This window comes from Oncorhynchus masou, chromosome 3 (genome assembly GCF_036934945.1).
Source record: "Oncorhynchus masou masou isolate Uvic2021 chromosome 3, UVic_Omas_1.1, whole genome shotgun sequence".
Lineage (NCBI taxonomy): Eukaryota > Metazoa > Chordata > Actinopteri > Salmoniformes > Salmonidae > Oncorhynchus > Oncorhynchus masou.
The window spans coordinates 9,956,073-10,100,251 of NC_088214.1; the positions used below are offsets into that span (position 1 = coordinate 9,956,073).

At 45.0% G+C, this 144,179-nt stretch overlaps 2 protein-coding genes across 2 annotated transcripts; one reads left to right on the plus strand and one right to left on the minus strand.

The window, feature by feature from the left end:
* The first annotated feature begins 2,012 nt into the window (after positions 1 to 2,012).
* Positions 2,013 to 76,471, plus strand: LOC135518927 (supervillin-like). Its single transcript, XM_064943892.1, is given in 40 exon segments — positions 2,013 to 2,020; positions 2,984 to 3,129; positions 3,517 to 3,650; positions 3,652 to 3,775; positions 3,778 to 4,339; positions 11,808 to 12,881; positions 13,373 to 13,571; positions 14,745 to 14,760; positions 15,646 to 15,710; positions 15,950 to 16,071; positions 16,293 to 16,386; positions 22,155 to 22,297; positions 22,508 to 22,661; positions 29,262 to 29,461; positions 29,588 to 29,907; positions 33,719 to 34,057; positions 34,153 to 34,840; positions 35,385 to 35,523; positions 37,945 to 38,001; positions 45,352 to 45,502; positions 46,555 to 46,647; positions 46,893 to 46,979; positions 47,127 to 47,304; positions 50,250 to 50,422; positions 50,647 to 50,805; positions 53,999 to 54,135; positions 56,608 to 56,755; positions 62,079 to 62,224; positions 62,478 to 62,653; positions 62,915 to 63,062; positions 63,219 to 63,415; positions 63,622 to 63,856; positions 64,051 to 64,156; positions 64,700 to 64,907; positions 65,206 to 65,339; positions 65,444 to 65,599; positions 66,392 to 66,535; positions 66,696 to 66,811; positions 72,313 to 72,468; positions 74,229 to 76,471. Coding segments are annotated over 40 exon segments (7,719 nt in total). The 3' UTR covers positions 74,316 to 76,471.
* Positions 76,472 to 78,039: 1,568 nt separating this feature from the next.
* On the minus strand, positions 78,040 to 116,556 carry LOC135518934 (uncharacterized). Its single transcript, XM_064943905.1, has 29 exons — positions 115,679 to 116,556; positions 115,283 to 115,409; positions 114,567 to 114,756; positions 114,066 to 114,142; positions 111,179 to 111,427; positions 110,949 to 110,978; positions 109,098 to 110,817; positions 108,048 to 108,128; positions 107,517 to 107,684; positions 106,282 to 106,338; positions 105,937 to 106,029; positions 105,526 to 105,591; positions 105,165 to 105,311; positions 104,535 to 104,690; positions 104,285 to 104,374; positions 101,390 to 101,671; positions 100,630 to 100,706; positions 85,589 to 85,837; positions 85,358 to 85,387; positions 83,503 to 85,225; positions 83,104 to 83,184; positions 82,566 to 82,733; positions 81,711 to 81,767; positions 81,308 to 81,400; positions 80,721 to 80,804; positions 80,337 to 80,486; positions 80,025 to 80,180; positions 79,844 to 79,933; positions 78,040 to 79,725 (listed from the first exon to the last, which is right to left on the minus strand). The coding sequence occupies exons 4-29, from the start codon at positions 114,079 to 114,081 to the stop codon at positions 79,581 to 79,583; spliced, it is 6,258 nt and encodes a 2,085-aa protein (XP_064799977.1). The 5' UTR covers positions 114,082 to 114,142; positions 114,567 to 114,756; positions 115,283 to 115,409; positions 115,679 to 116,556; the 3' UTR covers positions 78,040 to 79,580.
* Positions 116,557 to 144,179: the final 27,623 nt, after the last annotated feature.

The following is a 144,179-nucleotide window of genomic DNA, read 5'->3' on the forward strand; positions in this document are numbered from 1 at the left end:
TTGTATATCAAGCTGCCTCACACGACAGAAACCGGAGAAAGGCTCCTGCCCCTATAGGTTGTTCTGTCTGAAACAATGACATGTATGACTTCAGAGTAATTTGATATCCATTATGTGAGATGTATCCTGTATGAATTTGTGTTGGTACCTTACTGAACACTGGAATACAGCATACATGTGTATATACAGGGCCTTCAGAATGTATTCAGACCAGTTGACTTTTTCCACATTGTTACTTTCATTTTATTTTATTCTAAAATGGATTCAATAAAAATAATTCCTCAATCTACACACACACTACCCCATAATGCCAAAGAGAACATAAACAAACAAAAAATAAATACCTTATTTACATTAGTATTCAGACCCTTTGCTATGAGACTCAAAATTGAGCTCAGGTGCATCCTGTTTCCACTGATCATCCTTGATGTTTCTACACCTTGATTGGCGTTCACCTGATTAGACATGATTTGGAAAGGCACAAATCTGTCTACATAAGGTCCAACAGTTGATCAGAGCATGTCAGAGTGAAAACCAAGCCATGAGGTTGAAAGAACTGTCCGTAGAGCTCCGAGAAAGGATTGTGTCGAGGCACAGATCTGGGGAAGGGTACCAAAACATTTCTGCAGCATGGTCGCTAAGAACACAGTGGCTTCAATTCTTAAATGGAAGAAGTTTGGAACCACCAAGACTCTTCCTAGAGCTGGCCACTCTGTCAAACTGAGCAATCGGGGGAGAAGGGCTTTGATCAGGGAGGTGACCAAGAACCTTATGGTCACTCTGACAGAGCTCTAGAGTTCTGTGGAGATGGTTGTCCTTCTGAAACGTTCTCCCATCCCTGCAGCACTCCACCAATCAGGCCTTTATGGTAGATTGGCGAGACGGAAGCCACTCCTCAGTAAAAGAAAGGCACATGACATCCCTCTTGGAGTTTGCACCTAAAGGACTCACAGACCATGAGAAACAAGATTCTTGGCCTGAAAGCCAAGCGTCATGTCTGGAGGAAGCCTGGCACCATCCCTACGGTGAAGCATGGTGGTGGCAGCATCATGCTGTGGGGATGTTTTTCAGTGGCAGGGACTGGGAGACTAGTCAGAATCGATGTAAAGATGAACGGAGCAAAGTACAGAGGGATCATTGATGAAAACCTGCTCCAGGGCCTCAGAATGGGGCAAAGGTTCGCCAATAGGACAATGATCCTAAGCAAACAGCCAAGAAAATGTGTGGCTTCAGACAAGTCTCTGAATGTCCTTTAGAAACGCTCCCCATCCAACCTGACAGAGCTTGAAGCTCTGCAGAGAAGAAAGGGAGAAACTCTCCAAATACAGGTGTGCCAAGCTTATAGCATCATACCCAAGAAGACTCAATGCTGTAATCGCTGCCAAAGGTGCTTCAACAAAGTACTGAGTAAAGGGTCTGAATACTTGTGATATTTCAGTTATTTTTAATAAAATTGCAAACATTTCTAAAAACCTGTTTTTGCTTTGTCATTATGGGGTATTATGTGTAGATTGAGGGGGGGAAAAAACAATTTAATCAATTTTAGAATAAGGCTATAACGTAACAAAATGTAGAAAAATCCAAGGGGTCTGAATACTTTCTGAAGGCACTGTACATCTTGAATAGCAAGTCTCATAATGATGCTAGATTCATCTGAACTTTCAGCTTTCAGAAGGACTATTCATTCCGGGACAAGACTGCGCTGGTAAGGAGTGCTACTGATCTCGACGCAAATCTTCTGGCAGTCCTTCCCAAAGGTGAGTTGCATCTCGAACACCGACTGCATCCGAATGGCACCTTATTCCCTTGGCACTACTTCTGAACAGGACCCATAGGGCTCTTGTCCAAAGTGGTGCACTAGATAGGGAATAGGGTGCTATTTGGGATTCATCCTTTAAAATAGGAATAATAGACTAATGTTACTGTCATCATGTTTTGTAATTTTGTCTTCTTCTTTCCCAGTTTCAGAATTAAAGAAACATTTTGAAAGTGTTGTCTCTATTGATTTGGACATGAACAGGTATGTTTCCATTTGTGGATTCAGAACCCTTGACAATGACAACCCTCCCTCTGTCCCTCTGTTTCCATACATCCTTTCAGTCCTCATCCACTGTCATAGTTACCTCAGACCGTTTCCATACATCCTTTCAGTCCTCATCCACTGTCATAGTTACTCACACTGTTTCCATGCATCCTTTCAGTCCTCATCCACTGTCATAGTTACCTCACTGTTTCCATGCATCCTTTCAGTCCTCATCCACTGTCATAGTTACCTCACACTGTTTCCATACATCCTTTCAGTCCTCATCCACTGTCATAGTTACCTCACACTGTTTCCATGCATCCTTTCAGTCCTCATCCACTGTCATAGTTACCTCACACTGTTTCCATGCATCCTTTCAGTCCTCATCCACTGTCATAGTTACCTCAGACCGTTTCCATGCACCCTTTCAGTCCTCATCCACTGTCATAGTTACCTCAGACCGTTTCCATACATCCTTTCAGTCCTCATCCACTGTCATAGTTACCTCAGACCGTTTCCATACATCCTTTCAGTCCTCATCCACTGTCATAGTTACCTCAGACCGTTTCCATGCATCCTTTCAGTCCTCATCCACTGTCATAGTTACCTCACACTGTTTCATGTTGAGACTACAGTAGGGTGACAAAATTTTGGTAACTTTCCCAAAATTCCCAGGTTTTCCAGAAATTCTGATTTGAAGATTTCTGGATGTCCTGTTTATTCCTTTCTTCCTTTTGAAGAATGTGATTGTTTTTCATGATTTGTATTTATTTGTTTGTTAGTTAGTGTATTTCCTATGCTACCTTCATTGTGCAATTGTTGAGATGCAGGGCTCCCTTGCAAAATAGACCTTGGTCTCAATGGGACACCCTGCTAAAATAAAGGTTAAATAAATAAGCAAACTGTTTCAGTATGTGATAACACCGTAATCTCTGTATCCACCTGTCTGGTATGAAGCAGGAAGGAGAGGATAGCCAGGCGTCTGGAGGGTATAGAGAGTGACGTTCCTCCTGCCCTGACGCCCAGCTGTACCGGCCTGGTGGTCAACCTGGAGGAGGACCTGCCACGATACACCCGGGCCTCAGACCCCTGTGAGCCAATCATGGGTATGTATGCTGACCACGTTTGGGTGACAACCTGTTTCTGCTCCCTTGCCAACTCATCGTGTCATGTCATGTTTGAGACATTGTTGTGTTTGTATGATTTTAGGGTGTGTTCCAAATGCCACCCTATTCCCTATATCACGGGTATCCAACTCTTACCCGGAGCCTGGTCGGGAGCCTGTTGCTTTTCTATTCTACCTGATAATTAATTGCACCCACCTGGTGTCCCTGATTTAGAGGGGAACAATGAAAAGAAAACGCAGTGGAACTGGCTTCGAGGTCCAGATTTCGAATTTGATACGGCTCTGGTCATAACGTGGGCACTATATAGGCAGTAGTGACATTTGGGACACATCATTACTGTGTGTTTGTCTCCCTCTGGTTCCACAGTGAAACGTTACAGCAGAGAAGACATGGAGATCCCACAGATGCAGGTGTCCTCCCCAGACAGACGGTCCAGGGCCAGACCGGAGGACCAGCCTGGACCAGCCGCCCAGCCCCACACGGAGCCTGTCCTATCCCTTCTCTGGTGGCCCAGTGGACCCAGTCAGCTCCAAGGCTGAACGGATCGCCCGCTACAAAGCCGAGCGCCGTCGCCAACTCTCTGAGCGTTACGGCGGCGTCCTGGATAAGGAGATCAACATGGACTACTCCCCCGTTACTCACGCTCACGTAGAGAGTCTGACGTCTCCGACAGAGGGGCCCCAGCAGTCACCGAGCGGAGGAGAGATAGAGAGGAGGAGGGAAGAGAAGGCGGGAGGGAGAGTTCTCGCAGGGCTCCCTACAGCTCCAGACTGGGCCGGGTCTTCATGCAGGCTCACCCTGCTGAGGCTGACCAAGCTCCTTCCCCAGGCCACGTTTCTGCCCCTACCCAGGCCCCTCCGCCCACCAGGGCCACCACCTTCTCAGAGCGGGAGAGGATGATGAATCTGGAGAACTATCGGCTGGCCCAGGAGAGGACAATGGCAGGAGGAGCCAGCAGTAGGCCACAGGATACCCTCCATACCCAACCCCAGCAGACCCTTCCCCAGGCCAGCCCTCTGGACCAGCATCTCAGTCCCCCTTCATCCAGGGCCTCATCCAGGGGGTCTTACAGAGTGGATGCCGTCTCCAGCTCCCCCCTGACAGCCCGCCGAGCCTCCCTGCCCTACGGCATCTCCCCCGGGGATCCGTTCATCGAACAGCAGGCTCAGGCCGTCCTCAGCAGACATGGGTGAGTTCAAATCAGCTTTGCTATTATGATGCACTCTGTCTCCATTGAGTTTGATCAATGGATCAAGTTTCAAATGTACTGTATGCACATCCAATAAGTTGCTGGTAGAAAGAACAAACTCCTAAAATACAGACAGTCCCCAAATCCAGAACAAAATCAAGAAAGCATTCAGTATTATAAAGAGACATTATTGCATGGAACTCATATTGCTGAGATGAAAAGCAAACCTGGTTTAAACAAACAGATGAAGAAACAACTCACGGCACAACGCCTCTCCCCTATTTCACCTAGATAGTTTATGTATGTAGCAATGTGTGCCTTTTTTGATTTTATTTTTTTAGTTCTGTCCTTGAGCTGTTCTTGTCTATTAATGTTCTGTATTATGTTGTGTTTTGTGTGGACACCAGGAAGAGTAGCTGCTGTTTTTGCAACAGTGAATGGAGATCCTAATAAGATGCCAAAAAATAGACACCCTCACACTAATGAATGCTGCTGCTGTTTTGTCAGGCTTGAACCTTCAGGTCATCAGTAATGTTTTCTATGAGTTCAGATTAGGCCATGGCTATTATAATAACACCCTCTCAGATAAGTTTGATCTCTGTATCAACTCGGGTTGCTTTCAGCATTGACTGACCACTTTAAGGATTAGTTGCTGTGTGTTGTTGCCCTTGGTAACAGTGTGTTAATTGTGCCATTTAGGGGCTGTATCCAGACTGTGGTCACAGTGTTCTATCACGCTAAGCACTGCTCTGGTTTCATAGAGGAGGTGCTCTGCCTGCCAGGGCATCTCATCAGGGTCCTTAGATGGGGTACTGGGTGCGTGGGAGGGGGTAGATGGAACGATCTATCACGGGGGGGTTGTTCAGTGAGTTGGGTTTCACAGCTTGCCCTGTGAGGCAGACCTGAGGCCAGACCAGAGAAAGAGGGAGAGGGCACACGTTTCAGATACTATAGCCTGTTACGGAACAGCCTACTACTATCGCTACACTTCCTAAGTCTAGTGTTTCTAGGCCTGGCTAAATGATCTTTAACCTGTCTGAAACACTATGCAGGCCCATGATGTCCTGCTCTGTTATTGTATCGGTCTAATGGCACAGTTCAAAACACGATGTATTGTCCTGTAGCCTGGCAACCTTGTCTCAGAGCCACTGGTCTCTCCAGACAGACTCAGGATGTGATACTGTTGCTGACGCCCAGTATATCGATGTAGCTAGGCCTACTATGTACTTATTATAGCTAGATGGGTTTAAAAGGGCTTTTTCAGCTGAATTTAAGAGAAGAGCAGTCACAGATTAGTCAATCTAGTTTAACACAAGTTGCAACAGGGAGACTCCTTCCAGCACAGAAGCAGAGAACATGTCTCATGTGCCTTTTGGAGATAAGCCCTTTAAATTCTAATCCGACAGTATCAAATGTTCTGTAAACACCGGCCCGAAAGGCTGCGAGGAGGACACAACACCAGCTGCTACAGAATCGCAGAGATACATTATCAGTGTGTCCCTGGCCCAGTGTTGCGTCAGACTTTAACCATAACATTGATACGGGCAGTTTAACAGGTCAACGGTAGGAACCCCAGTACTTAGTTAGTTAAACAGGTCAACGGTAGGAACCTCAGTACTTAGTTACAGTTAGACAGGTCAACGGTAGGAACCTCAGTACTTAGTTATAGTTAGACAGGTCAACGGTAGGAACCTCAGTACTTAGTTAGTTAAACAGGTCAACGGTAGGAACCCCAGTACTTAGTTAGTTAAACAGGTCAACGGTAGGAACCTCAGTACTTAGTTAGTTAAACAGGTCAACGGTAGGAACCCCAGTACTTAGTTACAGTTAGACAGGTCAACGGTAGGAACCCCAGTACTTAGTTAGTTAAACAGGTCAACGGTAGGAACCCCAGTACTTAGTTACAGTTAGACAGGTCAACGGTAGGAACCCCAGTACTTAGTTAGTTAAACAGGTCAACGGTAGGAACCTCAGTACTTAGTTAGTTAAACAGGTCAACGGTAGGAACCTCAGTACGTAGTTAGTTAAACAGGTCAACGGTAGGAACCCCAGTACTTAGTTAGTTAGACAGGTCAACGGTAGGAACCCCAGTACTTAGTTACAGTTAGACAGGTCAACGGTAGGAACCCCAGTACTTAGTTACAGTTAGACAGGTCAACGGTAGGAACCCCAGTACTTAGTTACAGTTAGACAGGTCAACGGTAGGAACCCCAGTACTTAGTTACAGTTAGACAGGTCAACGGTAGGAACCTCAGTACTTAGTTAGCCGACAGAAAATCAGTTGAAGGAATTAAATTATTCATCATTAGTTAGTGACAAAACACAGGAAACACCAATAAAGTGTCTTAATAGGCCATTGGGTCACCACGTGACGCCAAAATAGATTCTACAAGTGTGTGGATCTCTTCCAAGAGAAATCCCATCATTTGGTGTTTTGTTGACGGTGATGTAAAGCGCTGTCTCAGGAGCCGCTCTGGTATCTTCCATTAGTGTTCCATTGAGATCTGGTGACTGAGACACTTTAAACCCCCTTTGAAACCCCTCTTTCAAAGCCACTTTGATCTCTTCTTGGTAGCTAATATAATGGGCAACTTGGCATTTTTTACGTGACCCTAAGCATGATGGGATGTTAATTGCTTAATTAACTTTGGAACACCGTGTGCGTGTGGAAACACCTGCTGTCCAGTTTGCTTTGTATTCCTCATTTACTCAAGTGCTTCCTTTATTTTGGAAGGTACCTGTAGTTGTTCTAATGGCCCAGTCTGTCTTTTCCTGTAGCCTGGCAGCCTTGTCTCAGAGCGACTGGTCTCTCCAGACAGACTCCGAAGGTGATGCTGCCTCTCAGTCTCTTATCAGCTGGCCATCCAGGTACTGTAGTAGGAACATATTGTATGGGCAGACCTGGGTTCAAATACTATTTGAAACCTTTCAGATACTTTCACTGTTTGCTTTAGCCTGCCTGGAGTGCCAGGTAGGCGGGGTTTGCGCTTTCAAGAACTTTCTATTGGTTTTATTGTATCAGGCAAGTTCAATCAAGCACAGATACAGTATTTGAAACGATTTCAAATAGTATTTGAGCCCAGGTCTGTGTACGGTATGGGTGTGTGTGACCTGTAGACCCCAAAACACTTCCCTAACCCATCCTCCCGAAGGATACCCTAATAGTGTGTGTGGATATTATATAATCATAGTTAGCATTCCCCTAATAATTTTGTAATCTCCAAGTTAACAGGTGCTTAACTTGTAATCAACATTTTGCATGCTTCATCCACTTAGTGTCTTACGATGTTAAGAAAAATCTATCTTTCAAATGTCATCAAACATGCTTATCAGGGAATCGTAAACCTGTTGCACACAACTGCCACAAGTGAATGCTTTGGTCACACTTGAGTAATTGTCCCCCACAATGAAATCAGGGAGGAGACTGTTAATCTTTCTCTGTCAGTACGTCACAGGTAATATCTCAGACAGCACCGATTTTGACGAAACTTGGGTGAATGACGTCTCTTGCCATAGAGATGCGGCATTTACGAAAAAATACACTGATTGGCCAGATGGTGGCGCTATAACGATTGAAAAAGCTAACTTTGAAAGGTCACACCCCTCACACAGTTTGACCTAAATTCATGACATTTGGTACATACGTCCTTCTCTTGCCTCGGGGACCCATAAGGTCCAACGTGAGGGATTTTCCGTAATTTTTTATTTTGTGAAAAACACAACACTAATCCTCTGGATGATAATACTAGGAGAGAGAATGATTTATTTCAGCTTTTATTTCTTCATCACATTCCCAGTGGGTCAGAAGTTTACACACACTCTATTCGTATTTGGTAGCATTGCCTTTCAATTGTTTAACTTGCGTCAAATATTTCAGGTAGCCCTCCTCAAGCTTCCCACAATAAGTTGGGTGAATTTTGACCCATTCCTCCTGACTCGGCTGGTGTAACTGAGTCAGGTTTGTAAGGCCTACTTGCTCGCACACGCTTTTTCAGTTCTGCCCACACATTTTCTATGGGATTGAGGTCAGGGCTTTGTGATAGCCACTCCAATACCTTGACTTTGTTGTCCTTAGGACATTTTGCCACAACTTTGGAAGTATGCTTGGGGTCATTGTCCATTTGGAAGACCCATTTGCGACCAAGGTTAAACTTCCTGACTGATGTCTTGAGATGTTGCTTCAATATATCCACATAAGTTTCCTTCCTTATGCCATCTATTTTGTGAAGGGCACCAGTCCCTCCTGCAGCAAGGCACCCCCACAACATGATGCTGCCACCTGTGTTTCATGGTTGGGATGGTGTTCTTCGGCTTGCACGCCTCCCCTTTTTCCTCCAAACATAACGATGGTCATTATGGCCAAACAGTTCTATTTTTGTTTCATCAGACCAGAGGACATTTCTCCACAAAAGTATGATCTTTGTCCCCATGTGCAGTTTCAAACCATAGTCTGGCTTTTTTATGGCGGTTTTAGAGCAGTGGCTTCTTCCTTGCTGAGCGGCCTTTCAGGTCGATATAGGACTCGTTTTACTGTGGATATAGATACTTTTGTACTGGTTTCCTCCAGCATCTTCACAAGGTCCTTTGCTGTTGTTCTGGGATTGATTTGCACTTTTCGCACCAAAGAATGTTCATCTCTTGGAGACAGAACGCATCACCTTCCTGAGCGGTATGACGGCTGTGTGGTCCCATGGTGTTTATACTTGCGTACTATTGTTTGAACAGATGAACGTGGTACCTTCAGGTGTTTGGAAATTGCTCCCAAGGATGAACCAGGCTTGTGGAGGTCTACACTTTTTTTCCCCAGAGGTCTTGCAGCACGATCTGCGTCAGAAATAGAACTGACTTCTATTTTAGCCCTTGGCAACGCAGATGATCGTTGGCGCGCGAGAAGTGTGGGTGCAATAATTGGATAATATAGATTTCTAAATGTGTTTTTCAGCGAATGGGACGCGAGTGGTGTAGTCAGCCTGTTAGTGTATGTAAAATTCTGACCCACTGGAATTGTGATACAGTGAAATAATCTGTCTGTAAACGACTGTTGGAAAAATTACTTGTGTCATGCACAAAGTAGATGTCCTAACTGACTTGCCAAAACTATAGTTTGCTAACAAGAAATTTGTGGAGTGGTTGAAAAACGAGTTTTAATGACTCCAACCTAAGTTTATGTAAACGTCCGCCTTCAACTGTATGTAAGAATGCTGTAGATTGACAGATCGGCATTCAACCACCATCGTCCCCTCCAAGCTCAGGACCCTGCGATTAAACATCTCCCTCTGCAAAGGAATCCTGGACTTCCTGACGGGCTAGGCAGCAACACATCCGCCACGCTGACCACCAACATGGGGGGGCCCCTCACTCTGGTGTGTGTTTAGTCCACTCCTGTATTCCCTGTTCACACACGACAGCCAGGCCGCGCACGATTCCAACACCACTATCAAGTTCGCTACCGACAACAGTAGGACTGATCACCGACGATGATGAGGAAGCCTATAGGGAGGAGGTCAAAGACCTGTCAGTGTGGTGCCACATCTCCCCCAATATCAGCAAGACAAAGGAGCTGTTTGTGGACTATAGGATACGGAGGGGCTATAGTGGAGTGGGTCAAGAGCTTCAAGTTAATCGGCATCCACATCACTAAGGAATGAACATGGTCCACACACATGGTCCACACACATGGTCCAACATGGTCTACACCTCTTCCCCCCTCAGGAGGCTGAAAATAATTGTCATGGGCTCTGTATAGTACGACAACTGCAAGGCACCCGACCGCAATACAGCCCAGTACCTCACTGGGGCCGAGCTCCCTGCCATCCAGGACCTCTATACCAGGCAGGGTCAGAGGAAGGCCCAAAAAATGGTCAGACTCCAGCCACCCCAGTCATAGACTGTTCTCTCTACTACCACACGGCAAGCGGTATCGGAGTGCCACGTCTAGTACAAAAAGGCTTCTCAACAGTTTTTTCCCCCCAAGCCATAAGACTCCTGAACAGGTAATCAAATGCCTACCTGGACTGTGTGTGTGCCCAAACCCCTCTTTTACGCTGCTGCTACTCTGTTTATCATATATGCATAGTCACTTTAACCATATCTACATGTACATACTACCTCAATCAGCCCGACTAACCGCTGCCTGTATATAGCCTCGCTACTGTTATTATTTTATTTATTTACTTATTGTTCACCTAATACCTTTTTTGCACTGTTAGTAAGTAAGCATTTCATTATAAGGTGTGTGTGTGTGTGTGTGTGTGTGTGTGTGTGTGTATACCTGTTGTATTCGGCGCACGTGAGAAATAGACTTTAATTTGTGAGATGAGGACATGTTGGACGGGTAAGGAGGCATGGCTGCGTCAAATAGGAATCCTGACTTAATGAAGTGGAGATTAAGGAGCTCAGCCATGTGCTTCTCGTCAGTAACAGCCACATCATCAACTTTAAGGGACATGGGCAGCTTTGAGGAGGAGGGTTTTTGTTCTCCAGATCTTTAACCATTTTCCAGAATTTCTTGGAGTTAGACCCAAAGACAACTGCTCCTTAAGTAACTAACTTTGGCCTTCCCGGGTGTATAAGTGGCCATCACTTCAAACCAACACAGGATTTGTGCAACATATGTAGCATAGCCTGATCCTACATCTGTTTGTGCTCTTGCCAACTCCATCGCTGTTAGTGTTTTGTCAAGCCAAACATGACAGTGAGGGACTAGGATGGTTGGCATAGTAGAACTGTCAGACCGGCATTCAGGCTACTGTATGTGTGGACTGATCTTCCCAGTAACGCTAGGTTAAGTGTTAGGTCTAAATGGAGATGTGCTGTCTCTGTGTAGCGTGTATACTGTTTAAACTCCTTCCATGTCAAATGAAGCAGCAGCCCATCAATTAGGGTTGGCTTAGTGGTGTACGAGGAGATTAAGGATAAATCCCAAATGGCATTCTATTCCCCATTTGGTCCGACCAGCGCCCTGGTCAAATGTATTGCACTATATAGGGTGCCATTTGGGACACAGCTTAACATGACCTGAACATGAAAATAGTTTAGGCTTGCTCACACTTTGGCACACTTTGGAAATTAGAGTGAGCTAGAGATGACTCAGCAAGGATTAGTATTGAACTAAAACATGGAGCCTGATGTCACTACATGAACTTGTGACACTGTTCTGTCAGTCAGATGAATGTTGTTTGTCTACTGTTGTCTTTTTATATCCTTGTTTGTTGACCGTAGATTAATGTCATTCTTAAATTAATAATCACTTGATTTGATCACTTTTATAGTTGACTTGGTGTGCATCCCAAATGGAACCCTATTCTCAATATAATGCACTACTTTTGACCAGGGCCCATAGGGCACTATGAAGTGAATAAGGTGACATTTGGAACAACAAGGGCACTGACTATAGTTTATTTGGGTGTCTGTTTTTATAGCCTTTGATATCTGAAGTTAGTTCATCCATCCTTCCCCCTTTTTTAAGAACCAGAGTAAGAGAGAGAATGTCAGAAGATGACAGTGGAGTCCAAGTGGTCCCAGCAGAGCGGGTTCTGGCTCCAGAGCCCAGAGTGAACAGACAGCGTGATCGGGCTCACACCACCACAGCTCACCACCTGTCCCAGCGCGGTCACAACTCTGACCCTGTCACCTATCAAAAGACTGCCCCCTCTCAGCTCTCCCAGCCTGCCTACGTCCACATCCCAGACCACCACGCCTCAGTACCACACACCCACACATCAGGCCCTGCCTTGGGCCACCAGCGAACCCCCGTGGGCCCCCTGGTGGTGGAGGTGGTGCCCCGAGGAGGAAGATCAGTGCCGACCACATCTACACGACCCAGGGAGGGCAGGCAGGTGCTGAGAGAAGAGGTCCTCACTGAGGGTCTGCTAAAGAGCAGGAAGGCCGTGCTGCCCTCGGACATCCGCAGCAGGGAGAAGAGCGTGGATGACCCCCAGAAAGGGGAGCCCCAGCTGGTCCCAGGCAGCAGCCGGGACGACTCTGCCACCTCAACCGGCATGGAGTGGGAGAGCTACGGCACCAGGGAGGGGAGAACCAGTCGGGAGGACTCAAAAGAGTGGGAGACTAGGCCTCAGGACAGGGTCCAGCAGCAACCACAGCACTGGTCTAGCCACATCCAGGACACAGAGGAGACAGGTCCAGCCAGGCCCATGGAGATCTCTTCCCACGCCCAGCCCAGACAGCAGCCCCTTCGCCAGCAGAGCCAGTGTCAGCCTGGGCAACATAGAGGCAGTGACTCGGCCGTCTACCTCCAGAGTGGAGCCTCCCTCCTCCAGGCCAAACCTAGTAGCATGGAGCCAGCAGGGACACGCAGGCCCCCCAAGCCCAAGGTCCGCACATGCTCCATGTCCGACATCGGCGTGAGCCAGCGCCCGGCTGCCGACAGGAGCATGGAGAGGACAGCAGCCCAGCTGACCAGGGAGGGAGGGGTGGCGATGGGGGTGCTACCCAACGGGGAGGTGGGAGCCCTGGACACCAGGGTCTATGTGGCCCAGCTCCGACACTCGTACCTGGAGAACGCCAACAGGAAGCCAGAGCTGTAGGTGGAACAGCATGGATACCACTGGCTAGCTACTGACTCTTTAACCCGTTTGATGTGGTTAATTACATAACACTAATGTAGACCATCATCCTATCATGAGGCTTAAGGTGTTGGAGCTTGTGTGCATTTTAGGGCAGTGTATTGCATAGTTAAACGTGATATCGAGATCTAGGCCTGTTTGAGGTGTAACTTACTATTTGTTAAGCCACCTGCTTGGACATTGTGTCAGCCTGTTTGGGCAAACATGAGTGGTTTGTTGCTGCATGTTGTGCTGTGTGAGGGTTCATACACAATTGGGCTGCTGACAAATGTTCAAATTTTGGGGACAGATTTAATTTTTTGGGGTGTGATCGTGCTCTAACCTGGATTGCAGTGGAAGACGTACTAAACTCATCATCAGTATTGAACTGCCCATTTGATTGCTCAACATTATTCTCATTTTATGTTGCCGTCGTCGTTATATCCATCCCTAATCACGACCCTAAAAGGGAGCTGACTAAAGTAGAGCTAACTGCTATGGAAGTAGATCCGGCTGCTGGGAGCGCTGATCGGGAGCGTGGCGTGTCAAGGAGGCCGCGGCGCTACATCAACCCAGGAGACAACCGCAAGTCCTCTGAGAGGTTTAGGACCCAACCCATCACCTCTGCGCTACATCAACCCAGGAGACAACCGCAAGTCCTCTGAGAGGTTTAGGACTGATAGGTGAGAGTATTAGGACGTAACCCAGAGTGGATGAAGTCTGATAGGTGAGAGTATTAGGACGTAACCCATAGGTGAGAGTATTAGGACTGAGTGGCTGAAGTCTGATAGGTGAGAGTATTAGGACGTAACCCAGAGTGGATGAAGTCACCTCTGCAGAGTGTCTATAGGTGAGAGTATTAGGACGTAACCCAGAGTGGATGAAGTCTGATAGGTGAGAGAGTATGGATGAAGTCTGATAGGTGAGAGTATTAGGACGTAGCCCAGAGTGGATGAAGTCTGATAGGTGAGAGTATTGAAGTCTGATAGGTGAGAGTATTAGGACGAGTGGAAAGTCTGATAGGTGAGAGTATTAGGACCAGAGTGGATGAAGTCTGATAGGTGAGAGTATTAGGACGTAACCCAGAGTGGATGAAGTCTGATAGGTGAGAGTATTAGGACGTAGCCCAGAGTGGATGAAGTCTGATAGGTGAGAGTATTAGGACGTAACCCAGAGTGGATGAAGTCTGATAGGTGAGAGTATTAGGACGTAACGTGGAACTGATAGGTGAGAGTATTAGGACGTAGCACTGAGTGGATGAAGTCTGATAGGTGAGAGTATTAGGACGTAGCCCAGAGTGGATGAAGTCTGATAGGTGAGAGTATTAGGACGTAACCCAGAGTGGATGAAGTCTGATAGGTGAGAGTATTAGGACGTAACCCAGAGTGGATGAAGTCTGATAGGTGAGAGTATTAGGACGTAACCCAGAGTGGATGAAGTCTGATAGGTGAGAGTATTAGGACGTAACCCAGAGTGGATGAAGTCTGAAAGGTGAGAGTGGATGAAGTCTGATAGGTCAGAGTATTAGGACGTAACCCAGAGTGGATGAAGTCTGAAAGGTCAGAGTATTAGGACGTAGCCATCACCTCAACAGAAGGGCTGGATGGCTGGAGTCTGATGGGTATTGAAGAACCTGAGTGACTGGATAATACACGTAAGGTTACCACATATGGTAAGATCACCAGTGGGTGTGATACATGCTGGAGGCTAGATGCATTTTTAAGCTCCCAATACTTGGATTGTTTGTTCTCTCAGGGGTCATTTGTACTGTGTCTTATAGAAAAAACCACTATTGAATTGTCTTTGTTTTGTCCCTCAGGCCTCATCTGACTCCAATGGAGCTACAAAACCCAGAAGGCAAGTATCCATGGAGATTTGCTTCATTTAGTTACCAATAACACTCTTAATTGAAAAAAAAAATTGTAGTTGCCTCCCCATCTAACAGCACAATGGTTGAGGTGAACGATAGCTAAACTTGCCTAGATGAATTGACTTTGTCAGTCAGGGAAATACACACACAAACACTTCTGAAAGTTATGAATTTAACCACTGTTCCCTGAAGGAGGGAAATGAGGTACACAGCTATGGGGGTTCGAAATCGTGAGAGTGTTGGCATCCAAAACATTATACTCTTCAACTAATTTGTGACAGATTTTCATGCAAATGTTCTAAAATCTGCACAAAAAAAATATGCGCATTTTCCCACCAGAGATGTTTCCATCAAACTGCTCTAACCAACAGCTGGCAAGTACAGTGTGGGTAGGTTTCTACACTATGAGATTATTCTAGATAAGAGCGATTTTTTTTATTATTTGTCAAACAGCAGTCAAGCATCCATCATCATGTCACCAGAATAAGACCCTTGATTTATATTGGAAAGGAGCAACCTGTGAAGTTAATTGAATCTGTAGCCTAATAAACTGCAGGCTTCCCGAGTCCTAGTGGAAGGACCGCACAACATGTCGCGCGACTCAGAATTCCCTTTGATATGATGGTTTTTATATCAATATTTGCCCATGAAGATTTTTCTCCACCTCCATTTCTCACATAATTATTTTTACCGACAAATTGTCTGACAGCTTTTTTTCTGAAATTGTACCGGCATTTCGTGTTTCCATCTGCCCGGCCGGGATTTTGTATTTTTTTTCATGCGTCAAGTAATTTAATTAATGGTTGGATGGAAACGTGGTTTATGTGGTGATCTGACATTGACATCAGTTTTCTGCCCTTCCCTTTTCACAGCTGACGAAGACAAGCTTGACGAGAGAGCTAAGATGAGTGTGGCTGCTAAGAGGTCCCTTTTTAGGGTACAGTATCTGCCTTGTGTGAAGTTGTCTACATTTAGGGACAATTTCCCGGTCACAGATTAAGCCCCGAACTAAAAATATATTTCAATGGACTTTTTGGGCCTGCTTTTCAGTCCAGGACTTGGCTTAATCCGTGTCCAGGAAACCAGTCCATACATTATATTCCCATTGTTTTATGTATGTCGTTGATGAGCAGAGATTTACTCCTTAGGACTGTTCCTCTTCGATTCACTTCACAGGAGCTAGAGAGGATCACAGGTAGCGTTCCCAGACCACGGTCCCGTGAGAGGCGCCTGTTACGAGTCCAAGACCGCTCGCGCACACAGCCTATCCCCAACAAGGAAGTGGACATCGCTCACACGTACGTCACCCTCTGATCATTACGGAGCGCCACTAAGGTCATTTTGTTAACAAGGCAAAGGGTTAAAACATTTGGCTTGAGGACAGTTGGTGAATAGAAAGTGACACTCTCTTAACTCGCCGTTTCTTAACGCTCTCTCTCCCTCAACTCTCTCCCTCAACTCTCTCTCTTAACTCTCTGTCTGTGTCCTTGTCTGTCCCCTCTTTCCTGGACATATAAAGTGGCCCTGCTATGTCCTCACAAACAGTGATGGTCCACTCCACAGTAGCACCTATCCCCAGCCCCACTGTAGTCAGCACCATCACAACTGTGTGTGTGTGCGTGTGCGTGTGTGTGTGTGTGTGAGCACTGGACATGGGTTTACCTAACTGATATCCAATTACATTCCATTCAGTATTCATTTGGCTTGTGACATTGCATGGAATGTACCGTTCATCTGTGATTTAATATGAAGATATTCAAAGGGTTGCAAAATTCAGGTAACCTTCTCAAAATATGCTGTTTTTTCTCCAGAAATCCAGGATGTTCTGGTTATTTCCTCTGACTCCAGGAATCTTCCAACAGGGATTTCTGGAAAACATAGGAATTTTAGGAAAGTTACCAGAATTTTGAAACCCTATTCATTTGTAGTTTTATCTAGAGCAGGGATGGGCAACTGGCTGTATGCCCCCGATCACCCCAAAACATTTTATTTTGGATTTATTTTTTAGGAACTCAGTCGCGGTCTCAACTTACTATTGAGAGTTTGAATAGTAGAATACACAAGGTGCAATTTTCTAAATTTGTGTATCAACAGTTCTCTCTTATGTCAGCAAAAATGTTTTAGATTGGTAAATTAGTCTAGTGGGCAGCTATTTAAACCTGTAGTAATCATGGTCAAATTACTGGGGGGGGGCTACCATTTGATATCGTTAGCCACTCTCACTCAGATATCATATTAAAAACTGCAAACCTTTTCTCCGGCCAATGGAAAAATGAGTAGAATTGCATGAAATTAGTTTTAAAGTGGCTAACTCTTCTCTCCCCCACAATGTGTAGAATTGCAGCAAACTTGCTTTAAAACTGCTTTTAAAAAAATATGTATCTGTCCACTGTCAAGAGGGGGGCCGCTAAAACATTTAGCTCAGGGCCGACTAAAGGCTAGTGGGCCCTCTGACTGTGTGAAGGCTAGTGGGCCCTCTGACTGTGTGAAGGCTAGTGGGCCCTCTGACTGTGTGAAGGCTAGTGGGCCCTCTGACTGTGTGAAGGCTAGTGGGCCCTCTGACTGTGTGAAGGCTAGTGGGCCCTCTGACTGTGTGAAGGCTAGTGGGCCCTCTGACTGTGTGAAGGCTAGTGGGCCCTCTGACTGTGTGAAGGCTAGTGGGCCCTCTGACTGTGTGAAGCCTAGTGGGCCCTCTGACTGTGTGAAGGCTAGTGGGCCCTCTGACACTGGGTTGGTACGCATGTCATGAGGAGTTCTGATTTATTTATTCTTGCCCCCACCTCCATCAAACATGCCGATCCCTTCTCTCTAAGGATACAGGTTGAATGGATTGGGCAAGTAGACTGAGGATACAGGTTGAATGGATTGGGCAGGTAGACTGATGATACAGGTTGAATGGATTGGGCAGGTAGACTGAGGATACAGGTTGAATGGATTGGGCAGGTAGACTGAGGATACAGGTTGAATGGATTGAATGGATTGAATGGATTGGGCAGGTAGACTGAGGATACAGGTTGAATGGACTGGGCAGGTAGACTGAGGATGTAGGTTGAATGGATTGGGCAGGTAGACTGAGGATACAGGTTGAATGGATTGGGCAGGTTGAATGGATTGGGCAGGTAGACTGAGGATACAGGTTGAATGGATTGGGCAGGTAGACTGAGGATACAGGTTGAATGGATTGGGCAGGTAGACTGAGGATGTAGGTTGAATGGATTGGGCAGGTAGACTGAGGATACAGGTTGAATGGATTGGGCAGGTAGACTGAGGATGTAGGTTGAATGGATTGGGCAGGTAGACTGAGGATACAGGTTGAATGGATTGGGCAGGTAGACTGAGGATACAGGTTGAATGGATTGGGCAGGTAGACAGGATGTAGGTTGAATGGATTGGGCAGGTAGACTGAGGATACAGGTTGAATGGATTGGGCAGGTAGACAGGATGTAGGTTGAATGGATTGGGCAGGTAGACTGAGGATACAGGTTGAATGGATTGGGCAGGTAGACTGAGGATACAGGTTGAATGGATTGGGCAGGTAGACTGAGGATACAGGTTGAATGGATTGGGCAGGTAGACTGAGGATACAGGTTGAATGGATTGGGCAGGTAGACTGAGGATACAGGTTGAATGGATTGGGCAGGTAGACTGAGGATACAGGTTGAATGGATTGGGCAGGTAGACTGAGGATGTAGGTTGAATGGATTGGGCAGGTAGACTGAGGATACAGGTTGAATGGATTGGGCAGGTAGACTGAGGATACAGGTTGAATGGATTGGGCAGGTAGACAGGATACAGGTTGAATGGATTGGGCAGGTAGACTGAGGATGTAGGTTGAATGGACTGGGCAGGCAGCTGCCTGCTCTACAGTGCCTTTCTGCTGTTGGTCGTGTTAAGGTGTCTCGCATTACCTCGCTACTTTTGCCAACTCACTCACATGCTGCTTGTTTGTTTCCCTGGAATAGCTGTGTGAACCAATGACATGTGTAAACCCTGGATTGCTGATGCTAAATATTGGCCATTCATAGGCTGAAGCCACCGGTCGGCCATATTGGCACCCCCTCAGTTGGAACAGTCTTCCCATAGGAATGAATGGAATTCTACAGTATTTCAATTAAAATACGAAATGACATGTATTGAAGTATTTGTTTTTGTAGTGGGGACAGTAACATTAGTACTCTAATAAAATACTTTAAGGAAAATGTATTTTATTTGTATGTTTATCTCACGTAATCTAATTTAAAAGTCTGCATTAAGGTGTCTGTATTTTAACAAATACATTTCTAATGCTTCCAAAATCAATTGAAGAGGAGTACCAAGATGGCTGCACCTTGTGGCTTCAATACAGCGAGGCGACCCACCTCTAACCACTAGGCGACCCGCCTTTAACCACTAGGCGACCTGCCGACCCCAATGTACTAGAACATATGGGTTGAATTTTTTTCTTTTTTTTTCTCTCAAACCTTAATAAACAATTCCAGGTAAAAGCCAAATGCCATAGCATTCTGTGGTGAGGAAACATACATGATTCAAAATATGCTAGTTTGATGAATACAGCCATAACTAAACAGTGCAAAACAGCTGTCAGCTCAAGAGATTCTAATACCGATATAGAGAGGTCTGCAGAACTATGGGGCAAAACTGGCAGGGTTGGATTAGATTGTTGACAACATGTCAACAAATTAGTCTCAATGTTTGTTGAAAACATAAATACAGTTGCACAATGAGCACTTGTTGTCTCTCAAAATGATTGTTACAGTTTTTGGTTAGCTAACTGGTGAATTTTTGCCACATTTAGCATAGACATGGCATCAGTCAAAATACTCAAAATAAGTCATGGTATCAATAACAAGATACAACGAGTTGAAACAAAACACCTACAATTCTCCACAAGGCAGCTTCCTGTCATTGTTACTAGCTACCTGACCGTTCAGAATCATAACACATTTTCGTGACGGTGTCAGCCAACCAGTCTATAAATCAAGTTATGTCACATGCGCAGACTACAAGAGTGAAATGCTTACTCACAAGCCCTTAACCAACAATGCAGTTTTAAGAAAATATCTACAAAAAAAGTAACAGAAAATAATATTATTATTATTAACAACAAATAATTCAAGAGCAGCTGTAAATAACAATAGCGGGGCTATATACAGGGGTACCGGTACAGAGTCAATGTGAGGGGGCACCGGTGTCGAGGTAAGTGAGGTAATATGTACATGTAGGTAGTGTTATTAAAGTGACTATGCATAGATAATAACAGAGTAGCAGCAAGATAGAAGAGGAAGGGAAATGCAAGTAGTCTAGGTAGCCATTTGATTAGCTGTTCAGGAGCCTTGTGGGTAGAAGCTGTTAAGAAGCCTCTTGCCTCTTGGACCTAGACTTGGCGCTCTGGTACCCTCCTGGTACCGCTCCTGTACCGCTCCTGGTAACCGCTCCTGGTACCGCTCCTGTAACCACTCCTGGTACCGCTCCTGGTACCGCTCCGGGTACCACTCCTGGTACCGCTCCTGGTACCGCTCCGGGTACCGCTCCTGGTACCACTCCGGGTACCACTCATGTAACCACTCCGGGTACCGCTCCTGTAACCACTCCTGGTACCGCTCCTGTAACCACTCCTGGTACCGCTCCTGTAACCACTCCTGGTACCGCTCCTGTAACCACTCCGGGTACCGCTCCTGTAACCACTCCGGGTACCGCTCCTGTAACCACTCCTGTAACCGCTCCTGTAACCGCTCCTGTCACCGCTCCTGTCACCGCTCCTGTCACCGCTCCTGTCACCTCTCCTGTAACCGCTCCTGTAACCACTCCGGGTACCACTCTGGGTACCACTCTGGGTACCACTCCTGTACCACTCCTGTAACCGCTCCTGTCACCGCTCCTGTCACCACTCCTGTCACCGCTCCTGTCACCACTCCTGTTACCACTCCTGTTACCACTCCTGGTACCACTCCTGTACCACTCCTGTCACCGCTCCTGTCACCGCTCCTGTAACCGCTCCTGTAACCGCTCCTGTCACCACTCCTGTCACCGCTCCTGTCACCGCTCCTGTCACCGCTCCTGTCACCACTCCTGTCACCACTCCTGTCACCACTCCTGTCACCGCTCCTGTCACCGCTCCTGTAACCGCTCCTGTAACCACTCCTGTAACCACTCCGGGTACCGCTCCGGTACCGCTTGCGGTAGCAGAGAGAACAGTCTATGACTAGGGTGGCTGGAGTCTTTGACTATTTTTAGGGCCTTCCTCTGACACCGCCTGGTGTAGAGGTCCTGGATGGCAGGAAGCTTGGCCCCAGTGATGTACTGGGCCGTATGCACTAACCTCTGCTTTGCGGTCGGAGGCCAAGCCTTTGCCATACCAGGCAGTGATACAACCCATCAGGATGCTCTCGATGGTGCAGCTGCAAAACCTTTTGAGGATCTGAGGACCCATGCTAAGTCTTTTCAGTCTCCTGAGGGGAAATAGGTTTTGTCGTGCCCTCTTCACGACTGTCTTGGTGTCCTTGGACCATGTTAGTTTGTTGATGTTGACGCCAAGAAACTATAGGGGGAAGAAGCTTGTTCTAACACAATATATTCTTCACTTAAGTATCTTTCAACTTTTTTCTCAGCATCATTGCCTTCACAATTGTTTATACTCTTAAAGGGATAGTTCACCCAAATTACAAAATTACATATTGTGTTTCCTTACCCTGTAAGTAGTCTATGTTCAAGGTTATGCAGGAATCAATGCTTTGGTTTTGTTTACCTGACCACTGTCTCCAGATGTAATTTTGTAATGTGGGTAAACTGTCTCTTCAAGTTCATATGTTGAAATGTGTCACACGTCTTGTGATGCTGGCTGAGGCTCATTCGTCAGGTTCCCATAAACTTAAGATGTTGACAGAACCAAACGTCCAATATTCTCTGCTACAGATGGCCAACAGCATCGGCAGTTTGAGTAACTACTTCAGTGTCGTCGAAACGCATCTACTTATAACTGCTGTTGCCATGGCTGCTACCTGAGTCTCCACCCTTCTCCTAAAGTATGCACTTGCCAATGCTTACATCATCCTGACCGCTGTGCTCTCGACCAATCCTGTGCTTTTAAATCCATGACAGGATGTGTGCAATTGCAAGTGGGTGGAGAATCGGGATGCAGACCATGCTTTGATCAGGAATTGGTTATTTACCTTGGTGCTATTCATAGAATACGTTTATCTGACTATTAACAATGTTGTTTTGGCAGAATGTTTGATTAGTTACTCACCCAGAATGTCAACATTGTCTAGAGATTGTCCTTCAATTTTACAGTACATGCATTACATATGGCCCTGCAGCTGTTACCCAAAGCAGCACAACATGCACTCATTGTGTGTGTGTGGTTCCTCCTCCCAGCTTGCAGGAGGCATCGCAGCACGGCTCCAGGGTGCGGAGCATGGGGGAGCAGGAGAGGGAGGCCCAGTCAAGGCAGGCAGGAGAAGGACCAGGGACTGAGAGGATGATGGAGGACCTGGGTCCGGATGAGCCTGACCTCTCCACTCTCAGGTACAGGCAGACTAGGAGTTGAGCACATTGTCTCAATCCCAAATGGCACCCTAAGCTCTATACTGTATAGTGCAGTACTTTTGACCAGGCCAAAAGACCGATTAGTGGCAAAATATCAGAATTGGGCCGCCTGAGTCAAAGCAGCCTATTTAGCGAATAAGGTGCTATTTGGGTCACACCCACTGATTACCATCTCCTCTCCTGTCCCAGCCTGGTGGAGAAGATGGCCCTGTTCAACCAGCTGTCCACGCAGCCCTCCAAGCCTGCCGCTAAGGGGGCTGGGGCCTCCAGGGTGGACACCCGCCAGCGTAGGGCAAACTCCCGCTTCCAGACCCAGCCCATCACCCAGGGAGAGGTGGCTCAGGTAGGGCAAACTCCCACTTCCAGACCCAGCCCATCACCCAGGGAGAGGTGGCTCAGGTAGGGCAAACTCCCACTTCCAGACCCAGCCCATCACCCAGGGAGAGGTGGCTCAGGTAGGGCAAACTCCCACTGCCAGACCCAGCCCATCACCCAGGGAGAGGTGGCTCAGGTAGGGCAAACTCCCACTTCCAGACCCAGCCCATCACCCAGGGAGAGGTGGCTCAGGTAGGGCAAACTCCCACTTCCAGACCCAGCCCATCACCCACGGAGAGGTGGCTCAGGTAGGGCAAACTCCCACTGCCAGACCCAGCCCATCACCCAGGGAGAGGTGGCTCAGGTAGGGCAAACTCCCACTTCCAGACCCAGCCCATCACCCAGGGAGAGGTGGCTCAGGTAGGGTAAACTCCCACTTCCAGACCCAGCCCATCACCCAGGGAGAGGTGGCTCAGGTAGGGCAAACTCCCACTTCCAGACCCAGCCCATCACCCAGGGAGAGGTGGCTCTGGTAGGGCAAACTCCCACTGCCAGACCCAGCCCATCACCCAGGGAGAGGTGGCTCAGGTAGGGTAAACTCCCACTTCCAGACCCAGCCCATCACCCAGGGAGAGGTGGCTCAGGTAGGGCAAACTCCCACTTCCAGACCCAGCCCATCACCCAGGGAGAGGTGGCTCAGGTAGGGCAAACTCCCACTTCCAGACCCAGCCCATCACCCAGGGAGAGGTGGCTCAGGTAGGGCAAACTCCCACTTCCAGACCCAGCCCATCACCCAGGGAGAGGTGGCTCAGGTAGGGTAAACTCCCACTTCCAGACCCAGCCCATCACCCAGGGAGAGGTGGCTCAGGTAGGGTAAACTCCCACTGCCAGACCCAGCCCATCACCCAGGGAGAGGTGGCTCAGGTAGGGTAAACTCCCACTTCCAGACCCAGCCCATCTCCCAGGGAGAGGTGGCTCAGGTAGGGCAAACTCCCGCTGCCAGACCCAGCCCATCACCCAGGGAGAGGTGGCTCAGGTAGGGTAAACTCCCACTGCCAGACCCAGCCCATCACCCAGGGAGAGGTGGCTCAGGTAGGGCAAACTCCCACTGCCAGACCCAGCCCATCACCCAGGGAGAGGTGGCTCAGGTAGGGCAAACTCCCACTTCCAGACCCAGCCCATCACCCAGGGAGAGGTGGCTCAGGTAGGGTAAACTCCCACTTCCAGACCCAGCCCATCACCCAGGGAGAGGTGGCTCAGGTAGGGTAAACTCCCACTGCCAGACCCAGCCCATCACCCAGGGAGAGGTGGCTCAGGTAGGGTAAACTCCCACTTCCAGACCCAGCCCATCACCCAGGGAGAGGTGGCTCAGGTAGGGCAAACTCCCACTGCCAGACCCAGCCCATCACCCAGGGAGAGGTGGCTCAGGTAGGGTAAACTCCCACTGCCAGACCCAGCCCATCACCCAGGGAGAGGTGGCTCAGGTAGGGCAAACTCCCACTGCCAGACCCAGCCCATCACCCAGGGAGAGGTGGCTCAGGTAGGGCAAACTCCCACTTCCAGACCCAGCCCATCACCCAGGGAGAGGTGGCTCAGGTAGGGCAAACTCCCACTTCCAGACCCAGCCCATCACCCAGGGAGAGGTGGCTCAGGTAGGGCAAACTCCCACTTCCAGACCCAGCCCATCACCCAGGGAGAGGTGGCTCAGGTAGGGCAAACTCCCGCTTCCAGACCCAGCCCATCACCCAGGGAGAGGTGGCTCAGGTAGGGCAAACTGTCAAAGCCCATTCACGGAAGGCTGAGTGTCTGGGTTTTTTGCTTTTTCCTTTCAATTTATTTAGACCAAGACAACCAGGTGAGGGGAGTTAGGTACTAATTGGTGACCTTAATTAATCAATACAAGGGTGGAGAGAACCTGTAGATAATTGCCCCTCTGTGGGACCCAGCCCATCACCCAGGGAGTGTGGTAGGGAGTCAATCACTACTGTTGACCCATCCATTACCCAGGTAGAGGTGGATCAGGTAGGGAGTCAATCACTACTGTTGTTATCCATTACCCAGGTAGAGGTGGATCAGGTAGGGAGTCAATCACTACTGTTGTTATCCATTACCCAGGTAGAGGTGGATCAGGTAGGGAGTCAATCACTACTGTTGTTATCCATTACCCAGGTAGAGGTGGATCAGGTAGGGAGTCAATCACTACTGTTGTTATCCATTACCCAGGTAGAGGTGGATCAGGTAGGGAGTCAATCACTACTGTTGTTATCATTACCCAGGTAGAGGTGAATCAGGTAGGGAGTCGATCACTACTGTTGTTATCCATTACCCAGGTAGAGGTGGATCAGGTAGGGAGTCAATCACTACTGTTGTTATCCATTACCCAGGTAGAGGTGGATCAGGTAGGGAGTCAATCACTACTGTTGTTATCCATTACCCAGGTAGAGGTGGATCAGGTAGGGAGTCAATCACTACTGTTGTTATCCATTACCCAGGTAGAGGTGGATCAGGTAGGGAGTCAATCACTACTGTTGTTATCCATTACCCAGGTAGAGGTGGATCAGGTAGGGAGTCAATCACTACTGTTGTTATCCATTACCCAGGTAGAGGTGAATCAGGTAGGGAGTCGATCACTACTGTTGTTATCCATTACCCAGGTAGAGGTGAATCAGGTAGGGAGTCGATCACTACTGTTGTTATCCATTACCCAGGTAGAGGTGAATCAGGTAGGGAGTCGATCACTACTGTTGTTATCCATTACCCAGGTAGAGGTGGATCAGGTAGGGAGTCGATCACTACTGTTGTTATCCATTACCCAGGTAGAGGTGGATCAGGTAGGGAGTCGATCACTACTGTTGTTATCCATTACCCAGGTAGAGGTGGATCAGGTAGGGAGTCGATCACTACTGTTGTTATCCATTACCCAGGTAGAGGTGGATCAGGTAGGGAGTCGATCACTACTGTTATCCATTACCCAGGTAGAGGTGGATCAGGTAGGGAGTCGATCACTACTGTTATCCATTACCCAGGTAGAGGTGGATCAGGTAGGGAGTCGATCACTACTGTTGTTATCCATTACCCAGGTAGGGGTGGATCAGGTCGGGAGTCGATCACTAATGTTGTTATCCTTTACCCAGGTAGAGGTGGAATCGGTTAGGGAGTCAATCACTACTGTTGTTATCTATTACCCAGGTAGAGGTGGATCAGGTAGGGAGTCAATCACTACTGTTGTTATCTATTACCCAGGTAGAGGTGGATCAGGTAGGGAGTCAATCACTACTGTTGTTATCCATTACCCAGGTAGAGGTGAATCAGGTAGGGAGTCAATCACTACTGTTGTTATCCATTACCCAGGTAGAGGTGGATCAGGTAGGGAGTCAATCACTACTGTTATCCATTACCCAGGTAGAGGTGAATCAGGTAGGGAGTCGATCACTACTGTTGTTATCTATTACCCAGGTAGAGGTGGATCAGGTAGGGAGTCAATCACTACTGTTGTTATCCATTACCCAGGTAGAGGTGGATCAGGTAGGGAGTCAATCACTACTGTTATCCATTACCCAGGTAGAGGGGGATCAGGTAGGGAGTCAATCACTACTGTTATCCATTACCCAGGTAGAGGTGGATCAGGTAGGGAGTCAATCACTACTGTTATCCATTACCCAGGTAGAGGGGGATCAGGTAGGGAGTCAATCACTACTGTTATCCATTACCCAGGTAGAGGTGGATCAGGTAGGGAGTCGATCACTACTGTTGTCCATTACCCAGGTAGAGGTGGATCAGGTAGGGAGTCGATCACTACTGTTGTTATCCATTACCCAGGTAGAGGTGGATCAGGTAGGGAGTCCTGCCCCTCTTTCAGCCCAGATAGAGGCTCTTTTCACCAGGGACTTTATGGTCTTCTTCCCTCGTGCACTTCAACACTGCAGCCTCTAGGTGTCACGCATGTCAAGCAGACATGGCTGTTGTCCAAAACAATATTTAATTTCTGAATTGGTTCAAATGACATTTAGGGTTAAGGGTTTGGTTAAGGCAAGGGTCAGTTTTTGGGTTAGTCGGGCTGTCAGTGGGATGGTGGCCAGGAAAAGGCCCCTCAGTCTCTACACTGAGAGTATCTTGTTATACATGAATGTCTTTGTCTTTGCCCTGATACAACTACATTTGGATCATACTTTGTAAACACTGAAGAACTCACACAATCACACAACTATTCAGTGATTCAAGATGAGCAGCATGTATTGAGCTAATATAAAACAACACGAAGTCATGATGTGTCTATACAAGAGATAGATCCTATGGGTACCTCTCCTCCTCCTCCGTTGACTAATGAAGAACAAGTAAGACACAAGCAACCTGCCTAAACACTGCTGCTGATTGGTAGTGTTCTACTCATAGCGTTCCCAAGGCACGCGGGCGGGCGGCCAATGATGTCCATAAATGGCTTGGTTTTACTGCTATGTTCATTTTGTAGATTCTGAAATGCTCAGGACCTCATAGAAGGACATGATTTTCAAAATGTTCTTTGACAACGTGACGTAGCTCCACAGTGCCTCGTTCATATAGGAATGAAGGACTACAGTGCATCATGACATTATGCTGGGCTGTGCTTGCTGACAGAAAACATTGGTATGAAAGCGACCATAGTGTTTAGTGAATACGATGATATTCTGCCTCCAAGATGTTTTCTTTATAATATTAGGAAGAGATCTGCTCTTCTAAAATGCTTGTCCAATGACTGAATAAGAAGGCATGTAGACTTTAGTAATTAATTATATTTATGAATGTATTATACTTTTATATTTGCAAAAGCTGTCTTGTCATGCACATAGAGTAAACTGTAAGTTTAAACTGTAAGTTTAAGGTAATTAAATAAAAACTGGCTGGAATATTTTAGGTTTAATTATAAATGTCGATTTAGAGAACATCAAATTTCGACCCATCATCAAAGATTGCAAGGAAGTTGTGTTGTACTACAGGTGAATGCAGCCTGCTAGTTCTAAGGTTGTACTACAGGTGAATTAGATCTGAACAAAGGGGTGACTATTCACAGAAAAGAACCACTCCTAAAAAGCTGGGTGAATTCATTGTAATGCTATGATAATGCCCTACTAAAGCGTGGCCACTTACTGTGTACAACACATTCAGAACAGCCTCATTTGTCTGGGCATGGACTCTACAAGGTGTCAAGCGTTCCACAGGGATGCTGGCCATGTAGCCTCCAATGCTTCCCACAGTTGTCAAGTTGGCTGGATGTCCTTTGGGTGGTCCATTGGGGGTCCATTCTTGATACACATGGTAAACTGTTGAGTGTGAAAAACCCAGCAGCGTTGCAGTTCTTGACACAAACTGGTGCTCCTGGCACCTACTGCCAGACCCCAATCAAAGGCACTTACATGTCTTATCTTACCCCGTCACCCTCTCAATTCCACACAGACACCATCCATGTCTCAAGGCTTAAGAATCCTTCTTTAACCCGTCTCCTCCCCTTCATCTACACTATTTGAAGTGGATTTAACAAGTTACATCAATAAAGGATCATATCTTTCACCTGATCAGTCTATGTCATGGATGTTTGGTATACTCAGTGTACATGCTTTCCATTGAGAAAAACAAATGCTTCATTGATAATTTATTATGAACGGCTATGATTTTTGAACGATGGTATTATTTATATGACCGGTTTATGTTGTTTTCTAAATTACCTCAAGGCCTGCCTTGTCTGAAGCAATATTTTGTTTAGAGTTGGAGATGGTCCATGTTTGTTTTTGGACAGCTGTCCTCCTTGCTCTGATATCTTACTGCATCTGTTCTGACTGCATGCTGTCCTTTCCCCCCTGTCCCTCTATCCCTCCCCCTGTCCCTCTATCACTCCCCCCTTAAGTCCCTCTATCCCTCCCCCCCCTGTCCCTCTATCCCTCCCCCCTGTCCCTCTATCCCTCCCCCCAATGTCCCTCTATCCCTCCCACCCTGTCCCTCTATCCCTCCCCCTGTCCCTCTATCCCTCCCCCAAATGTCCCTCTGATCCCTCCCCCCTGTCCCTCTATCCCTCCCACCCTGTCCCTCTATCCCTCCCACCCTGTCCCTCTATCCCTCCCACCCTGTCCCTCTATCCCTCCCACCCTGTCCCTCTATCCCTCCCACCCTGTCCCTCTATCCCTCCCACCCTGTCCCTCTATCCCTCCCACCCTGTCCCTCTATCCCTCCCCCTGTCCCTCTATCCCTCCCACCCTGTCCCTCTATCCCTCCCACCCTGTCCCTCTATCCCTCCCACCCTGTCCCTCTATCCCTCCCACCCTATACCTCCCTCCCCCCTGTCCCTCTATCACTCCCCCTGTCCCTCTATCCCTCCCCCCTGTCCCTCTATCCCTCCCACCCTGTCCCTCTATCCCTCCCACCCTGTCCCTCTATCCCTCCCACCCTGTCCCTCTATCCCTCCCACCCTGTCCCTCTCCCCCCCTGTCCCTCTATCCCTCCCCCCTGTCCCTCTATCCCTCCCCCCCCGTCCCTCTATCCCTCCCACCCTGTCCCTCTATCCCTCCCTCCCCCGTCCCTCTATACCTCCCTCCCCCGTCCCTCTATACCTCCCTCCCCTGTCCCTCTATACCCCCCTCCCTCCTCTCTCTTCCTGCAGCTGCAGAATGGAGACAGGGTCAAGCTAGAGCCGCTATCCGTTTCCTTGGTCCGCTCCGTGGCATCCATCAGCTCACAGCTGTCGGTTGCCACAGTAACCACGGTGAACTCCGGCATGGGTGACCACTTGGGGAAATCTACGGCCGTCCCCTACAACCCCCCTGCCCCCACCACTACCACCCTGGACAGAGGAGGGGTGAGGTGTGTGTCTTTATATAACCGCTCTAAACTGTTTCAAATAATTCAGCCTTCACTACTATTGATAGTGTATTGTTGCAAAATTGAATAAACCTCTGTCGCATGCTCTCTCTCTCTCTCTTTTCTCAGGTACTTCAGCCTGACCCAAGGTGGAGACTCCTCCAGTGTCCCTGAACCAGATGTGTACTCCCCTGGCCTTTCCCTGTCAGAGCAGCAGCAGGCTCACAGCAGAGCAGACAGAGGAAGGACTCCCGGAGCCGGTCGCTCGTTCACTGGCTACAGAGAGGAAGAGGAGGAGGATGTATCGGGAGGAGGGACCAGAGAGGAGAGGAAGAGCCGTAGTGGTCCTGGAGGCAGGGAGAGCAGAGAGAGCAGGCAGCAGCGGTATCAGCCCACAGCCCCAGAGCACCAGCCCCAGAGCACCACAGCCCCAGAGCACCAGCCCCAGAGCACCACAGCCCCAGAGCACCAGCTACCTCAGGCTCAGCAGCGGCACGCCAGCGGTAGCCACGAAAGGGGTGAGTTACAGGTGGAGCCGAGACGGTGAGAGACAGACGGTGAGAGACAGAGACGGTGAGAGACAGAGACGGTGAGAGACAGAGACGGTGAGAGACAGAGACGGTGAGAGACAGAGACGGTGAGAGACAGAGACGGCAGCAGCAGAAGCACCTCCCTGCAAAATGAGGTAGCACAGGAACTACCTGAGAAAGACACAGAGCTCGGAGACGCACGGATGCTGCGGTGTCCATCACATCACAGAAGACATGGCTGAAGACAAGGCTTCAATACTGATTCTAATGAGCATTTTATCTTGTTTTTTTTTTTTTTTTACATACGTTTGCCCTATGCGGCTTCCTACGTTTCCTACGCGGCTTCCTACGTTTCCTACGCGGCTTCCTACGTTTCCTACGCGGCTTCCTACGTTTCCTACGCGGCTTCCTACGTTTCCTACGCGGCTTCCTACGTTTCCTACGCGGCTTCCTACGTTTCCTACGCGGCTTCCTACGTTTCCTACGCGGCTTCCTACGTTTCCTACGCGGCTTCCTACGTTTCCTACGCGGCTTCCTACGTTTCCTACGCGGCTTCCTACTGCCGCTGTTACTGACGGGCTGTTTGTGATTGGGATTCCAAATGAAAATCAAATAAATGATTGTCGGCTGTGGCCATGCTGGTAGATCAATGCAGACACTGTAGTAGGGTTGACCCGTCTCTGTCTGCAGACACTGTAGTAGGGTTGACCCGTCTGTCTGCAGACACTGTAGTAGGGTTGACCCGTCTCTGTCTGCAGACACTGTAGTAGGGTTGACCCGTCTCTGTCTGCAGACGCTGTAGTAGGGTTGACCCGTCTCTGTCTGCAGACACTGTAGTAGGGTTGACCCGTCTCTGTCTGCAGACGCTGTAGTAGGGTTGACCCGTCTCTGTCTGCAGACACTGTAGTAGGGTTGACCCGTCTCTGTCTGCAGACACCTTAATAGGGTTGACCCGTCTCTGTCTGCAGACACTGTAGTAGGGTTGACCCGTCTCTGTCTGCAGACACTGTAGTAGGGTTGACCCGTCTCTGCCTGCAGACACTGTAGTAGGGTTGACCCGTCTTTGTCTGCAGACACTGTAGTAGGGTTGACCCGTCTCTGTCTGCAGACACTGTAGTAGGGTTGACCCGTCTCTGTCTGCAGACACTGTAGTAGGGTTGACCCGTCTCTGCCTGCAGACACTGTAGTAGGGTTGACCCGTCTTTGTCTGCAGACACTGTAGTAGGGTTGACCCGTCTCTGTCTGCAGACACTGTAGTAGGGTTGACCCGTCTCTGTCTGCAGACACTGTAGTAGGGTTGACCCGTCTCTGTCTGCAGACACTGTAATAGGGTTGACCCGTCTCTGTCTGCAGACACTGTAGTAGGGTTGACCCGTCTCTGCCTGCAGACACTGTAGTAGGGTTGACCCGTCTCTGCCTGCAGACACTGTAGTAGGGTTGACCCGTCTCTGTCTGCAGACACCTTAATAGGGTTGACCCGTCTCTGTCTGCAGACACTGTAGTAGGGTTGACCCGTCTCTGTCTGCAGACACTGTAGTAGGGTTGACCCGTCTCTGCCTGCAGACACTGTAGTAGGGTTGACCCGTCTTTGTCTGCAGACACTGTAGTAGGGTTGACCCGTCTCTGTCTGCAGACACTGTAGTAGGGTTGACCCGTCTCTGTCTGCAGACACTGTAGTAGGGTTGACCCGTCTCTGCCTGCAGACACTGTAGTAGGGTTGACCCGTCTTTGTCTGCAGACACTGTAGTAGGGTTGACCCGTCTCTGTCTGCAGACACTGTAGTAGGGTTGACCCGTCTCTGTCTGCAGACACTGTAGTAGGGTTGACCCGTCTCTGTCTGCAGACACTGTAATAGGGTTGACCCGTCTCTGTCTGCAGACACTGTAGTAGGGTTGACCCGTCTCTGCCTGCAGACACTGTAGTAGGGTTGACCCGTCTCTGCCTGCAGACACTGTAGTAGGGTTGACCCGTCTCTGCCTGCAGACACTGTAGTAGGGTTGACCCGTCTCTGCCTGCAGACACTGTAGTAGGGTTGACTCGTCTCTGCCTGCAGACACTGTAGTAGGGTTGACCCGTCTCTGCCTGCAGACACTGTAGTAGGGTTGACCCGTCTCTGCCTGCAGACACTGTAGTAGGGTTGACCCGTCTCTGCCTGCAGACACTGTAGTAGGGTTGACCCGTCTCTGCCTGCAGACACTGTAGTAGGGTTGACCCGTCTGTCTGCAGACACTGTAGTAGGGTTGACCCGTGTCTGTCTGCAGACACTGTAGTAGGGTTGACCCGTCTCTGTCTGCAGACACTGTAGTAGGGTTGACCCGTCTCTGTCTGCAGACACTGTAGTAGGGTTGACCCGTCTCTGTCTGCAGACACTGTAGTAGGGTTGACCCGTCTGTCTGCAGACACTGTAGTAGGGTTGACCCGTCTGTCTGCAGACACTGTAGTAGGGTTGACCCGTCTCTGTCTGCAGACACTGTAGTAGGGTTGACCCGTCTCTGTCTGCAGACACTGTAGTAGGGTTGACCCGTCTCTGTCTGCAGACACTGTAGTAGGGTTGACCCGTCTCTGTCTGCAGACGCTGTAGTAGGGTTGACCCGTCTCTGTCTGCAGACACCTTAATAGGGTTGACCCGTCTCTGTCTGCAGACACCTTAATAGGGTTGACCCGTCTCTGTCTGCAGACTCTGTAGTAGGGTTGACCCGTCTCTGCCTGCAGACACTGTAGTAGGGTTGACCCGTCTCTGCCTGCAGACACTGTAGTAGGGTTGACCCGTTTCTGCCTGCAGACACTGTAGTAGGGTTGACCCGTCTCTGCCTGCAGACACTGTAGTAGGGTTGACCCGTCTCTGCCTGCAGACACTGTAGTAGGGTTGACCCGTCTCTGCCTGCAGACTCTGTAGTAGGGTTGACCCGTCTCTGCCTGCAGACACTGTAGTAGGGTTGACCCGTCTCTGCCTGCAGACACTGTAGTAGGGTTGACCCGTCTCTGTCTGCAGACTCTGTAGTAGGGTTGACCCGTCTCTCTCTGCAGACACTGTAGCAGGGTTGACCCGTCTCTGCCTGCAGACACTGTAGTAGGGTTGACCCGTCTCTGCCTGCATACATTGTTTTAAAGAGGTCCAGGATCGTCTTTATTTACACTCCTTTCTGGAGAGAAGGGGGGCTGGAGAGACGGGGGAGCTGGAGAGACGGGGGGAGCTGGAGAGACGTAGGGGGGAGCTGGAGAGACGAGGGGGGGGAGCTGGAGAGACTGAGAGGGGGGAGCTGGAGAGACGCAGGCACTGGGGGGAGCTGGAGAGACGAGGGGGGGTTGAGCTGGAGAGACGAGGGGGGAGCTGGAGAGACGAGGGGGAGGAGCTGGAGAGAGGGGGGGAGCTGGAGAGACGAGGGGGAGGATCTGGAGAGACGGGGGGGGGGGGGGGGAGGAGCTGGAGAGACGGGGGAGCTGGAGAGACGGGGGAGCTGGAGAGACGGGGGAGCTGGAGAGAGGGGGAGCTGGAGAGACCCTCCATGCAGACAAACCACTGTACATAATTGACAGTAGCTGAGGTGTGAATTTGAACGTGTGTGTGCTTCTCTCTCTCTGTATGAGATGAGTATTGATTTCACTATGGATTTATTATAATGCATTGTGTGTGTTGCTTTTTTCATGTCTACACAGACGCGGATCACACCAGTGTGTCATTGAGTACTGCCACAACAGTGGTGTCGTCGTCCAGGAGTGTCTCTCACAGGGCCAGTGTCCAGCAGATTCAGTCTTTCACCCAGCTTCCCCAGACTCTGCCCAAACCTTACACCCAACAACCCCCACAAACTCAACCCCAGCCCCAGACTTACGCTCATCCACCTCAGCCCCACGCTCATCCACCTCAGCCCCAGCCTTACGCTCATCCACCTCAGCCCCACGCTCATCCACCTCAGCCCCCGCCCCACGCTCATCCACCTCAGCCCCACGCTCATCCACCTCAGCCCCACGCTCATCCACCTCAGCCCCACGCTCATCCACCTCAGCCCCACGCTCATCCACCTCAGCCCCACGCTCATCCACCTCAGCCCCACGCTCATCCACCTCAGCCCCATCCCTTCACCCAGGCACTTTCAGCCCAGCCCCATCCCTTCACCCAGGCACTTTCAGCCCAGCCCCATCCCTTCACCCAGGCACTTTCAGCCCAGCCCCATCCCTTCACCCAGGCACTTTCAGCCCAGCCCCATCCCTTCTCCCAGGCACTTTCAGCCCAGCCCCATCCCTTCTCCCAGGCACTTTCAGCCCAGCCCCATCCCTTCTCCCAGGCACTTTCAGCCCAGCCCCATCCCTTCACCCAGGTACTTTCACCTCAGCCCCATCCCTTCACCCAGGCACTTTCAGCCCAGCCCCATCCCTTCACCCAGGCACTTTCAGCCCAGCCCCATCCCTTCACCCAGGTACTTTCACCTCAGCCCCATCCCTTCACCCAGGCACTTTCAGCCCAGCCCCATCCCTTCACCCAGGTACTTTCACCTCAGCCCCATCCCTTCACCCAGGCACTTTCAGCCCAGCCCCATCCCTTCACCCAGGCACTTTCAGCCCAGCCCAAGCCCCAGGAAAGGGAGAGACGATTCACCCAGCCATTACCCAAGCCCTACTCTCAGATAACCCCTCATACTCAACCCAACGCCCAGTCCTTCTCCCAGCCTCCTCTGCCCCCTCCCCAGACCCTACCCGAGCCCACGTCCTTCCCCCAGTCCCTGGTCAAGTCCAAGTCCCTGCCTCTGGACAGCAGTGAAGTCTTGGCAGGACACAGTGTGTCCGACCTCCTCTCCCCTGCCGAGACAGAGCTCTCAGAGATGTCCGCCAAGCAGATGTCCATCAAGGAAAGGTGAGTATGTGGGGGTAACTGGTTATATAAGGGCTACATAGTACCACAGTAATACACTTTAGCACCTTTATTTTCTATTTAGAACCTAATAGGGTTCTTCAGCTGTCCCTATAGGAGAACCCTTTGAAAACCCTTTTGGGATCCTTTTAGAACCCTTTCCACAGAGGGTTCTACCTGGAACCAAAAAGGGTTCTCCTATGGGGACAGCCGAAGATCCCTTTTGCAACAGTTTTGTAAGAGTTTATAGTACCACAGTCTGAGTCATAATACCGGTGACTGGTTATACAACGGCTATATAAGCTGGGGATTTACAGGCTTCTGTTAGCTAATGTTTGCAAACTTTTTGGTTCACCCTGCTGTCTTTGTGAAAAGCTTGATGATCTAAAGATTATGTGACAGTGAGGCAGTGTTGAATGAGTTTCTGTGTCCTTGTGAAATATGTTTCTGCCTCTTGTAGCTTTTGAGGTGAAGTGGATGTATTTCTGGCCACTGCTTTTTCCTGAACTGAGACTAGCCTCTCTTGTTCTCTCCAAACGTCTCCCAGGCTGGCCCTGTTGAAGAAGAGTGGTGACGAGGCCTGGAGGATCAGGATGAATAAGGAAAAGGACGTGGCGAAGGTGTCTGTGACTGAGAGACACTCCACAGTACAGGGATGGGAGGCAGCACAGACCTACGAGAAGAAGGTGAGACTTCACATTATCTAACGGTGGCCTGGGGCCACTGGGGCGGGGCGGGGCCACTGGGGCGGCGCGGGGCCACTGGGGCGGGGCCACTGGGGCGGCGCGGGGCCACTGGGGCGGGGCCACTGGGGCCACTGGCGCGGGGCCACTGGGGCGGGGCCACTGGCGCGGGGCGGGGCCACTGGGGCGGGGCCACTGGGGCGGGGCCACTGGGGCGGGGCGGGGCCACTGGGGCGGGGCGGGGCCACTGGGGCGGGGCCACTGGGGCGGCGCGGGGCCACTGGCGCTGGGCCACTGGGGCGGCGCTGGGCCACTGGGGCGGCGCGGGGCCACTGGGGCGGGCGGGGCCACTGGGGCGGCGCGGGGCCACTGGGGCGGCGGGGGCCACTGGGGCGGGGCGGGGCGACTGGGGCGGCGCGGGGCCACTGGGGCGGGGCCACTGGGCCCCTGGGGCGACGCGGGGCCACTGGGGCGGCGCGGGGCCACTGGGGCGGCGCTAGGCTATTCCCTATATAGTGCACTACTTTTGACCAGAGTTTGACCACAACTCTATGGACCCAGGTCAAAAGGATTGCACTATATTGGGAATAGGGTGCCATTTGATGCCAGTGCCTGGGTCAGAACAGCCCTGCATGGAGCATATGGTGCCAGTCTCCCTGGGGAGAGGGGGGGGGGATATGGTGCCAGTCTCCCTGGGGAGGGGAGATATGGTGCCAGTCTCCCTGGGGAGGGGAGGCAGGGGTATATGGTGCCAGTCTCCCTGGGGAGGCAGGGGTATATGGTGCCAGTCTCCCTGGGGAGGGGAGGCAGGGGTATATGGTGCCAGTCTCCCTGGGGAGGGGAGGCAGGGGTATATGGTGCCAGTCTCCCTGGGGAGGGGAGGCAGGGGTATATGGTGCCAGTCTCCCTGGGGAGGCAGGGGTATATGGTGCCAGTCTCCCTGGGGAGGGGAGGCAGGGGTATATGGAGCCAGTCTCCCTGGGGAGGGGAGGCAGGGGTATATGGAGCCAGTCTCCCTGGGGACGGGAGGCAGGGCTATATGGTGCCAGTCTCCCTGGGGACGGGAGGCAGGGCTATATGGTGCCAGTCTCCCTGGGGAGGGGAGGCAGGGGTATATGGTGCCAGTCTCCCTGGGGAGGGGAGGCAGGGGTATATGGTGCCAGTCTCCCTGGGGAGGGGAGGCAGGGGTATATGGAGCCAGTCTCCCTGGGGACGGGAGGCAGGGCTATATGGTGCCAGTCTCCCTGGGGACGGGAGGCAGGGCTATATGGTGCCAGTCTCCCTGGGGAGGGGGGCAGGGCTATATGGTGCCAGTCTCCCTGGGGAGGGGAGGCAGGGGTATATGGTGCCAGTCTCCCTGGGGAGGGGAGGCAGGGGTATATGGTGCCAGTCTCCCTGGGGAGGGGAGGCAGGGGTATATGGTGCCAGTCTACCTGGGGAGGGGAGGCAGGGGTATATGGTGCCAGTCTCCCTGGGGAGGGGAGGCAGGGGTATATGGTGCCAGTCTCCCTGGGGAGGGGAGGCAGGGGTATATGGAGCCAGTCTCCCTGGGGAGGGGAGGCAGGGGTATATGGAGCCAGTCTCCCTGGGGACGGGAGGCAGGGCTATATGGTGCCAGTCTCCCTGGGGACGGGAGGCAGGGCTATATGGTGCCAGTCTCCCTGGGGAGGGGAGGCAGGGCTATATGGTGCCAGTCTCCCTGGGGACGGGAGGCAGGGCTATATGGTGCCAGTCTCCCTGGGGACGGGAGGCAGGGCTATATGGTGCCAGTCTCCCTGGGGAGGGGAGGCAGGGGTATATGGTGCCAGTCTCCCTGGGGAGGGGAGGCAGGGGTATATGGTGCCAGTCTCCCTGGGGAGGGGAGGCAGGGGTATATGGTGCCAGTCTCCCTGGGGAGGGGAGGCAGGGCTATATGGTGCCAGTCTCCCTGGGGAGGGGAGGCAGGGGTATATGGTGCCAGTCTCCCTGGGGAGGGGAGGCAGGGCTATATGGTGCCAGTCTCCCTGGGGAGGGGAGGCAGGGCTATATGGTGCCAGTCTCCCTGGGGAATTATCAGTCTGGGGTCTTTGGAGAAATCCCTTGTCTATTTCAGACCATGATGAGATCCAGTCTAAATGTCACACTGCTGGAAGATTGAGTTTCACTTGAACTAGCACTAGTGCTTCACCAAGAGCTTGTTTTACAATATGTGTTGCTACAGAATCGCATGTGATTATATCTATTTAATGTACAGTATTATATTGAATAACGCAAAGGTCTGGTTTAACTGACTATGAATCCTTTGATTTAAAGGGCAATCCTCAGTTGAAACAACAACGCGTTACCCCCTCACTGTTTCGGTAAAAAAGGGATGGGGCTGGAGAGAAGTGACCACTCAAATTCATATATGGACTTTTCCCCCTGTGTTGTTTCCCATGTCTTCAGGAGGAAAGGATGGTTATTGATGGTTTTGCTGCTGTCACTGTGTCTGAACAGCTGTGGGTAAGACCTGACGAAGGTGCTGTGCCAAGGCCCATGTGCCAATGGTGGTCCACTGAGCTCTGTGTGAAACCTGCTGCTTCTTTCATTCCACTGAGCTCTGTGTGAAACCTGCTGCTTCTTTCATTCCACTGAGCTCTGTGTGAAACCTGCTGCTTCTTTCATTCCACTGAGCTCTGTGTGAAACCTGCTGCTTCTTTCATTCCACTGAGCTCTGTGTGAAACCTGCTGCTTCTTTCATTCCACTGAGCTTTGTGTGAAACCTGCTGCTTCTTTCATTCCACTGAGCTTTGTGTGAAACCTGCTGCTTCTTTCATTCTCATGTGTTCTGTTGTTCACTGCCGTTCACTGTTGCTGTGGTCGAGGGTTGCAACGTTTCGATAATTTCCCCAAATTTTTCAGGTTTTCCAGAAATCCCGGTTGGAGGATTCCCGGATGTAATGCTTATTTCCTCTTGATTCTGGGAATATTCCAACCGCGATTTCTAGGAAACATTTGGTGGGAAATGAAAGGAAATGTCCAACCCTAGTTCTGTTTACTGCTGTTCAGTGTTTTGGTCTGACGCTAACCTATTGAACCTCTGGTGGTTTGGAGTGCTGCTGACCAACACATTGACTTGCACTGTTTGATTTGAAGTCTGTATAGCAACGCTATTGTGTTTGGAGAGAAGATGTGTTTGTTGCTGTGATGCTGCCAGTCACCGGCTTTTTACTCTGCTCAAAACGGTTGCATTTTGTACCGCACAATGGTGACGGAGAGAGACGTGATTCATCAAAAGCAAAGAATATTACTGTAAGCCAGTAGTGACTGAACAAAATGGCAACCACCGACTTGTCTAGGGACCTGTTTTATGTGCTGAATTGAATGGCGTTGGATACAGCAGCGTTAACGATTGTCCAGTTAACTACTTCGCATTCAAGCACCTCTGGAAATGCTCATGATTAAACATTTAACACTTCCATGCTAGTGGTGGCTGGTGCCAGGAGGACGGGCACATGATAATGGCAGAAACCGAATGACTGGAATGGTGTCAAACGCATGGTTCCCATGAGTTTTATACCTCTCCATTCCAGACATTACAATAAACTGTCCTCCCCTCACCAGCCTCCATTGTTGCATGCCGTTGCATTTCATGTGAGGGGCTCAGGTGATGCTGTAGATGTTGTCTCCCTCTCTTTAAAGGGGAAAAGACATTGTGATCCAGCTAAAGATTTGACTGGGGAACCGTCCCGCAGTCTGCTTCAGCCCTGGACCCCCCATCATGACTTCAGACTTGATTCATCCAAAATAATCTCTGAGTTGTCTTCCATCAGTGTGTTCTCTCTGCTCCTGGTCTCAGTCACAACTTGTGAATGATAATTTCTGGTTGTGAATGTTATGGTAACTCTCCTCTAGCCTGGCTACCTAAACTCCTTGCTCTGGCCAGACGCTACGCCACGGATGTTAGTTTCTTCTCCGTAACGGGTTTGGATCTGAGTACCTCCCCGACGATTTCTAGAATGGAAATCCATTCTAGACCATCTGATTGATGCCAGAAACTGATGGGTTGGGCCAGAGCCAGAACACACGTGGGTAAAGTGGCGTTTTAAAAATTTGTCATTCTCTTTGATACTCTGATTGATTGGAGATGATCCAATCACTGATTACTTTGTTTTGTACAACACTCGTCATTTGACATCACCACAAACTACTACATTGATGGCAGTTTCAGACTGAAGCATGTAGCGAACGATAGAGCAACGGAGGAATTCTGCTTGAGTCATCATCTCCTTGGCAACCTTTCACTATCATTCCTCTGTATCTCTGCCTGACTGCCATTTTCTTCCTTATTTTCCCCGTCAGTGGTGGCTGGAGGACGAGCTCATAGTAATGGTTGGAATGGAATGAAAACCATGTGTTTGATACATTCCATTCCAGCCATTACTATTGGTATGAGCCTGTCCTCTGATTTAAAGTGACAACAGACACCATTGATCCACATCTCTTCTCTTATGCACTTATCCAATCACCTATGTCCTTGGGAACCTGTCTTATCCAATCGCCTCCGTCCTTGGGAACCTGTCTTATCCAATCGCCTCCATCCTTGGGAACCTGTCTTATCCAATCGCCTCCGTCCTTGGGAACCTGTCTTATCCAATCGCCTCTGTCCTTGGGAACCTGTCTTATCCAATCGCCTCCGTCCTTGGGAACCTGTCTTATCCAATCGCCTCCGTCCTTGGGAACCTGTCTTATCCAATCGCCTCTGTCCTTAGGAACCTGTCTTTTCCTCCACATATTCTCCTCCCATCTCCCTTGGCCATAAGTGCCAAGTTATTGACCCTCGCAGTCAGGTAAGAACATGCACCTGACCTGCCATGCATGTTTCACTGTTCTGCCTGGTACTTGGGCCGTGTCTTAAATGGCACCCTATTCCCTATGTAGTGCACTACCTTTGTCAAGGGTCCCGGTCTAAAGTAGTGCACTATAAAGTGAATAGGGTGCCATTTAGAAAGCAAAATTGGTCTTTCATTATCCCGTCATGCATGTCACTGATAAGGACTGGTTATATGTGTGTCTTGTGTACACATGAACACCTCCCCCTATTCCTACTCATCCTATTCCTCGATCACCTCTTTCTGCCCTACCCCTTGGTTTTAGTGTGAATGAGAAGTATTGGTCAGAATGAATACTTATTCTACAAGAATTAGGCTACTCTACTGTGTTGCTTTCATTTCCAAGGGTTTTTTGTGGTTTTGATCAAGTGGAACAGGCCATTTGGGAGACGACAACAGTAGCCTGTTACAGATAGTCCTTGCTGTACAGCATCTGAACCTAATGTGTGTCGGGGTGTGTTCAGAGGATGGGACGTGAAATAATGTGTGTACTGTAATAGTATCTCACAGTAAGAGACTGTTATAACAGTATATGTAAAAGGATGTGTAACAGTATATGTAATAGTATTTGTAACAGTGTGTAATAGTATTTGTAACAGCGTGTAACAGTGTGTAATAGTATTTGTAACAGCGTGTAACAGTGTGTAATAGTATTTGTAACAGCGTGTAATAGTATTTGTAACAGCGTGTAATAGTATTTGTAACAGCGTGTCATGGTATTTGTGTATAACAGTATTAATTTTATATATTTTTATTTGACCTTTATTTAACCAGGCAAGTCAGTTAAGAACAAATTCTTATTTTCAATGACTGCCTAGGAACAGTGGGTTAACTGCCTGTTCAGGTATTTGTGTATAACAGTAGATTTTATATATTTTTATTTTACCTTTATTTAACCAGGCAGATTTGCACCTTGTCAGCTCGGTGGTTTGAACTTGCAACCTTCCGGTTACTAGTCCAACGCTCTAACCACTAAGCTACCCTGCCTAGTATACAGTACCAGTCAAAAGTTTGGACCTACTCATTCAAAGGTGTTCATTTATTTATTTTACTATTTTCTACATTGTAGAATAATAGTGAAGACATCAAAACTATGAAATAACACATATGGAATCATGTAGTAACCAAAAGTGTTAAACAAATCAAAATATATTTTATATTTGAGTAGCCACACTTTGCCTTGGTGCTTTGCACACTCTTGGTATTCTCTCAACCAGCTTCATGAGGTAGTCATCTGGAATGCATTTTAATTAACAGGTGTGCCTTGTTAATTTGTTTAATTTCTTTCCTTCTTAATGAGTTTGAGCCAATCAGTTGTGTTGTGACAAAGTAGGGGTGGTACACAGAAGATAGCCTTATTTGGTAAAAGACCAAGTCCATATTATGACAAGAACAGTTCAAATAAGCAAATAAAAACGACAGCCCATAATTACTTTAAGACATGAAGGTCAGTCAATCTGGAAAATTTCAAGAACTTTGAAAGTTTCTTCAAGTGCACTCGCAAAAACCATCAAGCGCTATGATGAAACTGGCTCTCATGAGGACCGCCACAGGAAAGGAAGACCCAAAGTTACCTCTGCTGCAGAGGATAAGTTCATTAGAGTTAACTGCACCTCAGATTTCAGCCCAAATAAAGGCTTCAGAGTTCAAGTAACAGATACATCTCAACAACAATTGTTCAGAGGAGCCTGCGTGAATCAGGCCTTCATGGTCGAATTTCTGCAAAGAAACCACTACTAAAGGACACCAATAAGAAGGACTTGCTTGGGCCAAGAAACACGAACAATGAATGGGCAATGGAAATCTGTCCTTTGGTCTGGAGTCCAAATTTGAGATTTTTGGTTCCAACCGCCTTGTCTTTGAGACGCAGAGTAGGTGAATGGATGATCTATGCATGTGTGGTTCCCACCGTGAAGCATGGAGGTGGCGGTGCTTTACTGGTGACACTGTGTAGGATATTTTTTACAATTCAAGGCACATTTAACCAGCATGGCTACCAAAGCATTCTGCAGCGATACGCCATCCCATCTGGTTTGCCCTTTGTCCCACTATCATTTGTTTTTCAACAGCACAATGACCCAACACCCCTCCAGGCTGTATAAGGGCTATTTGGCCAAGAAGGAGAGTGATGGATTGCTGCATCAGATGACCTGGCCTCCACAATCACCCAAACTCAACCCAATTGAGATGGTTTGGGATGAGTTGGACTGCAGAGTGAAGGAAAAGCAGAAAACAAGTGCTTAGCATATGTGGGAACTCCTTCAAAACTGTTGGAAAAGCCTTCCAGGTGATGCTGGTTGAGTGAATGCCAAGAGTGTGCAAAGCTGCCATCAAGGCAAAGGTTGGTGACTTTGAAGAATCTAAAATCTAAAATATATTTAGATTTGTTTAACACTTTTTGGTTATAACGTGTTATTTCATAGTTTTGATGTCTTCACTATTCTACAATGTAGAAAATAGTAAAAATGAAGAAAAACCCTTGAATGAGTAGGTGTGTCTAAACTTTTGACTGGTACACTGTTACATACAGATTTACATACTGTATGTTTGTAAGTCGCTCTGGATAAGAGCGTCTGCTAAATGACTTAAATGTAAATGTAAATGTATGTAACAGTGTAACAGTTGTCGTGTCTTTGGCTATGCTGGATTAAGTGATATGGCATGCTATTCTATAAAATAATTTCTCCGTAATTAATGTTACCTGATTGAGCTAATCATGTAAATGTAATTAACTAGTCGGGCACCACAAATAATATTTATAGAGCTGTTATCTTCCGAATAAACTCTTAAAGACCTAGTAATATTTTATATTAATCGTCACGTTAATTCAGTCTCATCTGAAAGTTGTAAATTCTTGGTTATCTTCGCGAACCCTGGCTAACAAGTTGAATAAGCAACGCAAAATTGGGTTTAATTATTTATTTACTAAATACCTAACTAATCACTCAGAATTACATATACACATAATGAATTATACCTTGATTACAAATTACATCATAAAGCAAAACGTCCCTAGCGGATGGAACAGATATGACAGCTGGTTACACAAAGGAAAAGCGCTGGGTTTGAGTGAAAGAGCGGGAAGACTGAGGAACTAAGGGCAAAGCTGTGCTATCGTAAATACAGTATCGTATGCATTCTAAATTACCGCCCATTTGGAAAAGGAAAAGGCAATAAATATTTACTCTGAGCTGCGCTTCGGTAGGTTGGTGGTAGATGGAAGGCCTGTTTGCCCAACCGAAGTCCTTTGTCCATTGAATGTCTCTGCTGGTAAATTGAATACATTGTAATAACATCGTTGTTTGGTAGACGGGATACTCTGTCTGTTCCTTCCTAACCCTCGTTTGCAGCGGCTCAACAGCTAGGAGGTATCACTTCTGTCATTCAAAGTTCATACCATTCGCAACCAAAGCTCACGCTGATGTTGGCTTCGTTCTGTAGTTATCTGTACCATTCTGACATAGGACCGTCGTCCTCACATCCTTGGAACAGGAGGTTATATTGTCATCATGGCTTTATATAGGAAGGGAGAGGAGGGCGTGTTTGAAAAGTTTTATCGTCCATGTCCCTTCACAGGGGCAGCCACTGATTGAGCAGAGCCCTATCTTATGAAAACCCAAATCTCACATTTTAGAAGCTAAAATCACATTTCATCCCATCACGAATAATTTCATATTCAAACATTTAAATTGAACAACAATTCCATGTGAATCCGATAACTCTGATGATTAGACTTTCTACTGTAGAGTTTATGTCATCTTATCATTGATGAGAATGTCTCAGATGACAACCGAACTGACATCATATTCATTAAGTACCACCGCATATGTTCAATTGGTCGGATTACCAGAATATAGTTAATTTCCCCCACCTTCTGATGTTCCCAGAATCTCTATGTTAACCAAGGGTTTGCAAATGTAACATCAGTAGGGTAGAGAGGGGGGAAAGAGGTATTTATGACTGTCATAAACCTATCCCCAGGCCAATGTCATGACACAGTATGTGTAACTCTGTAATAGGATAGATAACTGTGTGTAACAGTGTACGTAACAGTATATGTGTAACAGGAAATGTGTAAAACTGTGTGTACCAGGAAATGTTTAACAGTGTACACTACTGTTCAAAGGTTTGGGGTCACTTAGCTTTTCTTTCAAGAACAAGGACATTTCTTCTATTTTTTTGTCCATTAAAATAACATCAAGTTGATCAGAAATACAGTGTAGACATGTAATGTTGTAAATGACTATTGTAGCTGGAAACGGCAGATTTTTAATGGAATATCTACATAGGCGTACAGAGGCCCATTATCAGCAACCATCACTCCTGTGTTCCAATGGCACGTTGTGTTAGCTAATCCAAGTTTCTAATTTTAATAGGCTAATTGATCATTAGAAAACCCTATTGCAATAAGTTTAGCACAGCTGAAGTGCTGATTTTAAAGAAGCAATAAAACTGGCCTTCTTTACTAGTTGAGTATCTGGAGCATCAGCATTTGTGGGTTCGATTATGGGCTCAAAATGGCCAGAAACAAAGAACTTCTGATACTCATCATTCTATTCTTGTTCTGAGAAATAAAGGCTCTTCCATGTGAGAAATTGCCAAGAAACTGAAGATCTCGTACAACGCTGTGTACTACTCCATTCACAGAACAGCGCAAACTGGCTCTAACCAGAATAAAAAGGAGTGGGAGGCCCCGGTGCACAACTGAGCAAGAGGACAAGTACATTAGTGTCTAGTTTGTTTCTCAGATGCCTCACAAGTCCTCAACTGGCAGCTTCATTAAATAGTACCCGCAAAACACCAGTCTCAACATCAACAGTGAAGTGGCGACTCCGAGATGCTGGCCTTCTAGGCAGAGTTGCAAAGAAAAAGCCATATCTCAGACTGGAAAACAAGGAGATTTCTAAGTGACCCCAAACGGTAGAGTATGTAACTGTGTGTGACAGTATATGTAACAGTGTATATAACTGTGTGTGTTCAGAGGATGGGAAAGGAGATGGAGATCCAGGCTCAGATGTCCATAGAGGAGAGGAAGCAGATCTCTTCAAGGGACGAGGCCTGGGAGTCGAAAGGAAAGGGCGTGGCCAACAACTCTACCCAGTACCCTGTGACCGAACACATGGTCAAGAAAGGTTAGAACACAGATGGTCCATTTGTCTGATCATTTACTGTCCACTCACACCTTTTTATTTTATTATTTATCCTTTTTTTCCTCCCAACTTTGTGGTTTCCAATTGGTATTTACAGTCTAGCCTCATCGCTGCAACTCTCGTAGGGACTCGGGAGAGGCGAAGGTCGAGAGCCGTGCGTCCTCCGAAACCCAGCCAAGCCGCGCTACTTCTTGACACAACGCCCGCTTAACCCGGAAGCCAGCCACACCAATGTGTCGGAAGAAGCGTTGTACACCTGACGACCGTGTCAGCGTGCATTGTGCCCGGCCCGCCACAGGAGTTGCTAGTGCGTGATTGGACAAGGAAAATCCGTGCCGCCCAAACCCTCCCCTAACCTGGACGACTTTGGGCCAATTGTGCGCCGCCCCCGGGTCTCCCGGCTGCGACAGAGCCTGGACTTGAACCCAAAATCTCTAGTGGCACAGCTAGCACTGCGATACCATGCCTTAGACCACTGCACCACTTGGGAGGCCTTCCTTATGTATTTGATGAGAATGTTGACTGGTTGACCCTGTGAGCTTGGGGGGGGAAATGTGGTTCTCTAATTTCATTAGCAAATAATAACTGGTGAATTTGTTGACCTCTGAATGTATGATTTGAATTGGCTTAGTAGTTATTGAAGCATATTATAAACTGGGGGGTTTGAGCCCTGAATGCTGATTGGCTGACAGCCATGGTATATCAGACCGTATACCATGGGTATGACAAAATGATTTATTTTTGACTGCTCTAATTACGGTGGAAAATATATCACAGCTAACAGTGATATATTTAATCAATAAGGCATGAGGGGGTGTGGTATATGGTCAATATACCACAGCTAAGGTCTGTATCCAGGCACTCCTCTTTGCATCGTGCGTAAGAACAGCCCTTAGCCATGGTATATTGGCACTATACCACACCCCCTCGTGCCTTACTGCTTGAATATATCACTGTTAGCTATGTGGTGTTAAAAGAAGGCTACCCAGTTAGGTTATTCTGTCCTCTCAGTTTGTGTGTGTTTGTGTTTGCAGGTCTGACAGCCTCTCCCTCAGCCGTCAGCCCTATCCTGTCTCCCGTCTCCACCAAACTCAAGAGCAGTGTGACTGGGTACAAACCTCAGGAGGGTCAGTCATACAGTCCACAAAGGATGCAATGTAGAATTGCAAAATTCCCAGGTTTTCCAGAAATCTTGGTTGTAGGATTCATGGATTTCCTGCGTTTTCCATCCTGACTCAAGGAATCTTCCAACCGAGATTTTGGGAAAGTGACCAGAACTTTGCATCCCTAATCACATTTATTTGAAACGTACTATCACAACATAACCTCACTGTATCTATCATGAATTCAACTCTGTTGTCTAATCCACCAGAAATCGAAGCCAGACCAGAGATGAACTTGGAGTCGGATAAGAAGCTGGATAAATTGGAGACCTTTTTGGGACGTCTGAACAGTAGAGGTTGGTGCTGACATTTTTCAGTTGTCTTTACCCACGAGTTGCTAGCTTTTCAGTGGCGTCTCCGGCTAAGGGTTTTTCAAGAGTGTGTTTTGGAGCTTGTGAGGAAGGAAGCTGTTCCAGTAGGAATTTGACCTTTGTTTCTGTCAGTGGCAGATCTTCAGGAGACCACTCTGACAGTGACCGAGAAGGCTGTGAAGGAGGTGATGAGGATGGACGATGAGATCTTCTCCAAGTTCTACAGTCACGTGGCTGACTTCCCACGCATGCCCAGCAGGATCGAGATCGACGATGACTTTGATGCCATCTTTGGCACTCAGGCACCAAAGTAAGCATAACGATTTCACCTAATAATGAAGTATTTGCCAAATTTTCTGGTTGGAATATTTCTGGAATCAAGTAAACCTTTGGTCAGAGATGACATATGACATTGGGTGTAGTTACATTGCATGGACTTTTACTACGTCTACATGCTCTGTCTCTGTCTCTCTCTCTCTCTCTCTCTCTCTCTCTCTATATATATATATATATATATATATATATATATATATATATATATATATATATATATATATATATATATATATATATATATATATATATATATATATATATATATATATATATATATATATATATATATATATATATATATATATATATATATATATGATGGGACCAACAGCAATAATAATAGTAGTAGTGGACATGGGATTACCATCAACTACAACAACAATATTAATGAGAACCACAATACATTAAAACAATGGCAGTAGATCAGTGTCAACATAACTGAGAAGACACATGACATGGTATGAAAGACAAGACAAAACGAGATGTGAAATATTATCGACATTACATTGCACTCTTCATTGGCTGTCCCTCAGGTTGTGGCAGGAGGACACATATTTGGCTGCCAAAACTGCACATTTTGGCTTTTCACCCAATACATATTAGATTTTTCTTCATCTTGTATAGTTTCAAATTCTTTGTATTGAATTATAATTTTTGGAAAGAAATGTTATCTTAGGTCTGAGTATTTGTCAGTGTAATAGGAAATGCAGCTCTGTCTCTACCTGGAGCAGAGTGAGCACAATCTGTCCTCTCTGGGCAGCCAGGTTTGTCTGTGACGACCAGTTTCTATGGCCAGGCTGTGCTCACTGAGTCTGTACCTAGTCAGTGTTTTCCTCAGTTTTCTATCAGTCACAGTGGTCAGATAGTCTGCTACCATGTACTGTTTGTTTAGAGCCAAATAGCATTGAAGTTTACTTAGATTTTTTTGTGGTGTCTTTCCAATAGGTGATATATATTTTTGTTTTGTGGTGATTTGGTTGGGCAAGATTTTCTGAGTGCTGTCCTGAGGCTCTATGGGGTTGGTTTGGGTTAGTGAACTGAGCCTCTGAACCAGCTGGCTGAGGGGACTCTTCTCTTGTTTCATCTCTTGACATTGTAGAGCTGTGTGACGTTTTTGGGGTCACTTGTTTTTAGATGGTTGTAAAATTTGATGGCTCTTTTTTTTCTATTCGAATGAGGGGGTATTGGCGCAATTCTGCTCTACTTGCTTTATTTGGAGTTTTTCTTTGCACTTGCAATACAGTCTTACGAAACTTTGCATGAAGTATTTCAATTGGATGCTTGTCCCATTTGGTGAATTCATTGTTAGTGTGGACCCATACTTCACTGCCATATAGAGTAATTGGTTCTATAACCGATTGGAAAATTTTGAGCCAGATTCTAATTGGAATTTCGATTTTAATGTTCCTTTTAATGGCATAGAATGCTCTTCTTGCTTTGTCTCTCAGCTCATTCACAGCCATGTGAAAGCTACCTGTGTTGCTGATATTTAGTCCTAGATATGTGTAGTTTTTGGTGTGTTCTAATAGAACTGTGTCCAAATAGAATTTATATTTGTCATCCTGATTTCCAGACCTTTTTTGGAATATCATTATTTGTTTTTTTTAGGTTAACGGTCAGAGCCCAGGTCTGACAGAACCTGTGGTTAACGGTCAGAGCCCAGGTCTGACAGAACCTGTGGTTAACGGTCAGAGCCCAGGTCTGACAGAACCTGTGGTTAACGGTCAGAGCCCAGGTCTGACAGAACCTGTGGTTAACGGTCAGAGCCCAGGTCTGACAGAACCTGTGGTTAACGGTCAGAGCCCAGGTCTGACAGAACCTGTGGTTAACGGTCAGAGCCCAGGTCTGACAGAAGCTGTGGTTAACGGTCAGAGCCCAGGTCTGACAGAAGCTGTGGTTAACGGTCAGAGCCCAGGTCTGACAGAACCTGTGGTTAACGGTCAGAGCCCAGGTCAGACAGAACCTGTGGTTAACGGTCAGAGTCCAGGTCTGACAGAACCTGTGAAGATGATTTAGGTGCTGCTGTAACCCCTCTTTAGTGGGAGACAGCAGCACCAGGTCATCTGCGTACAGCACACACTTGATTTCAGTGTTGTGTAGGGTGATACCAGGTGCTGCCGATTCTTCTAATGTTTTTGCCAATTCATTAATGTAGATGTTAAATAGTGTTGGACTTATTGGGCAGCCCTGTTTCACTCCCTGTCCCTGAGAGAAGTCGTCTGTTTGCTTGTTGCCAATTTTAACCGCACATTTGTTTTTAGTGTACATTGATTTAATAACATATGTTTTCCCTCCAATACCACTTTCTATTAGTTTATAAAAAAGTGCCAAATTGAATCAAATGCTTTCTTGAAATCTACAAAACACGAGTAGATTTTGCCTTTGTTTTGGTTTACTTGTTTGTCATTTAGTGTGGAGGGTGTAAATGTGGTCTGTTGTATGATCATTTAAAAAAAATCCAATCTGGCTTCTGCTCAGGACATTGTGTTCGTCAAGGAAATGATGTTCCCCAAGTTGCTGTTAACGCAAATTCCTCTTTGGGTCAAATCTTTCTAAATTTCTGTAGATTGTTGTGATCAATCCCTGGTTCCAAATATCGGGGGAAATACCTGCAGTGAAGATAATGTTGAAGAGTTTGAGTATAGCCAATTTGAATTTGTGGTCTGTATATTTGATCATTTCATTTAAAATACCATCAGCACCACAGGCCTTTTTGGTTTGGAGAGTGCATCGTTTTTCCAAAAATAACTTTACAATAATTGGGGTATCCACAGGATTCTGATAGTCTTTGACTGCTGATTCAAGGATTTGTCATTTTTCTTTTTTTGTTTCGGGCTCTCTCTTTGTCCCGCTCTCTCTCTCTCTCTCTCTCTCTCTCTCTCTCCCTCTGTCCCTCGCCCCGCCTCTTTCCCTGTCCAGGTTGACCTCCGCCTTAGCGCAGCACAAACGGGCAGTGAGACCGCCTAGGAACGTCCAGTCGTCTAAGAACCCTCTGAAGATGCTGGCGGCCAGGGAGGACATCAGACACGAGTACACTGAGCAGAGACTCAACATCGGCCTCATAGAGAGCAAGAGGATGAGGGATGAGAAGTGTGAGTGTGTGTGTGTGTATGTTACATGTATGTGTGTTACATGTATTCAAGACCATTTCAAAGGTTTAGCTACATGCAATCAGAAGGCTTTATATTGAAATCGTATGCTTCTGTCATAGGAGCATAAGAGTGCATTTATATTTAGGAGGTTTTACTTAAGCACAGAATCTGTGTGTGCACCCCTAATATTTGCACACACTGCTCACTCCTCCTGTGTGTTTTAGTGAATACTAGTACTCCGATGTACTCAGATGCGGCCCTGGCTGGGCTGGCCAGTAAGGAGGACTCAAACAACGTGAGTCTGAGGAGCGTCAACATCTCCGAGCAGATGTCTAACAACAGCGCTGTGCCCTACAAGAACCTCATGTTGATTCAGGTCAAAGGTGAGATTCCTTCTGCGCTACTTCCTTCTGCCTATAGTAAGGTTATAACATTTGCAGAAATACTGGTTGAAAGATTCCATCTTATTCCAGGAATCTTCCAGGATTTCTGGAAAACTTGGGAATTTTGTGAAAGTTACTGTATGTGTCTATATTATCTTTCCCATTCATTTGACAAAGAGGTATATAGATAGCGTGGATATGTACTAATCAACATAGTTGAGGTCCACTTTAAAACGTCTAACCAACTTTGGTTTTGGGGCAAGTTATCAGTTCAAAATCAGGATGTTGACATTGAGGTTGCTCGATGTCATAGTGAAAGCTAAACGGGACATTTTAGAGTAAACATATTCCCTAGGTTTTTCCTGAATGAGAACAGGTTCTGTTATTTCTGGAGGACTCTGTCATTGGACCAAATCAGTGGCCTTGTTAGTGTGTGCCCTGAGATTGGAAGGTTGGGGGTTCCATCCCTGGTAAGTGTCTGCGTCAGTCAGAGGTGGACACTTTTACGTCAAGCTGCGTTACTATAGAAACAGGAGACGGGCTCCATTCTGGTTCTGACCAGGCTTACCTTACTGCGTACATTGAGGTAGAATGTTGCATCACATTTATCCATCAGATAAGAGAGCGTCTCTGGGAGGGATGGAGGAGGAAGTGGATTAGAGTTCGAAAGAGAACCATCCCGCCATGATGCCAAAACATACAGTTTACACACATACATACAGGACTGTGCAAAAGATTTAAACGGGTGTGAAAAAATGTCGTAAAGTAAGAATACTTTAAAAAATAAACATGTTAATAGTTTATATTTACCAATTAACTAAATGCAAAGTGAGTGAACAGAAGAACAATCTACATCAAATCCATATTTGGTGTGACCACACTTTGACTTCAAAACAGCATCAATTCTTGTAGGTACACTTACACAAAGTCAGGGATTTTGTAGGCATTTAGTCAGGTGTATGATTCAACAATTATACCAAACAGGTGCTAATGATCATCAATTCAATATGTAGGTTGAAACACAATCATTAACAGAAACCGCTGTGAAGGAGGAATACAACTGGGTGAGGGTTAGGGCCCTGTCAAAAGTCATACACCATGGCAATACTGAGCACAGCAACAAGACAGAAGGTCGTTATACTGCATCAGTAAGATCTCTCTCAGGCAGACAGGGGTTTCCAGATGTCCAAGCTCTTTTGAAGAAGCACAAAGAAACGAGCAACGTTGAGGACCGTAGACACAGTGGCCGGCCAAGGAAACTTACTGCAGCAGACGAGACACATCATGTTTACTTCCCTTCGCAATCAGAAGCTGTCCAACAGTGCCATCAGCTCAGAATTGGCAGAAAACAGTGGGACCCTGGTACACCCATCTACTGTCTGGAGAAGTCTGGTCAGAAGCCTTCATGGAAAACTTGCTGCCAAAAAGCCATATATCCGACGTGGAAACAAGGCCAAACGACTCAACTATGCACGGAAACACAGGAATTGGGGTGCAGAAAAATGGCAGCAGATGCTCTGGACTGATGAGTCAAAATGTGAAATATTTGGCTGTAGCAGAAGACAGTTTGTTTGCCGAAGGGCTGGAGAGCGGTACACAAATGAGTGTCTGCAGGCAACAGTGAAGCATGGTGGAGGTTCCTTGCAAGTTTGGGGCTGTATTTCTGCAAATTTAGTTGGGGATTTGGTCAGAATGAATGGTCTCTTCAATGCTGAGAAGTACATGCAGATACTTATCCATCAAGCAATACCATCAGGGAGGCATCTGATTGGCCCCAAATGTATTCTGCATGACAATGACCCCAAGCATAAGTCATTAAGAACGAACTTCAGCGTAAAGAATACTAAGGAGTCCTGGAAGTGATGGTATGGCCCCCCACAGAGCCCTGATCTCAACATCGAGTCTGTCTGGGATTACATGAAGAGAGAAGCACCTGAGGCTGCCTAAATACACAGGAAAAACTGTGGTTAGTTCTCCAAGATGTTTGAGCCAACCTTTTGCCGAGTACCTTCAAACTGTGTGTAAGTGTACCTAGAAGAATTGATGCTGTTTTGAAGCCAAAGGCTGGTCACACTAAATAATGATTTGATGTAGATTTTTCTTCTGTTCACTTACTTTGCATTTAGGCCAGCCCATATAATCTATTAACGTGTCTATTGATTACTTTACAGCTTTTTTTTCACGCCTTCCTAAAACTTTTGTACACACACACACACACACACACACACACAGAAAGACTAAACTAATCCAGCCAAGGACAGCAGACTAAACTGACCAGAGGTCCTTCTAGACACTTACCATTGTGAGGGAAACATTATGTATTCAACTTATTTGTTGGCTATGTAGCAATTATTTACTTAACGAACAGTAAGATATTTCTGTCCTGCTAATGCTGTGTTTTATGGTCTCCACTCTGCGCCCTCCAGCAAGTCTGGATGTTGAGGACATGGCTTCTACGAGAGAGAGCTTGAAGCTGACAATTGATTGATGTTGGTGATTAAAAGCTGGCGTTCTATAGACAAGATGTGGTGTGTGACTCGAGATAGAGAGAGCCTGGATAAGTTGAGAACAATGCCTCATTGTCTCATCTTCCTGGCATCTGGGACACTTAAGTAAAATACCATCCTGTGTAGATAACCAAGGTGGCTTATGGGAAGGTTAGAAATGACTGATTAAGCAATCTTGGTATCAGCTATATTAAAACTGTGCATCGTCTGTGGACTCAGAGGCTAGACTCTCAGACTAACCGTCAGTCAGGACTGGTGGGCTGACGGTCTCATTATTGCAATAATTAATCTATATTAAATAAAGATGATTGTTTGAAGAAATGACCAAGTCTCTCTCAATACTGAATTTCAACAACACTGCCAAGCTAAGCATATGACACTCAAAGACATTTGCTATGCCCGTTTGACTTGCTGCTATGCCCGTTTGACTTGCTGCTATGTTTGTTTGCCTTATTGATGCTGTATTAGCCACATATTTAGGCAGATAATTTCTTTTTACTTATGTTTTATACGGTATGATATATTTATGTGTATTTCTGCATATGTACCAACATGTTCAAATAAACCTACATCTATCACCCAGTGAGCCGTCAGCACTCTCTTCTCATATAGTTTCTCACTGTCTCTATCCTATCCAACACAAAAATACTGTTCTGTAGCTTCACTCTTCTCTCTCTATCACCCAGGCCGCCGTCACGTTCAGACCAGACTAGTGGAGCCCAGAGCCTCAGCCCTGAACAGTGGAGACTGTTTCCTGTTGGTTACTCCTCAGCACTGTTTTGTCTGGATGGGAGAGTTTGCTAACGTTATAGAGAAAGCTAAAGTGAGTCCCCCGCCGTGTGTGTGTGGCTTTGGTGAAATCCATAGTGAATCCCCATCTCCCTGTGCCAGACTGCGTCAGCGTTTAATAATGACTTTCCCCGTCTCCCTGTGCCAGACTGTGTCAGTGTGAATTTCAAGGGGGCTTCCCGGGTGGCGCAGTGGTCTAGGGCACTGCATCGCAGCGCCAGCTGTGCCACCAGAGACGCTGGGTTCGCGCCCAGGCTCTGTCGCAGCCGGCCGCGACCGGGAGGTCCATGGGGCGACATACAATTGGCCAAGCATCGTCCGGGTTAGGGAGGGCTTGGCCGGTAGGGATGTCCTTGTCTCATTGCACACCAGCGACTCCTGTGGCGGGCCGGGTGCAGTGCACGCTAACCAGGTCGCCAGGTGCACAGTGTTTCCTCTGCCACATTGGTTCGGCTGGCTTCCGGGTTGGATGTGCGCTATGTTAACAAGCAGTGCGGGTTGGGGTGGGTTGTGTATCGGAGGACGCGTGACTTTCAACCTTCGTCTCTCCCGAGCCGTACGGGAGTTGTAGCGATGAGACAAGATAGTCGCTACTAAAACAATTAGATACCACGAAACTGGGGAGAAAAAGGGGTAAAATTCACACACACAAAAAGAAGTAAATAAATAATGACTTTAAGGATTAAGAAAATGTCTTGTTTGTTAGCTGGAATTTGTGATTAAAAACTTTTGGGGCAGGTTGATGTTCAATAAGGCTGATGTTGAAGTTATTTTGGATTTTTAAATGACTTTCTAGCATGTCTCAAAGGACCATATTGAAGTAACCATATTGTCTTTGATAGACGTTAGCTCTATGGAGCCTGGTCAAAAGTAATGCCGTTTATAGGGAATAGGGTGCTATGGGCCCTGGTCAAAGGTAGCCCCTAAATTACAGTTTATAGGGAATAGGGTGCTATGGGCCCTGGTCAAAGGTAGCCCCTAAATTGCAGTTTATAGGGAATAGGGAGCGATTTAGGGGCTCAGCCACATACTGTTGAGATGTTCTGCTCTCTCATTGGAGCAGAGAGCTGTGCCACATACTGTTGAGATGTTCTGCTCTCTCATTGGAGCAGAGAGCTGTGCCACATACTGTTGAGATGTTCTGCTCTCTCATTGGAGCAGAGAGCTGTGCCACATACTGTTGAGATGTTCTGCTCTCTCATTGGAGCAGAGAGCTGTGCCACATACTGTTGAGATGTTCTGCTCTCTCATTGGAGCAGAGAGCTGTGCCATCTGTTCCTACAGCAGCTTTATTCCCCATGAAAAGTGTCCTGTTTGTGTACAGTAGACAGTTTCAAACAAACAAACTGTAGCTTGATTCGCCCAGGCTACTTAGCTTGATTCGCCCAGGCTACTTAGCTTGATTCGCCCAGGCTACTTAGCTTGATTCGCCCAGGCTACTTAGCTTGATTCGCCCAGGCTACTTAGCTTGATTCGCCCAGGCTACTTAGCTTGATTCGCCCAGGCTACTTAGCTTGATTCGCCCAGGCTACTTAGCTTGATTCGCCCAGGCTACTTAGCGTGATTCGCCCAGGCTACTTAGCGTGATTCGCCCAGGCTACTGCGTGATTCGCCCAGGCTACTTAGCGTGATTCGCCCAGGCTACTTAGCGTGATTCGCCCAGGCTAGAGAGCTTAGCGTGATTCGCCCAGGCTACTTAGCGTGATTCGCCCAGGCTACTTAGCGTGATTCGCCCAGGCTACTTAGCGTGATTCGCCCAGGCTACTTAGCGTGATTCGCCCAGGCTACTTAGCGTGATTCGCCCAGGCTACTTAGCGTGATTCGCCCAGGCTACTTAGCGTGATTCGCCCAGGCTACTTAGCGTGATTCGCCCAGGCTACTTAGCGTGATTCGCCCATGCTCCTTAGCGTGATTCGCCCAGGCTACTTAGCGTGATTCGCCCAGGCTACTTAGCGTGATTCGCCCAGGCTACTTAGCGTGATTTGCCCAGGCTACTTAGCGTGATTCGCCCAGGCTACTTAGCGTGATTCGCCCAGGCTACTTAGCGTGATTCGCCCAGGCTACTTAGCGTGATTCGCCCAGGCTACTTAGCGTGATTCGCCCAGGCTACTTAGCGTGATTCGCCCAGGCTACTTAGCGTGATTCGCCCAGGCTACTTAGTTTTTCCTCAGTCCTTGTATTTATTTCACTAGCTCTAGTATTTAACTGGTGTCAACTATCATTAGGAAGACATTGAACTACAGTAGGGAGACCCTTGACCTGTCAAGGTGAATGCTGACTCATTACAACGTACAGTACTGCTGGTAGAACACAACAAGCAGGCTCTGACATTGTAACCTCCTACAAACAATCAGTCTGGTAATTATGAGGCTGTTGACATTGGTCATTGTAAGTAAATTCAAAGCCTAATCCCCCTTACAAGGCTGACACGATTTCTATTCTACCGTATTTATAATATTGTATTTTCAGGTCGTGACATTTTGTCTGTGTTTGTCTCGTACTGTAGGCCTCTGAGCTGGCTACGTGTATCCAGACTAAGAGGGACCTGGGCTGCAGAGCGAGCCAGATCCAGACCATCGAGGAGGGGGTCAACCCCCAGAACCATGCAGCCACAGAGTTCTGGAAGACCCTGAAAGGGCAGCCGACCTACCAGTGTAAGTAGCGGTCGTAGCGGTGGCGGTAGCGGTCGTGGCGGTAGCGGTCGTAGCGGTCGTGGCGGTAGCGGTCGTAGCGGTCGTGGCGGTAGCGGTCGTAGCGGTGGTGGTAGCGGTCGTAGCGGTCGTAGCGGTAGCGGTCGTAGCGGCAGTAGCAGTGGCGGTGGCGGCGGCAGCGGCAGTAGCGGTCGTAGTAGTGGCAGTAGCAGTGGCGGTAGCGGTCGTAGCAGTGGCGGTAGCGGTCGTAGCAGTGGCGGTAGCGGTCGTAGCAGTGGCGGTAGCGATCGTAGCAGTGGCGGTAGCGGTCGTAGCAGTGGCGGTAGCGGCCGGTGGCGGTAGCGGTCGTAGCAGTGGCGGTAGCGGTCGTAGCAGTGGCGGTAGCGGTCGTAGCAGTGGCGGTAGTAGCAGTGGCGGTAGTAGCAGTGGCGGTAGTAGCAGTGGCGGTAGCGGCGGTGGCGGTAGTAGCAGTGGCGGTAGCGGTGGTAGCAGTGGCGGTGGCGGTAGCGGCAGTGGCGGTAGCGGTCGTAGTAGTGGCAGTAGCAGTGGCGGTAGTAGCGGTGGCGGTAGCGGCGGTAGTAGCAGTGGCGGTAGCGGCGGTAGTGGCGGTGGCGTTAGCGGTAGCAGTAGTAGTGGTAGTAGCAGTGGCTGTGGCGGTAGCAGTAGTAGTGGTAGTAGCAGTGGCGGTAGTAGCAGCGGCGGTAGCAGTAGTAGTAGCAGCAGTGGCAGTAGTAGCAGTAGTAGCAGCAGTGGCAGCGGCGGTAGTAGCAGAGGTAGCAGTAGTAGTGGTAGCAGCAGCGTCCATGCCGCGTCTCAATTCTCCACCCTTCTCCGAAAATGTTGCACTTGCACACTTCCTGTCATTGATCTAAACACATTAGTGGAATCACTGGCTGGAGGGAATTTCCACCATTGTTAAATCATTACATTACATTACATTTAAGTCATTTAGCAGACGCTCTTATCCAGAGCGACTTACAAATTGGTGAATTCACCTTCTGACATCCAGTGGAACAGCCACTTTACAATAGTGCATCTAAATCATTAAGGGGGGTGGTGAGAAGGATTACTTATCCTATCCTAGGTATTCCTTGAAGAGGTGGGGTTTCAGGTGTCTCCGGAAGGTGGTGATTGACTCCGCTGTCCTGGCGTCGTGAGGGAGTTTGTTCCACCATTGGGGGGCCAGAGCAGCGAACAGTTTTGACTGGGCTGAGCGGGAACTGTACTTCCTCAATGGTAGGGAGGCGAGCAGGCCAGAGGTGGATGAACGCAGTGCCCTTGCTTGGGTGTAGGGCCTGATCAGAGCCTGGAGGTACTGCGGTGCCGTTCCCCTCACAGCTCCGTAGGCAAGCACCATGGTCTTGTAGCGGATGCGAGCTTCAACTGGGAGCCAGTGGAGAGAGCGGAGGAGCGGGGTGACGTGAGAGAACTTGGGAAGGTTGAACACCAGACGGGCTGCGGCGTTCTGGATGAGTTGTAGGGGTTTAATGGCACAGGCAGGGAGCCCAGCCAACAGCGAGTTGCAGTAATCCAGACGGGAGATGACAAGTGCCTGGATTAGGACCTGCGCCGCTTCCTGTGTGAGGCAGGGTCGTACTCTGCGGATGTTGTAGAGCATGAACCTACAGGAACGGGCCACCGCCATGATGTTGGTTGAGAACGACAGGGTGTTGTCCAGAATCACGCCAAGGTTCTTAGCGCTCTGGGAGGAGGACACAATGGAGTTGTCAACCGTGATGGCGAGATCATGGAACGGGCAGTCCTTCCCCGGGAGGAAGAGCAGCTCCGTCTTGCCGAGGTTCAGCTTGAGGTGGTGATCCGTCATCCACACTGATATGTCTGCCAGACATGCAGAGATGCGATTCGCCACCTGGTCATCAGAAGGGGGAAAGGAGAAGATTAATTGTGTGTCGTCTGCATAGCAATGATAGGAGAGACCATGTGAGGTTATGACAGAGCCAAGTGACTTGGTGTATAGCGAGAATAGGAGAGGGCCTAGAACAGAGCCCTGGGGGACACCAGTGGTGAGAGCGCGTGGCGAGGAGACAGATTCTCGCCACGCCACCTGGTAGGAGCGACCTGTCAGGTAGGACGCAATCCAAGCGTGGGCCGCGCCGGAGATGCCCAACTCGGAGAGGGTGGAGAGGAGGATCTGATGGTTCACAGTATCGAAGGCAGCCGATAGGTCTAGAAGGATGAGAGCAGAGGAGAGAGAGTTAGCTTTAGCAGTGCGGAGCGCCTCCGTGATGCAGAGAAGAGCAGTCTCAGTTGAATGACTAGTCTTGAAACCTGACTGATTTGGATCAAGAAGGTCATTCTGAGAGAGATAGCGGGAGAGCTGGCCAAGGACGGCACGTTCAAGAGTTTTGGAGAGAAAAGAAAGAAGGGATACTGGTCTGTAGTTGTTGACATCGGAGGGATCGAGTGTAGGTTTCTTCAGAAGGGGTGCAACTCTCGCTCTCTTGAAGACGGAAGGGACGTAGCCAGCGGTCAGGGATGAGTTGATGAGCGAGGTGAGGTAAGGGAGAAGGTCCCCGGAAATGGTCTGGAGGAGAGAGGAGGGGATAGGGTCGAGCGGGCAGGTTGTTGGGCGGCCGGCCGTCACAAGAAGCGAGATTTCATCTGGAGAGAGAGGGGAGAAAGAGGTCAGAGCACAGGGTAGGGCAGTGTGAGCAGAACCAGCGGTGTCGTTTGACTTAGCAAACGAGGATCGGATGTCGTCGACCTTCTTTTCAAAATGGTTGACGAAGTCATCTGCAGAGAGGGAGGAGGGGGGAGGGGGAGGAGGATTCAGGAGGGAGGAGAAGGTGGCAAAGAGCTTCCTAGGGTTAGAGGCAGATGCTTGGAATTTAGAGTGGTAGAAAGTGGCTTTAGCAGCAGAGACAGAGGAGGAAAATGTAGAGAGGAGGGAGTGAAAGGATGCCAGGTCCGCAGGGAGGCGAGTTTTCCTCCATTTCCGCTCGGCTGTCCGGAGCTCTGTTCTGTGAGCTCGCAATGAGTCATCGAGCCACGGAGCGGGAGGGGAGGACCGAGCCGGCCTGGAGGATAGGGGACATAGAGAGTCAAAGGATGCAGAAAGGGAAGAGAGGAGGGTTGAGGAGGCAGAGTCAGGAGAAAGGTTGGAGAAGGTATGAGCAGGGGGAAGAGATGAAAGGATGGAAGAGGAAAGAGTAGCGGGGGAGAGAGAGCGAAGGTTGGGACGGCGCGATACCATCCGAGTAGGGGCAGTGTGGGAAGTGTTGGATGAGAGCGAGAGGGAAAAGGATACAAGGTAGTGGTCGGAGACTTGGAGGGGAGTTGCAGTGAGGTTAGTGGAAGAACAGCATCTAGTGAAGATGAGGTCGAGCGTATTGCCTGCCTTGTGAGTAGGGGGAAGGTGAGAGGGTGAGGTCAAAAGAGGAGAGGAGTGGAAAGAAGGAGGCAGAGAGGAATGAGTCAAAGGTAGACGTGGGGAGGTTAAAGTCGCCCAGGACTGTGAGAGGTGAGCCGTCCTCAGGAAAGGAGCTTATCAAGGCATCAAGCTCATTGATGAACTCTCAGAGGGAACCTGGAGGGCGATAAATGATAAGAATGTTAAGCTTGAAAGGGCTGGTAACTGTGACAGCATGGAATTCAAAGGAGGCGATAGATAGATGGGTAAGGGGAGAGAGAGAGAATGACCACTTGGGAGAGATGAGGATCCCGGTGCCACCACCCCGCTGACCAGAAGCTCTCGGGGTGTGCGAGAACACGTGGGCGGACGAAGAGAGAGCAGTAGGAGTAGCAGTGTTATCTGTGGTGATCCATGTTTCCGTCAGTGCCAGGAAGTCGAGGGACTGGAGGGAGGCATAGGCTGAGATGAACTCTGCCTTGTTGGCCGCAGATCGGCAGTTCCAGAGGCTACCGGAGACCAGGAACTCCACGTGGGTCGTGCGCGCTGGGACCACCAGATTAGGGTGGCCGCGGCCACGCGGTGTGGAGCGTTTGTATGGTCTGTGCAGAGAGGAGAGAACAGGGATAGATAGACACATAGTTAACAGGGTACAGAAGAGGCTACGCTAATGCAAAGGAGATTGGAATGACAAGTGGACTACACGTCTCGAATGTTCAGAAAGTTAAGCTTACGTAGCAAGAATCTTATTGACTAAAATGATTGAAATGAAACAGTACTGCTGGAGTAGGCTAGCTGGTAGTGGCTGCGATGTTGACACTACACTAATCAAGTCGTTCCGTCGAGTGTAATAGTTTCTACAGTGCTGCTATTCGGGGGCTAGCTGGCTAGCTAGCAAGGTTGATTGCGTTCCGTTACTTTAAAAGAACGACAATAGCTGGCTGGCTAACCTAGAAAATCGCTCTAGGCTACACAATTGTCTTAGATACAAAGACGGCTATGTAGCTAGCTAGCTACGATCAAACAAAACAAACCGTTGTACTGTAATAGTTACTACAGTGCTGCTATTCGGGGCTAGCTGGCTAGCTACGTTAGAAGAACGACAATAGCTGGCCAGCTAACCTAGAAAATCGCTCTAGACTACACAATTGTCTTAGATACAAAGACGGCTATGTAGCTGGCTAGCTACGATCAAACAAATCAAACCGTTGTACTGTAATGAAGTGAAATGAAAATGTGATACTACCTGTGGAACGACGGAATGTTGACCGGGTAGTTGGAGTTCAATTCGGTAGAGGTTGGCTAGCTGTTGGCTAGCTAGCTAGCAGCATCTCCTACGTTAAGGACGACAAATAGCTGGCTAGCTAACCTCGGTAAATTAAGATAATCACTCTAAGTCTACACACTCTAAACTGCACAATTATCTTGGATACGAAGACAACTATGTAGCTAGCTGACACAACGCTAATCGAGTCGTTCAGTTGAGTGTAATAGTTTCTACGGTGCTAGTGGACGGTGGATGTTAGCTAGCTGCTTAGCTGCTTAGCTAGCTGCTTAGCTAGCTGCTGGGCAGATACGTTAGGACGACGAAATACGATAATTATGCAATTGTCGTTGATACAAAGACGGCTATGTAGCTGGCTAAGAAGAAATTGCTAAGATTAGACAAATCAAACCGTTGTACTATAACGAAATGTAATGAAAAGTTAAAAAAAGTTATACTACCTGCGGACCGAAGTGTAGATGCGGCCGTTCGCTCCAACCAATGAGAAGTTTCTCATGACGTAAAGTGTGCACACTTTGGTAAATGGGTGGGAGAATTGGGACTTTGTTCATTCTAAAAGATTTAGCTACATGTAATCTGAAGCCTTTATTTTCATGTTTTATGCCAACGTAGATTATTCTTGATATTTTTGGTGTGTGTGTGTGTGTGTGTGTGTGTGTGTGTGTCCTCAGCCGCTGGGCCACTGGAGGAAGATGAGCTGTTTGAGAATGCCATCGTGGAGACAAACTGCATCTTCCATCTGCTGGAGGATAAACTGATTCCTGATGATGATCAGTGGGGGAAGGTTCCACGCAGAACACTACTGCAATCCAAAGAGGTACCTGACTGGACTCATCAGGAAACACATATATAGCAGACAACTCATAGTAGGAGAGCTGATCTAGGATCAGTGTAGCCTTTTTAGAGCACAATGATTAAGATTACATGGACAGGAGAGGACCTGATCCTAGATCAGCACAAGGACTAGCAGCTGATCCTATTCTGAGATGTCTGACACACATTATGGCCCCTGGTCCACGGGGTGTGCATTATTTTGGTCTCGTATCTCCACTGTGTGCCCCCCACTGCAGGTGCTGGTGTTTGACTTTGGCAGTGAGGTGTATGTGTGGCACGGTAAGGAGGTGACTCTAGCCCAGAGGAAAGTAGCCTTCCAGCTGGCCAAACACCTGTGGAACGGAACCTTTGACTACACCTGCTGTGACATCAATCCTCTGGACCCTGGAGGATGTAACGCACGCATACCCTGGTAGGCTACCAACACACCCCAACGCACCCACCCCAACGCACCCACCCCAACGCACCCACCCCAACGCACCCACCCCAGCACAGACGCACGCGCGCCGACACGCACAGACGCACGCACCAACAGACACAGGCGCACCGACACAGACACACACACACACACACTCTTTCTCCACCACTCAGTCAAATCATCCCTCAGGGATAGTTTGTCCTAGAGGGGTTTATAACGTCTATAGATCCTGTCTCTTACTGTGTGTGTCTACAGGAAGGGCCAGGGGCGTCCTGACTGGGCCATATTCGGCAGGCTGACACAGCACAATGAGACAATCCTGTTCAAGGAGAAGTTTCTGGACTGGACAGACACTAAGAAACCACAACCAAAGAATAGCAACCTACAAGTCACTGAGCAGAAGGTATATACTCTTGACTCTTTCTCTCTCTCTCGTTCTTTCTTTCTTTTTCCCTCTCTTCCTTTTACACACATTTCGTTATCTGTTATGTTTTCATCAGACCCCATGACCCTAGATTTTTCTGAATGATTCTCGGTCTCTCTCTGTCTCCACCCCCAGGATTTGCCAGGGTGCGTGTGCAGGCCGTACGATGCAGCGTTGATGCTTCCTGTACTCCAGACAGCTGTCAGCACGGTGTTGGATGGGATGAACGTTGGCCGAGGCCACGGCTCTGTGGAAGGAGAGGACAGGATGAGGACTCTAGAGATCAGCACAGTGTCTGTAGATGTCTGGCACATCCTGGAGTTTGACTACAGGTCATTATCTCAACATTCTGGAGACTTTCTCAAAATTCCCAGGTTTTCCAGAAATCCTGGTTGGAATATTTCTGGAATCAGGACATCCTCCAACAGGGATGTCTGGAAAGCATGTGAATTTTGAGAAAGTGACCCGACTTTTGCAACCCTTCCCGTTCTGAGTGCAGTAGAATTATGTGTAACTATTTGTATTGTTGTTCTCCCAGCCGGCTGCCCCAGCAGAGTATAGGCCAGTTCCACGAGGGAGACGCGTATGTTGTGAAGTGGAAGTACATGGTAAGCTCAGCAGTTGGCAGGAGGCAGAACCCGGAGCTGACGAGCTCCGACCCGGTGAAAGAACAGGGCTGCTACTTCTTCTGGCAGGGACGGAACTCCACCGTGAGAGGGAAAGGAACGTCGTCCCTGACGACAGTGGAGCTGGAGGAGGAGGGAGGGGCCCAGGTACGTGTCGACCCTAAATACTAAGGCTGTGTCTTAAATAGCACCCTATTCCCGATACAGTACACTTACCAGACCAGAGTGCACTATCTAGGGAACAGGGTGTTTGAGATGCAGCCTAATTCCATGTATACACTGATCTGAGAGCAGCCTTAGATGCATATGTCATGTATGAGCCCTGTCGCTGTCCCCGACAGGTCCTGGTACAGCAGGGGAAGGAGCCTCCTTGTTTCCTGCAGTGTTTCAACGGGGGGATGATCATACACGGTGGGAAGAGAGAGGAGGAAGATGAGAACATACAGAGTAAGGAAGGATCTAGCCCATCTTCTGTTCCAGTGGTGGCTGGTGTCACTTTAAATCAGAAGACCGGCTCATTCTAATGGCTGGAATGGAATTAATGGAAGTTCCCATTGACTTCCATTGAGTTCCATTCCTTCCATTCCAGCTACCACTGTGACCAGTCCTTCTCTCAGCTGCCACCGCTAGTATCTGTGACCAGTCCTTCTCTCAGCTGCCACCGCTAGTATCTGTGACCAGTCCTTCTCTCAGCTGCCACCGCTAGTATCTGTGACCAGTCCTTCTCTCAGCTGCCACCGCTGGTATCTGTGATCAGGACCGTAGTGTGTACGAGTGTGTTCCTGAGCGACTACATTGCTGATGCATACCAGATCTTACAACGCCTGGATAGGCGTTTTACATATCAGCTAACCACATTATAGCAATCTGGTGCCCGACGGGAACAGTCGATTTGGTTGATACAATAAAAAGCATGAGCAAGGGAACACGACCTGTGTGTGTGTGTGTGTCATAGTGACCACGCGCCTCTTCGCCGTCTTCTTCTTCTAGCTGAGTGGCGTCTGTACTGCGTGCGGGGGGAGGTCCCTGTAGAGGGACACCTACTGGAGGTGGTCAGTCACTGCAGCAGCCTGCGCTCCAGGAGCTCCATGATCCTCCTCAACGTCAACAAGGCCCTCATTTACCTGTGGCACGGCTGCAAGGCCCAGCAACACACACGGCTCTTGGGCCTCACCGCAGCTCAGAGGATCAAAGAACAGTGAGTCTGCTTCTCAAATGGCTCCCTGTTGCCTAAATAGTGCACTACTTTTGACCAGGGACTAGTCATCTTTCCTGTCTATGTACTATGCTGACCAGGAAAAACTCTTGTGTAATGAAATGTGTAATACGGTATATATCTGTCCCAAATGGCACCCTATTCCCTATATGATGCACTACTTTTGACCAGGGCCCATAGGGCTGTAGTCTAAAGTAGTGCACTATATGGGGAATAGGGCGCCATTTGGGACGGCCAGTATAATGTAGCTATGACGTGACGCATGGCTGCTGTCTTTTAGATGTCCTTTGGAGGCGGGGCTCCACAGCAGCAGTAAGGTGACCATTACGGAGTGTGACGAGGGATCAGAGCCCACGGGATTCTGGGATGCTGTAGGGATTAAAGACCGGAAAGCCTACGATTGTATGCTGCAAGGTATAGTACAGTGACACACACTGAAATAACACTTAACAGTATGGCAAACTGATTATCCGGGTTTAGGTACATGTTAACACTGAGCATGAATTTTCTTGTATTAGATCCGGGTGAATTCAACTTCACCCCTCGGCTGTTCAAGCTGAGCAGTTCTTCAGGGCAGTTTGTGGCTACAGAGTTCTACCACCCCTCCAGAGCTCCAGACATGGTCAGCTCTCTGCCCTTCCTACAGGAGGACCTGTACCGCGCCTCCCAGCCTGGTGAGTGCTATTATACCATAGTAATACAATACACCTGTACAGACCTGTACTGAGCCTCCCAGCCTGGTGAGTCCCATTATACCATAGTAATACATTACACCTGTACAGACCTGTACTGAGCCTCCCAGCCTGGTGAGTCCCATTATACCATAGTAATACATTACACCTGTACAGACCTGTACTGAGCCTCCCAGCCTGGTGAGTGTATAAGCCTCTCTGCTTGGCACTCAGCATTAAGGAGATGTCCTGTCTGTTGGAATGTTTTCATTTTTTAATTAAAAAACTAAATATATGTGAATTTTACCCCTTTTTCTCCCCAATTTCATGGTATCCAATTGTTTAGTAGCTACTATCTTGTCTCATCGCTACAACTCCCGTACGGGCTCCGGAGAGACGAAGGTTGAAAGTCATGCGTCCTCCGATACACAATCCAACCAAGCCGCACTGCTTCTTAACACAGCCGCACCAATGTGTCGGAGGAAACACCGTGCACCTGGCAACCTTGGTTAGCGCGCACTGCGCCCGGCCCGCCACAGGAGTCGTTGGTGCCACGATGAGACAAGGATATCTCTACCAGCCTAACCCAGACGACACTAGGCCAATTGTGCGTCGCCCCACGGCCCTCCCGGTCGCGGCCGGTTACGACAAAGCCTGGGCGCGAACCCAGAGTCTCTGGTGGCACAGCTGGCGCTGCAATACAGCGCCCTTAACCACTGCGCCACCCGGAAGGCGTCTGTTGGAATGTTGGTGTACAAAATGGCTGCTCTGACATAACTTCCTCTTCCTGTATAGCTCTGTTCCTGGTGGATAACTTCCATGAGGTGTACCTGTGGCAGGGCTGGTGGCCCCAGGACAGCGAGAACCTCGGCTCCACCAGGATAAGATGGGACATGGACAGGAAGTGTGCCATGGAAACAGTGCTGCAGTACTGCATGGGTAGGATACCTGATGATGTTATCATCTCTGGCCTCTCTGTTAACATAAGGTGCTTGATGTTACGTCTTAAAGACTTTGAACCTTGCACCCGCAGACCTTTTCACTAAGGGCATGTCTCTAGTTAGGATGTGTTGCTAAACATGCTGACTTTCTCCCGCAGAGAATGAGAAGTCTCAGAAGTCGTATCTGATCCATGCTGGTCTGGAGCCTCTCACCTTCACCAACGTGTTCCCAAGCTGGGAGCACAGAGAGGACATTGCAGAGATCACTGAGAGGGTGAGTTATTCACTACACTGACCTGCCAACCCTTATACACAAACACACACTGACCATAAAGGAGAGCTGCACCACATCAAGGGAAACATAGTATTCTTTCTAACAAAAATATAAACGCGACATCTAAAGTATTGGTTTCATGAGCTGAAATGAAGCTTATTTCTCTCAAATTTTATGCACAAATTTGTTTACATCCCTGTTAGTGAGCATTTCTCCTTTGCCAAAATAATCCATCCACCTGACAGGTGAGGCATATTAATAAGCTGATTAAACAGCAGGATCATTACACAGGTGCACTTTGTGCTGGGGACAATAAAACGTCCCTCTAAAACGTAGTTTTGTCACACAACACAATGCCACAGACAGGGGCGACACCAGGGATTTTGGGCCCCATGAATAGATATCACATTGGGCCCCACCACCACAGACCATACCAAACCTGCGCAATTAACCACACCTCCAGAACCCAATCAACCCATTCAAAGCTTTAAATAACTCTACCTTTGCAGGCTTGCAATTCTGTTGACGCCAATATTTACTGTCTGATATTTACTGACGGTGAGCTGTGAAAATATAACACTGTGCAGACATTCATGCATCGTTCTGCATACAGTGGAATTCACTATTCGATGCAGGACTGATCCCCTCGATAGGAAGTGTGCTATAAGCCATCTTTTACAGTCTCTACATGTCATTTTAATGGTACATTCTTGAATGGAAAATTCTCTTAACATTAATCATTAACTTAACATAAATATAACTTAAGTATACATTAACCTGTTCAATTAAATGAACATGATGATCTATAGAATTATATAACAAACAAAATAATAAAATCAGCAGCAGATTTTTGAACGAGGTATACACACCAACTGGACAATAAGCAGCTGTAGAAATGGAAAATGGAAAGGCCTGATGGTGGCGCTAGAGTAAAGGTCAAGAGGTCACCAAATCAATAGGTTTCTTCCACTTGGGGTCTTGATTGTGCACAACAAATGTTATGGTCAATCCAGCCATTACTTTGAGATATATCTTGTTCTCAGCCGGTGGGCATGATGTGTGTAGTGATCCAATATCCATAGTGATGCCATTAAACAGTTATCACTGACCCTTGCTTTGTCTTACTCACCAAGAGCTCAGCGCTGAGCCTCCTTGCTAGCAAAGTCACCGATCAAGTCTTTGAAGTCCAGCTTTCTAGCTAACTGACTTTCAATGTACAGCATGGCAAGACTGCAAAGCCTGTCCTGTGACATAGTGGATCTCAAATAGATGGTTTTTTAAATCCGTTTTTTAGTTTACTGAAAGCTCTCTTCGCCATCAGCAACCGTCACAGACAGTGTGGAAAATATATGTAAAGCAATGGACGCTTCTCCGAAAATGCTTTGCAGCTGCATTGTACAAATTGCATTCAGGAGACAAGATAGGGGGGGACAGTGGCAGTATATACAGTGTTCAGGTGTCAGGAGACCAAGAGGGGACAAGAGGCAGCATATACAGTGTTCAGGTGTCAGGAGACCAAGAGGGGACAAGTTAGGAGGGAAAGTGGCAGCATATACAGTGTTCAGGTGTCATGAGACCAAGAGGGGAGAGTGGCAGCGTGTTCAGGTGTCAGAAGACCAAGAGGGGACAAGAGGCAGCATATACAGTGTTCAGGTGTCAGGAGACCAAGAGGGGACCGGTTAGGAGGGGAGAGTGGCAGCGTGTTCAGGTGTCAGGAGACCAAGAGGGGACCGGTTAGGAGGGGAGAGTGGCAGCGTGTTCAGGTGTCAGGAGACCAAGAGGGGACCGGTTAGGAGGGGAGAGTGGCAGCATGTTCAGGTGTCAGGAGACCAAGAGGGGACAAGTTAGGAGGGAAAGTGGCAGCATATACAGTGTTCAGGTGTCATGAGACCAAGAGGGGGAGAGTGGCAGCGTGTTCAGGTGTCAGGAGACCAAGAGGGGGAGAGTGGCAGCGTGTTCAGGTGTCAGGAGACCAAGAGGGGACCGGTTAGGAGGGGAGAGTGGCAGCGTGTTCAGGTGTCAGGAGACCAAGAGGGGACCGGTTAGGAGGGGAGAGTGGCAGCATGTTCAGGTGTCAGGAGACCAAGAGGGGACAAGAGGCAGCATATACAGTGTTCAGGAGACCAAGAGGGGACCGGTTAGGAGGGGAGAGTGGCAGCATGTTCAGGTGTCAGGAGACCAAGACGGAACAAGTTAGGAGGGAAAGTGGCAGCATATACAGTGTTCAGGTGTCTTACTTTATGATGAAACTCGGGTGTAGATCTCTGGAATACGTCATGATCAGTGGTTGGCACACAGAGGGACTTTATCCTCACTAATCTGCCCAACTTTCAGAACAGCAGAAAACTATTGTACAACTTTTGCAGTGTTCTGGAACCTAGTGTCCAAGTCACTTATGATGTCGTCCATAGCAGTAAAAACACTTGTGTTCTGGAACCTAGTGTCCAAGTCACTTATGATGTCGTCCATAGCAGTAAAAAACACTGTGTTCTGGAACCTAGTGGTCCAGGTCACTTATGATGTCGTCCATAGCAGTAAAAACACTGTGTTCTGGAACCTAGTGTCCAGGTCACTTATGATGTCGTCCATAGCAGTAAAAACACTGTGTTCTGGAACCTAGTGTCCAGGTCACTTATGATGTCGTCCATAGCAGTAAAAACACTGTGTTCTGGAACCTAGTGTCCAGGTCACTTATGATGTCGTCCATAGCAGTAAAAACCACAGTTCTGAAACACTGTTGCTGCACTGTCCTGAGCTGTCTCCTCTTGAGGGGTCTCATCATGGCATCTCTTTCTCTGGCAGCTGTGTTCCTTGCTAAATTGAGGTGCAACATCCATTTGCGTAGCAATCAGTGTTGCCTCAGACAGGAGAGACTCTCATCCATCTCTAAGAGCCTGCATCTCTTTAAGGCTCTGATATTGGCTGCCTTCTGTGTCAAGTGAGATTTTTCCTGACTGGAGAATCACATACCTGTCCTCAATGCATTGCAGTACCTGCAATTATGCCAACTGACATGTCATTCAACACAATGCTGCTCACCTCCTTCAGTTGGGAGTAGGGCTGTTTCAGGGGTATGGGTATGGGGAGACAGGGCTGGTTCAGGGGTATGGGGATCGAGAAGAAAAAGAAACGCACACCTATTAAGACGAGGTGCTGGCTAGCAGAGTAGAAACTTGAAAATAAAAGAGCCGCATACTCTTGGAGCTCAGATGCAAAAAATGAATACCAACGTTTCGACAGCCAAGCTGTCTTCATCAGGGTATAATCACAAACACTGACTCGTTTATATAGTGTCAAAGGACACAGGTGTCTGTAATCATGGCCAGGAGTGGCCTAATATCAGGGGTATGGAGAGACGGGGCTGCTTCAGGGGTACGGGGAGACGGGGCTGCTTCAGGGGTACGGGGAGACGGGGCTGCTTCAGGGGTACGGGGCGACGGGGCTGCTTCAGGGGTACGGGGCGACGGGGCTGCTTCAGGGGTACGGGGAGACGGGGCTGCTTCAGGGGTACGGGGAGACGGGGCTGCTGAGCCTGAAGCTGCATCTGTTGGGCCTGGCACCAGGCAGGGACAACTGATATAGTATGAAGAGCTTGCTAAAAGTTTGCCTGCATTGATTAAATGTTGGCTGAAAAAGCCCACACCGCGGCACCAGCCCACACCGCGGCACCAGCCCACACCGCGGCACCAGCCCACACCGCGGCACCAGCCCACACAGCTATAGCGCATTTGGAAAGTATTCAGATCCCTTGACTTTTTCTACATTTTGTGACTTTACAGCCTTGTTCTAAAATAGATTCAATTGTTTTTCCCCCCATCAATCTACACACAATACCCCATAATGACAAAAGCAGGTCTTTACAGCATTGAGTCTTCTGGGGTATGACGCTACAAATCAAGTGTATTTATATAGCCCTTCTTAGATCAGCTGATATCTCAAAGTGCTGTACAGAAATGCAGATATAGAAGGTTGGCACACCTGGATTTGGGGAGTTTCTCTCATTCTTCTCTGCAGATCCTCTCAAGCTCTGTCAGGTTGGATAGGGAGCATCGCTGCACAGCTATTTTCAAGTCTTTCCAGAGATGCTTGATCGAGTTCAAGTCTGGGCTCTGGCTGGGCCACTCAAGGACATTCAGAGACTTGTCCCGAAGCTACTCCTGCGTTGTCTTTGCTGTGTGCTTAGTCGTTGTCCTGTTGGAAGGTGAACCTTCGCCCCGGTCTGAGGTCCTGGGTGATCTGGAGCAGGTTGTCATCAAGGATCTCTCTGTAGTTTGCTCCGTTCATCTTTTCCTCGATCCTGACTAGTCTCCCAGTCCCTGCCGCTGAAAAACATATCCACAGCATGATGCTGCCGCCACCATGCTTCACCATAGGGATGGTGCCAGGTTTCCTCCAGACATGATGCTGCCGCCACCATGCTTCACCATAGGGATGGTGCCAGGTTTCCTCCAGACATGATGCTGCCGCCACCATGCTTCACCATAGGGATGGTGCCGCCACCACCATGCTTCACCATATTGATGGTGCCAGGTTTCCTCCAGACGTGATGCTTGACATTCAGTTCAATCTTGGTTTCATCAGACCAGAGAATCTCCAAGCGGGCTGTCATGTGCCTTTTACTGAAGAGTGGCTTCCATCTGGTCACTCTACCATAAAGGCCTGATTGGTGGAATGCTGCAGAGATGGTTGTCCATCTGGAAGGTTCGCCCATCTCCACAGAGGAGCTCTGTCAAAGTGACCATCGGGTTCTTGGTCACCTCCCTGACCAAGGCCCTTCTCCCCTGATTGCTCAGTCTGGCCGAGCTGCCAGCTCTAGGAAGAGTCTTGGGAACCTTCAATGCTGTAGAAATGTTTTGGTACCCTTCCCCTGATCTGTGCCTTGACACAATCCTGTCTCGGAGCTCTACAGACAAGTCCTTTAACCTCATGGCTTGGTTTTTGCTCTGACATGCACGGTCAACTGTGGGATCTTTATATAGACAGGTGTGTGTGCCTTTCCAATGTCCAATCAATTGAATTTACCACAGCTGGTTGTAGAAAAGTTGTAGAAACATCTCAAGGATGATCGATGGAAACAGGATGCACCTGAGCTCAATTTCGAGTCTCATAGTAAAGGGTCTGAATACTTATGTAAATAAAGTATTTCTGTTTTTTTTTTTTTTATGTTTTATACATTTGCAAACATTTCTAAAAAGCTGTTTTGTCATTATGGGATATTGTGTGTAGATTACTTAGGAAAATGTTTAATTTAGTTATTTTTAGATTAATGCTGTAACATAACAAAATGTGGTAAAAGTCAAGGGGTCTGAATACTTTTCTAATGCACTGAATGTGTATGTGACCCATTAAAATGTGATTTGATTTACTAACCCACACAGCTATACACACACACACACACACACACACACACATCCAAACACCCACCTGGCCGGTTGAAATATACAGTACTCTTATCCTCCTTTTTGGGACTATTTGAGTTGATTTGTGTGTGTGTGTGTCAGGAGGTGGAGGTGTGTAACCAGATCATCCTGGTGGAAGATGTGCTGGCCAGGCTGTGCCAGAACACCTATCCCCTGGCTGAGCTGTTGGCACGCCCACTTCCTGAGGGCGTCGACCCCCTCCGCCTGGAGATCTACCTATCAGACCAGGACTTTGAGGTGAGACCACACCCCTGATCAATGATCATTCAGTTCTAACACACCCTGTGAGAATAGGATACCTTGATTTCAGGTTTAATGAGTTGGTTTCCCAGACCAATGTTAGGCCTGGTCCTGGAGTAAAAGCACTTTCAATGGAGAATCTCAATTTCTTAAAAGCACTTCTCTTCTCTCTCTCTCTCCCACCATTCAACAAGAGAGGCCATCTCCCTCCTCTGTCTATCTATATTTACAGAATTCAACACACACACAGAGCACACACTGAGGGAGGACAGAGTGGGGTCCAACGTCAGCGCTCTCTCTGTGTACTCAAGAAATTAGTTCTCTCTCCCTGGGCGTCAGCTCCACTACCCACACAGTCTGACCAATGAGGATAGAAGGCCAGAGAGATGCTTGGCCAATGAGAGAGAGAGAGGGACAAGGGGCTGTATGCATAATGTTTCTCAGAGCGCTGATCTAGGATCAGTTGGCCAATAAGAGAGACCAGGGGCTGTTTGTATCATGCATCTCAGTGCTGCTCTAGGATCAGTTGGCCAATAAGAGAGAGACCAGGGGCTCGATGCATAATGCATCTCAGAATGCTGATCTAGGATCAGTTTGACATTTTAGATCACAATGAATAACGACAGGGAAGACGTGATCCTGGATCAGCACTCCTACTCTGAGATGGTTGATACCTACAGGCCTAATGTCATTGATGTGATTGTCTCTACCATCATTACTTTACGCTCCCTGGCTATTGATGTACCATATACGCTGGGAGTCAGGAAACAGGTGCAGAAGGTGAGTTTAATAAAGAAACGATGCAGATGAACGAACATGAGAGGCGTACAGAACGTGAGAGAAAACAATGCTACCTAATGACTGACTGTCATCTGAGGGATAAATAAAAGGGGAGGAAATGACGACCAGGTGTGTTTAATGATGGGGAACAGGTGTGTTTAATGATGGGGAACAGGTGTGTTTAATGATGGGGAACAGGTGTGTTTAATGATGGGGAACAGGTGTGTTTAATGATGGGGAACAGGTGTGTTTAATGATGGGGAACAGGTGTGTTTAATGATGGGGAACAGGTGTGTTTAATGATGGGGAACAGGTGTGTTTAATGATGGGGAACAGGTGTGTTTAATGATGGGGAACAGGTGTGATTAATGATGGGGAACAGGTGTGTGTGTGTGTGCGCGCGCGCAAATAGTTGTCAGGGCCGGTGGTTACCGGTGACGTCGAGCGACAGAGGGAGGAAGCAGGATTAGGCGTGACAATTGACGTCTAGTAGCACTGTAATAAACTGACTAATACCCAGGATCTGGAGCCCAAGCTAACTCTTACCTTTCAGGCTGGGTTCTAGGGGATTCAGGTAAGGTGAGTTGTTTGGGCTGAGGACCATGATGAATGATCTGACTGTTCTTCCTCAAGGATACAACATCCTCACTGAGCTGACTCACTCCTCTCTTCCTCTGGGCCGTCCTGCTTCTCTTTCTCTCTCTCTCTGTCTCTCTCTCTGTCTGTGTGTGTCTCTCTGTCTCTGTGCCGCTCCTCCACCTGTCTTTCCTTTCTCCACGGCGATGAGGAACACGGACTTCCAAATATAACTACTTCTGTGTAAACTGTATTTCACTTGGAACTCTTTGTGGGACCACAAACTGATTTAAAACATGACGGTTCACTATTTGACATTGAACTCAAAACAGTGCAATGTTAAAATGTGCCAGCTCACTCCATCTCTCATTGTATTAATTGATGATCTTCTCCCCATGCAGAAGGCATTGGACATGAAGAGAGAGGAGTACGAAGGATTACCAGGGTGGAAGCAAGTCAACTTAAAGAAGGCTAAAGGACTGTTTTAGTCTAAGTTAACCTGACGATGGTTGTGGAGAGAAGAAATTCAACAACTCTTGGAGGACAGTGGAAGTTGATAAAATACTTCTTTATTGTTAAGACCAACCTGTTTCATCAGGTTGGTTGTGGAGAGAAGAGGACACAGAGACCGATTTAGGCCACCAGGCGGTGTCACCCATCCAGCCCTTCCTAGTGGTGTGACTGAACACCGCTGGTAGTAGGCCACCAGGCGGTGTCACCCATCCAGCCCTTCCCAGTGGTGTGACTGAACACCGCTGGTAGTAGGCCACCAGGCGGTGTCACCCATCCAGCCCTTCCCAGTGGTGTGACTGAACACCGCTGGTAGTAGGCCACCAGGCGGTGTCACCCATCCAGCCCTTCCTAGTGGTGTGACTGAACACCGCTGGTAGTAGGCCACCAGGCGGTGTCACCCATCCAGCCCTTCCCAGTGGTGTGACTGAACATCGCTGGTAGTAGGCCACCAGGCGGTGTCACCCATCCAGCCCTTCCTAGTGGTGTGACTGAACACCGCTGGTAGTAGGCCACCAGGCGGTGTCACCCATCCAGCCCTTCCCAGTGGTGTGACTGAACACCGCTGGTAGTAGGCCACCAGGCGGTGTCACCCATCCAGCCCTTGCCAGCGGTGTGACTGAACACCGCTGGCAGCACTTTAAATCGGAGGATGTGATCATCGTTTGGGTGGAATGGAACCGTATCAAACGCATGGGTTTTTACAAGAGAGTTTGATACAATTTCATTCACTCCGTTCCAGTCATTATTATGAGCGTCCTCCCCTCACCAGCCTCCTCTGCTGAACACATTCTCAGGGACGAGAAGTGGGAGAAGAGGACAGAGGCTGGGTTGGGGGATCTGCTAAGGTGTGCTAGCCTCATGTAACATCATGTTTTTAACTTTTAATTATGTAACTATGTAGGAAAATGAAAATCCTGCTTAGCACATTTTCTCAGTGGCTTATCAGGAACTGTACAAGCAGGACCTGCTCTTTCTCTCTGTGTCTTTCTCTGTGTCTCTTTCTCTCTGTGTCTTTCTCTGTGTCTCTTTCTCTCTGTGTCTTTCTCTGTGTGTCTCTTTCTCTCTCTGTGTTTCATACTGTACTACTGTGTATGTAGACACTACTAAGTCTCCTAGAAGCACTTGCTATGTCACCACTCCTGCCACGTGAGTTGAAGAGGACAGTCAGCAACTCTGGGAGGTCAGTGGAAGTTGTTAAAAATGCTGCTTTATTGTTTAAAATAAACTTGTTTAAAACGGCCCGTAGCCTTCATCAGGGTTTTACGCGTAGGAAAATGAAGATGGCCGACAGAACTATATACCATTGACATCATCAATGACATCATCGGACACACCGCCGTGGTCTCTGGCTTGGTGGTGTTTGTGAAGTCTTCCACAGAATGTGTATTTACAGATTCAGAAAGTATTCATACCCCTTGACTTATTCCACATTTTGTTGCCTGAATTCAACATCTATAAAATAGATATTGTTCTCACCCATCAACACACAATACCTCTGAGAATGCTTTGGAGAAGCGCCTTTTGCAGCTTCATTTTTTTATTTTTTGTAAACATTTTGAAATAAATAATTTCACTTTGACATTATGGGGTATTGTGTGTAGGCCAGGGACCAAAAAAAAATCTAAATTCAATCCATTTTAAATTCAGGCTGTAACACAACAAAATGTGGAAAAAGTCAAGGGGCTGAAACTTTCTGAAGGCAATGTATGTACAACTGTATTCAACTTGAAAGTTCTGTGTAATATCTGTGTCAGTAGGAACTTTTTTTCTCCCTTGTCTACGATGTCTCAAAAGGTGATAACATGCCGAGTATGTACCTTTTAGATTCAAATTCTCCGGTATGGTACCTGGGCTGTCATAATGTCTAAGCTTCACAGGTACCTGAGAAATGTCAACGGTTGTATTTTTACAGGCATGGAATTCTTCATGGGGGAAAAAAACATGATTTATGTGAAATGTAATAGTGCCTTGCGTTTGTGTACAGTTTATATACAGGAATTGTCATCTGCGTTTTCAAAGACTTTAGTGAATAAACAAAATTGCAAATCCCAAAATCCAAATAGATGTTAGTGTGTTTCTTTGACACACAGTCAGTGAATCACAATTTATATTTTCTTGGCACATCCTCGTCACATCCTCGTGTCCTCCTCGTCACATCCTCGTCTCCTTCTCGAAGCACATTCAAATAGATCTGAGGTTTTCCCCTCGGCCCTTCTCCAATGTGCTTTAAGGAGGCAAGGAGAGGATGTGACAAATCAAAGAAATACAATTAAGATTCAGTGTTGGATCTGATTTGAATCGAGCCCTAAAACTACCTTGACTTTAACAGTTTGTCTTATGCCCAGCAGGTAGTGCTCTTTGTCCTCAGAACGTTCAGTGGAGTTCTCGTAAGAGGCATGTATACATTTGCCAAGTAAACTCGGCCCTTTTTCAGGACTAAATAACTTCACAGATCTTCATTTGTAAAGGGTTTAAACACTGTTTCCCATGCTTGTTCAATGAACCATTAATGAACATGCACCTGTGGAACGGTCATTATTAAGACACTAACAGCTTACAGACGGTAGGCAATTAAGGTCACAGTTATGAAAACTTAGGACACTAAAGAGGCCTTTCTACTGACTCTGAAAAACACCAAAAGAAAGATGCACAGGGTCCCTGCTCGTCTGCATGAATGTGCCTTAGGCATGCTGCAAGGAGGCATGAGGACTGCAGATGTGGCCAGGGCAATAAATTGCAATGTCCATACTGAGATGCCTAAGACGGCGCTACAGGGACGGACAGCTGATCGTCCTCGCAGTGGCAGACCACGTGTAACAACACCTGCACAGGATCGGTACATCTGAACATCACACCTGCGGGACAGGTACAGGATGGCAACAACAACTGCCCGAGTTACACCAGGAACGCTCAATCCCTCTATCAGTGCTCAGACTGTCCACAATAGGCTGAGAGAGGCCTGACTGAGGGCTCGTCGCCTATGGGCACAAACCCACCGTCGCTGGACCAGACAGGACTGGCAAAAAGTGCTCTTCACTGACGAGTCGCGGTTTTGTCTCACCAGGGGTGATGGTCGGATTCGTGTTTATCGTCGAAAGAATGAGCGTTACACCAGGCCTGTACTCTGGAGCGGGATCGCAGTGTGTCACAGTAACGCTGTCGTTACAGGGAAGACATCCTTCTCCCTCATGTGGTATCCTTCCTGCAGGCTCATCCTGACACCAGCCATACTGCTCGTTCTGTGCGTGATTTCAGGAATATCAGTGTTCTGCCATGGCCAGCGAAGAGCCCGGATCTCAATCCCATTGAGCACGTCTGGGACCTGTTGGATCGGAGGGTGAGAACTAGGGCCATTCCCCCCAGACATGTCTGGGACCTGTTGGATCGGAGGGTGAGGGCTAGGGCCATTCCCCCCAGACATGCCTGGGACCTGTTGGATCGGAGGGTGAGGGCTAGGGCCATTCCCCCCCCCAGAAATGTCCATGAACTTGCAGGTACCTTGGTGGAAGAGTGGGGTAACATCTCACAGCAGGAACTGGCAAATCTATGAGCGGGAGATGCACTGCAGTACTTAATGCAGCTGGTGGCCACACCAGATACATCAGATACAGACTGTTACTTTTGATTTGGACCCCCCCTTTGTTCAGGGACACATTATTCAATTTCTGTTAGTTACATGTCTGTGGAACTTGTTCAGTTTGTCTCAGTTGTTGAATCTTGTTATGTTCATACAAATATTTACACGTTAAGTTTGCTGAAAATAAACGCAGTTGACAGTGAGAGGACGTTTCTTTTTTTGCTGAGTTCATATGTAGGATTACTATGAGAAATATTATATTCTTAGTCGCTGCTTCTAAAATATGAAGAACTAGTTGTGAATTGAAGTGTTAACACATTTTCTACCTAGCAACTAATCTGCTGTATTCTGATTTGGTCAGATGTTGGTTAATTGTAGGGATCGAACAGGAAGTAGTTGAGTTGATGCATGGCTGTGAATTTGCTCAGCGCATCGTTAAATCTGTGAAAGAGTAATCGTTCCCCAATCTCTACCCAGTGTTTGGTCCGGTTCCCCTGCTCAGACGTTGCATGCATCAACCAATGGTTGCGTGCACTGTCATCGACTGCCAGAACGCTATAGGGGATACCGGGGTTGCTTGTCACACTTTTCACCCTGGTGTGTATTTTTCAGCATCAGTATATCTTACAAGAGTATTTTCAATATTAAGAGAAACATCAAGGTCTTGAGTTGAAATGGGCACCCTTTTCTCATATCTTATTCCAACATGGAGTTGTAAGCCATCAAGTGGACACTCTGTCCACTTGACAACCAGTCCTTTCCCAGGGTTGGTTGTCACACAGTATGGGTTTGGTTGGCACCATGTTTGCTTGTAGTTTATTTATTTTATATCAGGAAATGAAGCAATATAGTACACAGTCTTAGAATGCCGTTCTTTGATCAAGGATATTTCTAACAAATTTCAGCATTTTATGCCTCGAATAACATATGACATTTTGAGTATGCACGTGTGTGCGTGTGTTTGTACAGTGTGTGTGTGTGTGTGTCTATGCATGCATTTGTACAGGTGTGTGTTGGGGTGTGTGAGAGTGGCATCAAATCGTATTGGCCACATACACATATTTAGCAGATGTTATTGCGGGTGTAGTGAAATGCTTGTGTTCTTACCTCCAACAGTGCAGTCGCAATGTCCCACAACAATATGTTACAATGGGTTTGATCGTTTACCTGGCTACCCATCCACTTAGCTCCAGCCAAACTGACTGTTCTGATTGGTCCCAGAAACCAATGGGTTTGGCCAGAGATGGTGATGTCATCAACTTCGATACTCTGATTGGTTAGATTTATTAGAGACAATCCAATCACTGTTGAATTTGTTTTGTACAATGGCTCTCATTTTGAAGTCACACAAATGACTTCTAAGATGGTAGATTCAGAGTGAATCAGACATTTTAAATAATTTCTTTCACCACTCACTTATGCCATCAATATGTGTCTTTTAAACAATATTTATTATTTTGTTATTTTGAAAGACTGTGAAACAATTTGCATACAGTGAGGGACCAGAAATCTTGTCACAATGCAGTGGACAGATAGATGAGACACATTTTAATACTATCTATGTGTAGACATGTTTCTGAAAATGTGGACACAATCAGAATGTGGAGAAGATCAGGACACAGGATGTTAGCTCCAGGTATAAACAGGGCTTTTGTCATGGTCACTATAGAATATTACAACATGGACTATCGTCACAATCTGTCTCTGAGAATGTTTCTCCTTCTAAAGTGCACTGAACAAATTCATTACAACTGCGCATCCAGTCCTTCCTGTCAGTACACTGGACTGTAGCCTTCCTGCATCTCTGCCTGCAGAGGTAAGGGATGATTTACACCAATTATGAGTTTCCCACTTTGATTGACCTAAGCTTATTAAATTGGTTAATTTAAACCTCAGATAACCGATATACAGGAAGTGCATGCTTACCCTGTGACGACTAACGTGCAGTCTGGGAGCGTCTTTGATTCACGTAAGCATTGTATTCCATCCTCCAATAAGAAACCGATTACATTAACGCTGAGAAAGAGAATAGACGAGTCATGAGTGAATCAGTAACACTGAAACAAGGATGTGAACACAGACTGGTAATATAGTATGTGGTACTCACAATATCGTCGTTAGGTTTGGGCAGGCCTGGCTGAGACGGACTACACTGGTAGCACACCTCTCTGTCATGCTGCTCACCATCAGAGTTATTTCCTCCAGAGAGGTGTCATGGTGAAGCAGCGAGATCAGTTCATCAACATGCTCATCCCACTCTGGACTGGTAGAGGTCATTCAAATGACAGAAATACACAAACGGGCAGTAATCAAATCATGATAAAGAAAATATTTGACATACAGTATGTTAGTATTTGTGTGCAGACTATAAAATCCATGAATGTACTGTGGATATTTTATTGAAAACCGTAGTCCTTACTGTTGAGTGTGAAATAGATGAAAGAAGCTTCTCAAGTCAAATACAGGATTGTCAGATAGGGTTAATTCAATGCTTCCGACTGCTGACTGGAACTGTAAAACGTCACTCCAACTATCGCAATCATTAAAATCGTTGTGTTCAATAGTAAACCTGAAATACAATACAAATACAACATTATTTTAATCCTGTACACATGATTGAATACCAATGAATGTTTATTCACTGTTTGGCTACAGTATGTTGAGCAAAGTTAATCACTATATGGCACCAAGTCACATAGCAAGGCTTCTTAAAGGATATGTGATGCAATTCATCAGTGAAAGGTTCAATATTAGGTATTTGAGATTTGCTAAATTAGGAAGTATAGCACTAAGACTCCCTCACCTTAATTTGTCTACAGGGAGGATGATTGCAAGCAGGTCATCCACGTCAGTGTCTGAAAGGTCAGCCACACAGCGCACAGTCAACCTGTCATCAGGAACGAATAAATATATTTATTGACTTTGTTATTTAGCAGATACTCTTATCCAGAGCAACTTACAGGAGCAATTCACTTTTTCACCTCGTCAAGATCACGGATTCAAACCAGCGATCTTTTGATCACTGGTCCAACGCTCTTCACTGCTACGTCTTACTTCTACACATTACTCATAGGAAGAAGTTAAACTGTCATTTATTTGTGATACAGTATCACTTCTTTAGTTAAACTTGAGTGCAACAAGTAGGCCAAAGAGTATTGGTAAATCACAGCTGTGTATCTTTATGCAGGTTCGAAGCTGGGTCTCCCGTGCATCACTAGACTGGGTTAGCATGGTGAGCTAAAGCCTAGGCATTAGCATGGGGAGACAAAGCAAGTAGTCAGGTCCCAGACTCATCACTTGAATGTACCTCACTAAACCGCCTTCATTACATGTACAATACATTCAGATATCCACCGATTCATGGTATTAAAGATGTGAAATGATACTTACTCTACATCACTCAAACTGTAGCCAGATGCTCGGATGAAGACACAGATCATTCGTAGTTCTGACACTTTCAACCTAAGATGAGTTTGGAGAGTTCTTCACAGAATATGTTTTTTTTTATTATTAAATGAATAACTTAATCAACAAGACGTAATCAACCTTAATAAACTAAAATTACTTTCACAAGCAGAAACATTAATTTATCCACTGATCAAATAAATATAACTAACCTCATCGAAAAACATCTTTGCAACTGTTCATCTTATTTCATATCACAACTATAGCATGCAACATCATCAAATACACATTTCTAACTAGTGTCTTGTGGACAGACTATCAAGCATCTGACCAAATAATGCAAGATTTTAACCGAGATTACTTTCAACTGATATTAAAAGATACTCACCTCACTCCATCTTTCTGTAGCTGGCCACTCAAAGCAACATTCCCACAACTATGAAGCCTGAGGAAACAGTGATAAGTCATATTCTTGACAATTTAATACACAGTATTATTGTGGAAATTATGTATTGTTCAATTTTGGTAACACTTCCCATAAATAATCTCCATTAATATCCTCATAATGCATTAAGCACATTTATAATGCCTTATGATCAGTGCATTAAGCACATTTATAATGCCTTATGATCAATGCATAAAGCACATTTATAATGCCTTATGATCAATGCATAAAGCATTGTGATGTATGACATACAGCAGTTGCTAGTAACTGCTCACAGACATCTATGACTACACTTCATTTACATTTGAGACATTTAGCAGAAGCTCTTATCCAGAGCGACTTACAGCTAATAGATTTTGCTACAATGACGTATCAGTAATAGTAAGTGAAGCTTGTAAGTCATATGCACATTTTTCCATTGGTGTACATACACTTTCGAAGAATGACCACATTCCTAGAGCAATATGACCAAGGCTGTTTAATGTCTTATGAAGCAGTGTTATAATGCCTTATAGGAAACTCTCAATAGGAAATAGTGCACGATATGTGCTCATCAAGGGGTACATTCTAATTCCCCTGTGCTTCCTGGAATGCACGTTACTCTGTCTTGCACACCAAACATGACGGTGGTCCCCTCTTGATTTCTCAATGAGCATATAGGACATTATAACACTTTTATTTCATAAGAGATTATACTGCCTGCTCAGATGCAGTCTTTTCCATGTTAATGTAACTCCCAGTCAACTGATAATATATCATACAATATATCATTTAAATGAAAAAAGATCTTAGACTTACTCTATGCTTTCCAAGACTCCATGTGCCTTATTGATGAGGGACATGAATTTGTCAGCTGTATTTCTGGTGATGGACTTCACTCCAATTTTAACTTTTCTGGTTTTGTGTTTAGTGAGACAAACAAGCAAGTCCTGTACTTTCTCATCAGAGAAGTTGGTCTTATGCAGACTGAAAAATACAGACAAATTGGAGTGAGGCACAGACAACACATTTTATTTTAAAAACAGTCCCTAAAACATCCATATGGTAACAGAAACATTAATAGTAAATGTAATATTTCTTTATCAAACACATATGAATCTGGTTATCAAACTTAATGAAGGATGTTTGTGTGAATCACTAATAACAGACTAGTGTGGTTTGAATAATGTTGTTTCAAAGTAGTAGACTGATGCTAGAAAAGTTATTGAGAAATGATTATTCATATAATTGGTATGAATTGGTCTGAGGTTGTTGATGTAGAGATGCAGTACATTAAACTGGAAAACTTTATGGTGAATAAGGTTTGATATTACAGTAAAGATCATGTGATTCTTACTCCAGCTCCAAACTCTTTCCTTCTCCCAGCGCTGTCAACAGACCATCTAAATCATCATCGGCGAGGTCGTCCACCTGCAACCTACAAACAGTGTCCCACAAAAACATGAAGTGACTGATATGTCAGAAAGGATTAATCGAAGAGTTAAGTGTAAAAAAAAATATATATAAAACAGGTTGTTTGAATCCTGGATGCTGATTGGTTGATAGCAGGGAATTATTCACAAAAACAACCAGTTGAGTGACTGAAGTGTCTGAAATAATTAGAGTTTAAATTAGAATAAATATCCATGTCCAAACTAAACATTTTGGCTACATTATGAGGTTCCAAGAGAAACATTATACTGAGCATAAATCAGTTTACATTATTATTGAGAAAGGAAAATGCAATAATACTCACACAAGATCTTTACATTTTCTCAACCCTGGTGAAAGCATTTTCATGTTCTCTGCAGTTAAGTTGCACCCACTCAGACCAAGACTTTCAATGGACTTGCAGTGCTGAAGACAATACCTCAACACCCAACAGTCTGTGTTTGTCATGGGAGTCCCGGTCAGATGAATATCTGTGTATGTTTCCATGGCTTCTTTAACAAAATCATCTGCATGGAGCTCATATAGACAATGAAACGTGAAAAGCTGCATTGTACGTCTAACGATTTGATCCTCCTTTCCTTTTTCAATGACTTCCAGAATAAAATGTTTGAGCTGGGTCCAAATTCCTTGAGAACAAGAGATGTGTTTTTTATCCTCTAGACGTTTTCCCACTTCCTTGTTTGCGATGCCGAAGAGAAATTGAACTATGGGTAGCAGGTGACTGTTTTCTTTTCCAAGTCGAACCTTGGAAAGTAGCTCTCTAACTTTCTCCTGAGCTTCCTCATCACCCAGTAACATGTATGAGAGGGCTGTGAAAAACTCCTGGAAGCTGAGGTGCATGAAGCTGTACATAGTGGTCTGACTTACTCTTTTCTTTTGGAGAAACTTACACAAGAAGGGGACTTTGGAAGGATCTGACACTGTCTGTGAGACACAATCATGGTCAAATGACACCTGCTGCTCTTCCATTCCCTTTTCTGCCAGCTTGCCTAGTCCTTGGAGAATAGTAAGAGCTGACTGACCCAAATCCTGACAGTGGTGCTTCAACAGAGTGTCAACAAATTCAACAAAGATGGAGGTGGTGGTCTCCAGCGATTGTATCATCTCTGTGCCTTCATCAAATTGCTCCCTATAAACTGTGCAAATGATCCAGCAGATGACTGGAATGAAACATGCGGTGAAAAGGGTTTCATTTTCCCTCACAAAGTCATAGGCTTGATGTGAGTGTTGCTTCTGTTTGAAGAACTTCTCAAAGTAGACCTTCACGCCTTTCTCAGAAAAGCCCAATATCTCAGCGTATCTCACTGGATGTTTGAGCACTCCAATCAGTTTGACCAACGCTGTGGACCTGGTGGTGACAAGCAGGAAGGACTCGGGTAAGATATGTTTCAATATCAGGCCACTCAGTGTCACTTCGGGGGAGCATTGTGTCCACGGGTCCCTGGGAAGGGAGTCTTTAGGTACATCAAGTGAGAATTTGAGTTCATCAAAGCCGTCTACCAGGAAGAGAACCCTCTCAGGAGACTGGTGAAGGACCTGCTTGATCATTGATGATGAACTCTGATCGTAGTCAAGCAGATCCATCAGACTTTTTCTCCCAGTGGCCTGGTTCAGTTCTTTGCACCTCAGGTGAAAAACAAAGTCAAATCGGTCTTCGTAAAGTCTTCCAAAGGCCCAGTCAGACATGATCTTCTGACTGGTAAATGACTTGCCAGTTCCAGAGTGGCCCTGCAGTATCACTGTTCTCTGAATGTCTCTGTGCTCGTCTGGATCAAACAGCCTCTCCACTTTGGTACTCTTGTAGGCCTCGCTGTCCCTCTGGTCCATGACGTGATGAAAGTTCTGTCCTCTGGAGCGGATCTCCTCCTCTCTCTCTCTCTGCTGACGGTGTTTCTGGATGATCAGGGGCTCAGTGTAGCGATCATCTAGCTTCACATGTTCTCCAGGGAGAGAGTTGTACTCCTGCACTGTGGCATATTCACCTCTGATGAATTCCTTGTACTTTAGGCTTATTGTGCTTTTGTTCTCTACACATTGATACAATAACAAAGGCAATTCATCATTTTACAAAACTGTTTCTGTTGAAAACAATGTTTAAATCATATTATTTGAATCATATTAATGTTGATATTTAAATAGGTGGAAAAGACATGGCTTACCTTGTTGATCTCCTTGTTTGATGTGGGATTCTATGTAAATTATACAAATGATGAATAAATACCTCACATTAAAGTGTTATTACAGTACAAGTTTTCACACAAGATATTGTTGTGGCAGACTCTGACTACAACTTAATAATCCATTGAAAATGTTAAAACAACAGTCAGTTTCACCTTTTCCTCTACAAACTGTCTCTCAAGATTTACATGTCTGTGTACATCTTCACTCACCCAAATCCTGGACCAGATTCGGTTCATTCTCCCTCAGTATGGAGAGAAAGGCAGATTTCACTTTGTTTCCTCCAGAGTGGAGGGCTTTAAAGAGCTCCCTCATTTTGTCCTCATCAGTTCTGGCAGCACTGATGTTGGAGTACATCTCTTTATGAATCATGCCTTCAGCGAGCAGCTCATCAGCTATAGACATCACCATGGTGACCCTCTGAATGAGCTGGGACCTGTGTTCATCCACCAACTCAGCATCTATGGAGGGCACAGGTTAAACTTCATTATTATCAAGAATATACAGATTATTCATCCATTTGTGTGAATGCTTTTACAGTTCATATGCTTAGAATAGGAGTACAATTATTTATTACATGTACTGAATGATATTGTGAAACACATTGAAGATAACAGACAGTAACTAATTATATGGATTTGAAAGGAGTTTTGTATTTGCACAGACAAAAAGAATCCCATAACAATATTTCTCCATAGTCCATTGTCACTAGCTTTGACCTAATAGCATTCCTTTAATGGACAACTCAACTGCCCGGTAGAGCATATTTTTCAAGAGTTCTTAAAAAATATTCATATTTTTCAAGAGTACTTAAAAAAATATATAGCTTATTATTAATTTAATCATTCTTAAATTGTTTTAGAGGTCAACAACATTTTATAAACTTGCAATTTCCCATTGTATAAATAATTGGTAAATTAAGTTTGGCTTTGTTCAATCATCTTAGAATGTGTGTTTAAAAAAATATGGGAGTCCGAAGATGAAAACAATGATAATTTTACTAAATGGCATTGGTTGTGATGATAAAATAGGCCAAGTAAAATGTACATGTGTCATTTGAATTTGAAATGGGTTAAAAATAACCACCAGGTGGAACTGCCTGTTAAAAAGGTTCTAAATGGCACATGTCATCTTGGTTGATTATCATCTTGGTTACATGAGTAGGTTACATGCATGTCCCTTGCAAAGAAAATGATTAGTGAAGACTCTGCAGCATCATAATTCTGCTCAGTTCAATAGCTGACCACAAGATGGTACTGTAGGCTACTACTTTGACATGTCACAGTTAGACACAATAAACACAATCAAGTGGTACGGTATAATAAACAGCAGACTACACACAATACACGAGTTTTGCTGCTAGCAGTTGGTAGAGTTTGGTATTTGAGGGTTTTGGCGTGGGTGGTAGTTGTGGATCGGGGTTGGACTTAAACCTGCAGGCAGGGCCAAACACCCCCCCCGAGGTTGTGCTGGGCCTCCTGCTGGTGGGGCAAGCCTCTGGTAGCGAACCAAGGTTTAGATGGCCCTAGGATGTATACGCTCCCAGGACGTCACTGAGGACTATGTCAGGACCTATTTACGACGTTCTCATGACTTTCCTTTAACTAGTCCTGAAGTCGTCACGTGATTGTCCCAAGGGAACATTCTCTCTGGGACCTTTGTGTAATTCCTGGTTTCAGGACCTTCTTGGGTCCAGGGGACGATGACACAACGTCCCAAGAATGTCCTAAAAACTTTCCAGAGGATGTCCCAGGGACAAAGTGGGAACTAGACAAAACCTCCAGGGGACCATGACACAACACTCCAAGAAAGTCCTAGAAAATCTTCTAGGAGACCATGACACAACGTCCTGACAACTTTAGGAGACCATTTGTGATGTCCCGGGGACGTCCTAACGACTCATTATTTGCAGGGAAGCTTAAAGCTCTCTTCCCGAAACTCTGTTATAAACTACATATAACCTCAGGATTGACTGGAGCTTTAGTAGTGTATTAGTATAGTTCTGTATAGTCTCACCATATCCAAGTTTAACTTACTTTGATCAGGCTCCATTTTGCTCCCAGGAAAGGTCACACCTCAGCACAAAGTCATCTGTCTCTTCACTGGTTGTCTACTAGGGAAACAATCAGTAAGGTACTGCAATTATATGCCCATGAAATAACGCGTATATTTGGAGTATTTGACAGTTATTAAGACATTAAAAAACAAAACAAGGATGACCAAGGTACTCTTAATAAAATTAAAATGCTATTTAAATTCATTGTTAAAGCATATTCAGTTCATGTTTTTTTTCCTCACGCAAGCAGTTTTGAAATGTTTGTTCCATTTAACAAGCTGTAACAATAAAAGTATTTTTAATTATATGAAGTATGTTATTAGACAACCAATTAACCAAAGACACCTTCTATTTACAAAGATCTACTGTATCATAGCAGCACTTCCTTACCTTCTTCTTTTCAACAAGACATTAAAACTAGTTCACTTACTTCAGGTTGAAATGTCTGTTTTTCTTTGACTCTTTGTGGCCCACAAATGCTCAATGTCAGTCCAGTTTCTTTTGTCCCAGTTTTCTACAGGAGGCACACCTTAAGGGCTTATTGGACTTTACCCTACCTGAAAAATCACACATTCCGTTTGCAACCTGTTTCCAATAAATTTTAACTGTAGTAATTTAAAAAAAACTATACTAGACTAAATTTACTCCAAGGTTGCTTGTGCATGTGTTGTGAAAGCTATTTTAACATGTTACAATCTGATTACAATTCAAATACATCACAATAAAATGTGTTGGTGTGTAATTCTTGTACATCCAACACATTTTTAAACATGTACATTTCTAGTAGGCTACTCACCCCTCATAAACAAAGTTGAAGGTGCGGTGTGAAAATGTAGTTTTCTGATCTTTATGAATGTAGGGTTTTGTGCCCAAGTCAATTATTGCCAGGCAAGGAGTGGTCTACCTTCACAGGCAACATTCCTGTTTAACCCGTTCAGTAAGGTTGTGGAAAAGGGGTTAGGAGATCTCAGTCACAGACCAACTGATTAGACCCGATGAAAACCTGTCCATAATGTGAAAATAAGAGGACCGTCTGCCTCATTTGATAATAAAGTTATGTTCACAACATTTTGTAATGGTGTAAAACCATATTGGGGTTGGTAAACATTAATCAATCAATTTGTTAGAAGACAGAAAGACAAGTGTTACAGTAGACAGTGTTGTATTATTATGTGCCCTAGCCAATACTACTGTACATGCATTCCATTCACTGGTAGAGTTATACAGTTTGTTTGGAAAGTATTCAGAAACCTTGACTTTTTCCACATTTTGATACGTTACAGCCTTCTCAAATTTAAACATTTTTCTCATCACTCTACACACAATACCCCATAATGACAAAGCAAATACAGGTTTTTAGAATTTTTTGCAAATCTATTAAACATTTAAAACAGAAATATCCCTTTTACATTACAATTTAGACTCAGTACTTTGTTGAAGCACCTTTGGCAGTTATTACACCCTTGAGTCTTCTTTGGTTGGACGCTACAAGTTTGGCAAACCTATATTTGGGAAGTTTCCCCCAGTCTTCTCTGCAGATCCTCTCAAGTTATGTCAGGTTGGATGGGGAGCGTTGCTGACCAGCAAAGGGAATCCCAGGCGTGAGCTGCACAGTGATGCGAGCCTACCAGACGAGCTAAATGCCTTTTATCCTCACTTCAAGGCAAGCAACACTGAAGCATGCACGAGAGCACCAGCTGTTCTGGACGACTGGGTGATAACACTCTCAGTAGCCGATGTAAGCAAGACGTTGACAAAGCCAGCGGGGCCAGACGGGTTACCAGGATTGTGAACACGGGAGCATCATGGGGGGTGGGACTGTGCGCTAGAGTCCGCTCCATACCTCTTCCGGGTTATGGGTGGGGTTATGACGTTGAAGTCATGGGAGGCCGAGGATGATCTTGTGTACGGGTGCACTGATGATGAGGAAGGGAAGGCTTTCTTTAATCATGGATTCCAAGGTGAGGGTGAGTGGTGCTGTGATGTGTGTTAATGTCCTGGATCCTAGTGCTTGACTATCCAGAGCTTGAACAGGACAAGGGGAGGAGAGTGGGTACGTGGTGATGTTAAGGGAGGAGACGAGGGCCTGGTCAATAAGATTCACCTGCGGCATTGGAGTCCACTAGAGCTGTAGAAACAAAACATGAAGGTCAGCCAGCCAGTGAAATTGTTACTGGGAAAGGTTCGTCGGAAAGTGATGATGATAGAATACTCACGCTTAACCCAGGAGACGGATAATCACGTGGCTGTCCCTCTGCTCACGTGGACCCCAAGTTAGAATGTACCAGACGCCGTTGAAGCTGGTGCCCCTGCTGTCCGCAAGGACAGAGGCCCAGCTGTCTATGACGGCATCATTGAGCCGCGGAGAGGCGCGTAGCCCATGGGTTCAGACTCAGAATGATCAACGGAGGAGGGAGAGAGACGACGGGGGTACTGACACTCCCGAAGCAGGTTATCCAGACGGATGGGCATCAATTAGTCGTCAGCTATGTGACGTCCATATCTGATCCAACATGACACTAGATGGTAGCCTAGATGCGTCTGATTCCTTTGTAATGGCTCTAATTCATTGGTTGTGTGAATATGCCCTCTTGTAGATAAGACATGTTTTATGATCATATGTCTTCTTACTTGGATATTTTTCATTGAGTAGATGCCCAGATTTGACTGAACCAAGGTATCTGGCTATAGCTTAGACAATGTGTACTGAACTGAGGTGTCTGTTTATAGCTTAGCCAGCATGTACTTGTCCATGGAGTCCCCAGGCAGAGCGACGGGGAGGGAGAGGTGTACTTTCCTGCTGCCTGATATACTGTAGACCACTCTGTTCTTCAAGTACGTTGGCAGGTTTGGGTACTTATACACTTCCTGGAACTCATGATAACCATTAACATCTGGTGTAGACCCTAGACTATGGCACCCCTCATGTCTCTAGTATAACTGATGATGAACAATATTTCAAGTTTTAGAAATCCGAAACCATCAGGAGACACAAGAAATCCTGATTGAACTTCTCAAAAACTCACTTAAAACTTCTTATGGCTGAGATCCCGCTAACGGGATCGATATGACAACAGCCAGTGAAAGTGCAGGGCGCCAAATTCAAAACAACAGAAATCTCATAATTAAAATTCCTCAAACATACAAGTATTCCACACCATTTTAAAGATACACTTCATGTTAATCCCACCACAGTGTCCAATTTCAAATAGGCTTTACGGCGAAAGCACCACAAACGATTATGTTAGGTAATGGGAAATTTTAATTGTAACCAACAAAGCAGTTTTAAGTTAAGAAAAAAGTCTGGGTGGAGAGTCAGCAGAGTCATGGCTTGGGGGTGGAAGCTGTTCAGAAGCCTTTTGGACCTAGACTTGGCGCACCGGTACCGCTTACGTACATAGGCTTAATGTACACATGCTCAAACTCGTACACTTTTGATAGACTTAAAGGGGCAAGCTGTAGTTGATACATCAATTTTTGGACTTATAAATTATATTTACAGTACCAGTCAAAAGTTTGGAAACACCTACTCATCCCATCTGGTTTGCGTTTAGTGGGACTATCATTTGTTTTCAACAGGACAATGACCCAAAACACACCTCTCGGCTGTGTCAGGGCTATTTGTCCAAGGAGAGTGATGGAGTTCTGCATCAGATGACCTGGCCTCCATAATCACCCAACCTCAACCCAATTGAGATGGTTTGTAAGGAGTTGGACCGCAGAGTGAAGGAAAAGCAGCCAACAAGTGCTCAGCATATGTGGGAACTCCTTCAAGACTGTTGGAAAAGCCTTCCTCGTGAGGCTTGTTGAAAGAATGCCAAGGAGCTGTGTTGGGTCACTGTCCTGTTGAAAAACAAATGATAGTCCCACTAAGCACAAACCAGATGGGATGGCGTATCGCTGCAGAATGCTGTGGTAGCTATGCTGGTTAAGTGTGCTTTGAATTCTAAATAAATCAGACAGTGTCACCAGAAAAGCACCATCACACCTCCTCCTCCATGCTTCACTGTGGGAACCACACAGGCAGAGATCAATCCTCCCCTAACCTGGACGATGCTGGGCCAATTGTGTGCCGCCTAATGGGTCTCTGTTAGTTATGCGTAACTGGCTGTAAGGAAGTCAGGCGCAGGAGAGCAGAATTTGGGTAGCAAACAGAGCCTTTTATTTAGGCGAACAAAAACACACGGCACTAAGAACACTAAACACAATACGGGTAACATAACCCAGTGCAACCAGTCTAACGTATGCATACACGAAACAACAAACAATTCCACACATAAACATGGGGGGAACAGAGGGTTATATACACGTCTAATACCGAGGGAATTGAAACCAGGTGTGTAGGAAAACAAAACAAGACAAATGGAAAAATGAAAGATGGATCAGCGATGGCTATAAAACCAGTGACATTGACCGAACAAGGGGAGGAACCGACTTCGCGGAAGTCGTGACAGTCTCCCGGTTGCGGCCTGAGCATGGGATCGAACTAGGATATGTATTGACACAGCTAGCACTGAGATGAAGTGCCTTAGACTGCTGTGCCACTCAGGAGGCCCTTGTGTCCAAACTTTTGAATATATACATATATCAATATATCAATGAGCCCAATCTGCTCTCCATGTCAACAAAATCATAAACAACAGAGTAGGGCTGTTTAATAAGTCCTTCGTTTTGGGCTCAGGTCAAATAATTTGGTTGATCTATACTTCCATAAGTCCTAGTCTTGAAGATCAAGGGGTATAACATTTATTGGAATGACTAGATTTCTGATAGAGTTTTTAATGTAAAGAAGTAATTTAATCGTATTATTATATGTAGTAGAAAGCGATGGGTTAGAAGAAGCCTACATAACCAACCTACAAAGTAAAATTTAACATCCATATATGGCCAGCTACGTAAACTTTATCATTGATTTATCCTACGAATGATGTCGTTCAATTGGTAATGTCTATTAAGGGGGAAGTTGTCTAAAAGTAACAATGTAATCAGATTACGTTACTGAGTTTGGGTAATCCAAAAGTTACGTTACTGATTACAATTTTGGACAAGTAACTAGTAACTAACAGATTACATTTAGAAAGTAACCAACATATATCAAATCAAATCCAATTGTATTGGTCACATACACATATGTAGCAGATGTTATTGCGGGTGTAGCGAAATGCTTGTGTTTCTAGCTCCAACAGTGTAGTAATATCAAAATATTCACAACAATACACACAATACACACAAACCTAAAAGTAAAATAATTGAAGTACATAAATATTAGGAAGAGCAATGTAGAAATGGAATAGACTAAAATACAGTAGAACAGAATACAGTATATACAGTTGGTCGGAAGTTTACATACACCTTAGCCAAATACATTTAAACTCAGTTTTTCACAATTCCTGACATTTAATCCAAGTCAAAATTCCCTGTCTAACGTCAGCTAGGATCACCACTTTATTTTAAGAATGTGAAATGTCAGAATAATAGTAGAGAGAATGATTTATTTCAGCTTTTATTTCTTTCATCACATTCCCATTGGGTCAGAAGTTTACATACACTCAATTAGTATTTGGTAGGATTGCCTTTAAATTGTTTAACTTGGGTCTAACATTTCGGGTAGCCTTCCACAAGCTTCCCACAATAAGTTGGGTGGATTTTGGCACATTCCTCCTGACAGAGCTGGTGTAACTGAGTCAGGTTTGTAGGCCTCCTTGCTCGCACATGCTTATTCAGTTCTGCCCACAAATGTTCTATAGGACTGAGGTCAGGGCTTTGTGATGGCCACTCCAATACCTTGACTTTGTTGTTCTTATCAAGCCATTTTGCCTTAACCCATTTTGGAAGTACGCTTGGGGTCATTGTCCATTTGGAAGACCCATTTGCGACCAAGCTTTAACTTCCTGTCTGATGTCCTGAGATGTTGCTTTAATTTATTCACATATTTTTCTGTGCTCATGATGCCATCTATTTTGTGAAGTGCACCAGTCCCTACTGCAGCAAAGCACCCCACAACATGATGCTGCCACCCCTGTGCTTCACGGTTGGGATGGTGCTCTTTGTCTTGCAAGCCTCCCACTTTTTCCTCCAAACATAACGATGGTCATTATGGCCAAACAGTTCTATTTTTGTTTCATCAGACCAGAGGACATTTCTCCAAAAAGTACAATCTTTGTCCCCATGTGCATTTGCAAATCTTAGTCTGGCTTTTTTATGGCGATTTTGGAGCAGTGGCTTCATCCTTGTTGAGTGGCCTTTCAGGTTATGTCGATATAGGACTCGTTTTACTGTGGATATAGATGCTTTTGTACCTGTTTCCTCCAGCATCTTCACAACGTCCTTTGCTGTTTGCACATTTGCACCAAAGTACATTCATCTCTAGGAGACAGAACGCGTCTCCTTCCTGAACGGCATGATGGCTGCGTGGTCCCATGGTGTTTTTTCTTGCGTACTATTGCTTGTACAGATGAATGAGGTACCTTACGGTGTTTGGAAATTGCTCCCAAGGATGAACCAGACTTGTGGAGGTCTACAATTTTTTTATGAGGTCTTGGCTGATTTCTTTTGATTTTCCCTCGATGTCAAGCAAAGAGGCACTGAGTTTGAAGGTAGGGCATGAAATACATCCACAGGTACACCTCCAATTGACTCAAATGATGTCAATTAGCCTGTCAGAAGCTTCTAAAGCCATGACATCATTTTCTGGAATTTTCCAAGCTGTTTAAAGGCACAGTCAACTTGCTGTTTAAAAGCACAGTGTATGTACACTTCTGACCCACTGGAATTGTGATACAGTGAATGATAAGTGAAATAATCTGTTTGTAATCAATTGTTGGAAAAATGACTTGTGTCATGCAAAGTATATGCCCTAACCGACTTGCCAAAACTATAGTTTTTTAACAATACATTTGGGGAGTGGTTGAAAAACGAGATTTAATGACTCCAACCTAAGTGTATGTAAACTTTCGACTTCAACTGTACATATGAGAAGGGTATAGTAAAAATATGTAACCATTATTAAAGTGACTAGTGTTCCATTATTAAAGTGGCCAGTGATTTCATGTCTATGTATATGGTGCAGCAGCCTCTAAGGTGCAGGGTTACGTAACTGGGTGGAAGCCGCCTAGTGCTGGCTATTTAACAGTCTGATGGCCTTGAGATAGAAGCTGTTTTTCAGTCTCTCGGTCCCAGCTTTACCAGTACGGACCTCGCCTTCAAATCAAATGTTATTTGTCACATACACAAGGTTAGCAGATGCTAATGTGAGTGTAGCGAAATGCTTGTGCTTCTAGTTCCCGACCATGCAAGTAATCTAACAATTTCACAACAACTACCTTATACACACAAGTGTAAAGGAATGAATAAGAATATGTACATATAAATATTTGGATGAGCAATGGCCCATGCATACCCCACATGACATGTCACAAGAGGTCTCTTCACAGTCACCATGTCCAGAACAGACTATGGGAGGGACACAGTACTAGAGCCATGACAACATGGAACTCTATTCCACATCAAGTACCTGACGCAAGCAGTAAAATTAGATTTAAAAAACAGATAACAAAACACCTTATGGAACAGTGGGGACTGTGAAGCAACACAAACATTGGCACAGACACATGCACACACACACACACACACACACGATAATATACACACGGTAGTATACACAGTATACATACACATGGATTTAGTACTGTAGATATATGGTAGTGATGGAGTAGGGGCCTGAGGGCACACAGTCTGTTGTGAAATCTGTGAATGTATTGTAATGTTTTAAAATTGTATAAACTGCCTTAATTTTTCTGGACCCCAGGAAGAGTAGTTGCTGCTTTGGCAGCAGCTAATGGGGATCCATAATAAATACAAATACACCGCTGCTACTCTCTGTTGTTATCATCTATGCATAGTCACTTTAATAACTCTACCTACATGTACATATTACCTCAACTAACCCGCACATTGACTCTGTACCGGTACCCCCTATTGTTATTTTACTGCTGCTCTTTAATTACTTGTTACTTTTAGTTCTTATTCTTAGCTATACATATATTTATTTTTTTACTGCATTGTTGGTTAGGGACTCGTAAGTAAGCATTTCAGTGTAAGGTCTACCTGTTGTATTCGGCACATGTGACTAATACCGTTTTATTTTATTTGTACTGTAGAGCAGTAGTTAGTATATTTGAGGAACCAGAATACAGTATGTACATATAAAGTGGGGAAAACCGTATGTAAACATGATTTAAGTTACCAGTGTTCAATGACTCTATGTACATAGGGCAGCAATCTCTAATGTGCAGGGTAGAGTATCGGGTGGTAGCCAGCTAGAACAGTGACTAAGGTTCAGGGTAGAGTATCGGGTGGTAGCCAGCTAGAACAGTGACTAAGGTTCAGGGTAGAGAGCCAGGTGGTAGCCAGCTAGAACAGTGACTAATGTGCAGGGTAGAGTACCGGGTGGTAGCCGGCTAGAACAGTGACTAAGGTTCAGGGTAGAGTATCGGGTGGTAGCCGTCTAGAACAGTGACTAAGGTTCAGGGTAGAGAGCCAGGTGGTAGCCGGCTAGAACAGTGACTAAGGTTCAGGGTAGAGAGCCAGGTGGTAGCCGGCTAGAACAGTGACTAAGGTTCAGGGTAGAGAGCCAGGTGGTAGCCGGCTAGAACAGTGACTAATGTGCAGGGTAGAGTATCGGGTGGTAGCCAGCTAGAACAGTGACTAATGTGCAGGGTAGAGTATCGGGTGGTAGCCAGCTAGAACAGTGACTAATGTGCAGGGTAGAGTATCAGGTGGTAGCCAGCTAGAACAGTGACTAATGTGCAGGGTAGAGTACCGGGTGGTAGCCAGCTAGAACAGTGACTAATGTGCAGGGTAGAGTACCGGGTGGTAGCCAGCTAGAACAGTGACTAATGTGCAGGGTAGAGTACCGGGTGGTAGCCAGCTAGAACAGTGACTAAGGTTTAGGGCAGGGTACAGGGCGGAGGCCGGCTAGTGGTGACTGTTTAACAGTCTGATGGCCTGGAGATAGAAGCTGTTTCTCAGTTTCTCGATCCCAGCTTTGATACACCTGTACGGTCTTCGCCTTCTAGATGGTAGGAGGGTTCACAGGTTCGGTGGCTGAGGTCCTTGATGATCTTCTCTTGGCCTTTATGTGACACCGGGTGCTATAGATGTCCTGGAGAGCAGGCAGTGTATCCCTGGTGATGTGTTCGGCTGATCACACCACCCGCTGGAGAGCCCTGCGGTTGCGAACGGTGCAATTGCCATACCAGGCGGTGATACAGCCGACAGGATGCTCTCAACATTTCATCTGTCGAAGTTCATACAGGTCTTAGGGAAAAGCCTAGTTTCTTCAGCCTGCTGAGGTTGAAGAGGCACCATTGCACCTTCTTCACCATGCTGTCTGTGTGAAGGGACCATTTCAGGTTGTCAGTGATTTGCACGCCGAGGGACTTTAATCTTTTGAACCTCTCCACTGCAGCACCGTCGATGAGGATGGGGGCGTGTTCTCTCTACTTTCTCCTTTAGTCCATAATCTGCTATCAGCTCCTTCCTTTTGTTGACGTTGAGGGAAATGTTATTTTCCTGGTACCTCTCCCCGCAAGTGCTCTCACCTCCCCCTGTAGGCTGTATCATTGTTGTTGGTAATCAGGCCTACCACTGTTGTGTCATCAGCAAACTTGCTGATTGAGTTGGATACGTGTATGGATAGCAGTCATGGGTGAAAAGGGAGTGCAGGAGGAGGCTGAGAATGTACCCCTGTGGTTGCCTGTGTTGAGGATAAGCGTGGCAGAGGTGTTGTTGCCTACTTCACCACTTGGGGTTGGCCCGTCCAGAAGTCCATGACCCAGTTGCACAAGGAGGGGTTAAGATCCAGGACTCTGAGCTTAGTGATGAGCTTGGAGGGCGCTGTGGTGTTGAAGGCTGAGCTGTAGTTGATGAACAGCATTCTTAAAGAGAAGGGTGCAATTGCAGCCAGGAATTCAGGGCATTCCTGCATCTGCAGGAACCCCTATTTATACTTATATTGGTCAATGTTTAAGCCAGGACAGGCTGGAGACGGGGGCGCTCCAGTACGTGGCATTAATGCACAATAACGTTGGATGCCAGCTGCCGGTAAACCCCACACAAGACGGGGCGGGGGCTACAATGGTAGCTAGCTAGCCATACAACGGTAGACCCCTGCTTATCTGGCACTGTTTTCCCACAGTTCTGACTGCGAGGGCAGGTGTTCGGCAGGCGGGAGCGTAAGAACACTGTGTGCTAGCTTAGCCAGCTAGTCTTCCCAGTAGACAGCAGGCGGGAGGCAGGGGCGACACCGTGTCCTAGCTAGATAACTAGCAAGCTAAATGCATCATATGCATCACACGGGCCAGATTTCTGTATTTTGAAAATTACAATCTTGATATCTTAATTGCTGACATGCAAAATGTTGTTGGACTATATCAACAATGGACTAATGAAAGAAATATAAACACTTTAAAAAAAGATTGCTGTCAGAGTGCAGTATACCTGCTGGACACTGCAATACAACTGCAGTTAGAGTGCAGTGTAACTGCTGTATGCTTTAAACACTGCGTCCAAAATACGTTTTTTTTAAACTGCAGTACAATGCAGTTTTTTTCTGCTATTACTGCATCCAAAAAACACTTTCAAAACGGCAATCTTTTTTTGTAAGGGAAAAGATGGTATTTGGTTGGAGCTTTTCTTTAACTAGCCTCTCAAATCACTTCATGATGACAAGTGAGTGCTACGGGGTGATAGTCATTTAGTTCAGTTACCTTTGCTTTCTTGGGAACAGGAACAATATTGGACATCTTGAAGCAAGTGGGGCAACAGACTGGGATAGGGAGAGATTGAATATGTCCGTAAATTCTCCAGCCAGCCTGTCTGCACATGCTCTGAGGTCACAGTTTGGGATGCCATCTGAGCCGGAAGCCTTGCGAGGGTTAACACTCTTAAAATGATTTTCTCACGTCGAGAGCACACAGTCCTCACGAACGTCCGTGGCTCGATGTTGTTTTCCTCGAAGCGGGCAAAGAAGGAGTTTAGTTCGTCCAGAGTGAGGCATCAGTGTCTGTTTTTGTAATCCGTGATTGTCTGGAGTCCCTGCCACATACATCTCATGTCTGAGCTGTCTTGACCTGTCTTATCATATGGTCTCATTATAATAGAGAAAATGTTGGCTTTCTCAAAATAACAGTACACCATATTTTGCGTTGACTGCAGGCTACAGCTAGTAAAGCCAGACAACGGCATCTTCGAAAACGTTTGATACTTACCTCATGTAGTACATGTTGTTTTGAATCAGTAGGTTATTTATCTTCTCAAAAAATGTATGTTAATTTAACGTAAATAACTGGGATTAGGGTGGTCCAAAAACAAAGTTTATTGGTTAATTATTCGTTCATTTAATACATCTGCAACTTTTTTTTTACTCTGTGTGTGATTTGTGTGTAAAACGGAATAAACAATGTAAACAACACAATGTAAACAATATACTCAACAATGATTTATTTAAAGTATAAAGACTTTAGACAAGTTATATACACACAGGGCAGAAGGGTACAAAGGTTAAAGGCTAATCTGTAGTTCAAGCAAGAACACAACGAACACCCTGTCACTGTTCCTGTAATCAGCCGATTGGTGGAGAAATGCAACCACTCACATTCACAGACAGTCATGACCACAAAGACTGACCATTAACTGGGTCAACATGTAAGTTTACGATGGTGTTTTTAAGAAAGGGAGCAAAATAAGCATACTTTTTAGGGTCTGACGGGGCAAGAGGCACAAGGTACATTCTTCAAGCATTGATGTACACACATCACCCATCTCAAGGCCTACCCCCACCACACACAAAAAACACCCCTCCAACCAGTAAGTCAGAGGTGGAATGTGGTGAGGTTGGACCCAGGTGTAGAGAAGAGACCAGATGAGGAATCAGTGGTTATGGATGAACCTAATACTTAACTGAAATACGGTAGCCGAAGGATCACGAAAACTCTCTCAGCAAACGCACACGGTACACAATTCATAATAGGATGTCATTAACGTCTCCAGGACGGTCTCTGGCGCCCTCTGGTGACAGGTGGAACCATGACAAGAGGGAAGTCAAATACATATTTATTTTGTTTTAATAAGAATGCCATCAGAAGGTGGACTGTTCATAGTAAGACCGGTATGGAGACTAAGTTTCATAAAACAGTGTGGAGTTCCCACGTGTACTGAATGTAATGTCTTATTTATAGGAACCACCATCTTTTGGTTCTGAAGTACAAGCCATCTAGCTAAAAGAGTGCTATAAAGATGGTTGCCTATGGGTAGTACTCCAAAAATGTCTGTAAGGGGAGACGGATCTATGACACTGCCATATCAGAGAAACATTTAAATGTTCATTCCAACCTGACAGTTTATGACAGTCCCAAAACATATGAAACAGTGTTGCTGATTCCGTTTTTACATCAAACACAAGTAGGATCAAAATCGGAGAATATTCTTCCAAGTTTGGCCCCCGACCAGTGGATACGGTGAACCACCTTGAATTGGATGAGGCTGTGTCTAGTGCTAAAAGAGGACGATGGAATCCTGTGTAGCACAGATTCCAATAGTCTTTAAAGGCAACAAAGATGGGTTCTGTAATTCATTAATGATTGCATATGTGTCTGAAATTGCACCCTTAGGAAGCTTGATTAACTCTCCATAGCTGTACTTGCAGGCCTAATGGGTAATCCAGGTGTGTTAGCTAACAAAGTATTTTCATCCACAAAATATTCCTGACAGATTCACAAGACTATAGCATTGGTATGGTGTGATGCTGCCAGGGGCGTAAACCAACTTAAAGACCAAATAAAATAACTAATAATTAACTAGGCAACTCAGTTAAGAACAAATTCTTATTTACAATGACAGCCTACCCCACACAACACTGGGCTAATTGTGCACCACCCTATCACGGCCAGATGTGATGCACCCCGGATTCAAACTGCACTCTTGCACTGAGATGCAGTGTCTTAGACCACTGCCCCACTCGGGAGCCCAAAGGAGAAGAAGAGAGAATTGACTCATTTCCTGTGGCCTATATTTAATAATAACACGACATGCCATTTAGCATACACTTTTATCCAAAGCAGTTTACAGTCACGCATACATTTAACTTTCGGGTGGTCATGGGAATCAAACCCACTGTCCTAGCACTGCAAGCTCTACCAACTGAGCGACAGAGGAACACAAGCGGAAACCCAGGGAATATGAGAGGTTCAGAGAAACGCTGCTTGTCTCCTGCACTTATACCCACAGAATCAGATTCAGAATCACAACCACCTTTACTCACCAAGCACATTTACATGTACCAGGGATTTGACCTGGTGAAATGGTGCTGACGATTCAATAAACAGACCGAATGTAGAAATAATAATGTACACAAACAGTATACACACACACAACATAAACATATATAGTATGAACAATTACATGTAATGTATTTAATTAGACAATAATAATATCAAGAATAAACATAAGTATGGTGGTAATAAATTAATGGGGGTAAGATATATTACAATGAAGGAAGTACTGCAGTGGCAAAGTTCAAATGGCATGTTTAGTGGTGCATATAATACAGAAATGTACATATAATATTTAACAATAGAGCATATTACATTGTTTATAGTGTGAACCATTCCCATAAAGACTCCAATGCAGGTAAGATATGTTCAGTTCAGTTCATTTGGCTTAATCTTGTAGTCTTTCTAAAGTCTAAAGTTACATTTTGAAATTACCACCCCAAAAACATTTCCAGTATGTATAGTTAGTATCAATCCAAATCTAAGTGGTATCAGGATCAAAAATATGTCTCTTCACTCTTGTCTTTGTCCTCAGTCTTTTGTACGCTGTATTTCTCACAATCTCTGTTGTCTTTGTCCTCTTGTTATATTTCTTATACCATCTCTGTTGTCTTCATCATGGTCACTATCCAACAACACAACACCCTTTACACTTTATATCATCTCTCGGCCTATCGTTTTCGTTCCCATTCCACGTGTCATCACTATCGTTTTCGTTCCCATTCCACGTGTCATCACTATCGTTTTCGTTCCCATTCCACGTGTCATCACTATCGTTTTCGTTCCCACGCCTTAACACAATCTCTATGAATGATTCTCCATGTAGAGCGAGTAAAACGTTGTCATTACAACTGAGCCTCTTGTCCTTCTCCTCAGAGCACTGGTCAGCAAGCTTCCTGCATCTCCTCCTGCAGAGGTAAGGGATGATTAACTCCTGAAGAGATCTAGTGGCACACCGTGTTATTAACTCCAGTTGAGTAATCGGTTTATTCAAGCCTCAAATAACTGATACGTAAGAGATAATCAACGAGGGGCTATGCGTTCTATGGAAAATAAGGAAACAACGTGGAAGGTATGTTAGACAACGCGCTAGCGAAGTGGACTGACCTTCCTTCCACGCAGTGTTGTCAACTTCTCAGTAAGGAAAGTAGCTATTGGCTGTCCTAAAAGTTGCTAGAAGTTGCTAAATGACGTCATTGCCTAATTTGTATAATCGGTCGTGTGCATGAAATTGTCATGGACGCTGTAGGAGACGTCGTGGGAGACTAAAAGTGAGTAAAAAACACCCTAAATATGATTAGAACTACAAATGAACTTCTGTTGATTCTTGTTTTTTTTATGTCACAATTCCAACCCTCCTCCGTTATCCGGGCTTGGGACCGGCAAAACTGACCCAAAAGAGACACTCTGGCAGAGTTACTTCGTTTAAATGTTTAGTTTTTTAGTTTAGTTTTCTTAATTTGGTTTGGTTTTTAACCTCATGGTCCACTTAGTAGCCTAAAACAAGTCACAGTAAAACATGAACATTTTTAACCATAACATTTTTTTGTATACAATCTAAATGGACCAAAAAGAGACAATATAAAAAACGGTCAATGGCAATGTGAGAAAATGATGGTAACTAGTCTGTCCCTAATTCAGGTGAATTGTTTTCATTTATGTAAACCAGGGCGGGGTCAGCCAGCGGCGGCTTCCCGCATGCCCGATTCATTTGCAGTCTGGACTCGGAGGGGTGAACATCTCCTGCTCTGACTGCAGCTGTGAGGGACTGCTGCGCGAGGACTGGGCCGCCTGTGAGTGCTTTGGGACAGGGGTGGGGCCCACGGCAGCACCCGCTGCTCGTTTAGAAGAGTAAGAATGATACGTGCTTTCACGTCAGAGTCTCGAAAGTCTCCAATAACGCCAGAAAAGGGCGCTGGATTTGTCGCAAGACCCTTTTTTGAAAATGTGACGCTTAGAGGGGTCTGAAAACTCGCTAAATATAGCGACAAAGTCGCTAAGTTGGCAACACTGCTTCCACAGAGTTGCATTACTTTCTAGAGCCCCGATTTGATTATCCCTTTTATACCACGGCTATAATTGAACACATTTTCCGCTAGACATTTGTTCATTTGCTGGTAAAAATGTGATCATCATCCACTGAAGTACAGTAGCTTGCAAGTTCACTAGATGGCTAAAGTAGTTGCCGTGGTAACCAAACAGACTTGCTAGTTTAGCTAACCAAACCATCAGTCCTAGCTTGCCCCACTTAGCCTGGTTCCTCTCTAAGTTTCTTCCTATGTTTTGGCCTTTCTAGGGAGTTTTTCCTAGCCACCGTACTTCTACACCTGCATTGCTTGCTGGTTGGGGTTTTAGGCTGGGTTGTATAGCACTTTGAGATATCAGCTGATGTATGAAGGGCTATATAAATACATTTGATTTGATTAGCTTGCCATTATGAAAATCAAATTCAACAAATGTCAATAATGTTTCCAATTCGACTTTTGTTTTCAAAAGCAGCTCAGAAATAGAACATGTAAGAATGAACTATAGCCATTGAATTCTGCCGTGCATTATAGGGAATTATCCAATGGGTGGGTCTAATACTGAATGCTGATTGGTCAAATCCGTATTCCAGCCGGTGTCTATTCCACAAATTCCCACCGGCTAAATCTATTACTTTAAAATGTATTTTTACTCTGTTCCATCTGACTGCACAATCCACTGTCTCATCAGCCCAGCCAGGCAATTTATGAACTTGATATCCACTATAAAAATTATATGCAGCTAGTTTGCTGTCTTTCCAGCTTCAGTTTGAAGTGATTGTGTTAGCTGTGTTGTTGGCTATCTCCTCTGAACAACAGTGTCCTGACAAGAAAGCATATGTTCTATGCCAGGCGAAAGCACATATCATTAGCTCATTGTTAGGGGTGTATTCAAAATATATGTCACTAGAAAACAACTCAAACAAACGCAAATGCAGCTAATTTGCTGTTATTCTGGCTGCACTGTTCGACATGACTGTAAGTTAGCTGTAGCTGGCTAGCTAGCAAGCAAGGGATAATAATGTTGCCAGTCAGTATGGCAATGGAAAATGTAGAACGAACGACTAGGTTGCGTCCATAGATACAGAACAAAAAGACTTAACGACTGGGTCGTGTCTCTGGCAAACGAACGAATGACCAGGCGGCTTGGGTAGCAACCCTAGATTTGTCTCGGGACTAAATCTTGAGGAAGGATGAAATCGTATGAATAAATCAATAAAACATTTTTTTTAATGAAAATATGTAAATTATTATTTGGTAACCCGTTGTAAAAAAGTAATAATGCCTGATAATCTGTTGTTTGAAGGATATATAATATTGCACATTTTGCCGGCCTTCAACAAAACAACAACCATGCCAATATATCCTCCAAACACCGGCTTCTTGGGCCACATCACATAAATAATGCACGCCCTAGAATGCCCTTCAAGCCAATCAGAAACAAGTATTCATCAATGCCATGGTATAAAATATAATATACAGTAAGTACATCCATACCCCAAGAGAAGTAACTGGCAATCTGGGCGCCTCTTTGATTCACGTAAGCATTGTATTCCTTCTTCCAATAAGAAACCGTTTACTTGAAGGCTAAGAGAATAGAGGATTCATGAGTGGAACAGTAACACTGAAACAGTTATAAGAACACAGACACAGATAATATAGTAGGTTGGACTCACATTATGTCCTTCAGCTTGGAACAGGCCTGACTGAGACTGACTACACTGATAATATAGTAGGTTGGACTCACATTATGTCCTTCAGCTTGGAACAGGCCTGACTGAGACGGATTACACTGGCAGCACACCTCTCTGTCAAGCTGCTCACCAACAGAACTATTTCACCCAGAGAGGTTTGAGAGTGTAGCAGCGAGATCAGTTCATCAGCATGCTCATCCCACTCTGGCCTGGTAGAGGTCATTCATGTAACACAAACATAGACACAGACACCATTAAAATCTTTTGACATATTTTTGTTTGCGTGCAGATATGTAATAGTTTGGCCGGGATTCAATCCGAGGCGTGTTATAGAGCAGAGCACTAGACAGCATCGTTTTCAAAGCAATTTCACTACCATTGGCAGAGACCGCATTCATAATAAACACTGCTGATGTTGGCTCAAGTGTAAATGACCTTTAAGGCTCATTGTCAGCTGTCCAGTGTGCTTCTCTATAACCGTGTGTGTGTGTGTGAGAGAGAGAGTATGTGTGAGAGAGTGTATGTGTGTGTGTGAGAGAGAGTGTGTGTGTGTGAGTGTGTGTGTGTGTGAGAGTGTATGTGTGTGTGAGAGAGAGAGAGAGAGAGAGAGTGCGTGTGCTGCGTGTGCTGTGTGTGTGTGTGTGCTGCGTGTTGAGATTTAAATTGAAGACAGTAGTCTTTACTTATGCTTCAGAGTTTGACATAGCTGATGGATGCGTCTCCAGTCAAATACATCATCGTCGTATAGGGACATCTCAATGCTGCTGAGTGCTGAGTGCTGTTGACCTTCACGCTCTACGCCGCATCTGAGAGGCCAGTCTATGTGTAACCTGTACACATGAATGTATACCAATGAATGTTTATTCACTGTCTGGCTACAGAAAGTTGAGCAAAGTAAATCACTACATGCCAGCAAGTCACAAATTATATGAAATGCAATTAAACATTACAACAACAAAAAAATCACCCGTGAGAGTTAAGGTTCAATTTGAGATTCTCAAAATATGGAATATTTAGGAAGTATAATTTATTAGTCTCCCTTACATTAACCTACAATTGTTTGTAGGGTAGAGGAATGGGCGCTCGTCAGCCACCTGCCTCACTCTCAACCTGTCATCAGGAGCAAAAAAACATCTTTCACTGTGCTACTCCAAACCTTATATGAGGAAGATAAACTGTAGTTTATTTGTGATATAATATTACTTACTTAGTGATGTCATAGATAAACTAGAGTTCAACAAGTACAATAATGTCTTAACTACAGCTATAGGATCAAAATGTGTTCGCTCACTGAGTTTAAACCTAGGCATTAGCATGGGAAGTCTTCAGCTCTCAGAAAGGGTTCCTCATCACTTGTGTGCTTCAACGAATCATCTCCATAACACGTACAATAAATAAAGATATCCGCTGTGAAATATGTGATTTGCGGTATGAGAGATGTGAAATTATACTTACTTCACTCCAGTCAAACTGTAGCCAGATGTTCTGATAGAGTCACAGATCATTTTCATCTCTGGCACTTTTAACCAAAGAATAATTTGGGGAGCTCTTCAAAAACAAGAGATAAAAAAAAAAATATATATTGCATGAATAATTGAATTGACAAGATGCGTACTGTAAACACCAGATACAACACAGAAAATGACTTTCACAAACAACTCTTCATCCACTCGAGGCAGTTATTCAAATATGAACTTTTCAGAAATCATCTGTACAACTGTTAGTCAAATTCAATCAAATACACATTTCTACATTAATTTCAACTGAAAACCAAAATACAATTAATATTAAGATACTCACCTCACTCCATCTTTCTGAAGCTGGACACTCAATGCAACATTCCCACAACTATGAAGCCTGAGGAAACAGTGATAAGTCATATTCTTGACAATTTAATACACAGTATTATTGTGGAAATTATGTATTGTTCAATTTTGGTAACACTTCCCATAAATAATCTCCATTAATATCCTCATAATGCATTAAGCACATTTATAATGCCTTATGATCAGTGCATTAAGCACATTTATAATGCCTTATGATCAATGCATAAAGCATTGTGATGCAAGACATACAGTAGTTGCTAATAACTGCTTACAAACATCTACCATAGGACTACATTTCAATGACACGTTAGTCATTTAGCAGAAGCTCTTATCCAGAGCCACTGACAGCTAGTACATTCACACTAGTTGCGACAACCACATATCACATGTCAGAGTAGGTAAAACTTGCAAGGCAAGTGCAAGTTTTTCCATAGGTTTACAAATGCTTTCATAAGAATGACCAAGTTCATATAGCATTATGATCAAGGCTGTATAATGTCTTATGAAGCAAAGTGTGGAAAAGTTCAACAGGAAAGGAAATATTGCATTATACACTACATGCTCATTCAGGGCTGGGCTGTATTGTCAACAGATCTTCAGTTTCTGGTTAATTTCTTGCATGGAATAGCCTTCATTTCTCAGAACAAGAATAGACTGACGAGTTTCAGAAGAAAGTATTTTGTTTCTGGCTATTTTGAGCCTGTAATCAAACACACAAATGCTGATGCTCCAGATACTCAACTAGTCTAAAGAAGACCAGTTTTTTTGCTTCTTTAATCAGACCAACACTTTTCAGCTGTGCTAACAATGATTGCAAAAGGGTTTTCTAATGATCAATCGGCCTTATAAAATTATAAACTTGGATTGCTAACACAACGTCCCATTGGAACACAGGAGTGATGGTTGCTGATAATGGGCCTCTGTACGCCTATGTAGATATTCCATTAAAAATCTGCCGTTTCCAGCTACAATAGTAATTTACAACATTAACAATGTCTAGACTGTATTTCTGATCAATTTGATGTTATTTTAATGGACAAAAAATGTGCTTTTCTTTCAAAAACAAGGACATTTCTAAGTGACCCAAAACTTTTGATCGGTAGCTTGAGGCATTCTGCTGCCTGCTGTTTTCAAAGACAATCAATTCAATTTAATATTGTATGATATATAATCAGTTGATTGGGAGCTAAAATTAAAGTTCAGACTGACTTTATCAGATCCAAGACTCCATGTGCCTTACTGATGAGGGACATGAATTTGTCAGCTGTATTTCTGGTGATGGACTTCACTCCAGTTTGAACTTTTCTGGTTTTGTGTTTAGTGAGAGCAACGAGCAAGTCCTGTACTTTCTCATCAGAGAAGTTGGTGTTACGCAGACTGAAATATACAGAAAAATTGGAGTTAGGCAAAGAAAACACAATTTTAAAAGAGAGAAACATAAACAGTCCCTCTAAAAACATCCAGAGAGTAACAGAAACATGAATAGTAAATGTAACATTTCTTTATCAAACTTAATGAAGGATATTTGTTGAAGGTTTGTGTGAACCATCACTAATAACAGACTAGTGTGGTTTGAATAATGTTGTTTCAAAGTAGTAGACTGATGCTAGAAAAGTTAGAGAAATTATTATTTATAGAATTGGTCTGAGGTTGTTGATGTAGAGATGCAGTACATTAAACTGGAAAACTGTTTATGGTGAATAAGGTTTGATATTACAGTGAAGATCATGTGATTCTTACTCCAGCTCCAAACTCTTTCCTTCTCCCAGCGCTGTCAACAGACCATCTAAATCATCATCGGCTAGGTCATCCACCTGCAACCTACAAACAGTGTCCCACAAAAACATGAAGTGACTGATATGTCAGAAAGAATTAATCGAAGAGTTAAAATTGTAAAAAAAAAATATATATAAAACAGGTTGTTTGAATCCTGGATGCGGATTGGTTGATAGCAGGGAATTATTCACATTAATTCCCACAAAACGCCATGATGCCTTAATTCCATTTAAAGTATCAATGTGCATCCACTTTCCTGTAGCCCAGACAGGCATTCATAAACTTAATCCCCCCCAGGAAAGCGTTTCTAGACATCATTTCCACATGCTTCTTGTCTGGTTTGGTACAGCTGGGGTTAATAACATAAGCCTTACTGTGTGCCTAAACAACATGTTGCATTTATTTGTTACCTCCCCCATGCAATACATATGAGCGTGACGAGACTGGCAGCTTCTCGGAGCCAGGTGAATTCATTTATCTGCATCATTATAATGGATAAATCCAAATAAATTGCAATACTGAAACAAAGGTAAAACAAATGAAAATGCACATAGTTTGTTGTCATTTCAGCTGCTTGATGTGATCGTGTGTATGCTAGCTAGCTAGCTAACTAAAGCTAAGGAGAAGTAACACTTGCCTAGCAATCTTCCATGACTATATTATTAACTTGGCAATAAGCTGAATTTTTCCTATTTATAAATGATTTATTAAATAATGATATATTTAAGTTTGTGTCTCATCATCATTAAACCTGTGCTAGCTAGCTAGATGCCATTGATTTTGGCTTCGCCCTCGGCAGAAGAACATCCCTTAGGTCGGGAGTTATCACACGATAATCCTCGGGTTCTCATGGTTTATTACTTAAATATCCATTATGGAAATGATCTGCCTTGGCTCCATTGATGAGCTTGCAGGAGAAACTGAGCATAATTCAGTTTACATGATTTATTCAAAATCAAAAACATTGGTAAAAAAATGGCTATCTACATTAAAGGGACAAGCAACAATACTCACACAAGAGCTTTACATTTCTGCAACGCTGGCAGAAGGATTTTCATGTTCTCTGCAGTTAAATTGCACCCACTCAGTTCAAGACATTCGATAGACTTGCAATGCTGAAGACAATACATCAACACCCAACAGTCTGTTTTCTTCAGGGGACTTCCTGACATATTAATGTCTGTGTATGTTTCCATGGCTTCTTTAACAAAATCATCTGTATGAAGCTCATATAGACAATGAAACGTGAAAAGCTGCATTGTACGTCTAACGATTTGATCCTCCTTTCCTTTTTCAATGACTTCCAGAATAAAATGTTTGAGCTGGGTCCAGATTCCTTGAGAACAAGAGATGTGTTTTTCCTCCAGTCGTTTTGCAACTTCCTTGTTTAAGATGCCAAAGAGAAATTGAACAATGGGCAGGAGGTGAAAGTGTTGCGGTCCACATCGAACCTTAGAAAGTAGCTCTCTAACTTTCCCCTGAGCTTCCTCATCACCCAGTGACATGTATGAGAGGGCTGTGAAAAACTCCTGGAACCTGAGGTGCATGAACATGTACATAGTGGTCTGACTTGCTCTCTTCTTTTGGAGAAACATACACAAGAAGGGGACTTTGGAAGGATCTGACACTGTCTGTGACACACTATCATGGTCAAATAAGACTTGCTGCTCTTCCATTCCCTTTTCTGCCAGCTTGCCTAGTCCTTGGAGGATAGTAAGAGCTGACTGACCCAAATCCTGACAGTGGTGCTTCAACAGAGTGTCAACAAATTCAACAAAGATGGAGGTGGTGGTCTCCAGCGATTGTATCATCTCTGTGCCTTCATCAAACTGCTCCCTATAAACTGTGCAAATGATCCAGCAGATGACTGGAATGAAACATGCAGTGAAAAGGGTTTCATTTTCCCTCACAAAGTCATAGGCTTGCTGTGAGAGTTGCTTCTGTTTGAAGAACTTCTCAAAGTAGACCTTCACGCCTTCCTCAGAAAAGCCCAATATCTCAGCGTATCTCACTGGATGTTTGACCACTCCAATCAGTTTGACCAACGCTGTGGACCTGGTGGTAACAAGCAGGAAGGACTCGTGCAATATCTGTTTCCGTATCAGGCCACTCAGTGTCACTTCGGGGGAGCATTGTGTCCACGGGTCCCTGGGAAGGGAGTCTTTAGGTACATCAAGTGAGAATTTGAGTTCATCAAAGCCGTCCACCAGGAAGAGAACCCTCTCAGGAGACTGGTGAAGGACCTGATTGATCATTGATGATGAACCCTGATCGTAGTCAAGCAGATCCATCAGACTTTTTCTCCCAGTGGCCTGGTTCAGTTCTTTGCACCTCAGGTGAAAAACAAAGTCAAATCGGTCTTCGTAAAGTCTTCCAAAGGCCCAGTCAGACATGATCTTCTGACTGGTAAATGACTTGCCAGTTCCAGAGTGGCCCTGCAGTATCACTGTTCTCTGAATGTCTCCGTGCTCGTCTGGATCAAACAGCCTCTCCACTTTGGTACTCTTGTAGGCCTCGCTGTCCCTCTGGTCCATGACGTGATGAAAGTTCTGTCCTCTGGAGCGGATCTCCTCCTCTCTCTCTCTCTGCTGACGGTGTTTCTGGATGATCAGGGGCTCAGTGTAGCGATCATCTAGCTTCACATGTTCTCCAGGGAGAGAGTTGTACTCCTGCACTGTGGCATATTCACCTCTGATGAATTCCTTGTACTTTAGGCTTATTGTGCTTTTGTTCTCTACACATTGATACAATAACAAAGGCAATTCATCATTTTACAAAACTTTTCTGTTGAAAACAATGTTTAAATCATATTATTTGAATCATATTAATGTTGATATTTAAATAGGTGGAAAAGACATGGCTTACCTTGTTGATCTCCTTGTTTGATGTGGGATTCTATGTAAATTATACAAATGATGAATAAATACCTCACATTAAAGTGTTATTACAGTACAAGTTTTCACACAAGATATTGTTGTGGCAGACTCTGACTACAACCTAATAATCCATTGAAAATGTTAAAACACAACAGTCAGTTTCACCTTTTCCTCTACAAACTGTCTCAAAATTACATGTCTGTGTACATCTTCACTCACCCAAATCCTGGACCAGATTAGGTTCATTCTCCCTCAGTATGGAGAGAAAGGCAGATTTCACTTTGTTTCCTCCAGAGTGGAGGGCTTTAAAGAGCTCCCTCATTTTGTCCTCATCAGTTCTGGCAGCACTGATGTTGGAGTACATCTCTTTATGAATCATGCCTTCAGCAAGCAGCTCATCAGCTATAGACATCACCATGGTGACCCTCTGAATGAGCTGGGACCTGTGTTCATCCACCAACTCAGCATCTATGGAGGGCACAGGTTAAACTTCATTATTGTCAAGAATATACAAATTATTTACACTTTAACTGGCACAGCAAGAAGAATAAAAATATCTGGATTTTTTTCTTTCTGCAAAATATGTGTATTTAGTCTCAGTAAATGAATTTTTGTTAGCATTACTTTGATAGATGATGCATTGCAAGCAACTCAACCACAGTGCATCTCAACCAGCCAGGTTGAGTTGACCAATTAGAGTATACACATTTTGGATTGGAATTAGCATAGACTTTAAATCTAAAAAATTACTTTGTCTTCTTCATTTACTGTACCTTTAATGGAAGATAGGATACATGAGGATGGATATCAAATGTGATACATTTGTGTGTCAAAATATAAATATTCAAATGCATATAAATTAATGCATTTACAGTTTATATGCTTAAAATACAAGTACAATTACATGTACTGAATGATATTGTGAAACACATTTTTTTTAAGATAACAGACAGTAACAAATAATTTTCAATACAGCCTAGGAACAGTTTAACTGAAAATGGCAGATTTTGTGTCATTTTTGAACTTTCAACCTTTCGGTTACTAGTCCAATGCTCTAACCACTAACACTGCCACCCCACATTGAAGATAAGAGAGTAACTAATTATATGGATCTGAAAGGATTTTTGTATTTGCACAGACAAAAAAAGTCCATTGTCACTAGCTTTGAGTTAATAGCATTCCTTTAATGGGAAACTCAACTGCCTGGTAAAGCATATTTTTAACAGTTCCTAAAATTGTAAAACAACATATTAGTAGTTTAATCATTCTTAAATTAGGTATTTGAGGGCAACAACATTTTACAAACTTGCAATTTCCCATTTTATACAATATGCCAAATAAAATGTATATGTTTAATTTCATTTGAAATTGGTTTAAAATAACCACCAGATTGAACTGTCTGGTAAAAAGGTTCTAAATGGCACATGTCATCTTGGTTGATTATCATCTTGGTTACATGAGTAGGTTACATGCATGTCCCTTGCAAAGAAAATGATTAGTGAAGACTCTGCAGCATCATAATTCTGCTCAGTTCAATAGCTGACCACAAGATGGTACTGTAGGCTACTACTTTGACATGTCACAGTTAGGAGACACAATAAACACAATCAAGTGGTACGGTATAATAAACAGCAGACTACACACAAACTACACAAGTTTTGCTGCTAGTAGTTGGTAGAGTTTGGTATTTGAGGGTTTTGCCGTGGGTGGTAGTTGTGGATCGGGGTTGGACCCCCCTCAAGGTTGTGCTGGCCCTTCTGCTGGTGGGGGCAGCTTCAGGTAGTGAACCAAGGTTTAGATGGACCCAGGACGTCACTGAGGACTATGTCAGGACCTATTTACCGTGCTTCTACACCTGCATTGCTTGCTGTTTGGGGTTTTAGGCTGGGTTTCTGTACAGCACTTTGAGATATCAGCTGATGTACGAAGGGCTTTATAAATACATTTGATTTGATTTTTGATTTACGACGTTCTCATGACTTTCCTTTAACTAGTCCTGAAGTCGTCACGTGATTGTCCCAAGGGAACATTCTCTCTGGGCCCTTTGTGTAATTCCTGGTTTCAGGACCTTCTTGGGTCCAGGGGACGATGGCACAATGTCCCAACCATGGCACAATGTCCCAACCATGGCACAATGTCCCAACCATGGCACAACGTCCCAACCATGGCACAACGTCCCAACCATGGCACAACGTCCCAACCATGGCACAACGTCCCAACCATGGCACAACGTCCCAACCATGGCACAACGTCCCAACCATGACACAAACTCCCAAGAATGTCCTAAAATCTTCCCAGAGTACATCCCAGGGACAAATGGGAACTAGACAAAACCTTCAGGGGACCATGACACAATGTCCTAAGCATGTTCAGGGGGCCATGACACAATGTCCTAAACATGTTCAGGGGACCATGACACAATGTCCTAAGCATGTTCAGGGGGCCATGACACAATGTCCTAAACATGTTCAGGGGACCATGACACAATGTCCTAAACATGTTCAGGGGACCATGACACAATGTCCTAAGCATGTTCAGGGGACCATGACACAATGTCCTAAGCATGTTCAGGGGACCATGACACAACAATCCAAAAAAGTCCAAAAAACATCCCCGGGACAAACCGGGAATAAAACCTCCAGGGTCCATGACACAACGAAGAATATCCTAAAAACTTCCGTGGACGTCCCAGCGACCAAACTGAAACAAGAAATAACGTCTGGAGGACCATGACACAACATCCCAAAAAGGTTTTTAAAACATTTTCATAGATGTCCCCGGAACTATCTGGGAACTAGACAAAACCTCCAAGGGACCATGACACAACGTCCCAAGAACATCCTAAAAACATTCTCGGGGACGTCCCCGGGACCAACCGGGAACTAGACAAATCTTCTAGGAGACCATGACACAACGTCCTGACGACTTTAGGAGACCATTTTGTGATGTCCCGGGGACGTCCTAACAACTCATTGTTTGCAGGGAAGCTTAAAGCTCTCTTCCCGAAACTCTGTTATAAACTACATATAACCTCAGGATTGACTGGAGCTTTAGTAGTGTATTAGTATAGTTCTGTATAGTCTCACCATATCCAAGTCTAACTTACTTTGATCAGACTCCATTTTGCTCCCAGGAAAGGTCACACCTCAGCACAAAGTCATCCGTCTCTTCACTGGTTGTCTACTAGGGAAACAATCAGTAAGGTACTGCAATTATATGCCCATGAAATAGATCAAATCAAATGTATTTATAAAGCCCTCCTTACATCAGCTGATGTCACAAAGTGCTGTACAGAAACCCAGCCTAAAAACCCAAACAGCAAGCAATGCAGGTGTAGAAGCATGGTGGCTAGGATAAACTCCCTAGAAAGGCCAGAACTTAAGAAGAAACATAGAGAGGAACCAGGCTATGAGGGGTTGCCAGTCCTCTTCTAGCTGGTGCCGGGTGGAGATTATAACAGAACATGGCCAAGATGTTCAAATGTTCATATATGACCAACAGGGTCAAATAATAATAATCACAGTGGTTGTCGAGGGTGCAACAAGTCAGCACCTCAGGAGTAAATGTCAGTTGGCTTTTCATAGCCGATCATTAAGAGTATCTCTACCTCTCCTGCTGTCTCTAGAGAGTTGAAAACAGCAGGTCTGGGACAGGTAGCACGTCCGGTGAACAGGTCAGGGTTCCATAGCCACAGGCAGAAAGGTTGAAACTGGAGCAGCAGCATGACCAGGTGGACTGGGGACAGCAAGGAGTCATCAGGCCAGGTCGTCCTGAGACATGGTCCTAGGGCTCCGGTCCTTCGAGAGAGAGAAAGAAAGAAAAAGAGAGAATTAGAGAGAGCATACTTAAATTCACACAAGACACCGGATAAGACAGGAGAAGTACTCCAGATATAATAGACTGACCCTATCCCCCCGACAAACTATTGCAGCATAAATACTGGAAGGTGAGACAGGAGGGGTCGGGAGACTCTGTGGCCCCGTCCGACGATACCCCGTATATTAGATAACACGTATATTTGGAGTATAGGAGTATTTGACAGTTAAGAATTAAGAAATACAAAAGGAGGACCAAAGAACTTTTAATAAAATTAAAAAGCCTTCATTGGTATGTTCAATGGAGAAAAAATATCCATGCAAGACGTTTTTAAATGTTTGTTCCATTTAACAAGCTGTAACAATAAAAGTATTTTTAATTATATGAAGTATGTTATTAGACGACCAATTAACCAAAGACACCTTCTATTTACAAAGATCTACTGTATCATAGCAGCACTTCCTTACCTTCTTCTTTTCAACAAGACATTAAAACTAGTTCACTTACTTCAGGTTGAAATGTCTGTTTTTCTTTGACTCTTTGTGGCTCACAAATGCTCAATGTCAGTCCAGTTTCTTTTGTCTCAGTTTTCTACAGGAGGCACACCTTAAGGGCTTATTGGACTTTACCCTACCTGAAAAATCACACATTCCGTTTGCAATTCTATCAAGTCCTAACCTGTTTCCAACACATTTTAACTGTAGTAATTTTTAAAAAACTAAACATGCTCTAAAATGTACTCCAAGCTAGCTTTTTCATGTTTATGAAAGCTGGAGTGGGATGCATTTTAACATGTTACAATCTGATTACAATTCAAATACATCGCAATAAAAATGAGTTAGTGTGTAATTCTTGTACACCCAACACATTTTTAAACATGTACATTTCTAGTAGGCTACTCACCCCTCATAAACAAAGTTGAAGGTGCGGTGTGAAAATGTAGTTTTCTGATCTTTATGAATCAGACAGACAGAAATGTCAACTTCAGTGATGTTCCTTTAGGGGTTCAGTTCACACTGAAGGTTGGAGAGCTATGTTCCTTCCATAGCTGATGCAACATGATCCAAGATGGCAGCTGTAGCCAACATGAGCCTGATTTCTTTATAAAAGCTCTCCTGGGTTGTGGAAATATGCCCTCTTGTGGATGAGAGATGTTATGTCCATACGTCTTACTTTAATACTTTCCCTCTTTCCATTGAGTCGATAACTGAACTGAGGTGTCTGGCTATAGTTTAGTCAGTGTGTAATGAACTGTCTGTTTATAGCTTAGTCAGAGTGTACTTTTCCATGGAGTCCCCAGGCAGAGCGACGGGGAGATAGAGGTTTTCTTTCCTGTTCGCTGATAAATTGTAGACCACTCTGTCCTTCAAGTACTCTGGCAGGTTTGGGTACTTATACACTTCCTGGAAATCAGGCACGTGCAGCAACTTGGAACAAGAACATGCTGTAGGAAGACCACACTACTGAAGGAGACAAAATAAATACGGATTGCACTTCTCAATAAGCCTGAAGGGTAGGTAGTGTAACCGATGTGAAATGGCTAGCTAGTTAGCCGTGGTGTGAGCTGGTGGCGTTTCGATCGGTGACGTTACCTGCTCTGAGTTCCCCTTGCTCTGCAAGTAGTAGTTCCCCCTGCTCTGCAAGTGTCGCCGTTTTTGTGGAGCGATGGGTAACGATGCTTCGTGGGTGACTGTTGTTGATGTGTGCAGAGGGTCCCTGGTTCAAGCCCTGCGGAGGGGACGGACTAAAGTTATACTGTTACAGTAGCATAAACAGAACCACATGTTACATATGGACTTGCATTCGAATGCACGTCAAGAGACCCAATGCAAAGTTACATCACACGAGTTATTACACGAAACAAATCAGAATGATGAAGACGTGCCAACATTTTGTTTGTAGGGTTCGACGTAATATGAAGTACCCGTCAAACCGGTTCCCTACAATGCAAAGTCCAACATAATTAACTTCAAATTAAACCAAATCTTTTGCACTCATAACTAATGGTTTAAATATAATTTTCAGCTAACTTACAAGCAAATCCTTTATGAATTTATTTTTTACAAATCAGCTTGCAATTACCATAATTGGTCCCCCCAAAAATTGTGATAAATAAAAAAGTATACCAGTTTAATTTCAAGACCAAAATATTGACAGCTGTGCCAATCCCCTTTTCCATGGCAGGTTTCAGGTTGTGAGGGGAAGCACAGGGAGGGCTCAGTTATGGAACAACCAGCTACTCCTGTTCAAGTTGTGAGACTACCAAGAGAGCAGAGGCCTGTCTGATTATAATTATAGAGTAAGTCTATAGGCCTGTCTGATTATAATTATAGAGTAAGTCTATAGGCCTGTCTGATGATAATTATAGAGTAAGTCTATAGGCATGTCTGATGATTATTATACAGTAAGTCTATAGGCCTGTCTGATGATAATTATAGAGTAAGTCTATAGGCATGTCTGATGATAATTATACAGTAAGTCTATAGGCATGTCTGATTATAATTATAGAGTAAGTCTGTAGGCCTGTCTGATTATAATTATACTGTAAGTCTATAGGCCTGTCTGATGATAATTATACAGTAAGTCTGTAGGCCTGTCTGATGATAATTATAGAGTAAGTCTATAGGCCTGTCTGATGATAATTATACAGTAAGTCTGTAGGCCTGTCTGATTATAATTATAGAGTAAGTCTGTAGGCCTGTCTGATTATAATTATACAGTAAGTCTATAGGCCTGTCTGATGATAATTATACAGTAAGTCTATAGGCCTGTCTGATGATAATTATACAGTAAGTCTATAGGCCTGTCTGATGATAATTATACAGTAAGTCTGTAGGCCTGTCTGATTATAATTATACAGTAAGTCTATAGGCCTGTCTGATGATAATTATACAGTAAGTCTATAGGCCTGTCTGATGATAATTATAGAGTAAGTCTATAGGCCTGTCTGATGATAATTATACAGTAAGTCTGTAGGCCTGTCTGATTATAATTATACAGTAAGTCTGTAGGCCTGTCTGATTATAATTATACAGTAAGTCTATAGGCCTGTCTGATGATAATTATACAGTAAGTCTATAGGCCTGTCTGATGATAATTATACAGTAAGTCTATAGGCCTGTCTGATGATAATTATACAGTAAGTCAGAAGGACAGGCAAGGGTCAAAAACCAGGAGGACGAGAAAAGAGAGACTTGGGAAAACCAGGCACTGAGACAAACCTCTGGTTGACGTGAACAAACAAGACAAACTGGTAACAGACAGACAGAAAACACAGGTTTAAATACCCAGAGGACAGGTGGGGAAGATGGGAGACACCTGGAGGGGGTGGAGTATAGTATGTCACTCTGCATGATGGCTGTAGGAGACTGACCTATATAGTATGTCACTCTGCATGATGGCTGTAGGAGACTGACCTATAGTATGTCATTGTGCATGATGGCTGTAGGAGACTGACCTATATAGTATGTCATTCTGCATGATGGCTGTAGGAGACTGACCTATATAGTATGTCACTCTGCATGATGGCTGTAGGAGACTGACCTGTAGTATGTCACTCTGCATGATGGCTGTAGGAGACTGACCTATATAGTATGTCACTGTGCATGATGGCTGTAGGAGACTGACCTATATAGTATGTCACTCTGCATGATGGCTGTAGGAGACTGACCTGTAGTATGTCACTCTGCATGATGGCTGTAGGAGACTGACCTATATAGTATGTCACTCTGCATGATGGCTGTAGGAGACTGACCTATATAGTATGTCACTCTGCATGATGGCTGTAGGAGACTGACCTATATAGTATGTCACTCTGCATGATGGCTGTAGGAGACTGACCTATATAGTATGTCACTCTGCATGATGGCTGTAGGAGACTGACCTATATAGTATGTCACTCTGCATGATGGCTGTAGGAGACTGACCTATATAGTATGTCACTCTGCATGATGGCTGTAGGAGACTGACCTATATAGTATGTCATTCTGCATGATGGCTGTAGGAGACTGACCTATATAGTATGTCATTCTGCATGATGGCTGTAGGAGACTGACCTATATAGTATGTCACTCTGCATGATGGCTGTAGGAGACTGACCTATATAGTATGTCACTCTGCATGATGGCTGTAGGAGACTGACCTATATAGTATGTCACTCTGCATGATGGCTGTAGGAGACTGACCTATATAGTATGTCACTCTGCATGATGGCTGTAGGAGACTGACCTGTAGTATGTCATTCTGCATGATGGCTGTAGGAGACTGACCTATATAGTATGTCACTCTGCATGATGGCTGTAGGAGACTGACCTATATAGTATGTCACTCTGCATGATGGCTGTAGGAGACTGACCTGTAGTATGTCACTCTGCATGATGGCTGTAGGAGACTGACCTATATAGTATGTCACTCTGCATGATGGCTGTAGGAGACTGACCTGTAGTATGTCATTCTGCATGATGGCTGTAGGAGACTGACCTATAGAACCTGAGTTTGTCCAGAATGCCCGATCACAGTATAACATAGGTATAAGTCGGTCTAAAGGCATCCAGGTGACTGCATCAATTATGTCCTTATGGACAGTTTGAAAGACAGCTTTGTGTTAAATTCATGTTGTACTGTCTTGGATGAAGCTAGAAAAACAATGAAATACCCATGAGAATAGTACATATTGTCAACGGAACACCTTGATATCCAGCCACAGTCTGCCTGTGACACAAAAGGCATCCTATTCCCTATATAGTGCACTATTTTTGACCAAGGCCAATGGAGAGGAGCACATGTGGTCTCCTGGAGCAGTGGCTTGATGACTGTGTTTCATTATTCAGCAGATTCCTCGTCATCCTGTTATCTCACTGTCAGTTTGAGAGACGGCGAGAGAGCGAGAAGAGAGAGGGGGAGAGAGAGAATGAGAAGGGGGCGAGAGAGCGGAAGAGAGAGCAAGAGAGAGAGAGAGCAAGAAAGGATCGAGAGAGAGCGGGAGAGAGAGAATTGAGAGAGAGCGGGAGAGAGAGAATTGAGAGAGAGCGGGAGAGAGAGAATTGAGAGAGAGAGAGAGAGAGAGAGAGAGCAAGAAAGGGGAGAGAGAGAACGGAGAGAGAGAGACTAGGGACAGGTAGAGGAAGAGCGGGAGAGAGAGAGCAAGAGAGAGAGCAAGAAAGGGGAGAGAGAGAACAGAGAGAGAGAGACTAGGGACAGGGAGAGCGGGAGAGAGAGAGAGACAAAGAGAAGGGAGAGGGAGAGAGAGAGAGGGAAGGGAGAGAGAGCAAGAAAGGATAGAGAGAAAGGTTCTATTCATTAATGCACAACATAGCAAAAAAACAAGTTTCTTGATGAACAGTGAGAGCAGTAGAGAGTATTACTGCAGGGCAGTAAGACAAACGCACACATGCACACAGAGACGAACACACACACACACACACACACTCATGCACACAGCAATTTGTACAGGACTGGGACCCAGGGAGAGTGGATCAGTGAGTGGATAAATGTGCTGGTAATTGCACAGCATCTAGAAGGAGTCGGGACTGCATTTCATCCGGTCACATACACAGGGCCACGGTGTAATTCCTCCAGCTGCAAGCCTCGTTTACATTTCACCACCAATTGTCTCATTAAATATTTAAAGTCTGAGTCCTCGCGCTCGGTAGCAGGAGAAAACGTATGTGGTGATTGCTTCACAAATGGCACCCTATTCCCCATATAGTGCACTACTTTTGACCAGAGCCCTATTTGGGACGCCTCAATAGAACATTGCTTCAGTCTCCCATACCCACTCTGCACACTCTTCAAACTGAAACACCACTACAGGGGACTGACAGCATTGGATTTAGTAGACTCACAAATTTGAAAAGGCTTTTTCACTATGTCTGTGTCCCTAATGGTAGTCTATTCCCTATGTAGTGCACTATATTGGGAATAGGGTAACATTGGGGTGCAGATTTAGTTCTGATTCAATATGTTCTCTTCGTGTTATCATTTTGGCACGGCAATTCATTGAGGACTACACAGAGCTGTTAGGTCTCTATGTAACACTAGGTGGCAGACACGAGCATCTTCCATACTCCACAACACACTGAGTTATGATTACAACATGAGAGAGATGTGTTTTATGTGGACTATCAGTGGTTTTGCTGGTAATGTTTTGGCCCTTGGCTGTAGCTGGTAATGTTTTGGCCCTTGGCTGTAGTTGGTAATGTTTTGGCCCTTAGCTGTAGCTGGTAATCTACCACAATGTTCCACGCCATTGTCTCTCTTCGTGCTGCTTATCAGAGCTCATTGTTGACAGGGTAGCCTAGTGGTTAGAGCGTTGGACTAGTAACCGGGAAGGTTGCAAGTTCAAACCCCCGAGCTGACGAAGTACAAATCTGTCTTTCTGCCCCTGAACAGGCAGTTAACCCACTGTTCCTAGGTCGTCATTGAAAATAAGAATTTGTTCTTAACTGACTTGCCTGGTTAAATAAAGGTAAAAAACAAATACCTTCCCCTTCTATCACACTGCGTCTGTGACAGCAGGATCATATTCATTAGGGAATACACAGAAGAAAACTGACTGAAACAAACAGGGAGGGTCAACCAGATATTTATTTTTTCCGTTGTAAAATGTTTAAAATCTTTGAGACCTAATAAGTACGACCCTGTATATGTCAATTGTCTGCCTGTCTGACAGGGCTGGCTGGGAGACAGTGTCACGCCTGCTCCCGCTTCCCCTCTCTGGCGCTCGAGGGCGCCAGGCTGCCCTTCATTACGCACACCCGTCACCATCATTACGCGCATCTGCACTCATTGGTCTCACCTGGACTCCTTCACGTTTGTTGATTTGCCCCTCTATATCTATCTGTTCCTCAGTTGGTTCCCCGTGTCAGCATTATTGTCGGTTACGTTTCCCAGATGCTGATATTGTTTTGTTTGGTGTCCGTATTCTGTCCGTTGGTTATTAAATGTTCACTCCCTGTCTCCAGCGTTGGTCCTCACACACAGAGCTGTTAGGTCTCTATGGTGCACTAGGTGGCAGAAGCAAACATCTTCCATACTCCACAACACAGAGAGAGAATATGTTGTTATTTCCAACATAATGCCCATCCTCGGGACACCGGGACAGGAGAGGCTGTTCGGTTGTAGTTTATCTCCCTCTCTGTCCGCCCGCCCGTCCGTCTGTCTGTCAGCGGCAGGCAGCTTACTGCTCATCTCCTCTCTCTGCCGGCCGGATGTCCATAGTAGCCCTAATGTGTTATTGCAGGAATGAAGTGTTCGGGTACATAATGAATGATCCTGTGTCCACACACACACACACACCACACACACACAGTGCTGGCGAGCTCTTCCGATCCAGTCACCTCCTCAATGTGCCAGCTGAGAGGCCAGGGGTGATGGAGGGTTAGAAAGATGGAGAGAGAGAGGAAAAGGAAGATAACTACATTTGGCAGGAGCCAGAAAGGCCTTAATGAGAGATGTTGATTAGCTGGAGCAGCAGTGATTAATACAACTGTGTGTGTGTGTGTGTGATTCCATTACCCTGTTGTTTATTCTTATGAGATTCCATTACCCTGTTGTTTATTCTGATGAGATTCCATGACCCTGTTGTTTATTCTGATGAGATTCCATTATCCTGCTGTTGTTTATTCTGATGAGATTCCATTACCCTGCTGTTGTTTATTCTGATGAGATTCCATTACCCTGCTGTTGTTTATTCTGATGAGATTCCATTATCCTGCTGTTGTTCATTCTGATGAGATTCCATTACCCTGTTGTTTATTCTGATGAAATTCCATTATCCTGCTGTTTATTCTGATGAGAATCTATTACCCTGCTGTTGTTTATTCTGATGAGATTCCATTACCCTGCTGTTTATTCTGATGAGATTCCATTACCCTGTTGTTGTTTATTCTGATGAGATTCCATTACCCTGCTGTTGTTTATTCTGATGAGATTCCATTACCCTGCTGTTTATTCTGATAAGATTCCATTACCCCATTGTTGTTTATTCGGATGAGATTCCATTACCCTGTTGTTGTTTATTCGGATGAGATTCCATTACCCTGCTGTTTATTCTGATGAGATTCCATTACCCTCTTGTTGTTTATTCTGATGAGATTCCATTATCCTGCTGTTTATTCTGATGAGATTCCATTATCCTGCTGTTTATTCTGATGAGATTCCATTATCCTGCTGTTGTTTATTCTGATGAGATTCCATTACCCTGCTGTTGCTTATTCTGATGAGATTCCATTATCCTGCTGTTGTTTATTCTGATGAGATTCCATTACCCTGCTGTTGTTTATTCGGATGAGATTCCATTACCCTGCTGTTGTTTATTCGGATGAGATTCCATTACCCTGCTGTTTATTCTGATAAGATTCCATTACCCTGTTGTTGTTTATTCGGATAAGATTCCATTACCCTGTTGTTGTTTATTCGGATGAGATTCCATTACCCTGCTGTTTATTCGGATGAGATTCCATTAACCTGTTGTTTTTATTCGGATGAGATTCCATTACCCTGCTGTTGTTTATTCTGATGAGATTCCATTACCCTGCTGTTGTTTATTCTGATGAGATTCCATTACCCTGCTGTTGTTTATTCTGATGAGATTCCATTACCCTGCTGTTGTTTATTCTGATGAGATTCCATTACCCTGTTGTTTATTCGGATGAGATTCCGTTACCCTGTTGTTGTTTATTCTGTTGTTTATTCTGATGAAATTCCGAGTTGTTTATTCCCATTACCCTGCTGTTGTTTATTCTGATGAGATTCCATTACCCTGCTGTTGTTTATTCGGATGAGATTCCATTACCCTGCTGTTGTTTATTTTCCATTCCCTGCTGTTTATTCGATGAGATTCCATTAACCTGTTGTTTTTTGTTTATTCCATTATCCTGATTCGAGATTCCATTACCCTGCTGTTGTTTATTCTGATGAGATTCCATTACCCTGCTGTTGTTTATTCTGATGAGATTCCATTACCCTGCTGTTGTTTATTCTGATGAGATTCCATTACCCTGTTGTTGTTTATTCTGATGAGATTCCATTACCCTGTTGTTGTTTATTCGGATGAGATTCCATTACCCTTCGGATGAGATTCTTGTTGTTTATTCGGATGAGATTCCATTATCCTGCTGTTGTTTATTCGGATGAGATTCCATTACCCTGCTGTTGTTTATTCTGATGAGATTCCATTACCCTGTTGTTGTTTATTCTCATGAGATTCCGTTACCCTGTTGTTGCTTATTCTGATGAGATTCCATTATTTATTCTGATGAGATTCCATTACCCTGCTGTTTATTCTGATGAGATTCCATTAACCTGCTGTTGTTGTCCCTTTAAAATTGCTGTAAGTATAAGAATAATTGACTCAGGAAATACATGTCTGTTACAGGGGATAATAGATATTTCTGCGTGGTTAAGTTGTATTCACTTTTGACATATCCCCTTAGCCTGTTCTGCTCGGATCAAACCTATTGTCCTTGAACAGCCTTTATGTTTCTTACCGTGTATTCATTAGTGTCTGTGTAAAACCCGATTCAGACACTTAAATACTTTAACTCATGGTGTACGTGCTCTCACGACAACCAGCCAATCCCCTTGCTGTGACTTATCACATTTCCTGGTTATTACAGTCTCCTTGACGACATAATAAAGGAAGCAGAACCTTTGAAAGGATAATTGCTTGATGTGGAAGGATTGATAAGTCTAAAGGCTGTGTTTAAGAAGCTACTGTGTGTTTAATTAAAGCACATTTAGGTGTTAGAACAGCTCAAAGTTCATGAATAATGCCCTAGCCACTTGAATACCATTCCACCTTCCCTTAATAACAGACAATACCTGTCAGACATTTGCTTGTACTTTCTTATTTCAAATGAATAGACTCTAAGCCTTATTTGAGTTAGAGCATTGTTTGACCATTTTTCTTGAGTGAAATGTAAGTTTGAAAGGCCCTGTGCAGAACTATTTCAGGTTTTCCCTTTGCCCCTCAACCACATCACCTCGACACACACACGCACACACACACACACACACACACGCACACACACACACACACACACACACCAACTACTGCAGGTCTACAGGGGTATGAAGATGGGATACAAGACAATGGTGTCTCCAACATGAAAAAAGAGAACATTCCTACGTTTCTAAGAACATCTTTGCAGAGGAATATGCTCTAAAGGCTTTTTTAAGGCAAGAATTGACACGTAACATGATACTGTACAAAGGCTACCTAACCCTGCCTGACACCCTAGACCCACTCCAATCTACTGACCACCCCAATAGGTCCACAGGCGACGCAACCACACTGCACACTGCCCTAACCCATCTGGACAAGAGGAATACCTATGCTGTTCATCGATCACAGCTCAGCATTTAATACCATCGTACGCTCCAAACTCGTCATTAAGCTCGAGACCCTGGGTCTCGACCCCGCCCTGTGCAACTGGGTCCTGGACTTTCTGACGGGCCACCCCCAGGTGGTGATCCTCAACACAGGGGCCCCACAAGGGTGCGCTCTCAGCCCTGTACTCCCTGTTCACCCATGACTGCGTGGCCATGCACGCTTCCAACTCAATCATCAAGTTTGCAGACGACACTACAGTGGTAGGCTTGATTACCAACAACGACAAGACGGCCTACAGGGAGGAGGTGAGGCCACTCGGAGTGTGGTGTCAGGAAAATAACTTCACACTCAACGTCAACAAAACAAAGGAGATGATTATGGACTTCAGGAAACAGCAGAGGGAGCACCCCCCTATCCACATCGACGGGACAGTAGTGGAGAAGGTGGAAAGTTTTAAGTTCCTCGGCATCATCACGGACAAACTGAAATGGTCCACCCACACAGACAGCGTTGTGAACCTGAGGAAGCTGAAGAAATTCGGCTTGTCACCAAAAACATTCACAAACTTTTACAGATGCACAATCGAAAGCATCCTGTCGGACTGTATCACCACCTGGTATGGCAACTGCTCCGCCCACAACCGTAAGGTTCTCCAGAGGGTAGTGAGGTCTACACAATGCATTACCGGGGGCAAACTACCTGCCCTCCAGGACACCTACACCACCCGATGTCACAGGAAGGCCATAAAGATCATCAAGGACAACAACCACCCGAGCCACTGCCTGTTCACCCCGCTATCATCCAGAAGGCGAGGACAGTACAGGTGCATCAAAGCTGGAACCGAGAGACTGAAAACAGCTTCTATCTCAAGGCCATCAGACTGTTAAACAGCCATCACTACCATTGAGTGGCTGCTGCCAACATACTGACTCAATCTCTAAAAGCTTTAATAGTTAATAATTGGATGTAATAAATGTATCACCAGTCACTTTAATAATGTTTACATACCCTACATTACTCATCTCATATGTATATACTGTACTCTATACCATCTACTGCATCTTGCCTATGCCGCTCGGCCATCGCACTCCATATATTTATATGTATATATTCTTATTCATCCCTATACATTTGTGTGTATTAGGTAGTTGTTGGGGAATTGTTAGATTACTTGTTAGATATTACTGCACTGTCGGAACTAGAAGCATAAGCATTTCGCTACACTCACATTAACATCTGCTAACCATGTGTTTGTGACCAATAACATTAGATTTGATTTGAGACTACACTTCTTTGTGTTAATAGCTCTGTGGAAACCTCAGTTCCAGTTCTGTTGTTGCCTGATAACCTACATTAGAGAAGGTGTGTGTGTGTGTGTGTGTGTGCGTGTGTGTGTGTGTGTGTGTGAATACATGCACTTTCTGTCTGTTCTCCTGCTTTCATTTCTATTGTTTTTGAGTGGTGGAATGAGCTGATATCACAGGAGCACCTCCTCTTCACCTCCATTTAACTCATTCTGTCTGAAGCCCTTTGATCGCATCTCCCCATCACCTCCACACACACACACACATCACACGTACGCACACACTCACACGTACGCACACACACGCACACACACACACATGCACACACACACACATCACACGTGCGCACACACACACACACACACGTGCACACACTCGCGCACACACACATGACACGCCACACGCAGGTCTATTCTCTGCCACCTTGGCTTGCAGCTCTTTGAGGCTTCCTGTACACTCTCTGACACAGACACGCCAAAAACGCAGGTCTATTCTCTGCCACCTTGGCTTGCAGCTCTTTGAGGCTTCCTGCATAATCCTCTCTGATTAAAACTGAGGAAGCTTCCTGATTAAAACATAATAATCCTCTCTGATTAAAACTGAGGAGGCTTCCTGCATAATCCTCTCTGATTAAAACTGAGGAAGCTTCCTGCATAATCCTCTCTGATTAAAACTGAGGAAGCTTCCTGCATAATCCTCTCTGATTAAAACTGAGGAAGCTTCCTGCATAATCCTCTCTGATTAAAACTGAGGAAGCTTCCTGCATAATCCTCTCTGATTAAAACTGAATGCAGAGAACAGGAGAAAAAATGAATGATTAATGAGTTTTTTTGATTGCTTTTCATCCCTCCATCAAATACACCTAGATGTGATACAATGGCTGCAGGATGTAAGGGTGCTGAGGGTGCAGCAGCGCCCCCTGATGATGAAAAACAAAACAACACTTGTGATGCTGTAGCTTCTGTTTCTAATAATATGTTATAAAGGTGTATAAGGCGTGTTATGGTGTATAAGGTTTATAAGGTGTGTCGTGGTGTATAAGGTTTATAAGGTGTGTAAGGTGTACATGGTTTGTCATGGTCTATAAGGTGTATGAGGTGTACTGTATAAGGTGTATACGGTGCATAAGGTGTCTCATGGTGTATAATGTGTTTGAGGTGTGTACGGTGTGTCATTTAGTTTAAGGTGCATAAGGTATATGAGGTGTATGAGGTGTGTGATGGTGTATAAGGCGTGTCAGTTTGTATAAGGTGTTTCCGTTGGGTAAGGTGTACACGGTGTACATGGTGTTGTATGCGTATAAGGTTTATGAGGGGAGTCATTGTGTGTAAGGTATAGAAGGTGTATAAAGGTTTTGTCATGGTTTATAAGGTGTATAAGGTGTTTCAGGTGTGACAGTATGTCATGTAGTTTAAGGTGTATCAGGTGTATGAGGTGTAATAGATGTATAATGTGTGTATGAGGTCTATAAGGTGTTTGAGATGTATATGGTGCATAAAGTTTATGATGGTGTATAAGGTGTATAGGATGTCGTATAAGGTGGATAAGGTGTATGAGGTTTGTGATGGTTTATAAGGTGTATAGGGTGTATAATGTGTGTCATGGTGTATAAGGTAGATATGGTGGATAATGTGTGTCATGGTGGATAATGTGTGTCATGGTGTATAAGGTAGATAATGGTGGATAATGTGTGTCATGGTGGATAATGTTTGTCATGGTGTATAAGGTAGATAAGGTGGATAATGTGTGTCATGGTGGATAATGTGTGTCATGGTGTATAAGGTGGATAATGTGTGTCATGGTGGATAATGTGTATAATGTGTGTATAAGGTGATAAGGTGGATAATGTGTGTCATGGTGTATAAGGTGGATAATGGTGGATAATGTGTGTCATGGTGGATAATGTGTGTCATGGTGGATAATGTGTGTCATGGTGTATAAGGTGGATAATGTGTGTGTGATGGTGTATAAGGTGTATAAGGTGTGTTGATGGTGTATACGGTGTGTGATGGTGTGATGGTGTATAAGGTGTGTGATGGTGTATAAAGTGTATAGGATGTGTCGTCTGTAAATGTTAAATGTGATGGTGTATAAGGTGTGTGATGGTGTATAAGGTGTGTGATGGTGTATAAGGTGTATAATGTGTGTATGATGGTGTATAGGATGTATAATGTGTGTGTGATGGTGTGTGATGGTGTATAATGGTGTGTGATGGTGTATAAGGTGTATAGGATGTGTAATGGTGTATAATGTGTGTGTGATGGTGTATAGGATGTGTGTGAAGGTGTATAATGTGTGTGTGATGGTGTATAAGGTGTATAATGTGTGTGATGGTGTATAAGGTGTATAAGGTGTGTGATGGTGTATAAGGTGTATGATGGTGTATAAGGTGTGTGATGGTGTATAAGGTGTATAAGGTGTGTGATGGTGTATAAGGTGTGTGATGGTGTATAAGGTGTATAGATGTGTATAAGGTGTATAATGTGTGTGTGATGGTTATAGGATGTGTCGTGGTGTATAATGTGTGTGTGATGGTGTATAAGGTGTATAATGTGTGTGTGATGGTGTGTGATGGTGTATAAGGTGTATAAGGTGTGTGATGGTGTATAAGGTGTGTGATGGTGTATAAGGTGTATAATGGTGTGTGATGGTGTATAAGGTGTGTGATGGTGTATAAGGTGTGTGATGGTGTATAAGGTGTATAATGTGTGTGTGATGGTGTATAAGGTGTATAGGATGTGTGTGATGGTGTAAAAGGTGTAATACAATCCTCTTAAGGATCGGACCCTTTTTTTTTCAATTTTCGCCTAAAATGACATACCCAAATCTAACTGGCTGTAGCTCAGGACCTGAAGCAAGGATATGCATATTATTGATACCATTTGAAAGGAAACACACTTGAGGTTTGTAGAAATGTGAAATTAATTAAGGAGAATATAACACATTAGATCTGGTAACAGATAATACAAAAAAAAATGCATTTTTTCTCCATATTTTTTTCCGTCATCTTTGAAATGTAAGAGAAAGGACATTATATCACTTAGGAGTCTAGGCGCAATTTAGGTTTTGGCCACTAGATGGCAGCAGTGTAGACAGAGCAGGAGTTCAAACTGCCTACATTTGAATATAAAAATAGATTTTATCAAACAAAACTATGCTACATTTTATCTCTGGGACCCTCAGGATGACAAATCAGAGCAAGATTACTGAATGTCTCACGACCGTCATGGGAAGTAGACCAAAGTGCAGCGTGGTGAGCGATATTTGACTTTTATTCAAAATGTCGCCAACAAAAACAAGAAACAACAAAAACAACCGTGACGCTTACAAGGGCTATAGTGCCCCTTAACAAAGACAACTACCCACCAATACAACAGGGGAAAAAGGCTGCCAACGATAAACAGCTGTCCCTGATTGAGAACCATACCCGGCCAAAACGTAGAAGTACAAACCTAGAAAACACAACATTGAATGCCCACCCAAATCAGGGCGTGACAGAATGTAAGTTCATTATTTACCTTCAGAGGTGAATGTATCAAACCAGTTGCCATGACAATAGTGTTTTGTTGTTGTGCACTCTCCTCAAACAATAGCATGGTCTTTTGTCACTGTAATAGCTCCTGTAAATTGAACAGTGCAGTTAGATTAATAAGAATTTAAGCTTTCTGCCCATATAAGACATGTCTCTGTCCTGGGAAATGTTCTTGTTACTTACAACGTCATGCTAATCACATTAGCGCACGTTAGCTCAACCGTCCCGGGGGGGGGGACACCAATCTTAACCAGTTGAAATTAATGCCTCAACTTAACCCTAGAGTTGTTCCTGTTTTAAACCTAACTCATTGTCTCCGTGACCTGCTCATCTGTCTCCGTTACGAAGGCTGGCTTCCGCCTGTGTCCCTAATTATACGCTATTCCCTTTATAGTACACTACTTTTGACCAAGGCCTATAGGGAATTCCATAGGACTCTGGTCAAAGGGAATAGGGTGCCATTTGGGACACAGTCCTGCTCAACGGTAGCTAAAGAGAGTTACATGATGTCACTGGTCTCTGACGGATCAATGCAGAGCTTCCGTGTGTGTGTGTGTGTGTGTGTGTGTGTGTGTGTGTGTGTGTGTGTGTGTGTGTACTGCTGCAGTCCAGAGAGCAATGCAATCTGAAGGTCAAGTCCTCCTGTGTTTTATTAGGTTGGATTAACAGAGAGCCAGAGATTCCATTTAGAAAGGTGACACAGTGCACCTTAGGGGGATTCATCAGATGGTGACAGCAGCAGTGTGTGTGTGTGTGTGTGTGTGTGTGTGTGTGTGTGTGTGTGTGTGTGTGTGTGTGTGTGTGTGCCTCACTGTGTTTGTGAATAAAGATATATCATTTCAGCCAGTGTTTGTTATGATTTTCTCTCTATTTTTCAATATTTTCTCAAAATATTTTTTATTGTTATATTTTCAAAACAATTCTGCTCTTGTACCTAACCCTGACCCTAACCCTGACCCTATACAGCAGTATACAAACAACACAAAATATACACAAAAAGTATAAAAAAAGATATCAAAAGTATGGAGAAAAAGGTAATTTCCATAGAGATGACACTACCTGCCACCCAAACTGCACCCTATACCCTATTGTTACGATAACTAGGAGTGGTGGGTGGAATCAGGCGCAGAGAGCAGGGTTCAGTCGTTTGTCAAATTTATTCACCAGCGCAACAAAACGGTCACGCCAACACACAGGGCGTATATAAGTTGCCAGTCCAAACAACAGGACAGAAATAGTCCGGCGAATAAGGATAAGAACAAAATAACACCATCCAACACAGAGTAACAAAAAACAAGCCCGCACAAATACCCAGCGGGCCGAGTGCCCTTAAATAACCTACAAACAAACCCTAATACAAAACAGGTGTACCCAATTACCCAATAACCAAAAACAAACGGAAAGGGAATTGATGGCAGCTAATAGGCCGGCGGCGACGACCGCCGAGCCCCGCCCCAACAGGAAGAGGCACCATCCTCGGCGAGGTTCGAGACACCTATATAGCCCTGGTCTAAAGTAGTGCACTACATAGCGAACAGGGGGCCATTTGGGACACATTCACTGTGCATTTTCAAACTATATATCCTCTGTCAGAAATTGAGGTCATGTCACTTACCGCGTTCCTTATCTGAAAAAGCATACTCTTTATACACCGTGACACTGTTTTTTTGTTTTTACTCTTATTCTACCAGGTAAGTTGACTGAGAACACATTCTCACTTACAGCAACGTCCTGGGGTATAGTTACAGGAGAGAGGAGGGGGATGAATGAGCCAACTGGAAGCTGGGGTTGATTAGGTGGCCATGATGGTATGAGGGCCAGATTGGGAATTTAGCCAGGACACCGGGGTTAACACCACTACTCTTACGATAAGTGACCACAGAGAATCAGGACACCCGTTTAACGTCCCATCCAAAAGACGGCACTCTAAGCAGGGCAATGTCCCCAGTCACTGCCCTGGAGCATTGGGATATTTTTTTAGACAAGAGGAAGGCTTCCTACTGGCCCTCCTATACCACTTCCAGCAGCATCTGGTCTCCCATCCAGGGCCCAACCCTGCTTAGTTTCAGAGGCAAGCTAGAATTGGGATGCAGGGTGGTACGCTGCTGGCAACTTCATGAAACACCATGCCAAACCTTATACACCTAGCACACCTTACACACCTAACACACCATGACACACCTAATACACCATGACACACCTAATACACCATGCCAAACCTTATACACCTAATACACCATGACACACATTATACACCTTACACACCACCTTACACACCTTACACACACACCTATACACCATGACACCTTAAACACCATGACAAACTTTACACACCTTAAACACCATGACAAACCTTTACACCAAACCTTATAAACACCATGACACCTAATACACCATGCCAAACCTTATACACCTTACACCAAACACCATGACACACCTTATACACCTTACACACCTAATACACCATGCCAAACCTTATACACCTTACACCTTACACACCTTAAACACCTTAAACACCATGACACCTTAAACACCATACACCATGACACACCTACAAACCTTACACACCTTAAAATACACCTTATACACCTTATGACACACCTAAACATAAACACCATGACCCTTAAACACCATGCCAAACCTTATACACCACCATACAAACCACACTTAAACACCATGACACACCTAATACACCATGCCAAACCTTATACACCATGATACACCTTATACACCTGATACACATGCAAACCTTATACACCTTACACAAACACTAATACCTTAAACACCTTATGCCAAACACCTTATACACCTTAAACACCTTGCACACCTTATACACATTACACACCTAATACACCATGACAAACCTAAACACCATACACCTTACACACCTTATACACCTACATTATACACCATGCCAAACCTTACACACCTTACATACACCTTACACACCTTAAACCATGACAAACCTTACACACCTTACACACCTTATACACCATGCCAAACCTAATACACCTTACACACCTTAAACAGCATGACACACCTTAAACACCATGACAAACCTATACACCTTATACACCATGACAAACCTTACACACCTTACACACCTTACACACCTTAACACCTTAAAGACCTTAAACACCTTACAACCTTAAAGACCTTACACACCTTACACACCATGACCTTAGACACCTTATGACACACTTATAAACCTTATAAACCTTAAACACCATGACACACCTAATACACCATGACACACCTAATAATACACCATGCCAAACCTTATAACCCTTACACACCTTAAACACCTTACACACCTAATACACCATTAATATCTTATACACCTTAAACAGCATACACCTAATTACACACCTAATACACCATTATACACCTTACACACCTTAAACTCACCTTACACACCTTAAACTCCTACACCTAATACACCATGCCAAACCTAATACACCTTATACACCTTAAACAGCATGGCACACCTTAAACACCTAATACACCATGCCAAACCTTATACACCTTACACACCTTATACACCATGACAAACCTTACACACCGTAAACACCATGACACACCTAATACACCATGCCAAACCTGACACACCTACACACCTTAAACACCATGACAAACCTTACACCTTAAACACCATGACAAACCTTATACATACACCATGACAACCCTTACAAACACCATGACAAACCTACACACCTTATACACCATCAAACCTTACACACCTTATACACCATGACAAACCTACACCAAACACCATGACACACCTAATACACCATATACACCTTGACACACCTAATACACCATGCCAAACCTTATACACCTTAAACACCATGACAAACCTTACACACCTTAAACACCATGACAAACCTTATAAATGACATACACCTTATACACCATGACAAACCTTACACACCTTAAACACCATGACAAACCTTACACACCTTAAACACCATGACAAACCTTACACACCTTAAACACCATATAAACACCATGACAACCCTTACACCTTATACACCATGACAAACCTTACACACCTTATACACCATGACAAACCTTACACACCTTATACACCTTATACACCATGACAAACCGTATACACCTTATACACCTTATAAACCTTATACATCATGAATAACGGTATAAACCTTATACACTTTATAAACCATACACACCTTATACACATGAAGAGGCTATAAGGATGAACGTTTGGGATAGAGCTAAACCTTTTTTGGTTGCAGGTGGACATTAATTCCTACTAGGCTTGCTAAATCATTGAGTACTAATAGTGGTTTAAGCTGCAAACTCTGGCTCTGTAGACTGGAGATTCAAACTCTGGCTCTGTAGACTGTAGGTTTAAACTCTGGCTCTGTAGACTGGTTCAGCTCTGGCTCTGTAGACTGTAATCCTCTGGCTCTGTAGACTGTAGGTTTAAACTCTGGCTCTGTAGACTGTAGGTTTAAACTCTGGCTCTGTAGACTGTAGGTTCAATCTCTGGCTCTTTAGACTGTAGGTTCAAGCTCTGGCTCTGTAGACTGTAGGTTCAAGCTCTGGCTCTGTAGACTGTAGGTTTAAACTCTGGCTCTGTAGACTGTAGGTTCAATCCCTGGCTCTGTAGACTGTAGGTTTAAACTCTGGCTCTGTAGACTGTAGGTTCAAGCTCTGGCTCTGTAGACTGTAGGTTCAATCCCTGGCTCTGTAGACTGTAGGTTCAAACTCTGGCTCTGTAGACTGTAGGTTCAAACTCTGGCTCTGTAGACTGTAGGTTTAAACTCTGGCTCTGTAGACTGTAGGTTCAATCCCTGGCTCTTTAGACTGTAGGTTCAATCTCTGGCTCTGTAGACTGTAGGTTCAAGCTCTGGCTCTGTAGACTGTAGGTTTAAACTCTGGCTCTGTAGACTGTAGGTTCAATCCCTGGCTCTGTAGACTGTAGGTTTAGATCTGGAATGGATCTGGAATGATCCCTGTGCAATTTGACTTGGAGTGAATGGATGTGGCCAGCAATACACAAATGTACAGACAGAGGAATTTACACAAAGACGTCAACACAGAGTATACAATACAAGTCACACAATCATATACAGCAAACGTAAAACTCAGGGGCCTCAAACAAAGGAGCTGATTGTAGACTTCAGTAGGAACACGCCCCCATCCTCATCGACGGGGCCGCTGTGGACACAGTAAATAACTTCACATTCCTGTGCGTACGCATCTCTGAGAAGGTGAAATGGACTAACCACACGGACACCCTAGTGAAGAAGGCACGACAACGAATCTTCAACCTCAGGATGCTGAAGAAATTCAACCTGTCCCCGAGGGCCATCACAGTGTTGTACCAGAGCACCATCGAGAGCATACTGTCGGGCTGCATCACGGCTACTCCACCGCCGCGGACCGTAGGGCTACTCAGAGGGTGATACGTGCAGCCGAATGCACCGTCGAGTGCACACTGCCTGCCCTACAGGACACCTACAACACCAGGTGTCAAAATGCAATTTACAGTGTGGATATACAATTTACAGTGTGAATATAAAATGTACAGTATGGATTTACAATTTACAGTGGGGATGTCACGGCTTTCGTTGTGGGAAGGAGGAGCGGACCAAAATGCAGCGTAGTTTTGATTCATTTTATTAAATATGGAAACTATACACGATAACAAACCTACGAAAACCCAAAACAGCCCTATCTGGTGCAAAACACAGAGACAGGAACAATCACCCACAAACCCAACACCAAACAGGCTACCTAAATATGGTTCCCAATCAGAGACAATGACTAACACCTGCCCCTGATTGAGAACCATATCAGGCCAAACACAGAAATAGACAAACAAGACATCCAACATAGAATGCCCACTCAGATCACACCTGACCAATCAAAACATAGAAACATACAAAGTAAACTATGGCCAGGGCGCGACAGGGGATATAGAATTTACAGTGTGGATATACAATTTACAGTGTCAAAACACAATTTACAGTGTGGATATAAAATTTGCAGTGTAGATATACAATGTACCGTATGGATTTACAATTTACAGTGTGGATATACTGTATCTATATATGCAGAGGGAGGGATGCTGCCATGATATATATATATATATATATATACGTACATAGTGCAAAAGCAGCATAGAGCTGTTATTCATGTTTCAGTCAGTGAAAACACGGTGCAGTGTTCGGCACAGGGCGGAAAGTCTCTTCACCCCTATGAGCCCGATGGCCGGTTGGTGGGGGCCACAGCACGGAGGTAGAGCATGTCATCCACTCTTCTGGAATCCTCTGAGATGGACTGGCCAATAGTAAATGATGATGTCTGCTATCAAAATGATGAATGAGATCCAACCGGAGTGGGAGTTAAGATAGATAGAAAGTCAAAATGAAGTCACAGAGAGAGGAGTATGGGCTGCCTCCCAAATTAAACCCTATTTACTATATAGTGGACTACTTTTGATGAGGGTCAAATGTAGTGCACTATATAGGGAATACACTGCCATTTGGGATGAATCAATGGTCTGTGTCCAATCAGTGATACTTACATGACCTTTGCCCCCACCACTGACCTCTGTTATGAGAGAGAAGACAAGGATAAAGCGGCGTTAGCTGTTTTCTGTCTTGATGGTTGTAGAGTAGTGACACCGGAACTATAGTAAACTATAAGTGTGTGGGACATGTTCTATGCACAATGTACTATGGATGCTAGGCTAATGGCTAATGTCTACGTAAACTGACATTGTTACACTGGTTGTCAGACTCCCTTATTCACCTCCCTTTACAGTGATGTTATGGCTGGACAGCACATTGTTGTGTCTGGATGGGCAGCACCAGTCTCAACACTGCACTCTGGTGGACAAATTGTGGTCCCTGGAATGTCACATCTGGGGACAATCTCAACTGCATATTCATGATTCCTTGGGTCCTCTCTGCTTGCCTCCTCAAAACGCATTGGAGAAGAAGATCAGAGGGGAGGAGCTTTAGATTTTTGTGGGAGGAGCCTTAGAAATGGAGACAAGGAGGGAGACGTTACACTTCTGCACTTGGGAAGCATGCAAAGAGAAGATGCATTTGCTATTTGAGCATGACACCATTCTAAGTTTCCTGACAGATTCTACGGAGGTACACAGGAACATAATGACTCATATTTATTTGTAACAATGGTTGGCTCACTTAATAGAATCCAACCCCATCTAATGTCATGTGCTTTGTGGACTTCTTCATTTGCGTTAAGCCACATTATATTTGCCTTGTTCACAACCGCCTCCATCATATATCCGACCGCCTCCCATCGTTTTGCACTCAGACAAATTCAGGAGAGTTCAGTTGAACTACATGTAGACATACATGTCGGGCTCTGGTCAAAAGTAGTGGACTATATACATACTTAGAAAAAAGGGGTCCAAAAGGGTTCTTTGGCTGTTATCATAGGAGAACCCTCTTAGGTTCCGGTTAGAACACTTTATGGTTCCAGGTAGAACTCTTTTGGATTCCATGTATGCAGTAACCCTCTCTTGAAAAGGTTCAACACGGAACCAAAAACAGTTATACCTGCAACCAAAAAGGGTTCTACGTGGAACCAAAAAAGGGTTCTCCTATGGTGACAGCCCAAAAAACCCTTTTGGAACCTTTTCTTTCTAAGAGTGTATATAGTCCACTACTTTAGACCAGAGACCTACGTCTGTGTCATTTGGCACGCAGACTAATTCTGGAGGTGTGTCAATGGGGAACATATAACGTGGCCTTTCAAGGTTCTAGATAGCAAATGTTTTCTAAGAGTGTAGGGTGCTATTTGGTACGCAAGCAACGTCTCCTCCTCCTACAGTGTAACAGCAAGGCGGGAGAGAGAACTAATGATGACACTCTGCTCTCTTCTCCTCAGACAGACTCCTCATGGTAATTTGCCATCTTCATTCGGAGACTACAGCAGGGCTCTCTCTATCTGATAGTCTGATTCATCCTCTACAGCAGACAGTCCCTGGTTGGCTTCTCATCTTCCTTCAGAACAGCCACAACACCATACTACCACATCCCACATATTCTCCATTGAAGCAAAGGGTGTTAGATGAAACAGCATGACTGAGACAGGTAGTCTTGTGGTTAAAATGATTGGGCCAGCAAACTAAAGCTTGCTGGTGTGAAACACCGAGCCATCTGTGTAATAAAAATCTGTCGACGTGCCCTTGTGCAAGGCACTTAACCCGAATTGGTCCTGTAAGTTGCTCTGGATAAGAGTGTCTGCTAAATTACTTACAAGCACTGTGTCTGTAAGTGCGTACAAAATGTCAGCCTATTCTCCATATAGTACACAGGTTGACCTTTATTGTCGTGAGTTTTGTCCTGGAAGAAGAACTGAGCGAGTTCCCCTTAGATAGGCCAGCTGCAATGTCAAAATCAGCTATATTGTTAAAAAAAATTCTATGAGAACAAAAATGTGCTTTTTGGTCTTTAAGGTTAGGCATTAGGGTTAGCAGTGTGGTTAAAGTTAGAGTTAAGGTTAAGGTTAGGTTTCAAATCTGCTTTTAGGACTTTGTGGCTGTGCCAGCTAGTGACCACTCTGCCATGCTGCCTCCAGAACAAGATTCATGACGAAAAACACTAACCTGCATATAGTACACTGCTTTAGGCCAGAGTCCTATGAGCCCTGGTTAAAAGTGGTGCACTACATAGGGAATAGGGTTGCCATTTGGGACACACTGATAAAGTGTAGCTTTATGGATTAGGGTTAAGAAGTGTAATTTTATCAGTTAGGGTTAAGAAGTGTAGTTTTATGGGGTAGGGTTAAGAAGTGTAGCTTTGTCAGTTAGGGTCAGGGTTAAGAAGTGTTGTTTTATGAGTTAGGGTTAAGAAGTGTAGCTTTATCAGTTAGGGTCAAGGTTAAGAAGTGTAGTTTTATGAGTTAGGGTCAAGGTTTTTGTTTTATGGGTTAGGGTTAAGAAGTGTCATGGGTTAGGTTAAGAAGTGTCGTTTTATAGGTTAGGGTTAAGAAGTTTTTTATGGGTTAGGGTTAAGAAGTGTCGTTTTGTTTAGGGTATGTTTTATGGTTAGGGTTAAGTGTTGCTTTATGGGTTAGGGTTAAGAAGTGTTGTTTTATGGGTTAGGATTAAGAAGTGTCGTTTTATGGGTTAGGGTTAAGAACTTTAGTGACGTTTTATGGTAGATCAGTCATTAGCTTGAGATCTTGAGAAAAACACTGTGCAGCTAGCTAGCTGTTTTACAAATCAAATTTGAGAGGAGACAAGAATGTTATGAAGTGTTGTGTTGACTTCACCTGCTGATCTATCTAGCACCTGTTCATGCTGACTATCTTCATGGCATCTTAAAAGTCCTGTGTGGCATCTTAAAAGTCTTAAGTGTATCAAGAGAAGACTGTCATTTCTGAAATATATTATTATTATTATTATATATTAAAAGTCTTTAGAATATAAACCGAGATGGAAAAAAAAAGAAGATATAGCCTGTCTCCCCTTTCCTTTAATACAATCCCACCCTTAGTGGCGTTGACAGTAAGTTATTTTTTCAGGGATACAGTATTTTCAACCTAACTTCCGTTCCCCCTGAAAAACGGAAGTGGGGACTTTGCTCAGGCTTCTATCTACGCCAGCTGCATTAGGTTAAAACAATCCTATCATCAAATAATGACACCGGATAATAGGCTCAGTTTATTTAAGACTCCACTGAACAGTAATGGCACTTCACATCAGAGCCTCTCTGGCTATCTTCATCTGATCAGAAATATAAAGGAAGTACATTCGTTTCGTAAAAGTTAAATACTGTAGGTTTTACGGTAATTTTAAATGTGCTTCGTGTTGGACTAATCTTACCTCTTCGTTTCCTAAAGGTAAGCATTTTTTTGATGACAACCACACCTTTTTTGGGGAATCCTGACCCGGGACGGTATGGGAGCCATGCTATGTTCCACATTACAGGCTGTGTGTTCAAGGTCTCAGAGCAGCCACCAGCCCATGCCTGGACCACATTAAAGACATTATACCATTGTTTTTCTTTCCTCGGCATGGTTGTGTCCCAAATGGCACCCTATTCCCTTTTATAGCACACTATATGGCGCTGGTCAAAAGTAGTGCACCATATATAGGGATAGGATGCCATTTGGTAGCCAGCCCAAGTCACACCTAGAGTAGCCCATCTCTCTGCACTCTGAGGCGGAAATACTTAGTGTTTAGTTAGTTTCCCCTCTCTGTGGCAAGAAGGGGCTACTTTACACATCTCCTGCTCTATTCCCTGTGCTGCTGGCTGTTTCAGGGACTGCCTGCCTGCTGTCTGGATCTTAAACATTTGTCTGCCTGTCTGCTCTGCCTGTCTGCCTGTCTGCCTTTGCCTGTCCTGTCTGCCTGTCTGCCTGTCTGCTGTTGCGTCTGTCTGTCTGCCTGTCTGCCTGTCTGCCTGTTCGTTATTCTGTACGTAAATCTGCGACACTCCATTTAATATGATGTGTTACGTTTCGTATGGTACACTATTCATTTGTGGATGTTCATCACCCATTTTATATGGATATGTTAGGAATTACAATTCCTATGATATGTTACAGATTACAATTCCTATGATATGTTACAAATTACAATTCCTATGATATGTTACAAATTACAATTCCTATGATATGTTACAAATTACAATTCCTATGATATGTTACGAATTTTCAAAATGTACAATATGTTATGAATTTGCAAAATGTATGATATGTTGCAAATTCTATCTGGGGGCTAACGTTAGCTAGTTGGCTAATGTTAGCTAGGCTAGGAGTTAGAGGTTAGTGTTAAGGTTAAGTTTAGGAGTTATGTTAAAGGGTTAAGGTTAAGTTTAGGAGTTATGTTAAGGTTAGGGTTAAGTTTAGGAGTTAGGTTAAAGGGTTAAGTTTAGGAGTTATGTTAAGGTTAAGGTTAAGTTTAGGAGTTATGTTAAGGTTAGGAGTTAGGTTAAAGGGTTAAGGTTAAGTTTAGGAGTTATGTTAAGGTTAAGGTTAAGTTTAAGAGTTATGTTAAAGGGTTAAGGTTAAGTTTAGGAGTTATGTTAAACTTAAGTTTAAGTTAAGTTAAAGTTAAGGTTAAGTTTAGGAGTTATGTTAACATTATACTTAGGGTTAAGTTTAGGAGTTATGTTAAGGTTAAGTTAGGTTAAAGGGTTAAGGTTAGGCTTAGTGTTAAAGGGTTAAAAATATTTTCACATGACCTAACATCCCAAGTGTTACAAACTTGTAAATAATTAGTAAGGGTCAGATCAACATTTAATGAACTCAAAATAATGTTCCTTCCCAAATAAAAATAACTTCACATGACCCTGTGTTTAAAATAATATTGATTTTCCATTGAATGAACTCAAAATAATGTTGTGGAATAAATAACAATAACTGGAATAGTCAATGGAGGAATAGTGGAATGGTGAATTTCAATTCTGGAATGTCAATGTTGTGGAATAGTCAATGGTGGAATAGTCAATTGAGGAATAGTCAATGGTGGAATAGTCAATGGAGGAATAGTCAATGGAGGAATAGTCAATGGTGGAATAGTCAATTGAGGAATAGTCAATGGTGGAATAGTCAATGGAGGAATAGTCAATGGAGGAATAGTCAATGGTGGAATAGTCAATTGAGGAATAGTCAATGGAGGAATAGTCAATTGAGGAATAGTCAATGGAGGAATAGTCAATGGAGGAATAGTCAATGGTGGAATAGTCAATGGAGGAATAGTCAATGGTGGAATAGTCAATGGTGGAATAGTCAATTGAGGAATAGTCAATGGTGGAATAGTCAATTGAGGAATAGTCAATGGAGGAATAGTCAATGGTGGAATAGTCAATGGTGGAATAGTCAATGCCACGCAGGGCTACAGATCAGAAGGTCGCCGACCACAACTCCCTACCTGTTTCATTACACTATGATCAGCTGGCTGCAGACAATCATCAGCAAGGGACAAATCCGTTTTTCAACATGACATATTTAATCGCATATTTATATATAGATTAAATATATGCAATAAATTTTCCAGCAACAGGTTTCTGTGCCAATGCACCACACAACCAATAAACAAAGCATACTGTCACGCCCTGGTCGTAATATATTGTGTTTGTTTGTCTTCATTTATTTGGTCAGGCCAGGGTGTGACATGGGTTTATTTGTGGTGTGTTTTGTCTTGGGGTGTTGTTAGGTGTTGGGTGTGTGGCTTAGTGGGGATATCTAGCATAGTTTATGGCTGTCTGGAGTGGTTCTCAATCAGAGGCAGGTGTTTATCGTTGTCTCTGATTGGGAACCATATTTAGGCAACCATATTCTTTGAGTATTTCGTGGGTGATTGTTCCTGTCTCTGTGTTTGTTGTCACCAGATAGGCTGTATAGGTTTTCACGTTTTGTTTGTTGTTTTTGTATTGTTCGTTCTTCGTCATTAAACATGTATCAAAGATACCACGCTGCATTTTGGTCTGACTCTCCTTCACCAGACGAAACGTTACACATACTAACCGGTCACTTCAATATCAGTGTTTGCATTTTAAACACCACAATAAAAAGACGATGTCAATCTGGACAAACAGAATATATTCCCTTGTAGGCCTCCCCAGTATTGTAGGCCTCCCCAGTATTGTAGGCCTCCCCAGTATTGTAGGCCTCCCCAGTATCGAAGGCCTCCCCAGTATTGTAGGCCTCCCAGTATCGAAGGCCTCCCCAGTATTGTAGGCCTCCCCAGTATTGTAGGCCTCCCCAGTATCGAAGGCCTCCCCAGTATCGTAGGCCTCCCCAGTATCGAAGGCCTCCCCAGTATCGGCCTCCCCAGTATTGTAGGCCTCCCAGTATCCTCCCCAGTATCGAAGGCCTCCCCATTATCGTAGGCCTCCCCAGTATTGTAGGCCTCCCCAGTATCGAAGGCCTCCCCAGTATCGTAGGCCTCCCCAGTATCGAAGGCCTCCCCAGTAGGCCTCCCCAGTATCGAAGGCCTCCCCAGTATCGTAGGCCTCCCCAGTATCGAAGGCCTCCCCAGTATTGTAGGCCTCCCCAGTATTGTAGGCCTCCCCAGTATTGTAGGCCTCCCCAGTATCCCCAGTGTAGGCCTCCCCAGTATTGTAGGCCTCCCAGTATCGGGCCTCCCCAGTATTGTAGGCCTCCCCAGTATCGTAGGCCTCCCCAGTATCGTAGGCCTCCCCAGTATCGTAGGGCCTCCCCAGTATTGTAGGCCTCCCAGTATTGTAGGCCTCCCCAGTATCGAAGGCCTCCCCAGTATCGTAGGCCTCCCCAGTATCGAAGGCCTCCCCAGTATCGTAGGCCTCCCCAGTATCGAAGGCCTCCCCAGTATCGTAGGCCTCCCCAGTATCGTAGGCCTCCCCAGTATCGAAGGCCTCCCCAGTATTGTAGGCCTCCCCAGTATTGTAGGCCTCCCCAGTATTGTAGGCCTCCCCAGTATCGTAGGCCTCCCCAGTATCGTAGGCCTCCCCAGTATCGTAGGCCTCCCCAGTATCGTAGGCCTCCTCAGTATCGTAGGCCTCCCCAGTATCGAAGGCCTCCCCAGTATCGTAGGCCTCCCCAGTATCGTAGGCCTCCCCAGTATTGTAGGCCTCCCCAGTATTGTAGGCCTCCCCAGAATCGAAGGCTTGGCTTGACAATCTCCGAATGTCATTAAACATGTTGGTGTTTTGTAACAGATGTCTCTTTCCATTCGTCAATTGACCTCTACACAGTTTGGATTGATTCTATTTGTCAGTTCAAAAAATACATACAATATATACACAAAGATTTTATCAAGTGGGCAGGATAAGGTCGGAGACTTGTTTCCATTGTGGTCCCTATTTATATTTATTTTTTACATAAATACATCTACAATTACATAGATACAGACACATTACAGAAACAAAAACATGCTCAACCTCCATATGAGTATGAGGGCGGAGTTTAAGTACAATACAATGTCCCTCATTAAAATGCAAATCATTTTTGACATCTGTCTCTCACTGTTCAAATAAACCTGCCATTAAAATTATAGACTGATCATTTCTTTGTCAGTGGGAAAACGTACAAAATCAGCAGGGGATCAAATACTTTTCCCTCACTGTAGTCTATATAAAGGAAGAGAAGTTTAGGCCGAACCCCAGAGAGATAGAGGTATGCGTTGGCAATGCTATGACACCGAAATGCATTTCGTTATTCCAGATGGCTGCTGCTTCTGCTATACAGATATAGATGTGCAGAATGAGAGTAATTCGTCAATTTTCGATCTGAATATTT

What these genes read in the sequence shown, in the direction of transcription:
- LOC135518934 (XM_064943905.1), bottom strand. An exon ending in TGTCAAACTCTGAAGCATAA is followed by an intron (nt 104,691 to 105,164) that starts GTAAAGACTACT and finishes GACCTCTACCAG; the next exon opens with GCCAGAGTGGGATGAGCATG. An exon ending in GGAGTCTTGGAAAGCATAGA is followed by an intron (nt 81,768 to 82,565) that starts GTAAGTCTAAGA and finishes CTGTTTCCTCAG; the next exon opens with GCTTCATAGTTGTGGGAATG.